Below are 102,868 nucleotides of genomic sequence, written 5' to 3'. Positions count from 1 at the left end.
AGGTTACCAAGAGATAATATTTTACATGATAAACATTATCACTAAGAGAGTTTACATAACTTTATAGTTACAAATTGAGGCAATCTCAACTTCTCTCATCCTTATCTTTATCTCTATCATGCCCCGGCAAGATGGAGCTCCAAGAGAAGAGTCCAATCTTGGCCTTTAAGAAGAAAAAACATGTTCGGGGAATCAGTTTGGTGAGAACATTTGTTAAATGATCAGCAGAGGAAACATGAGTCACCCGAAGAGCACCACTCTAAACTTGTTCTCGAATGAAGTGGTAATCCAAAGCCACATCATTCATGCGTGAGTAAAATACTGATTGGAGCACAGGTATATAACACCGATATTGTCACAATAAAGTACCGGTTGTCGTGAAAGAAAAACACCAAGTTCAGTGAGAAGAGAGCATATCCAACGGATCTCAGCTGTAGTGGTTGCAACAAATCTATATTCCACCTTGGTAAAGGATCGAGCCCCAGTCCGTTGCTTCTTAGAATTCCAAGAGATAGGATTGCAACCTAGGTAAACAATATAGGCATCAATTGAAGTGAAATTATCCTGCTTACCTGCCCAGTCAGCATATGAGAACGCATGAAGAGACAAAAAAGGTTGTCGATGTAGTACTATACTATAATCCATACTCCCACAAAGATAGCGTAACAAGTGATTGACAACATCCTAGTGATAAATTGGGCAATGCATAAATTGGGATAACTTATTTACCACATAAGCAATGTCAGAGCAAGTAAAAGACAAATATTACAGACTCCCGACAACAGTTCAATATTCAGATACTTCAGAGAATGTCGTGCTAGACTGAACTGTGAGTGTAAATTATGTGGCAAGCGGTGTAGCTACAGGCTTTGTATTTGTCATGCATGTGCGAGCAAGGAGATCAGAGATATATCGGTGTTGAGATAGATGTAGGCATTGAGAATGAGGAACAACTTTAATACCGAGAAAATAAGTCAAGGAGACAAGACACTGGAGTGAGAATCTCTGAGTAAGAAGGTGGACAAATGTTACCATAACTTGATCATTGTTTCCTATAATAATGATGTCATCTACATAGACCAGAATATCCAGCACAACTAAAACCGTGTGAGAGATAAATAAAAAAGAGTCTGCATGAGAGTTGGTGAACCCAAGGTAATGAGAAACTGGCACAACTCATGATTCCAAGCACAAGGTGCTTGCTTGAGACTGTAAAGGGCCTTGCGAAGTATGCAGATATAATTGGGATTATCACGATCAATGAAGCCCAATAGTTGTGTCATAAAGACATCCTCAGATAGAGTACCTTGGAGAAAAATATTATTAACATCAAGTTATCGAAGACCAATCACAACTTACTACAAGGCTAAGAAATGCGAATAGTGGTAGGCTTGACAATAGGACTAAAGGTTTCATGACAATCAAACCCAGGGCATTGGTGAATAGAGCATCATAGTCATTAGACATAATTTGACACCATTTGGCAACAAAACAAGCTTGTACAAGTCAATAGAGCCATCAAAAAGATATTTAGTACGAAGAATTCATTTTCAACCAACCAGATTTTGTGAGGTATCTGAGGGAACAAGTTCCCATGTCCCATTCCGAACAAGACCATCATACTCATCAGACATAGCTTGACACCATTTGGGATTGGTAAGAGTTTGAGTTACGATTGTGGGTTCACAATTGGCAAATGTAAGAACCTAGGTTGTGAACTTTAGTTTTTGGATGGGCTTGTAAATGTTATTCTTAGATCTGGTGACAATAACACGGGGAGGGGAAGAATCAAGCAGGGATGATAGGTGTGGGTTAGCCGATGTGGGAGTGTGATTTGGAATGGGGTGTGGTGGTGGAGGGGGTGAGGTGTGAGGTCATGAACGGGACTTGCAGAGGGCGCATGGATCGAAGTTTTAGATGGTGTGTCGGTAACCGGGAGGAAGGACACAGATGAACACCAATGGGAGAGTGTGTCAATTGATGAGATTGAAGTGCAGTGACTTAAAGGCGATAGGTATTGGGGTCAAGACATAAATAGGCACTTTAAGTGGTAGAGTACCCTAGAAAAAACCCAAGGAGAAGAACATGGAGTGAGCTTGTGGGAGGAGTATGGTCGGAGCCACAAATAACAAAGACAACCAAAATTGTAGAGTTTAGAGTAGTTAGGAGAGTTACCAAAAAGTTTGGCATATGGTGAAAGAAGACTAAACGTAGGTGCAGGTAGACGGTTGATGAGATAGACAATAGTGGAGAAGGCATATAACCAGTAAGAGAAAGGTATGGAGGCATGAAGAATAGATAAACCTGTTTCGATAATATGATGATGTCGTCGTTCAGAATACCCATTGTGTTTAGGTGTATGGGGAGAAAAAGTAAGATGAGAGATGCCATTGGTGGCAAAAAAAGAGGACATCGCAATGTCCAACGCCCCCGCTCCCCCCCTACCCCTCATTATCTGAATAGAGTGTCTTAATCTGTTTACCAAAGATCAATGATAAATTTAAATCAAATAAATGGAGAGGTCCAGACATATGAGAATATAATATCAAGAGGGGACGAAGAGACAAGAGTGGAGTGGAAAAATGGTAATTTATGACTTTTATTATGCTGACAAGAATTGCAAGTAAAATTAAAATTCAAAGGGTGTGATAAATGTAACTGAAAAGTGGACACGATGTGGCAGAGAATTGAAGACAATGGATGACCAAAACGATGATGTCATGCAAACAAAGTGGTCTAGACACTGGAGAAAATAATTATTTATGGAAATTGAACTTGGGACGATGGCCTTTCGTATATATCATCCTTAGTTCGACCGTGCAAAAGTGTTGCCCCTGTATGAAGATCCTTCACACGAAAAGAAATAGGTAAGAATTCAATGGAAGTATGATTTGATTGACAAAATTGAGAAATATAAATAAGATTCTTTTGCATGGTAGGAACACAAAAAACATTGTTTAATGAAAATTTGCACGAAAGTATAGAGAGAAATTTGTAACTAGTATGAGTAATAGGAAGACCCGTGCCATCACCAATCACAATGTCATCAGTGTCGTTATAAGGAGTATGAATAGAGAGATTACTCAAGTTGGTGGTAACATGGTGTGATGCTCCACTATCCAAATGCCAAGGAGATTAGTAGGAGAAGAGGTGGTTGCAAGATGTGCTAGTGGTTGTCATGATGTTGAAGAGCAAGGTTGCTAGTGAGAGGGGTTGCGATGAACCTTGAAAGGTGGCAAAGACTGTTGCATCTGGCAAAAGACATGACACTACGGAATGGAGTGTCCTTTTCTCGGCACAACTACCGACGGCCAAGGTAGGGTCGATGTTGAGATCAACCATCCAGAGTGGTGATGTTGTGAAGATCTAAGACAGTACCTAGCTGTGGGCATTATGAGGGCGCCCCTTGTTGTTAGTGATTATGATTACCTGACCTGCCAAAATTGGAGTGAGAACTGGCAAGATTTGCAGAGGCTGGAAGTGGAGAGGAGAGAGCTTGTAAGACACGTAGCGAGACTTCTTTATTAATGAGTTTTGCATGCAACTCATTAAAAGAAATTGGTTTGTCAGGACCATTGATAATATCAACAAGTGGTTTGTACTCATTGTTGAACCCATCCAAAAAATTTTCAGTAAGATCCTATGGATCTATAGGTTTTCCTAGGGCCGCAAGTTCATCAGCACACGTTTTAATAAACTGCATATACTCGGGAATTGTTTGAGACCCCTTAGTGTCATATTTGAGTTGTTCATTGATATGTTTGATGTGACCACGGGGCTGAGCATAAGTACTAGCCAAAATATTTTAGGCTTCATGAGATGTTCTTGATTGAGTGATAAGTGGGATAAGAGATGGCATGAGATAACCGACAAGAGCACCAAAAATCAGCTTATCCTAACGAAACCATATAGTATATTTGGGATTGGGAATGACAATATTATTGACTATCTTTGTGACTGAAGGCACTGGATAAAAACCATTAACGAACTTGTAGATATCATAACCAAAAATAATAACCTCCATCTAAAACTTCCAGCAAAAATAATTGGTGGAGGTGAGTTTGATAGAATTGTGGATGTGGAGTACCATAAGCGATGTGTTTGGGTCATGGGCATTGGGAATAGTTATTTGAGTATCTTCATGTGCCATGAGTATAAAATCAGCTTCGGGAGCTTTCTATTTTTTTTTTGTGTCGCACACGTGCGCACTCTTCGTCTTCCTGAATTCAATTGAATTCAAACCTCAGATTAAACCAAAGGTCGAAAAAAAAACATGGGAAGAAGAAGAGGGAAGGGGAATACCTATAGTGGCGACGAAGGTCGAGAGGGCGCTCGGTGGTGCGGCAATGCTGATGGTGGCGACGACGAGATGGCCCGCGGTGGTAGTTGGGCGACAACGAGTTGTTGGCGTTGGTTGCAAAGGCTCAATAGTGAGAGATAAGACGAATACCTATAGCAGCGGGAGGGTACGATGTAGCTCTGATACCATATAAAATAAGAAAAATGAATAATTTCCCGACGCTTCATTTTCATCAATACAGGTATTTATAGGTTACAAAGAGATAAAATTTTACATGACAAATATTAACTAAGAGAGTTTACATGGTTTTAGAGTTACAAGTTGAGACAATCTCAACTTCTCTCATCCATATTTTTATCTCTATCAGCGGATAGGGGTTTATGTTTGGTGGAGAATCTGCTAGGAAAGAGCTCGAGGTTGTCATAGAAGATATCTGTCATGGTAATGTCAAATCGGATGTGCAGAGAGAAGCTTCAATTGGGCCTTTTTTTCCCCCACACCTCAGGTTAGGGTTTTGAGTGCCTCATTTGGATTTCTTTAACTACTTCTTCTCCCCTAGTTTTGGTCGGATCTTTTTTGTTGTTCATAGCATCACTGAATTTATCATTTTGTTGTTATCGTAGTACTTTACCACCGGTATTAGCCGATATAACTCATGTAGAAATATTCTTGGACTATGTTAGTACTATTGTGGGCATTACTGCCCTCTTGAGTTGGATAGCTTGAGGAAGCACCATGTCATTTTGTTTTATGTGATTAACCAGTGATCATACACTATATGACTATCGAGGATGCATTCGGGTTTAGGGAATCGACTTCAAACATCTCATTGATTCAAACTAATATCAAGCAAAAACAATAATTTAATTTGAAAGAATACAATAGAAAACTTCCATACTCAAAACTCTACAAGTGTTTCTTGGAGTGCGGCAAGACCTGGGATAGATCTACTTCTTGATGTTGTAATGGGTCTCTTGACCATAGCTTACTCTGGGAAGCATATACTCTTCTAAGTGTGGCATAGCTCACCTAACTCAAAACTCCTCATTGAGGCCTTGAAATTCCCACAAAATCACTGCCCATGGAGAAATTTTTACTCTCTAGCTTTAGTAGTGAAATTGCAAAGAAAGTTTGACTTTCTTTAAGCCAAGTGTAATACTTAATTATATTTGTCCCATAATTTTTCCAAAAGATTCTCATATAACCTCTTTCAAAAAAGTGAAAATACAAAAGTAAAAATAAAAACTCACAACTTTCTTTAGAGAGATAGCCAATTCCTAATTAAGGCTTCCAAATCATTAAACATGAGCAATCAAAAGATTGGAGTTTGTTGCAACTAGGATTGCTAAGAAGAAATGCTGAGATTTTGGAAAATATAAAAATTTTGACCTTTTTTTCTAATGAATGGGTAAAAGTGGAACTTTATGATACAAAAATCCTTCATGTCATTTTTTAGTATCATTACTTATTATGATAAATAATTTATAGATCATGTTACATCATGCTTCCTCGTCTGCACAAGCTACTACTTCCATGTCTTGCACCATTCGAGGATGGCTCGACAAGTTCAGAGATGCATGATGATCAACCACTTGAGGAGGACTATCAAGTCCCACAGACCTGGGGTCTTAAAGACGACTCAAAATTTATTTCCTATTTTTCACAAATTACTATATGTTTGTAGTTTTTTTATTTGCTTTGCGTATAACTTTCGAGCTTATATAGATGCCTCTACATTTTCTCCATCCACGTCACATTGTTCCATGTTATATCCATCCACATCCTCGATTGGGTGAGGACGCAGTTGTCAAAGGGATCCAGAGTAGACTGTCATGAGATAGGTACGTAGGGAGATCCTTGTGGAGTTTAGGGATTAATAGAAAAGAGTTTCGAAGACTTATAGTCCCCTCTTCACTCATTGGGTAAATCATGTCCTTCACAACCACATAGATATGAGGATAGAGAAAGTTCAACGCTTACATTGGTGATTCATTATCAATTGGGTACCCAAATATTACGGTAAATATTAAAAATTAATCTATAAGATTTTATCATGGGCCTATATTGATAAAAAATTGTTTGGTGATATTCTTTTGCTCAAGGATAATTTTGACAATGATATGCAGAGTAACATAGGGACATGGGCCGTTGTGCATTCCATATGAGGTACCATATTTTGGCATCAAAATACGAGTATGCATGCCCGGTACAAGCACAAAGGCGGTCACCTTGTTGCACTTTCAACCCCTTATATAGGAGTTTCCCTAGAGGACAGACAATGGTGGTGTCAAAATGTATTTGAAGGGCCTGGATTTCAGGTAATTGAATTTGTAAAGTTTTTGTTTACAAGTTTCAATTATTTTTTAGTTTTTTTGCCATTTAATTCTATATTGCAAAAACATTCCCTTCTGAATACTGAAAATGTTAGAAAACAAAATATCCGACATATCACATCCGAGAGGAGATGGGTATGTATTTGAATTGAATTATTTTTTAAATTTTATTTGCACTTATATTTCAAATATTTAGTGTGAAAATTCTATCAACGAATTTAGAAATTCTTTTGAAAAAGAAATAAACTTTTCTGGTAAAGACATCAAATCTCCGCGAAGGAATTGGGGGATTTGTTGGTAGAGTTTGATTGAATCCTATGCCAACAAAATTCTCAATTTACTGGCAAAGTTCAAATTATATGCCAGCAAAATTAAAATTTTAGTGGCAAAGTTCGAACTCTATTCGAGTGAAATTGGAAATTCGTGGGTATTGTTTCTGATTCTCTACCAAAGAATTAAGAAATTCGTTTACATAGTTCAAGTTTTCTACTAACAAATTTGAAAATGTGTTGTCTTAGACCTCAAACTATGCCAATGAATTTCTAATTACGTTATGAAAAAGTCTACCAACAAAAACAGGAAAAAAAAACTATCCCAGTGATTTTTTTGCTTATAAAAATTCTTTTTGCGAATTATTTATTTTGGCGGCCAAAATATCCACTAGCAAAAGTGTTTTTCCTTGTAGTGCTTGTTGTTTTACCTTGTCTCATGAGGCACCAAGAATTGCACAAATTCTTGCATTTGTCCTATCACACAACCCTCAAACTAGGAAGAACCTAAGAACTTAGTGCAGAAAATATTATGTGATGGTACCATACCGTATAATGTAATAACAAAGAGAATAAGATCAATAAGGGGATATTTTTAAAACTCAATTGTTATTTTAAAATTTAGGGTTTGCTTGGAACCAACATAAAATAAAAGAAAAAGGAGAAAAAAACTATTTTCTATTATTTGGCAGCAAAGAATCACTGAGAGAAAAGAAAATAAGAGGGAAAGTCACTTTCTCTCTTAGTTAACAATTTCTCTCCCAAAAATGATGAAATTTGGAGAGAAAATTTTAATCATTAAAATTTTAAAATATTACTATTTCTCATTTCTTTTCCATTTTCAACGTGTGTCCAAACAAAAGAAAAGAAACTACTTTCCCTTTCATCTTTTCTCTCTCTCTTCTTTTTCTTTTCTCTCATGGCTACTTACTTCTTAAGCTTAGCAGATTCTATTGGTCATGACGATCTTATTAAATATTATCCTAAATATGAATTTTAAGTATATTCTTAAAATGATATAATTTATGATGCTAATTATAGGTGTTCAAGCTGCTTAATGTGCATGTTTAATCTCATATTTAACTTAATCTAGAAGTTTAGAAGTTTTATAACTTGTGCAAGAGGTAGTAGTAGCTCAAGAAATAATTCAATAAAACTAGGGTTTTACATACATGTCCACTTAGTGTACACCTTTTCATTGATCACACTCTTGACTTGGAAGGTAGAATGGGTTCAATTAACAAATTCCTTCTGGATTTTACAACACCGGTATACATCTTTATACAATTATTTCGTTCTCTCATGCTACATTTGTAACTGTTGTAGGAAGAAAAAAAGAATACAAAGAAAGACAAAGAACAATGGAGAAGATAGTAATTTTATAGTGGTTGAGCTATGCCTACGTCCATCGGAGCGACGACCTGTAATCTTCACTAATTATAATCAAGGTTACATAATCCATATTTATACTAAACCCTAGAGGTATTTGTGTAGGAACACAAATACCCCTGTACAATAATACCCCCAACCTCATGTATGAGCCATATACTCAAAAATCTCCACCTTGGTGAATATTCACCCCTTAAGAAAAAGAAAACATAACTTAAGATTCCACCTGGAACAATAGGTTGGGGTCGTCTCTCATCTAGCAACTGGAGACATTAAGTCCAATCAATTCTTGAACTTATCTGTAGTAACAGGCTTTGTCAACATGTTTCCTGCATTCTCAGAAGTGTGTTCTTTTTCAAGCAGTAGTTCACCTGATGAAACCAATTCCCTGATCCTGTGAAACCTCACATCTATGTGTTTGGTCTTCACATGATACACCTGGTTCTTTGCCAAATAAATGGCACTCTGACTGTCACAATGCAACTGAACTCCACCTTGCTGGACACTTAACTCCTTAACCAACCCTGTAATCCACAAAGCCTCCTTGGCAGCCTCAGCTATTGCCATATACTCTGACTCAGTAGTAGATAGTGCAATTATAGACTGTACCATAGATTTCCAACAAATAGGTCCTCCCACAAAAGTAAATACATAACCTGTGGTAGACCTCCTGTCATCCAAGTCCCCTGCATAATCTGCATTCACATATCCCACAACTGAAGGAACACTCTGTTGTCTGCTGAACATGATGTCATAATTTGTATTACCCCTCAAGTATCTGAAAATTCACTTAACTGCATCCTAATGCTATCGACCCGAATTTGAAAGAAACTTGCTAACCACGCTGACAGCTTGTGCCAAATCCGGTCTCGTACAAACCGTAGCATACATCAAACACCCAACTGCACTAGCATATGGGACCTTTGACTGTCATTAACTTCATCATCTGTTTTTGGGCACTGAGCAATAGACAATCGAAAATGATTCGCTAAAGGTGTACTTATTGGTTTTGCATTACCCACGCTGAACCTATCCAACACCTTCTCAACATAGCTATATTGATATAGCCATAATCTCCTGGAAGCTCAGTCCCTACGAATCTCCATCCCAAGAATCTTCTTGGTTGTACCCAATTCCTTCATGTCAAATTCTCTATTCAACAAAGTCTTCAACTTATTGAACTCACTCATACTCTTTGCAGCAATCAACATATCATCCACATAAAGTAGCAGAAAAATAAAAGAATCATTATCAAGACTTTTCACATAAACACAACAATCATACTCACATCTTTTATAACCAATTCGGATCATGTAAGAATCAAATCATTTGTACCACTGCCTCGGAGATTGCTTCAACCCATAAAGTTATTTCTTCAAATTAAAGACCAAATGTTCCTGTCCAAGGTGACTAAACCCTTCTGGCTTTACCATGTAAATATGTTCCTGCAAGTCACCATGAAGGAAAGTTGTCTTTGCATCCATCTGCTCCAACTGCATATCTGAATGTGCTACTAATGCCAACACTGCCCTGATGGAGGTGTGTCTGACCACAGGGGAGAAGACCTCATCATAGTCAACCCCTTTCCTCTGTAAGTAACCCTTTGCTACTAGATGAGCCTTGAATTTTTTCCCTTCTTTTTCTGATACTACTTATTTCTTCTTATACACTTTCTCCCTATCACTCTCTTCCCCTTGGGAAGCTCCACCAACTCCCATGTCTGGCTTTTATGCAGAGACTCCATCTCCTCCACCATAGCACCCATCCATCCCCGCTACTAGTAATAAGCTCATAAAAAATCAAATATTCAAAACCATATTGAGTAGGTGGCTTGATAGTACTTTTAGGTTTGTCTGTGGCTATACGATGATGTTACTGATCACCTGAGCTAGAACTTTCTGCATGTTGAGCATCCTTTTCTCTACCATAGTTCTCTAGCTCCACTAACACCACATGCTCATTGGTGCTGCAATTTTTTGGTACTTGTTTCTCTTCTTCCTGAGTTCGCTGCAACATGGTTTTTTCATAAAAAAACCACATCTCTACTGATCACCGTCTTGTTTGCCTTCGGATCCCAGAGCTTGAAGCCTTTCACCCCTTTCTGATAGCCTAGAAAGATACATTGTCTAGACTTCACATCAAGCTTTAACCTCTCCTCGCTAGAAACATGTGCATAGGCTGGACAACCAAACACTCTCAAACCAGAGTAGTCTACCTCACTGCCTATCCACACCTCCTCTGATACTTTCCCATCTAGTATTGCTCTAGGTGATCTGTTAAATTAAGAAACAAGCCATATTCACTGCTTCTGCCCATAAATTCTTTGCAAGCTCTACATTCAACCTGAGACATCGAGCCTTTTCAGCTATAGTTTTGTTCATCCTTTCCGCCACACCGTTCTGTTGTGGTGTCTTGCTGTGAAGTGTCTCTTAATTCTATGTTTCTCACATAACTCGTTGAACTTTGAGTCTGTGTACTCAGTACTATTGTCTGATTGGAGGTATTTAATCTTCCTCCCTGTTTGGTTTTCTACTTCAGTTTTCCACAACTTAAACTTGGCAAACGTTTCTGACTTGTGTTGCATGAAGTACACCCAAACTTTTCATGAGTAGTCATCAATAAAGGTCATGAAATACATGTGTCCTCCTCGGGATGCTACTCTTACTGGCCCCCAAACATCCGAGTGAACATAGTCAAGAATCCCCTCTGTCTTGTGTGTGGCAGCCTTGAACTGCACCTTATTTTGTATCCCAATGACACAAAACTTGCATAAATCAAGTTTGCATGTTTTGACGCCCTTCAATAGATTTCTCTTAATAAGCTCCATCATCCCACACACTTCCATATAACCTAACCGCATATGCCACAAGACTGTACAGTCTAACTTAGACTCTACAATTGCAACTCCACCTACAATTGTGGTACCTTGTAGTGTATAGATTTTGCTAGATATTTTCTGCCCTTTCATCACTGTTAAGACACCTTTACTAACTTTCATTATTTCACTTGCAGACTTGTACCTATATCCATTACAATCTAAAATGCCCAATGAAATCAGATTCTTTCTTAAATCAAGTATACGTCTAACATCACACAACATTCTAACCACACCATCAAATATTTAATTTGTATACTCCATATTCCAATAACTCTGCATGAAGCATCATTACCCATCAGAACAAAACCAGAGTTTACTAACTTGTAGATGTGAAACCAATCTTTATTTCGCGTCATGTGATAAGAGCATGCTGAATCCAGAATCCAAAAATCTTTGAGATGATCTGAACTGAATGAGACAGAAAGCATATCCCCATCACCATTGTCTAAGTCTTCTTCTTCCACTACATTCGTAAACTTTAATGGACCCTCTCTATTCTCTGCATTCTCTTTCTTTTTCTCTAGACAATCCCGTTTTATGTGCCCCTTTTTTCCACACTTAAAGCACGTGATGTCCTTCCTCTTCCTGGATTTAGAACGAGGTTTATTGTTGCTCGATCCACTCCGAGACTTGTTTCTTCCACATTCTTGGTTACCCTTCACCACAAGTCCTTCACCTTGTGAAGTCTCATCATTGACTTTCTTCCTCTGATGGAAGCCTAATAGAGTACTTATGATTTTCTCCAATTCGAGAGTTTCTTTTCTCCACATTAGAGTCGTAACCAAATTTTCGTACGTAGGAGAATTCGGTAGGGAATTCAGCAATATTAACGTCTTGTCTTCATCTTCAAACTTCACATCAACCCGCTTCAAATCACTAATGAGCTAATTGAGCACGTTGATATGCTAGCTCAAATTCGAGCCCTATGACATCTTAAGACCATTTAGTTTATGCTTAAGATAAAGTTTGTTCGTGAACGACTTGGATATGTACCGACTTTCAAGTTTTAAACAAACTTCCGCCGGTGATTCTTCATCCATGACGTGATACATCACATCATCAGCCAGACAAAGCCTAATAGTCGCCACAGTCTTCACTTCCATTTCTTTTCAATCCATGTCATCCATTCCTGTCGATTATTTTTCGTATATCACCTTCAACATGCCCTGCTACACTACCAGGCCCTTCACCCTCCTTTGTCATCATCCGAAATTCCCAATTCCATCGAATTTCTTCATGTCAAACTTTGCAGAAGAAACTCCAGTCATCGTAGCCTAATTTGGGTTTTCCGTGCAAAGGCTCAGATTTCTAGAGCGGCATGTGCACAGAGAAGCCTCCGCGTCTTATCAAATAGAATCACTCAACGATTCGTCTTGACGAGACGAATCCAACGCCTCTAAAATCACTTACGTTAAACGTTGTCGGGTCACAGAACCAGACCCGCATTAAGTGACACGACCCAGACCGGATTGAACGTAACCGGGCCGGGTTGACGACAACGGCAGCGGGGGGCGGCACGCAGTGAGGCGGAACCGGCGATGGCAACAGGAGGGAGTGGTTCAGCTACAGCGATGGCTGCGGCAGAGAGGAGATCGTCTTCTCTCTGGTTTTTAGAAAACTGTTGCCGCCGGCGGGAATGCTCGGCGTGGGTTATCGTCGAACGGTGATGCGAATGGTCTCGAACGACGCTACAATATCTCTGTTTCCAGAAATAGAGAGGCTTCCCGACACCTCCGATTCTCCCTCGATCGTCCGGTACCTTTCCGGCAGATCGGAGAAGAACGTGTGCGGGCTCGCTAGCGTCGCCGCCTCCACCACCTCCTCTCGAGATGATTTTTTCACTACGATGGGTTCCGTCGACGATGCGTCGTCAGCAAAGAAAAAAAATTCCCCTCTGATACCAGTACGAAGAACGAAAAAATACGAAGAAATACAAAGAACAACGGAGAAGACAATAATTTTACGGTGGTTCGGCTATGCCTACGTCCACCAAAGCTACAAGTTGTAATCTTTACTAATTATAATCAGGTTACATATACGAATCCTAGAGAGGTATCTGTATAGGAAAGACACAAATATCCCTATACAATAATATCCCCCACCTTATACTCGAGACTAACTTTTATAAATTTTTCTCTAAATCCAATTGTATTTTTACACAAGAGCGGATTGTTTCCTCCGCGAGAGAAGCCCAACATAAAGATCTGATTGCCCGAAATCATCCTTCGAAAGCTCTATTCCCTGACCACCCTCTGACATGTTCTTCACAAACGCCACCAGGTTCCTCCAATTCTCCCCGTCGAACAACTTCTTGTTCATTCTCAAATACGTGAACGCGCTTAGTCCGTCGCCGGAATCCACCCCACTCGTCGTCACAACTTGAGAGAACGCCGCATTATCGTATCTCTCCAATGCATTCTCCCCCGCGAGCTCAGTTTTGACAGCCTTAGCCGCTGCTTGGACTTGCCGAACGAGGCCTTCCGGTGAACAGTTAGCGTGACCCGGTTGCTCCTCGTCCCTCATTTCCATGCACGTGAAGTTCATCACTGCGCCTCTTCGAGCTAGCATTCGCGCGATGGGGACGTAGCCGTCCCGGTGTCGGGTGTTGTAGTACCCCGCCGTCAACTCCGCCGGGTGGGAGCGTGTCTTGTAGTGCCAGTGGATACCGGCGACTTTTCCAGAGAGTTTAGCGCCGGTGCTTCGGAATATTCCCTCGGCTGACGCCAATATTCGATCACCGTGCTCCAGGAGTTGCCTTGAGTACCACTCTATGAAGAAGATTCCGTACTCAGATTTCCATGTGCCTTCTCTCTTGAAGAAACCCGTCTCCTCCGGCAACTGGTTATAATGGCCAGCATCATGGGGGCCGCTCTGCCCCCATTCTTTCTTCCCGACTGCGATTGCCGCTGCTTGTAGAGAGGCTCTCGTATACTGTTCATGTAAATATTCGAAGTTAATCATCACATTTTGATACATAATTTAACCACGCGATGGTGGGCGATTCAGGACTGTAAATCTAAAATCATCCTTTACCTTGTCGTAGCACTGGAACTCTCCAATGCCCGGGAACCTCCATGTGCCGTTGCTTTCGGGATAGGAAGGATATCTAAGCTCTCCACAAGGACCCATACCCACTTGAATTTCCTGCAAGCATGTTCCGGATTAAAACTAAAGGTCTTTAATGGCGACAAGGAAGGGAGGCGTTCCATGGGTTCCCCACTGTTAGATATTCCTAGACTCAAAAATTTTTCTGAACCTAAACAGAGACTTGAGATTTGTTCTCATGAATCAGTTGTCCTCACGTCTGAAATCTCCTATTGTCTCTGTGACATATTTGATCGTTTTCTTTGAGACAGCAAAGTTCAATTAAATATTAGAATAAAGAACAGACTATCTGGGCTGCTCTAGTTCCAAAGTTGCAGGCAAAATTGAAGGTTCTGTTTACTGATTACTGAAGAGATTAGGCGGGCTTACCACAATGACATCTCCCAGAAAATCTTTGAAGTTTTCGCGGAAACTGGTCATGTAATCGGAGTAAACTTGAACGGGTGTTCTGCCTCGGAGAACAGGAAGTGAATCACAACCCAAGGAAATGTATTCAGGGTTCCTCCTCCCTGATCTGTCTGTGTACACAAGATCTGGGTTTTTGCTGATTTCTTCGAGCACCCATGGAGGTAAAGGTATACTGAAAACAGTGAAAAAGACAATCCAAGTATTAGAAATTTAGAAGAAAAACAAGAGAACAGGTTAATTTGGATTCCCCCATTCCTTCTTGCCGACTGCGATTACTTAAATATTTTATTATTTTTACTTAGAAATTAATGGAATTATTCATTTATAAATTCTTAAAATTCTTCAAGATGGCTTATACACTTGAGGACGGCGCTCAAGGATAAGATTATTTTGAAATGGACGTTCCAAATCTAAGAAATCCTCTCGTTGAAAACATGCGCAAGCTTTCTGAAAACCAGAAAAATCTCCTCGTTACAATTCCAAGATAAGTTTTTGGTCAAATCTAGGACTACGAAAACAGTCATTATTTCAACAAATCAAAGGAAACATTAAAGATAATTTTTTTAATAAAATCTGAAACTCTCTGAATAGAGGATACAGTTTCACACAACATTCAAAGTTGAAACAAAGAAAAAAGATTAATGACACTGAACAGGGAATTGAAAGGGAAAGAAAGCAAGCTCATACCTGCAGGAGTCTCCAACGTTGCCTCCGCACTGGTGAAACGACATCACTACTTGCAGCTTCAGTCCATGCCTCTGCACCATCTGCACAAGCTCCCGGTACCCATCCCAGTTATATTTCAAGGGTCCGTCTTTCTCCACCAGCCCCCACCAAGCATCCACCATTACCCCTTCCACGCCAGCGCTCTTCAGAGCCATCAAGCTCGCGTTCAGCGACCGCGGCTTGTTTAAGCCGCCCCCGGTAGAGACAGTATCCAGAGGCAGCATCACAAACACCGGAACTCCTCTACCCATTTTCCGGTGACCCGAACCCGGGTGAAACCTTTCCGCTTTCTCATTTCTCCGGTCATCAAAGGCGGAATACCCTTTATGATCAACCGGGACCTGCATTTCATGGATTGAAATCTTGGCCCTGAAGCGGGAGGGGGGCTTGGGTGGCGCGTAAGAGGTTACGCCCATTGCTTCTTCTGATGATTTGGGGGTCTTGGTATCTTTGAGGCCGACGAAAGAGGAAGAATAACGCAGCGTTAGAGCCATTTTCCTGTTCGCTTTCGTTGCAAAGAGGAACGTGAATGAAGATATGCCTGCAAGGGTTACTTATAGAAGACAAAAAGCTGCTTTTATCTGAGGGCTCACACGGAGAGGGAAAAAGTCAAAAAAGAAAGCCACCAGGTTTGCTCACCTTTTTTGGATTGAATTGGACAGCTTGGTCCTCAGTTCTGGTCTTTGTTTTGCGGTTATATCAATATCTACAAACCCTTTTTTTATGGGAATGTTATTATGACCTCAAATTTGCCGGCCGCATCATCATCATTTGGCATGTCTGAACCAAATAACAAAAACCATCTTAATCTGATTACCCTAATTTTTTCTTTTATATATGGGGGCGCTTTTGTTAGAGTTTTATCACCCGAAGTAAGATCATGGAGTAGAATCATCAATTGCGGTTGAGAGAGGTCAGGGAAACAATTTATCTTGTAAACTATTTTATCATTATAGTGGAACTGTAGCGGTGGAAGATAGGACGTAGTTTCACCTTGAGGCAAACCTGTATAAATCTTGTATCTTTCTTCGTGCTTGTTTTTTCTTCTTTTGTGTTTATTATTATTGTTCTCGCTAGTTTGAAATTAAGGCTTCTAATTCCTAACAAGGAGCTCGTCAAGTTCTGCTCAACCCTATTCAGCTTTTCAAAGACAGTTGTTTACAATTTTGTCTGCCAATGGGATTTTGATGCCAGAAAAGGGTAGCACTTTTGGAGTTTTTTTTTTTTTCTCAACAATATCCATCCCCAACAAAATGGGTGGGCAAAGAAAGAAGATGGCATCGAATACTTCTTTTTGGCATTTGGTCGAACAGATGATAATAAAGCTACATTAGAGGAGAGTGACTGGGAAAACTTGTGGATGTGCATCAATTCCTTGTTTTTTTATCTCCAAGTTGGTTTCCTTCTAAATTTCCACATCTTTGTAGCTACCAATTTCCTAACTAGTGTGAGAGAGACCCAATTTTACAGAACCTCATCTTCTATTTGTTCACCTAGTTTATGTGAGTCATGGTCACTCATTTTTTACCAATATTTGAGGCCAGTCCCAGTTGAACTAGACCTAGAATTTTTAAAATTTTGTATATATTTTAAAATATTATTCTCTAAAGGCCTATTGACCCACCCTCAGCTGTTGGCAGTGGAAAATTCTGGGAGCCAACGACATTATGTGGATGCTTTCTGCCCTTATCCCTTCTGCTGTCCTCTCCCTCTCTTTCTCTGTCTCAAGCCTTGAATTTCAAATATGAAGGGAATCTCAGTTTCAGGTCAGGACAGAAACCAAGTGACCAACCAATATGTTCTCTACTGGTGAAGATCTGCATGGGTTTTGATCTCTATAAACGTTCATCATTTCCACCGACAGTGGTTGGTGTGACACTCCTTTTGTCTTGCAGAAGAGAGGTCCCCAGCTGTGCTTTCTTGTTGTCTTCCTTCCACACTCACCCTATTCAATAACACCTTGCATCATGCGACCATAAGCTTCTCCCTTGCTTGAATGTGAGAGTAATGCATTCCATTCTTTGGGAGATTAAGCTAGGATTAATTGTCTATTTAGCTGAATCGGATATCCAAAAATCTGAAATATATTTATCGAAAGCAGTGTTAAAATTGTTTCAAAGAAGCAGAAACTGTTTTGTTTGGTTATATAGCTATTGAAAGTGTTACTCTCATGTAAGATAGTGATAATGCACTTTGAAAAAGGTCTGCTTGCCTGAAAAGAAATATATATCTGAAGAAGAGAAAAACAAGGCCTTCTCCGTTGCTTCCAATATCAAAATATCCAAACTGGAAGAAGATACACCATCAAAGAAATGGTTGCTGCATTGCCTAAAGTGTCCATAGGTTGGGCTCCTCTAGAGGCCAAACCAATTGTCGACAAGATGTTGATGGGAATATGGCATCCCATTAAACATTTAGAGCCTCATATATGGCTGGATGGATGTTGGCCACTGAGGATAAAACTATCTTTCAACTGATTTAGGTAGGATTCATATAAAAGTAATCTTTCCTTGGTGTAGGTGAGGAGAAAGGGACTTCTGGTATATATATCAATATTTCAAATTCAAATGTCCGGAAGTTTGCTCACATGCAAGAAGAGATGTTGTAGCTCACAATTGACAACTTGAACAACAACCCAATCCACCACTCCACCAACGAAATGTCTCAAGCTGAGTTTTTAAAGTTCATTTTATTAGCTGTTACTATTTTCGAGATTCTAAATAGCATTGAAGCCAATTTTGTTGAAAAATAATGAAAATAAAAAACACATGGTAAACTTGAGATTAGTGGGAGAATAAGTAATCTAAAGTATTTCATCTGACTCTACCCTTTAAGCTACTGACCAAGCATTCAACCTTCCAATCATACACAACTTAACCTAAACACCCAAGAGTGAGGTAATATATTCAAGAGTAAGTATGTACAATTGAAATATAGCCTTTAAGCTACTGACCAAGAATTCAACCTTCCAATCATAATAATCATAACCATAAACACCCAAGAGTGAGATTATTCAAGAGTAAATATGTACAATTGAAATATACCCTTTAAGCTACTGACCTAGCATTCAACCTTCCAGTTATACCAATCTTAACCATAAACACCCAAGAGTGAAGTTATTCAAGAGTAAATATGTACAGCTGAAATAAAGTATTTAGACCTAAACAAAGATACCTTAATATGAACCCAAATCTCCAGATGAACCAAATAAAAAGGAGACAAACTCCTAAATAAAGGATGAAAAAAATAGACTTGATATGCTAGACTCACTTCGAAGCCCCACGCTTGAATAAAGGCATTGACTCACTAAAGAAAACAAAGAGAGAAATATTTTAAAACCTTTAATCTTCTTTAATTTTATGTTCTCAATAATAGCCATTTAAAAAAAATGTGAAAGAAAGAGGAGAGTATGCAATATATCAGAATTACTTGATGTTGAGGCTAGGCCAAAAAAATTTAAATAATTGTCATGGATAATATAATTATGGATAAACTATTATTTATTTGATCAAATTGTATTCATAAACCTACACATCAAACGCATCATACATAACGTGGAATGTAATAAATGAAATGTGAAATTTGAATAGCCACCTAGAAAGTAAGTGATTTAGCAGTTGCTAAAGAAAATATACAACTATTAGAAGCTTCAGCCATGTTAAATATACAACTATTCATTTCCGCACCTTACACGTATCTTGTAAGGGATCTCATGCTTTCTTGGCAGCAATTTTCATCAGAGTTTTAAAATGGAGACACATGAAGATTTCAAGATTGTGCTACTGGAAACACAGAACCAATGTTGTCCCCTCTGCAACGGTAGCACTTTATGTTGACAGGATATGGACCCAGCTGAACGTAGTTATCTTCCTCACCCGCAAAATAGCAAATTGTGTATAGAGCGATTTCAAATTCAGGGCTGACTCCAACCAGAGAGCTAGACACAGTTTTGAGGACACCATTCCACTCAAATTGAATTGTAAGCAACTGGGTTTCTGAATCTGGCTGCAAGTTCCAGAAAGATAAGTTGAAAGAAAATCTAACGGGTAAAGATCGAAACATGAAGTGTGGACAAACCAGACAAATTTCAAAACAGCAAAATGTTAAAGAACCTGAGAGACAAAAGATTAAGTTTATGGAAAATCTAACAGGCAAAGATTAATGTATACAAATTTTGACAAACCAGAGAGAAAACATGCAGGATAGAAGAGTAGTTTCGTGATGAACCAAAATTAATGCAAAAAAAATGAACATTTCAACAAAGAGAGACAAAAAGATAGATCAGAAGGTTGGAATTTTATCTTAGTCAGACCTGATTGGTAAAAAAGAGCAGAAAGATCCAGGTTTAGCACAATCTAGAAAGTATGAAATCTGAGAGGTGCCTAACATCCCACATTGAAATTTAGATGTGAAGCATTATTCCCTAACAGGTCCACTAGATCAGCGTGGTTAGCAAGGAAATGCACAGTCAAATCAGATCAGGGGTTTGATTACTTACAATTTGCACATGCCTTCTTGGGAAAATGAAACCCTGATAGTCAACCTTCCCCTTTGCCTCTTCAACATAAAACTACAAAAGAGGTAAGCCAATGAGTAGAAATACGATAAACGCAGGTGAAAAGGATTAAAAGATATGTATTACTAATCTGGAGAATTCAAATCCAAAGATCTAGTAAACAGAACACTCCGACTAATTCACACAGTACAAAACATGAACAGGTTATATGAAAGTTTCTGTATGCCTGGACACGCTCAAAAAAAGTTTCAAGGGCTCAAAAATACTTTAAAAAGAAAAACAATCAAAAGCCATCTCCACCATGTGCGATGGTACTCTAAAAAAACTGTTAACCACCCTTCAAACTACTCCATGCAAACTGCAGGAACAGACATTAACCCACAGACAACTTTGTCCTCATATTCAGGTTTGCTAATTTTTCCCTAGCCAGCACACCTCCTTCCATTCAAAAAATACTTGGAATGATTTTCACCCATCTGATGCTCCACTCATAACATAAATTTGATGAACCCCAAGTCAATTAGAGAGATTTTGTCTCTGCATATTGCATTCCTAATTCAGTTTTCAAGTAATCCAGTTTGCATGTTATAATGTCAAAAGCTAAAAAAAACAGGAAGATGTAGTCTGTTATCCCACAATATTTACCAGTGCTCATGCTTTAAGGATCTATGAGTCAACTGATATGGCTTATTTTAATCATACTCACAAACTATGTGAGTGAATATTTCCTCCATTCTGTTTTATTATTGATGATATCATTCTTCGGAAGCCCTTTGGCAAACTCCAATGCTGCCATAAGTAAACTGCTGGTTCCAAGCCAGGTAGGGAAAGGCTGTGCCAGGTCAACAGCTGGCAGTCTTCCTTCATCGAAGCTCTCACCCAAATGTTAAAGCCAGAGAAGAAACACAACAAAGAATGTGATTTCAAAGTAGATGTTTTGTTTACACTAGAAATGCAAGGAAAGATGAGATGATGCATTTTAGACGTAGTAAAACCTTGAGATAAGGCAGTGAGAGGGAGACCAGCAAAAAATCAGGTTGACCACAAAAGCTGACCCTTCTTCTCTACAAAAGGCTCTTTAAGGTTGTTGAATGTCATGATTTCTTTTATGTCATTAATATAGTAGGCCTTGGGTACTAGTATTAATTATAACTCAAGAAAGGACAAGGGAAGCAGAAGTTACATTTCATTAGCAACAGTAACAGAAAAACAGATGCCAATTCTAAGAAATATAAGTGGTAACTGTTGCAAACAATAGCATCATTACGTGAAGAATTCACAAATACGATTGTAGTTGGTCTGCAAGAGTGAGACAATGCCAGTCCGCAGGCTAATTTATCCCTTGACCCCCCTTTGACAGTTGGACCTTAAGGAGAATAAGTAAATTAAGAATTCAAATTCAATGAGATCAGATTTTGCAAATTAAGGAGATTGTATTTTACCCATCTCCTAATTAAATTAGACAGCAAGCCGACAATATTATTTTGCCACTTCTAAAATATCTTATTTCTAATTAAACAGGTGGGGATTCAACTGGGAGATAGTGAAGAGAAGGTTCTACAATATGAAATCAATGTCTCTTTTGTGAATAAAAGAAATGTCTTACAAGCTTTAGACGATACATCCATGTTGTTTTTGTCATATTTCTTTGCAGAACATAGCTATTGTTATTTATACCCGAAAAAACCACCCAAAATTATCATAAATGGAGTATATTTGTCGGGTGTGAAGCAAAATTATAGAACTAAAAATGTCAGTCACCTGAATCCAATTATGAAAGCCAGAGACCTCCTGTTCTCCACGCTGTTTTATCTCACCAACAAAAACATGTTCAAATGCAGAAGAGCTACCTGATGTTCCACCTCTATCATATAGATCAAACCATAGTCTTCTCATCATCTCCTTAAACTCGTCATAACCGTCTGAAATGATCCTTTTAGAAACAAGATATTTGTAAAGATATTTAATAGGTGCAGTCCTAGAAATCTCCTCTACAAACGCAGCCTGCTCTTGCCTCTCTTGTTGAGTGACCACTTCTTTGCATCCTTCATTCGGATTGTAATTATCTAATAAAGAACAAAACCGAGAGTAAGTAGGCCGTCTGAAAATATCTTCACTTAACCATGAAAAGAGGCATCCTTGTGCCATGTCTTGTTTTTGGTAACTTTTTTTGCCTTCCCCACAGTCAATTTCATAGTCCTTTCCAGGGATCAAACGATTAGAATCAAGCTTCCAAAGCTTATCACAAGCTTTTGCAAGATCTTCAAGTTCTTCTTTTGAAGGTTCTACCATCGAAGAATGATAAACCTCCTCGGAGTACTCCTGTTCACTCGGTGGGATCGTGTAGCTGGTCCGGTGACCCCCGTAGTATACCTATGACGTTGTATAAGTAACACAGTAGTTCAGTCGATGGATCCTAATCAATAATGAAGGCAAGAAATAGGTTTGTTACATTTGATATGATTAAAGAATTATGCCTTACTCTATCCGGCTTTCGTCGGTGGGACTGTCCCCCAATAGTCTCACAAATGTCATTAGATCCCGTGTCCTCCGCCTGCATATATCATGAAAGAAAAAAGAAAAGAAGAAACCTAATTAAGACCATTTTACTGTGAGATACTTACCATTCTCTAGAAGATCAGCTTCTAATTTCGAATAACGGACAGTATAATCATAAAATGTAGGTTCAAAATTGACAAATCACCGTGTGCGAAGTTTGACGCTGTGGCCTCCGACCAAAAATCTCCGAACCGTCATTGCTTCCTTGACCTTCTTCCTGCAACCACACAATCCGAAACCTGAGATACACTACAATTGAAACGTTCTCACCAGTTCTGGGCAACAATGCTAATAGAAGTTGGGACCTTTCGATTCCATGTTGGGTGCTCAAAAGTTGGCCGAGATTGTTCTTCATGATCCTCTCCAGATACGACCTGCAGCAGGAAAGGAAGAGACAGTTAGAGGTTCAAGCTGACATGAGCAGGTAAGACAGAGAAGAAGAATTAGAAGCGGAGTAGCATTAGACCTGAGCCCAGGTAGATCGAGGCAATCGTTGTTCAGATTGGGGGCTACTATTGTTGTCGTCCTGATTACCAAGAACCACGTCCATGAGACCCTTGAGAAGACCTTCCATTTTGTCTGTAGCAGTAAGAGAAGAAGAAGCAGAGGAGAAGAAATTGTCAGTCTCTTTGTATCCAAGTCTGGAAAGAATGAAGCAATCGCTACAGAGTCGTATTGTGATGAAAGTCAATGGAGATAATCCTAAAAGATAATGGCGTATGGGAGAAGTTTCTGATGTTCACAAAAAATAGAGAATTAAAACAAAAAGAAAAAAAGAAGAAAGAGGGATTCTGTTCTGCCGACAGATCTGTCGGCAGCTTGCCCGATTCCCTGGAGTATCAAAAAGGCGCGTTCGTCGGATAGAAAAACCGAAGAAAGAGGGATAAACTATTCTAAAATAAACAGTCACCTTCCTTTTGTATCCTCCTCATTTTGCAAAGAAGAGGAGGACCAAAAGGATAGAAAGGGAGGCCCCCTTTCTATTTCCTACCCACACAATAATTGAGCTTCTTTTTTACCCACAATTTAATATTTTAAAAAGTAATATATCAACATGATTTGATCAAATAACACTTCAAGAGTAATATATCAACATTATTAGATCAAATAATACTTCAAAAATAGTTTAATTTTATTTCAATAAACATACCTTGATTTACATTAATCTGATAACTATTTTTTAGTTTTTGGTTATCTATGGTGATAACAATTATTTCATAGTAAATGGTTAAATTATTTTTTTTAATTGTTTATGATTCAGATACCCCCAATTTTTTCTTCAAAAATACAAATTTACTAACTCAGACTTGAAAGTAATCTCAAGATTTGTAGTCACATTAACTTACCATATGATTTGTAAAGAAATAAGGTTACTCAAATTCAAATATATTATTAAAATAATAATAATAAATAAATAAATAAATAAAATGCATGTGGGGTAGCCCTTGAAGTCCTAGGAGCCTTAGTTGTTTGTAGTGGGAAGTCCTTCAAGGAGACAATGGCATTATGTGCATGTTATTTGCCCTTATCCCTTTTGTTGTCCTTGATAAATAGAAAATTATCTTTTTTTTTCTGAATGAAAGTTTGTTTGGTTTACAACATATTTATAGTAAAAGAAGAGAGAATTTGTAAGATGACAAATTGTTCTTCCTGATTTCAGGAAACATATTGCAATTGATCCGATATAGCTTCCCTTTGACAAATCATGCTACCATAACTAAATTTTTTCCTTCTTTTATTTAATAGTTCATGATAACACTCTCCCTCAAGTTGGTGCATAGATATCTGTCATGCCCAACTTGTCAACTGAGTCACGGAAGGTCTTACTACAAACAACTTTTCTAAGTATATTGCTAGTTGATCTTCCAACTTAACAAATGGAAATCGAATTATCTTGGCTTCAAGATTCTGTTTGAAAAAAATTTTATCCACCTCAACATGTTTGGTTTGATCATGTTAGACTAGGTTATGAAAAATATCAATGGTTGTTTTATTATCTTAAAACAAGTTCATTTCTCCACTAGGAGCAAATCCAATCTCGGTTATCAGTCTTGTAAGCCACAATAGTTCACAAAGACCCTTGCCCATTCCTCGAAACTCGGCTTTGGCATTGGATAACGACACTACCTTTTCCTTCTTGCTTCTCCATATAACCAGATTCCTCCTACGAAGGTAAAATAACCTGAAGTGGACTTTTTGTCAACAATATTTCCAGCCCAATCTTCATATGTGTAACTCTCAATGTTTAGATGCTTCTTGGAGAACATAAGCCCTTTTCTTGGAGAGGGCTTTAGATAACGAAGAATCCGAATAAAAGTTTCCATATGATCTTCATTGGGATAGTGCATAAATTGACTTACTATGCTTACAACATAAGCAATATTTGGTTAAGTATGGGACATATAGATTAGCTTATCAACCAATTTGTTTATCTTTCTTTATTAGCTAGTACCTTATCTGCATACTCTCCAAGTTTATGATTTTGGATAATTGGAGCGTCGCAGGCCTACAATCTAGTCATCCTACTCTTGATAGCATATCTAACACAATCTTATTTGAGATAGAAATATGCATTTTTTTATCTTGCTATAACAAAAATATTTCTTCCCAGATTTTTCATTTCAAATTCAAATGTCAATTGTTCTTGTATTTTAGAGATTTCTTCCATGTCATCCATATAATAATCATGTCATCTACAAAGATTATTAGAGATATTAACTTTCCAAGGACATATTTCAAGAATAGAGTATGTTTTGAGTTACTTTCTTTGAAGCCATATTTTCTCATAGTCAAGCTAAACTGACCAAACTATGCACAAGGTGATTGTTTTAGCCCATATAATGTGTGTTGCAACTTACACACTACCTTAGTTTCTTAGGATGTAGTATACCCTGGTCGGATATTCATGTAGACCTCAAGATTACCATAAAGAAATGCATTATTTACGTTAAACTGATACAACAGCCAATCTAGGTTTGTTTCAAGGGATAACAATACTCACACTACCTTAGTTTTTTAGGATGTAGTATACCCTGGTGGGATATTCATGTAGACCTCAAGATTACCATGAAGAAATGCATTATTTACGTTAAACTGATACAACGGCCAATCTAGGTTTGTTTCAAGGGATAACAATACTCAAAGGGTATTTTGTTTTGCCACTAATGAGAAAGTCTCTTGCTAATCGATGTCATACGTCTGTGTATACCCTTTTTTCACAAGTCTCGCCTTATATATTTTGATGGACCCATTTGCCTTGTGCTTAATGGAGAAGATCCATCTGCACTCGATTGTTTTCTTCCTTTCGGTGATGAGACTAGAGTCCAAGTTTTTTTTTTTTTTAGCCTCCATTTCTTTTTTTATGGCTTGAACCCACTTTAGATCAGTTAAGACTTCTTATATTCCACTAGGAACATTGCATGAGGATAATGTATGCAAAAGGCTTTAAGAGGTTCTGACAACATTCAAGCAAACATGTAATTCACAACTGAGTATCGCGAACTCCTTTTTTCAAGATCTGGGGAGTATCAATTTGGTAGTTTGCCATGATTGTGTCTAAAAGGTAACTTATAACGAGTAGAAGTATATAAGTTATCAACAAACGAAGTTTCAATAGGAGAGCGTACCTCAGGAATATTCTCACAAGATTGATCAAAGTCTTCAGGTACAGATGAAGGGGGTTCATTCTCAAATTCAGATCCTTGAAAATTATTAGCACTGATAGTTCTTTTTTTTTCATTCATAAAATTTTCCTCAAACCCTGGCCACTTTCGCCAAATATTCTCGCTTTGGATGTCCCCATGAAGAGGAGACATGAGTATCAAGGAAGGATAAAATGTCCTAGATTCCAAGAAGGTAACATCCATAGTGACCTAGGAGTGCTTAGTGTCCTAGGAGCGCTTAGTGACAAGGTTATAACATCGATATCAATTTTTATGTGTGTCGTACCCTAGAAAAATACAACGCATTGTGCATGGATCAAGCTTAGTGTGTTGAGTTAAATGAAGATGAACAAAGGCCACACATCGAAAGGTTCGTGGAGGAACTACCAAAATAGTAGGTAAAGAAACACGGTTGGAAATAACTTGTAATAGGGTCTTAAAATCCAACACTATTGATAGCATTCAATTTAACAAGTGAATAGTTGTGGTCACAACATCTTCCTAATATATGTTGGGCATATGTGCTCCAATTAAAAGGGCTCGGGCTGTTTATAAGATATGCCTATTTTTCCGCTCAAGAACTCTATTTTATTGAGTATAAACACAATAAGTTTCATGTAAAAGACCATAAGTTTGAAAATAAGCTTGGAATTCATGATTGACATATTCTCCTCCATTGTCAGATAAGAGAATCTGAATTTAAGATGAAAATTGTCTTTGAACCATTGTATGAAAGGATCGGAGGTCACCAAAAATATCATCTTTTTGTTTTAACAAGTACAACCAAGTCATTAGAGTGCAGTCATCTATAAATGAAACAAACCATTGGACTTCAAAAGGGGTGGTAGTAGAAGAAGGACCCCAAATATCAAATTGAATTAAAGAAAAAGGAATTTCACTTTTATGCAAGCTTACTCGATAAGGTACACGATGACTTTTGGCCAAAATGTAGGTTTGACATTTAAAATCCGATTCATGTAATTTTGAAAATAAATTTGGAAACAAGTGTTTCATGTACTCGAATGATGGATGCCCCAGACAACGGTGCCATAGTCGAAATTGTCGCTCCTTGACATTAGTTGCATGTTCCATATAATGACCTTTGCGACTTAAAATCATCCATGTAGTACTGTTTGTCTCATATCTTCAATTTTTACATAAACATATGTTTGTTCTATTGTAAGAAATGGTTGCAGTTGTAGCACATCACTTTGAATCTTATCTAACCGATCATTCAACCTGTCAAGAAAAGTCTAGAATCTATCTTTTTGTAACATAGAATTATATTTTGATATATTGACCTCGCACTCCATCGGATTTGGTCTACGAAAATCAATCTCTCTATAAGCCTTGAAGATCATTGTAATAATAATAGACCTCCCTGTTTGCCTCATTCTAGTCACCTGTCTTTTTAAATCATATATTTGGGAAGTGTTAGTGACATCATAAAAGATTATGGCAATAGAATCCCATACCATTTTTGCAGTTGGATATCGAATAAAAATGCAAATCAAGGGTGAGTCCATCGAGTAGATTAACCATCAACTTACAATTGCATTTTTGGTTCTCTATTTTCGAAAATTGGGATAAGTTAGTTTAGGTTCTAGAAAATCTCCATTAATATGTCCCAATTTATCTTTTCCAAAGATACATTTCAATAATTTAGGACCATAAGACATAATTAGTTTCATCCAACTTGACATCAATTTATGGAGCGAAAGAGTCAAAGCTTGGTGTAAGAATCTGTGTTTGAGTCAAGACTTACATGATTCTTGTCGTCAAGTCTTCTAAGATAGAGTCTACTATTTTTTAGTCGAATAAATTATTCATGTGAGTTCTATTCCCTTGCCCAACAAAATTGAGGAAATAAAAAGGAAGTGCCACTTATTTATAAGGAGAACCATGACTTAAGAGGAAAATAATGCTAACGAACACAACGAAAAAATAATGCAAATGGAACATTTCCCATCAGTAATCACGATTTCGATCCAAGAGTCATGATTTCAATCCTAGCGACAAACGGCTCGATCAATTCGAGCAGTGATTAGCAGCTGCAATCCAAGTGTAGGAGTGACCATGCTCACCGCACCACCTCTCCTTCACCACTTCCAAGACTTGTCACGTGTCGGCTATCCGCTTTTGCAACACCATAGGAATTGTTTTGGCCGGTACTCCACTCATTTTCTTTGGGATTTTTGCTTTCTATTAGATAGTGCAAAAATCGAAGAACAATGACGAAGAGTTGGAAATTGAATATGAAGCCTGACTACGCTAAGCTCTATGTTGAGAAGGAAAGGGCACATAGATAGGCATATTGTCAGAAGGTGTCAAGGAGAACGTGTAAGATTTTATTAAAAATCACTTTATTCACCACGAATTATAACAGAGTTTACATTGGCATTTATACATAAAATTTATAACTGTTATCAAGTCTTTCTCCTCTCAGCTAACCAGTCTGTTGCCTCTGATTTTGGTAATGGAAGTCTAGTCTTTAGGTTTTTGTCCCCCCTCCATATTGAAACAGACGTGAAGTCATGAAGTTTGGAGCGAAAAAATCAAAGAGAGAGTGGAATACTTTTGGTGAAAATGTTAGCAACCTCTAGGTGAGATGGCACATATATCGTGTGAAGTTTGTCAGTAACAACAAGTTCTCGAAGGAAATGATAATCTAATTTAACATGTTTGGCTCACTTGTGAGAAATTGGATTAGAGCTCAGGATTGCATTTTTGTTATCACATAAGAAAAGAGGTCGATGTGGAATAGAAACATGTAGATCACAAAGGAGATGCGCAAGCCAAAGAAGTTCAACTACAGTGAGTGCAAGAGCATGATACTTAGATTCATAGCTGGAACATGATACTGTAGGTTACATTTTAGCACTCCAATAAATCAAATTGTTTCCAAGATAAATGGAGTAACCAGAGGTGGAGCGACGAGTGTTAGGATAGTCTGCCCAACATCAAAGTAAGCAACGAGAATGGAGTAACCAGAGGTGGAACGACGAGTGTTAGGATAGTCTACCCAGCATCAGAGTAAGCAACTAGAGTACCAGGAGTAGCATATGGGCGAAAGGTAAGGTCAAAGTGAACAATGTCTTTGACATAACGAAGAATACGCTTAACAGCAAGAAAATAATCTTTAGTGGGAGCATGCAAAAATTGGCTAACAAAGTTGACTGCATGGGCTATGTCAAGACGAATGATGGTTAAGTATTGAAGGGTACTAACAAGAGACCTGTAAAGAGTGGGATCCAAAACTGATCATAGGTGTAGGAACAAATTTGTTATCAAGTAGTTGAGCTCAAGTAAGGATATCTCATGTATATTTGATCTGGCTGATGGATAATCCATTAGTAGTTGGTGAAGCCTTGAAGCCAAGAAAATAACTGGGTGGACCCCAAATCCTTAGTGGCAAACTCATAATTGAGTTTAGGAGTGAAGCTGGTTATAAGAGTTGGGTTGTTGCTAGTAATAATGATATCATTAACATAAATAACATATAGATAATGTCTAAGGCTTATGAAAAACAAATAGAGAATTGTCAACACAACTACAAGATAAATCAAGTTGAGTGATAAAGGAGCTGAAGCATTGGAACCAAGCACAATGAGCTTGTTTGAGACCATTGAAAGCTTTCTGCAATTGACAAACGTGATGAGGACAATGAGGGTCAATGTCCCAAGAGGTTGTTTCATATAAACATTTTCAATGAGAGTACCATTGAGGAACACATTATTGACATCAAATTGGTGAAGATGTCATTTGTTTATCACGATAATAGAGAGAACAATTTGGACAGTGGTAGCCATTACAACAGGGCTAAAGGTGTAGATCTTAGCAACGAGGAATATTTTGAGATGATTAATGGATCTATTAGGTAGATATTTGGTCCAAAACACCCATTTGGAGCCCACAATGTTGGTGTTGGCAGGTCAAGGGACTAAAATCCATGTCATATTATTTTGCAAAGCTTGAACTTCTTCATCTATGGTAGCAAACCAAACAGGATTCTTAGTGGCAGATTTGAATCTAGAGACAAGGAAAGCGCAGAGAAGTCTAGAGGATCCAACGACACCGTGGTTGGTCGGATGGCGAGGTTTTAAAATACCATCTTTAGCTCATGTAAGTATAGGGTGAGAACCCAACGATAGTGCAGAAACAGGAGCAGGAGGAGTGATTCATGTCTCAGTAGGTTCTGGATTGGAAGCCTGGTGCAATAAAGAGGGACCGACAAAAGAATTAGTGGTTTGCGCATACCAGACCAGATTTAGCTTATGTACTAAGTGTGGTTAGTCAATTTATACACTCTCCAAGTGAAGAACATATGGATGTCATCAACCGTATCATGTACTACTTGAAATCATCTTCAGGGAAAAGAATTTTATTTAAAAAGGGAGGTGACTTGAAAATTAAATATTATACCGATGCCGATTGAGTTGGGTCAATAGAGGATCGACAATCTACATCTGGATACTTTACATTTGTGGGTAGAAATTTAGTCACTTGGAGAAGTAAAAAACAAGAGGTGGGGGTTAGGTCGTCAGCTGAAGTCAAATACAGGGGAATGACTAAGGATTTATGTGAATTATTATGGATCAATAATCTGATACAAGAACTACACATTGAGCAGACAAATCCTATGAAATTATATTGTGATAATAAGACAGTATGTGATATTGACCATAACCCAGTCCAACATGATAGAACTAAACACGTTGAGGCTGATAGGCACTTTATCAAGGAAAAGCTAGAAGCAAGAATCATTGAAGTCCCTCATGTTCGGTCTCAAGATCATTTTGCCGATGTGCTGACTAACGCAGTGTCTTACCGAGTTTTTAACAATTGTCTCAACAAGTTGTGCATGAGTGAAATCTATGCACCAACTTGAGGGGGAGTGTTGAGATTTCTTCCCATATACAGATTGATACTCTTTCCTTATTCTTAAAATCCTGTAAATCACTGTAATCTCTCTCAATCCTTCCTTGTATATATTATTACAATTTATAAAACGGCTATTTAAGCCGGATGATGTGAATAGCAAAATAGCGAAAATTGAAGTCTTATTTTTTAACTCTTTACACCCACTGCTTAGAAGGACGATCGTACAAGATCGCAAAGTTATTCTCCACTTTGTTACCCACTCTGATGTCATGATAAACGGGAACTCTTTATTTTATTTTCTGAATGAAATTTTGTTTGGTTTACGATGTATGTATAATACAAGAAGAGAGAATTTGGAAGATGACAAATTGTTCTTCCTGATTTCAGGAACAGATTGTAATACAATTGATCCACTGCAAGTGGGGTGAAGGGTCAACCACGCACCCTCCTGAATCTAAATTGTGCCCAGGCCCTTGAGCTTGAGTTAGCATTCATTGCCAAAAAGGGTACCTTTAGGTGGGTGAGCTTGTGGGTTGGGTTGTTGTTGGGGGGCCCTTTCACCACCCCCCTCTAAACCCCAATTGATTTGGTCCAACCAGATCAAATGGGTGCATATATTAGCTACTAGAGAACTTGGGAGTCCTCAAGTTAATTTACTATATTTTTTTAAATTAAAAATATTAAACTAAAAACAATTTTCCAATTTACCACGTAGGAGAGATTTAGGGCACTTTTGTGTAACAGACAAATACCTCCTTTCGCTTACTCTTAATAGACCCAATTCGCTCCAGGTTTGCACTTGCTATGTTCGAAGAAATGACCAAACCAGACTACAATTCCTTTCGAGATTCCTCGTCCCAACATCATGTGAAAAGGAATCAGCATCCCTGCCCTATTCACACAGACTTGACTCTAATGGCGATGACGAGGAGCCATGACCTCGCCACTCGCCGGTGAAGATGAGGCTAAACAGGAAGTGACAATCAATGAGCTGTAAAGCGTTGGTGCCTTCTTTTGATTTTTTTCACAAACGCCATGAACTTGACGTCGACACCAGATCACATCACTGCCCGCTTTTAAATTGTAAGAGCATTTATGAGGAGATTCATTGCCCACCGCCGTAGGAACCACGGCGTTCCCACGGCCCCGGCGCCCTCCGCCCCCACAAACACCCCGTAACAATTTACAGAACAAGGAACAGTTCAACTTCTCGGATCAATTTTCACAAGTGGGAAGACAACTTTGATTCCGTAGTTTATATAAAATTCCTCTTTGCCAAAAAAAAAAACAAAAAAAACAGGAGATGATTTCCTCAAATACAGTAAATTTACTAAACACATCACTCGTTTATGCACGAGGGTTGTGGGATGTGGGATGTGGGATGTGGGATGTGGGATGTGCAGTATACTCCCAGGCAAACAAGCTGAAACGCTCTCTGAATTTATCGGTTTCTTTTCCTCTTTGTCTGTGTTTTTTTTTTTTTTTTTTTTCTTTTCTCTCAAAAGCTAGGATTCTTCGGACGGCAATCGCTTCTGGTATATATTGTTCCTTCGAATTTTTCCTTTTCCGGTGACTTTACCCTGCTGCAACGGTACCGGCTCTGGCGTGGAAATTCTGGTTTTTGGTGGTGGATTTCTGACTTTCTTTTCGTGATGAGACTTTCTTGGCTAGATTCCAGTTTTTCTCTTTCGCCTCGTCTTTTTCAATCTGTTCTTGTCTGCACTCTTCGCTACAGAAAGGCGTGTCTCCTCTGCATGACGAAATAGCAGAAGATCAGAAAAAAATAAAATAAATAAATAAAGGCATGAAAGAGAATGAACACCAAAAACAGACGACCGGAGAATCACTCAAACGGACTGAAGAAAAATAAACTAGAGACACTAATCAGATCCTTTCCTCTCAGAACATCTAATAACATCTTTTCCATTTTTCCCGTTCAAACAGAGATTAAGACCCTTTTTTTTTATTTTGCATTTGGTAATCTACTTCAAATTTTCAACAACAAAAATAATGTAATATTAATTTTTTGGTTTGTGCGGATCCAGCGATAAAAATGTTCAAACAAGACCGACTACAGATCATATCTGAAAATTTCCCTAATTGTTTCCAAAAAAAGAAACAAAAAAAACCCCAACAAGGGTAACGTAGTCTCGAATTCCTCACTAAAATTCCACAAGGGCAGCACGACCTTGCCCATAAAAAAAAAAAAAAAAAATCCATCAAAACCACCAACAAAATGTAGATCAAACGATTCGAATTTCTAACCTGTACATGAAAATATCTCTGTTCTCCCCAAGCGACTTCTTGCACATAAAGCACGCTTCAAGAAAATGATGGGGCTCATCGCCACGAGCACCGTAGAAGAGTGCAGACCTGGGCGGTTGAGAAAGCACACAAGCGGACAAGGCTCTGTAAGTCTGTCTTCGATCGGAAGACGCACAGAGAAGAGGGTGTTTTCCGGAGAAACCAGCTTCCACATCAGCAAGAGAGGCGAGACCCTCGCCTTCGGCCAGCCCCGGCCGTCTGACCGATCCACTTAAGCCGAAATCCATCGAAGAAAGCTGGGCGTATTTGAGACGACAAAAGAGGAGGAGAAAGAGAGAAAGAGGAGGGGGTTTAACCGGCGAGGTGGATGGACAGCGAAGGGAAGGCCGAAGGAGCGACGTTTATAAAGGGGGGCGGTGGTGAAGACGGAAACGGGAATTTTCAAACCACGGCTAGAATAGTATCTGGAATCCAGCCGAATCCATTGGCTACACAAAAACTGAGTTCCGTAACTGCCCCAAATGTTGGAGATTATTACAGAACTATCACTAGTGTACGCCAATTCTCCATGTATTTTTTCTCATGATTTTCTCTTCCATTTTTAATATATAAAAATAAAATTTATTTTTTTTATCAAATGGGAGTCATCTCCGTATATTTTTGACTCATTATAATACAACCGACCAAAGTAAATGTAGCAATTACTACATTCATTAAAAATATAAGTATTTATTTTTTTAAGGTGAGACATTGAACGTGACATTGACCAATTTATTTGAACAAAAACGAAGAAAGCTTCTTCTTATAAGAAATATATTAGTCAGTCTTATCAAATTAATGTCATAATTAATTGCATCAAGTCGATGTACCCATAAAAACGGACATGTGGGGACACCGTTTTTTACCCTCCACGGTCAGTGGCAAACCGGTAATTAATACGAAACACGTACTCATTTTACTCTCGCGCCCCTCTGCTTGGCTGCACAAAGCGAAACCGCCCGGATTTCCGATATTTCTCTTATTAACCTACTCCGCTGCGGCACATGTTTCCGACGTCAGCGTCCACCTGCAGTTCCCGGTGTCTTCCGTCGCCGTCAGACCTTTTTACCGGGAACACCCCGTCGCCAGACCGGTTACGTCACCTACTACTCCACTTTCTGTCCTGCCTCTTTTGTCGTTTTCCGGAGCGGGACCTGCCTCCAGAATGGGTCCCACGGTGAGCGTTATTTGTGAGCTCTACTTCCAAGGTTTTTGTTTCCTCACCCGCTCTCTCTGCCCGGGCATCGAGACACTTCCTCACACGTGGGGCCACCGTTCCGCTCCACATCGCAGCCTTTTATTAAGTCGGAGCTACGTGGAGGAGAACGCAACGCCGCGCACTTTAGCGTCGTTAGCTTCTCGGAGCCCATGCCTTGGGCCGTTTCCACTCTCAGACACAGCCGAGCGATATCTGACTACGCACCGGTGTGTTGCCACGAAACAGTACGACGGGGGTGGAATGATTGACGGTAATGATGAGTAACATTAAGCGGCCCCCATCGCTGCTCCATACACCGCAGAGATCGTCCTAGTTCCATGGTGGCACGTCCTACAAAAACGGAAAATAGGGACAGGTGCATTAAAGAGAGCGTAAAGCTTCCCGTGTCCTCCGCCTAGACCGCTGACACAATCGTCATGGAAGGGCACGAATAATAAAAAATTAACTCGGGACTCGTAAAAATCTGACTCGGGATCGGAGAACACGTGTGAGTAAAGCTAGTGGCAAGCTTCTCACTTCTCTTTCCCAAAACTCACTCCAACTCCTGCCGCACTAACGCTTCATTACGCTTTCACTTTGGCGAGGAGAATTTTGACTTTTGGTCTAGGGGCTTCCAGAGGGACGCTTGAGACGTGCGGTGGCTAAAAGGCTAGTGAGTGGAGGGGATGATCAAAAGGGTCTGATGAACAAAATGCATGTGCACTTGTAGACACATCAAGCGTGTTCCCCCGGTAGCGAACATGTTGGGAAAAAAGCAGCCCTAAAGTCTAATTGTTCTCTTCTAAGCGATAATCAATATTTTTTAATTAACTAGCTTGGAATCTTATATTTTTCTTTAATTAGAGTGATAAGTGTGGACAAATGGCAAATCAAAACTTTAATGATGGCCCTAAGTAATCTAAGCTAGATTCGTGGAGGTTGGGTTAAAAAGCAAACCACTCCAAAAATGAACTATGAAGGTTTAAGTTTTTATTATTATTGACTACAACTTAAAATTGTGCTCAAGTGGCTAGGAAATGTATCATTTCACTCACCGACTACTCATTATCACGGTCACAAGGAAAAATTCAATCCCAATGAAAAATAATTATTATGACTGATATTATGATTGATATTGACAAAACACTTAAAAGAGACTTTATTATGGTTGGAAAAAACATAAGGACAATTTATAGAGAGACACTATATGTTAGGCCCCGCGTAATATAAGTGTAGGGAGAAAGTAAAATACATATGAATTTCACTTTTTCCTGTTTTAGGTATAATGGGAGGGAAAGTGAATTTAGAGGGGTTGAACTCCAAATTCACTTTTCCTCTCTCAATTACATTGGGTTCAGGCTGTCGGGAAGGAAGGCTCAGTTGAATGAGTGTTTCGGAGAAAAAAAAAAATTCTCTCTTGCTTGCGACCGACCTTCGGCGATTTCAATCGCCCTCTATGTGACCTGTTTCCGACGCTCGACTCCCTTCCTCTCGCTGTCCCTAGTACGGACGACCTTCGGCGACTTCTCCCCCCTCTCTACAACCTCTCAGGCTCCTCCCTCGTTCGTGACCTTCGGCGATTTCAATCGCCCCCTCTGCGACCTCTCCCCGACACTCGACTCTTTTTCTCTCACCGTCCCCTGCACTGACAACTTCTCTCCCCTCTCTGTAACCTCCGTTATTCATTCTACTCGTTGCAACCTCTGTTATTCGTTCCACTAGTTGAGCGAGGAAGACAAGCTATAGTAAATCGCTTTAAATTATTATTATTATTAATTTTTCCTCTTAAATAACCATTGTTATTATTTATGTTATGTTTTATTTTTTTTATAATCTCGTTTTTCTTTTTTTTTATTTTATATTCATATTTTGGACTTTTTCATTATGCAATACTTAGTATTTAATTACTTCCCAATTTTATTTTTTAATTATAAAGTATAATTAAAACTAATAATTTATTTTTTTATTTTCTTTCATTCCTTTTACAATATTTTTAACTTTGTTTAATGTTTGGGTCAATTGGAGTTTCTAAACAATCAACCTAACCTCGAGCCATACTTTTAAGAACTCAACTTTACCCCGAACCATTATAAAGTTGATACATGTTAAGAGACAAACACAATGTGTGTAGGAGTGGCCTGATTAGTAAATAAGGAGAACTTTATTAGATATGGTATAAAATTGTAATTACGCAAGCTGATATTTGTCCTCTTATGTGTTTTTTTTTTTTTAAGCCTGTAGCCCTAAGGACATTGTAAACACTTTCACATAATTATATAGCCTCAAGGCATGGGGGTAGAGCATTCAAGTTTGTTCCTCTTGGCTCAAATTCGTCTATACACCTCTTTTTATTTTTCTCTTCTTTTTTTTTCCTTTCTTTCTTCTCTCCTCTCTCCCAAGAGCTATAATTCATCTCATCTCTCCTTCCCTTGAGAATTCTTGTGTTTATGTCTTGTCCCTATAAATCAATAATAAAATATTTTACCTGTGAATAATGTGTTGAGAATTGGACCAATTGATTGGTCAAATTAGGTAAGAGAGGAATGAGGCCTTCACATTCTTTAGTCACAAACTTGCTTAAAATTGGTTTATTTATTATAAATCATAAATCAAAATTATTTTTATTTAAAATTTTAGTTTAAGTATACATGATACCAAACAAGGCCAATAAATTAAATTATAATTAGGGTTTGTAATTTTTATTAAACTAAATTTTGAATAAAATATAATAAAAAAACAAATAGGATTTAAACAACTAATTTTCTTGAATAAAAACCCTGACTTCGGAACCCAAACTCAAAAAACTAAAAAAAAAAACTCTAAATGTCAAATCCGACTCCGACCCGATAATCTTTCCCATAACACCATCCTCGTCAAACCAATTTAAACCCACCCCACCCCACTCCCACCCAATCCTAGTAAAGCCAACCCATCCCCGACTAATCCCTACCTCGTTTTATTTCCTAGTCTCATCCCTATGGGTCAGATTTGGAAAAACCATCCTTGACGTAAAACCCAACAAGTTTTTTTCTCAATCCATGGTTTTCAAGTAGGTTCCGGCCGGGTTCTCTAGTAAAACCTAACTTGATGCCCACACCTATGGCCTCCTTAAGGCATCTTGGGATTGAAATATGGTAGGGAAAGCAATTCCCATTTTTTTGTGTTACCTCTTCGTATGAGAACTCGGATAGGGGGAGGGACTCCCCCAACTAGGGGTCACATCGAGGTAAGCCGAGCCCGAACCTGCCTATGTTCGAGTCAAACTTGATTTAAATATTTCAAACTCGAGCTCGAGCCTAAATTTGTTATTGAGCTTAAGCTCAATAATTTTAACCGAGCTCGTGCTTCAACATTCGTTTAAAACTTTTCAAAAAATACATGTATCGAGTTCAAGCTCAAACATACATTTAAAACTTTTCAAAAAATACATGTCAAATAAATTATATATAAAATTAAATATACATTTTACATAAAATTATACATGACCTCTACATAAAATTGAGCATGACCTCTACTTAAAATTGAGCATGACCTCTACTTAAAATTGGCATAAGGGTGACATCGAATCCAACTGAGTTCGAACCTTCCTATGTTTGAGCTGAACTTTATTTAAATATTTTGAACTCGAGCTCGAGCCGACCCTAACCTCAAGCCTAAAATTGTAATCGAGCCCATGCCTAATAATTTTAACTGAGTTCGAGGTTAACCTACATTTAATAATCTAGATAAAATATATGTCAAATAAATTATATATATAATTATGCATACATTTTAAAAAAAATAACGGGGGAGGTTCAGAATTGAATCTCAATAATGGATTAAAACGTACCAATATTAATCTTTTTTACCCCAAATGTTGTCTAGCTTATTTCATAATTTTTGAATCTGGCCATAAATTTACTATGACCTCCTTAGTGCCTTACAAGAAAATTACAAGAAATATTTTAAATTTTCTTAGAAAAGTTAAATGGACCTCTTATTGCCTCTTCTAGGAAAATAAATAAAAATTAATAATTAATCTAATATATTACTATAGTTATTGATAAAATTCTAACCAAATAAAATGTCAAACACAAAATTGCTATGAAAATTGCCTCATGCTAAAAGTATTATATCATCAACTATCAAATACTTATTCAAAATTTTTTTATAAGGTTTTCTCTCCCATCTTGGTAGGAAAATCTTACTTATAAATATATATAATTTTTTAATCAGAATTTTCAATTAGAAAAATACTTCCAAAACATATGAGGTACTAATAGTCTCTAGAAAGGTATTTCTACTAAAAATGTCTTTTCAATATTTTTTGAAAAGAAATCACTAATAGTTCCTAGAAATGTATTTCTATTAAAATGTCTTTTCAATTTCTTCAAGAGCTATGAGGAAGGACTGTCGGAGTTTAAGAAAGAGTTTTTTTTCTTTCCACTTGCTTATGATAGAGCACGTGCGAAATCATCTTCATGCGGGGGGGGGGGGGGGGGGGGAGTTTGTCTTTCTGGTTTTTGGTTTTCCCCACTGAGACGACATCGAGGGACGCCGGCGAGGACCTATCGTCAGGGGTGATGGCAACGGCGGAAACAGAGGCGAAGGCAGACGAGGGGAGGAAGAAGCTGAAGGCTCGCCGCCAATGGCGACAACAACGGATGGAGGGGCTTGGCGGTAAACGAGGGGAGGAATAATCCCTGCCCCCTTGCTCTTGCTCCCGCTCCTGAGTCCCCGATTCTCAAGCCCGTTAACGAGCCGGCTCACGAGCTTTCAAACTAAACCATGGTTCGATCAAGCTCGGCTCGTTAACACATATGAGCTTTATTTGGGTTCGAGATCCAGATAAATCGAATCAAACCAAGCCGAACTCGAGCGGCTCATGAACCGGCTCGATTCAATGCCACCCCTATCCCCAAGCGCCTTAACCGCTTTCTATGGAGGTGCTGGGCTTCTCATCTTTGCAAGAGTTGTTGTCTCTTTCAGTAGATTTGTAAATTTTTTATCTAAAGAATATAAAAAAATCACTATTTAAGAGCTATGCTGCTATAATAGTAACTATAATCTTTATTAATTTAAACTAAAATATATATATATATATATATATATATATATATATATATATATATATCCATAAAGTACAGATTGTAATGAGAAAATACGATCTTCAGTCCCGGAAGTACTTTAATTCCAATCTTGGACAGTCAATAATAAGACAAACACAGGGCCTGAGCAGTGAGATGTAATCTGCAAATATCTCACTTTCTCTGCAACAACTCGCACTGTCTCTTGTACCTCTGGCGATCCTTCCCAGCCACTTCTTCATACTCCTGGAGATTTTTTTATTTGAAAAAAAAAAAATAGTGAGTTTTCTATAGAGTCGTCGAAATCTGAATCAACTCAATTTCTCGATAGGCCATAAGTCTTCAGAGCCCAAGAATCACTTGACTCAGATCCAAGTCAGGGTGATTCCGTTCTGTGCTTTATGTGAGACTCGAACCTGAGTCCACTCGACGGTACCAGAGGAGAGAAACCGCTTACCTTCTTGTCGCAGTCACCAAGTTCCCGCCACATATCTCTCAGTCTCCGACTTGTTTCCTGAAAAGAATTCGATCTGATCTGCCCCCATTTCGTCGTGACGAAGAAACAGTAGGCATTGCATGGCCTTTTAGGTAGGCTGTGTTGTCTCAGAACCCTCTCCACTGCGTCCCCTGTTCTTCGCCCCCTTCTTGTTGATTTCGATTTCAAGGGAACGCTCGAACACCCACCTAAAAGTACTTCATCTGCTACGCGTTTAATTGCGAGCGGAAAGTAGTTCATCCGCCGAAGCGTCCCACTCCTCAACCTTGTTTTAACTTCAACGGAACTTATCTCCTGGCTTGCCTTAATCCTAGGAGTTTGATCACACTCTGGCGTACCATCGAATTCTGGCTTCCCCTCATTGCAGAATTCAGTGGGGTGATCGTCTGTGCCATTGGCTACCCCTGGCGGTTGGTTCTGTACTGCAGAGTAGGACGGGTTCGTCGGTTCTGTAGGAGCCATTTTGTCCTGTGTCTGCATAGATCCCTGATTTTGATCGAAGTCTGACGTATTGTCGACTTCCGGCTTATCGAGAGCAGGGAATTCGATGGGGGAAACGTTCGAATGAATGGCAACTTCATGCGGTTGACTCGGTGTAGTGCACGAAAGTAGTGTCGCCGCAGAAAATCCAGGCATTTGGGAGGACTGATTCTCCGGGAACTCCGTACCGGCAGTGTTGCAGAGGCTCTGGTTATGGTTTATCTGAAATTGGCCTGAGAAATGTAAGTTTCCTGCTTCTCCATGAACGTGGATAGTGGTACCGGCAAGGAATCCAACCATTTGAAGAGGAAGTGAGTGAGGACTTGACTGCGCCATTCCAGTAAGTTCCGTCTTGGTTCAAAAGAGTCTCTCTTCATCTGTTTGGCCCTTGGAACTGCCTCAGATTATAACTGGTTGGAGTTGGAGTAGGCCTGTTCATGGCAAACGTTGCGTCTCTCCGCTTCTTCCCGAGGCTCCTTGATGATGGAGGAGTGCTTCAGCCTTCGTTTCTCTCTGGTGGGTTGGGCCACTTTCAGGCCCATTTGAGGCCCACAAACTTTCTCCTTCATAGCTCCAGTCCCGACCTCTGGCCAACGAAATAATGAGGTTCGGCTTCTGCTTCGTCGTCTGCGCTCGTTAGCGGTTGCGTAATGTTGTCACGAGTAGCGCGCAGTTTTGCTGCCCTTGGGCGGCGGGATTATTCTGCGGCGGCGGCGGGGGGAGAGTCATTGATGAAAGCACCGCGTAAGAATGGGGAGTGGGGGAGGGATACGCTCGGCCGGAGGCTTCTGAAGCTCATCTTCCCCAAACGCAGTGCCCTTGTCACGCTCAACAAATGGGCAGAAGAAGGCAAGACCCTTCAGAAATACCAGCTCAACCGCATCGTGCGCGAGTTGCGAACTCACAAGCGACACAAGCATGCAATCGAGGTTTCTTTCTATTTTCTTCTCTGTTTCGCAGTATGTACAGGATATGTCTGAGATAAATTTCACATGACGAGATTTTGTTCGTTTTATGTTTTAGATTATATTTATGTGAAAGAAAGTTTGCTTGAGTCTGGTACACGAAAAGCCGTATAATTTAGTGGTGGGATAGAATAATATTGAGCATCACATGTTTGAAGGATTGTGGCCCCGAAACTGGTTCACTTTTGGTATTTTTTGAAAATTTTGTTTCAAGCGCGAACAATGGGCTGCCTTCTTGCTCTTCTTTCTTTCTTCATCCAACGTAAACATCCTGCCTTTGGGATGTTTGCACTGGACGCTTCGTTGCCGTCCTAGAAGAACGTAGGCCGTGAAAATTGATCAGTCCACAAACATGACCAATCCGTTTACCGACACTGGGAACAATGTCACTAGTCCAGTGCAAATGGTTGGCTCAAACCATCTCGATGGAAGCAACCTGAGAGACATTAGAGAGGGTGACGAGAGTAAAAGGGGTGTGTACTAGAGACATGCTTTGCCAAGCGAAAACAATCTCGTATGAAAGAACGGTTGGCCCACAGAAGCCGGGACAGTCATTTATAACTGTCAATGGCTTTAGAATTTAGATTGAATGGATGATCTTGGGAAGTTTCGAGGAGTTTGTCAGCAATGACTGCATTTTCTTTTCTTAAGGAGTAAAACGAAACTTTCCTTTTTAATGCTGTTTGCATGTGTGAGCCAAGACCTCCATCTGTGTGACCAACCCCAGAGACTGGAAATTGAACTACAGGCTTAATTTGCTATACAATTTAGCAAATACAAATCGTAGTGAAGCTTCTCTCAGAGGCTGGCCTCAACCTTTTTTGTGTTTGTTGACATATTGTCACTATGTAGCTCCCAGATCCGTTTGATTAGAACACTTCAACCTTTTATGTGAAGCGGCAAAGCTCAGGGCATAAAACAAAACCAAAGCAAAATAGCCTCCTCAAATTCTTGTAACTAGAGCTATTATATTGCATCAGACTTGGAAATGAAAAAGTGGATGTAAGGCTGTCAGGAATGGAATGGAATCATAGAGTTATACTGGTTCATGCCTTCTGGAATTGAAAAGCTATGTGCCAATAGCCACATATTCCTTGCTTATTTATTAAGAAATTCCTCATTCTTTCATTCTAAAACAGACAAACTCCTCATTCAAAGTTTCTGTTATTGATTTTTATGCAGATTTGTGAATGGATGACTACTCAACCAGATATGAAGCTTTTACCAGGAGATTATGCAGTGCATTTGGACTTGGTTGGCAAAGTTCGTGGATTGACTAGCGCAGAGAAGTTCTTTGAAGATCTTCCTGCTGAAATGATTGACAAAACCACCTGCACTTCTCTTCTCCATTGCTATGTCCAACACAATTTGACCACCAAAGCTGAAGCTCTCATGAAAAGAATGTCAGAATGCGGGTATCTAAGCCATGCTCTTCCTTACAACCACATGCTCACTTTGTACATTTCTAATGATCAGTTTGAGAAAGTTTCCCCACTAGTTGAAGAGCTAAAGAGGTCTACATTCCCAGATATTGTCACCTATAACCTTTTGTTAAGCATCTGTAGAAGTCGAGATGATGTGGATGGTGCTGAAAAGATTATGCTTGAGCTGAAAAAGAAAAATATAAAGGCAGATTGGATCACATATAGTACAATAACCAGTATATATACTAACACTGGCCATGTAGAAAAGGCAAAAGAAGCTTTAAAGGATGTGGAGATAAGGGTTTCCCGAAAGCATCGTGTGGCCTATGCATCACTTATTACCCTGCATGCTAACTTGAATGATAAAAAGGGTGTTCTAAAGATATGGGAGAGAATGGGCTCAATCTTTAGGAAGATGAATGATGCGGAATACATGTCCATGATGTCTTCCCTTGTGAAACTTGGAGATATTAGAAAAGCTGAGAATATTTATTCTGAATGGGAATCTGTAACAGGCACAAAGGATCCAAAACTTCCAAACATACTGCTTCAAGCATACATGAAAGAAGATTCGATGGACAAGGCAGAGAAATTCCATAAAGAAACGGTGGAGAAGGGATTTGTGTCCACTTATATTACCTGGGAAACTCTAGCTTTGGGCTATCTAAGTAAAAAGAGAACAGATAAAGTTCTTGAATGTTTGAAGAAGGCTCTCTCATGTCTGAAGAAGTGGAACCCTAATTTGAAACTTGTTCGAGATGCATTCAATGAGCTCGAAAAGATTGGAGACACCAAAGGTGCTGAGGAATTTTTGGTCATGTTGCGAGATGCAGGCTATGTAACTACTGAGATTTACAATTCCTTGTTGCGCACTTACAAAACTGCAGGGAAGATGCCTCTTATAGTGGTTGAACGAATGAAAAAGGATGAAGTTGAATTGGATGCAGAGACTCACGAGCTTTTAAACGCTACAAGCAAACTGTGTGTTGACGATGTTCCAAGTGGGCTGTGTTGAAGGAGTGTTTTGTTTGTTAGAAATTTAACCTAATACTGTTGAATCATGCCTTATGTTTATCGTCCTTTTGAAGGGACAGCTCGGGAGGTTCATCATCTGAAGAAAGAGATTTGTTTGACAGATGTGATCCATGATCTTTCTCAAATAGAACAGAGTTTGGAGGTTTCCCAGTTTTATTTGTTGGAGCCGCATTTCTTGGATTTACATTTGTTTTTTGCTCATGGAGGCTGTGGATTACTATTATCAGCTTCAGTTGCATATTTTATGGGACCAACATTTTCAGTTTAATTAAGGAAAAAGCAGGTGCATATTTGCTCATGGAAGCTGTGGATTACTATTTTCAGTTGCATAATTTGCAGAATTTTTCTGCACTAGTTCGTGTCTATGCTGCCGGTCCTTCTCTCCATAAATATCCTTTCTATGGCAAAACCTCTCTCTACCAGCCATGTATTTTTTCGAAAGCAATTTTTGTCCTTTTGCAAATTGATGGGGAAAGGGCACTTAATAACCAATAAAAATGAACTCCATCCATGATCCACTAGCAGTTCGAGAAGAGTAGCTCTGGGAACATCAGCCATGGCTGCGCTTTCGTCGACGGTTGCCGCTTCCTTCTTCTCTTATTATTCCATTCAAAATCCCATATCCCGCGCCTCAACCTTATCTCTCACTTCCTCGCTTTCGGTCGGGTTTAGACCGCCTTCCCTTACTATAATTCCGTGTCAAAAGCAGAACAGTCATCAATGTTTTGCTCTTGGCACCGATTTGTTGGGGGATTTTGGAGCAAGGGACCCTTTTCCTCAAGAAATAGAAAGCAATTTTGGGGACAAAGTGTTGGGGAATGGCGACACTGGGCATCGAATTCTAATCCCTAATATCTCTGCGCTCTCTCTTGCACAGCAGGACTGTGCTCCAATCTCTCCATCGCAACCTCCCATTTCGGAGGAGGATGCTCAGAAGCTCTTAAAGAAGGTAATCCCATTAAAGAATTTAGTATTTGGAGATCTCAGCAAGCTCATCTTAGTCCCTCCTCTTTGTATTGCTTTCTCCTCAGAGATGTCGAAGCGGTAAAAACTATGTTAATCCTTTTCGACTACTCAAGGGAGAAGAGAAAATCTGCTTCAGTTGTAGTGGCTTTTTGCAAAATAGCACATCTGCAGAACATCAATCGCCCATTGCTCTTGTCTTTGGTTATTTAATTGAGTTTTATTTTTAATTTATTCGTTCATAAGCAATTGAAGACGGCAGAACTTCTTGCCAATCTCCATTTACCCATGCTTTGTCAACCTTGTAATCTAGGTCATTGGTTGGAGACTGGTAAATGGTGAGGGGGGATTGAAGCTTCAATGTCTGTGGAAGCTGAGAGATTTTACTTGCGCGGTTGAACTCATCAATAGAATTGCTAAGGTGGCTGAAGCGACAGGGCATTACCCAAATTTTTACCTGGAAAATCCCAATCATGTGAGGGCAGAGTTGTGGACTGCTTCCATCGGTAGGTTCAGATAAATTTTCAGAAACAAATGAGGTTTGATTTCTTTTTAACACAATCCTTTGAAACAAATGATGACAGGTAATATATCAGGGGAAAATAGTTAGGATTGAGCTCTCTTTCTCTCTGCTAGTTGAACCTTTTTTCTTAATTGCATCAATATGGCTAGTCTATCAGAAAGGATCAGCAGAGACCATGAGGGAGATCTTCATTCTTGCCTGTATCATCTTCATTCTCTTCTATTTCTAGTCTTGTCAAGTCCATCCTGGTGAAAAATAAACGGATCAACTATAAAAGGTTTTATTACAATGACAAATTTTCAATGGTAGAACACAGGAACTATACTTCAACTGGGATTTAGCAATCTATAGTAATTGTTGTGAAACATAATTCTCTCATCACCTGAGTCCTTTCTATGAACATCACTGCTCCAGAAATAAACCACTTTCCTGCAGATGAATCTTCTGCTGCTTTAAGCTCTGCCAACTCCAGGTTGTGGGTTGTGATCAGTTCTTTCTAAAGCAATTTCTGATATGTTCTGTTGGCAGGTGGGTTGAGTATGAATGACTTCGTCGCAGCGGCAAAGATAGATGACATCAAGACAACAGATCTTGTACCCAAAAAACGAGTATGGGCATAATCTTTGCAGCACTTCACTCTCTTCTGAAGGTCATAATATCCAATCTTTTCTTCTGTTCTCAAGTTTCTCATAGAAATTCTTTTGTAATTTCATTGAGTTATTGACAAGCCACAACAGTTTGTTTTCCTTCTTCAACCCCATAAAGCCACAACACTCTCTTATTTCAGAACTAGTAATTCTGCTATCTACTTTCACAACTATTGGATCGGGAATAAGTTAATTTAATCTAATTTAAGAATTTCCCTATATTTATTTAGAGAAGAGACAAAAGAAAGAAGAGTGTTAACTAGGGTGTGAGAGAGAAAACAAGTAGAGAAGAAGATGAGTAGAGGGCACGTTAAAGAGCTTCCCCTTGGGTCTTCTTATGAAACTTAAGGAATACATCATATTTCTTAAAGTTCTCCCTCAAGTTGGTAGTGTAAATACATCAAACACACCAAGCTTGGAGAACGATTATCGAAGAAGACTAGAACTGTTTTGGTGAATGCAGGCAGGAGTTTTTCTCTTAAAAATGGCAATCAATTTTAATGTGCTTTGTTCTATCATGGAAAATTAGATTTGTAGCTATGTAAATGATTGTTTGGTTGTGACAATGAAGTTGTATTAGGAGTTTTAGCAAAGAGCCCAAGTTTTTGAGTAAAAAACTCACTTAACCATCTCACTAAGTGCATATGCCATGGCTTTATATTCAACTTTTGCATTTGATTTAGCCATAATATTTTATTTCTTGCTACGTTAACTCACTAAATTACTTCCAACACTGGTACATTAATAGGTCTACAACCCAATATTCGTCTGGTTAAGTAAATTTATGGCATACTTTTTTGTGTGAGAAAACCAGTTGAGATTGTAAAACTTTAATGCCTAGAAAATATTTGTGTAAGCTAAGATCATTAGTTTGAAAAACTTTATTGAGCTCTTCTTTAATTTGGTAAATACTTCTTTGTTACTCCAAGTGAGAATGATACTATAAATATATATAGCCATAAGAATAACACCATTAGTAATACGTTTAACATAAATAGAATGGTCCATTTCACATCTCTTAAAACCAAATACAAAATTTTTTTTGCTAAAATTTATCAAACCATACTTGAGAAGATTACTTAAGGTCATAAATCACCTTATTAAGGTTTCATAATAAACTTCTTCGAGGAGGTTACCATTAAGAAAGACATTTTTCACATTAAGTTGATGAATAAGCTAATTCGAATTTGCGGGAATAAAGATAGTAAGTTTTATTGAGTTGAGTTTGGCAAATGGGGAAAAAGTCTTCCCATAATCAACTCTATAGGTTTGAGTAAAGTCCTTAACAACCAATCGGGTTTTTAATCGAGTAACTGAGCCATCAGGATTGTGTTTGATTTTTAAAATTTATTTACATCCCACAGGTTTTTTTCAACGTGTGATTGTGAGATATGATCCTCGAAAATAGACATAGAAGACACAACAAGGAAAAAGGTTCAGAAGAGAATTGGTGAGTAGAAATAAAATTAGACATTGGATGAGAAGTTGAGGCATGGGAACGAACACATGAACAAGTTTGAGTATCAAAGGGAGGACAAAAAAATAGGGAAAAAGGGAGAGATATGGTCCCTAGACTCAACAAACTGAGCAAGTGAATGGTCGGTTAGTGGTGTGGAGGGAAGATGTGGTGGTTGCTTTGATGCTAGAAAATATGCCACTCCGATGACTCAACAGGTCGAGGAGCCTTAGAATAAAATAATTCTTCTTCAAAAAAAATTCACATTAGCAGAGTCAAAAGTCTTATGCAATGAGAGACTATAATCGCATTTGCTGATTCCTATTTCCTCTCGCCTTAGGTAACGTAATTGGATTCGATTTCAATCCCACAATCAGAATCCAGTTTTGCTTTTTTTGCTTTCTTTCCGCCCACAATCATCTGTCGAGCTGTGAATTCTAATCTCATTCGAGTTGTGAAGCTTGCGATTTCTGATTGCAGAAGCCTATCTTAATTCTTTTTTTCTCCGATTCTGTATCAAGACCCCGACTAATGATCCTCTTTCCTCCCTTCTTTCGAACAATTGCCCAATCTAAATGAGTCTGTACCTAAGCGTTTAGTAACTGATCCAATTGACTCGATTTCTCGAGTTGCTCTTCTCTTCTCTTCTCTCACTCGCGTCAAAACAGCAACAAAGTACGATTAACAGAATATGGACTTGTTTCTCTCTCAGTATTTCAGAAGCTGATACCTGGTTGCAGGACAATTTCAAATCGAAACACCAACAAATACCATTAACAGAATGAAAGAATTTATATTATATTGATTAAATCTGAAAAATTCTCCGAACAAACCCAGAAAGTAAAAATACTTTCCCATTACGGCATCATGTACATTAACCAACCAAAGAAGAAGAAGAAGAAAGCAGCCAGAAAAGAAAAAAAAAAAAACGAGCTCAATGCTCCCAGTATTGTCCGATTCAGTCGACATTAGAGAAGAAGGAAAATAAAAGAAACGGAATATAGTGCGGGCTAGTACTAGCATTGTATTGTACCCTTTTTTGTTCATCTTTATCGGTTTAATGGATGTTTTTTCTCTTTTTTCGGTTTGAAAAAAAAGTTTCATGAAAGGAATACTTCGATGCTGGCGCTTCTGGCCGAGTGACACAGTGGGCAAGCATCAATGGCGGCGTCGCATTCCGTGCACACGCAAAGATGCCGGCACGGCAGCAAGACAACCGACACGGACCGCCTCCGACACTCTCGACAGAAGGGACCAATCGGGACCACACGGTCTGGGTCGACGTACGCCGACTCGGCGTCGTCCGCCGGCAACTCTCCGCCGGCGCAACCCCTTTCATCCCGCTTGTCATGGGCCTGCACTGCTCCACCGCCGTTCATCATCGCCTGCTGAAGCTGCGTCTGGAGGGAGGCCGCCGTGGCTTCTTGGGCTCTTGCCTTGGCCTGCCACACATGCGCCTCCGCCTTCAGCTGCGCCACTTTTGCTTCCAGCTCTGCGTGGCGCCGAACTGCCTTTTCCACTTCCGCTTCTTTTTCTCTAAGCCTCCGCTGGGCAGATTCCTCTACTGCCCCCAGTAACGAACGGTAGTGACGTTGCCGTCTCTCTGCTAACGTACGACGAAGCTGTTCTCCCTGTGTTGCGGATTGATTAAAGGAAAATAAGGAACCGTTTTCTTGTTTTCTTTTCATTTCTAGCTATTACTTATATTTCTTGTAAATCCTTCAAGAATCAGATTGGAGACGATTTGAATAGGGAGAAAAATACCCGTTTGGGAAGAAGAAGCATTTTGGTACCTGAGCTTGGAGGAATTGGTCGATTTCGTCTTTCTGCTGTTTTAATTGGGCGGCAAGGTCTTCCGATAGAAAAGAGGGGAAAGCAGAGTAGGAATTATGTATGCCACTCGATTGCTGGTGCTGTTGATGTTGTTGGTCTTCGAAAGATAAACGCAGGCCTGTAGATACCATGCCCTGCTGTTGATTATGTAGTTGAGAAAGACTTATGAGGGTTGGAGGCGGAGGCTGAGATTGTACAGTGAAGAGATTAATTGGCGCTGTTGAAGACGGTGCGATGGTTTCTCTTCCTCTCTTTCTTGGGTCGTAGGGAGCTGCAATAACAATAGCAGATGTTAGTAGCAACTCATCCGTTTTGCATTATCGAAGACGACCCATCTCCCCAAATCGGTATAGGACGTGAAGGGACTGAAAGAAGGTGCATCCGAGCTCACCTCCATTGCCGAAGAACATGTTAGTCTGATCAAGAAAACCACCGTTTGTTTGCCCTGTCAGAGAGTAGTCCCCTCCGAGCATGTCTTTCCGCTCCTGCCCACTTCTGCACGCAATTAAAACACACCCGATTAGAGATGATCGAAACAAGAAAGAAGGCCGCACAGAAAGAAAGAAATATGGCAAGAGAAAGAGAGAGAGAGAGAGAGAGAAAGAGAACCGGAACCTGTTCAGAAGCAGAACATTAGACGGGTATTGCGCTTGAACGGCCATTATAAACGAGGAAGGAGAGAAAAGGGAGACAGATGAGAGAAGAGATAACAACAATAGATGATGGAGAGGCCAAGTTTTTAATGGTATATGCAACAGCAAGAAAGAGAGTCCGAATTCAGGAACAGAGGCGGAATCCGCAAGGCTGAGCGGCACAAAGAGAGAGAGAGAGAGAGGCTAGTTTCCCAAACAAATAGCAACACACAAATCTCTTTCGAACGGGGCAGCTCTTTTGTTTTCACCACATCGCCAGAAAAAAACAGAAAAACACGTAATTCCGCCCTCCCTTACCCCCCTATCTTTATTACCACCGGTCACCACACAATTTGACGTGGAGAAGGAGAGGGAGATGCGATTGCAAGGGAATGAGTCCAAGACGGACTTGTTCTCTTGTGGGTTTTTGAGGGCAGAGAAGGCGTTTGTTAGCAACTTAATCGTCGCTTTAATTAATCATAGAGGAATCGTTGCGTTGGATGGACGAGTGGGAATGCGTTAGCGACGTTGTTGTTGGCTGTGGCAGGTCTGCCGCTCGGTTTGTTTCTATATGGCCACCTCTCCCTTCCCTCTCTTCTCTTTTCTCCCTCCCTTTCCGCCCCTCCTAGACCCCACTTTTTTCTAATTTCTCTGAAATTTTAATTTTTCTCCCTTTTCCTATTTTCTTTCTTTTCAACATTCACACCTTCAATTCACACCTTTCCTTTCTTTTTGTTTCCTTATCTTAGACTATAGAGAAAGAAAGATGGGTTGGAGTCAGACTAATCAATCCTCTCTCTCCCCTGATCTAATTGCTTGGTTGGAAGTTCATGTTCTCTAACCAATTTCATTTCTTTAACTACCCATAACACCCCTTTTAATGGGGTCGTCCCCCTCCTTTGGAAGGAGGGAGGGAGGGATCCTATTCAATTTTAAACAAACACCCATCAGGCCCTTAATTCGGTGGGAATCACCAGAAGCCTCCACTTGCAGGTGGATGACGCAGAATTATAGGAGGTTGGGCACATAAATTGTTTAACTTCTCATATGCCCACTCTCCAACTTGGTCAATTAGGGACCACTTCAAGAAAAAATTTCCCTTTTTTTTTCAATTTCCGCAATGTTCCACCATTAAAGAGCAAAACCAGTTTCATGCCCACTATCTAATGACAGCGTCTGTCCATTCTGTGGCCAAAACCAAAAACAAGGCAGAGCGATACTTTTAGCATCATTCAAAAAGGCTTCTGATTTTTAAAGAAAATTTCCCACCCAATAAACCGAGAAGGAATTGGGTTTTATATAATGAGAGCAGTGACAGGGAAAGGATAGAGAAGCGCGAAGATGCTGCCAGTAACACTGGGATGGATTGGATGTGGATCTTGGAAAGGCATCGCGCATTTTCTTTGCTTCGGACCCACGAGGCGGCGTCTTCAACCCGTCTCTCCTAACAGGCCACGGCACATACCTCCGCCTTCATTTTCACATTCATTTTCCTTTTTCTCTTACATCGAATCCGTCATCTTCCGACTTTCATCGAACATCACAAGTGCACCTTTAAAATCTCCCTAAAACCAACAATGACAACTTGTAAATCTTGATTAATTTATCACACATCAACCCCATCTTCCTCATCTAAAATCTTCCGAAAATGCGACGATGGTAAGTAGTGAATGCTGTAATTTATTTATCCATTCTGGTTAGAAAAACCGTAAAGAAGAAAGAGAGAGAGAAAGAGAGAGAGAGAGAGAGATCATCATTTCCAAGAAGTCTCCGGAAATAAGGCGCAATTCATTGCTTTTGTAGAGACACCCACTTTATTCTGAGGGTTTTTTCTTTAATGCTAATCCACCCATATGCTTGTGCAGTTGATTGACCCATCTATTCTGCTTAACATGTTCTTCTTCTCCATTCTCTTCTTTCTTTTTCCAACTCTTTTTTTTGTTTTTTCCTTCTTCTTCATTCTCTTTGGTGATAGCACCACTCTTCTGCACAGTCTACCCACTACCTACGGCTCACACACCATAACCAGCTTCAACCAGTCATCATCATGATCGTCCCAGCGAGATCACCCAAAAATCCTTGTAAATTTTTTATTTTATTTTTTCAGAAAACAAAAGGGAAAAATGATAAACTTTGATAGAACAAAAACCATAAGAAGAAAAGGAATCATTTTGAAATGCTTTTCCATTAATTTCTTACAAGCCAAAATCCTCTTTGGAAAAGGGGGGAAGAAGAGGCAGTAAATATTCCTGCATGGACTCCTTGTCGCATGCAATAAAAGAGAAGATACATCTGGGCTTGCTTCACGGACCCAATCTTTAATACCCGAATATGAACGTTTGGGAGACCCAAATCTTAAAAAAAGGACTTATTTATTATTTGTCAGAAGATGGGGATCCTCTCTCCCCTCGGTAACGCTACCAATAATTATTATTTTATTTAATATTTTTAATTTAAAATTTCAGCAGTAGACGATAGAGAGATGTGAACTCACGGGCTCGAGCCATGACTGCACCAAAATCACTCTGGGTTCTGACCCGTGCCATTTCATAGTCTAAATTGAACATATATTAAGGTAAGGTTGGAAACATGTCACATGATGTATGAAAAATTGAGACATAAAAAAGGAGGTGTTGTGGGTTGTGGGGATGTTATAGGACGTCCGTCCTACAACGTTCCCTAAAAAGTTGAGACACATTAAAGAATCAAAAGGATAGTACGTGGTCCTATGTCCTACAAATTTCCTAAACACTACGTTACCTTTGTACCGTAACGTAACGTTTTTTTAAAGATTAAACATATCAAACGTTAAATGTTACATATCGGCATAGGATTTTTAAATGACAATTCACTGCTGGGCCCCATATGTTACGTGGGTCCCTTTTCTTCCACTTATATTCACGTGCACCTTGTGTCAGCCCACCGGATAAGGAAAGGAAAACTAATCAGGAACGTCATGATTATGGGACCCCCCCCCTCTTTGCAAAAAGAAAAATGCACGGCTCTGATACACTTGTCACGGAACAGGACATGGCCCCCTTAATGGATGGGTTGGGTGCCCCAATAGTAAATGGGAAGGCTGGTTGGGCCCACCTTAGCAGAGGGAGAGGGAGAGGGAGAAGGAGACATTGCCCGGGGCAGTAGTGGCACCGACTGAACAATTTACCCGTTTGGAGCTTTGGATGATGCGAAACCATATGTTTTCTTTGGTTGGTTTTTTGGGGCAAACGAGGCGCATTGATCTCCTTCACGTGACGCCCTTCCAGAGACACTTAATAATAATCACTCCCTGGAAGGGGAGACTGGTGAATATCCCATCAACGTTGCTTTTACTCACTCTTCACAGAGATGGACGGATGATGATATGGCTGGGGAAAGGTTGGGAAAGGAGATGAAGTATGTGACAAAAATCTCTAATTCTTTCTTTGTGAAATTGGATTGTTTCTATCTTCTTCGGGTTTCTTTCCGTTCTTTTACCATCGCCCAGATTTTGGTTTTTTTTGTATGTTTCCTCTAGTCTTTTTCGAAATGTTGGGTTTGTGTCATTTTCCTAATAAAGCATGTAATGGGGTTGTGTGGAGAGATTTAAGTATTTGTGGCCCAATCGTGCTTGAGATAACAAATGAATTTGTGGACTGAGGACGGGATGAAAAAACTGGAAAGGGGGAGTTGAGGGGATGGTTGAATCATTTCATCAAACAGTTTGTATGCTGGAGGGTGGTCATGGGCATCATAGCTTGAATATTCGAGTGTGTTACACAACCCTCTTGTGTAATCATGAAAAAAAAAAAAAAAACTGAGGGAAGGTGAAATGGTTACAATCAATCTCTTTTCCACCAGAAGGTTCAAATTTTATTTCAAAAAGGGTGTGTGTGCATCAGACAATTTGATGGTGAACAACCCTTTTTAATGATCTTTGAAGAAAGGCAACAGGCAGATTTCTATCTCTGGCCTTGGAGATTTTTCACAAGGTAGAAAAACCTTTCAAGGGTGATGGGAAATGATGACTTGGGCTGTCTTCTCTTGGATACAAGAAACTTCAGAATGAAAGAAGATTAAAAAAATAAAGAAATAACACCCAAGAGATTTGAATACAGAGGAGACACTTGAAAGGGAAACCTATGAATAATAGTCCAAGGAAGGGGATGAGAGCATATGTCTCTGTGACTTCTTCCTTTTTCTCTTTTTTCTTTTTTTAATTTTTAAATGATGTAGCTAGCAAGGTGTCATGGGTCAATTCCTTCCCTTCCCCCAATCCACCTCCCCAACTAACATTATTAAGAAGAGATCAAAAGTCTCTTAGTACTATAGCCTAGCAATTGTGTCGGGATTCCTTTCCTTTGCCTCCACGTTGCCCAGCTTCTTGGGCTCTTTCAATTTATTTTTTTTCTTTTCATTGTATAGAACCTCTTGGCTTCCGCCTCTTTCAAAGTTTTTCTCTGGATGCTATCATGCTCTCCTCATCTCACTGCATGTCCTGCACATATCCCAATCAAAATTAGCCATCCACCCACACCCACTCTGGTAAAAATCAAAGCACGGACAAAGAGAGACTGCAACCAAGAAAGAGATAATGGAAAAAGTAGAGGTGGGCTGTAGACTTGAGAACTGGGATATTAAATTGGCTTCTCTTAAGTTTTCAACTTTTTCCTGAGGTTTTGTAAAGTATTCCAACCTCCCCATCACATGCCTTTTCCCACCTTTTCCTTTGCCTTTGAATTTCGAACAAGCATCCTCATGTTTTTGCTTTGTGGCTCTCTTCTCCTTCGCCGCACATCTTTTGAAGCCTCGGTGAAGCAGTTCTTTTCCCCATCCAAATTCTATATTACAAGCACAAGCAATAGCTAATATACAAAAGAATGCTTCTGAGTGGCGTATAGGGAACTAAAGAGACAAGGTGCACACTAATAGTTGGTGTACGTTATGACTAATTGACAGTGACCAAATGTACCTTAGCGGATCACTCAAGATATCATCACTTTTCTATCTTTTTTTTTTAAGTATTCTTTTCATCCCTTTGCCAGAAATGAATCCATGGTTACATGTGCATTTTGTAGTGTGAGGGAGATTCTTCTTATGGATGGATTTATGCCAACCTCTGCTTGTCTCTCTTTCTGCATTTTTCTACCTTCTTTTTTCATAGTGGGTTAGTCCTGGCTTACTCATTAGTCATGTCACCAAGAGGCGAAATTTTAAAGAAGGTGTACTGGGTGTAAAGAAAGCCAGGGTGATGACCCTTTTCCTCTCCTGTTTTAATGGTGGATTGGGAGTAGAGAAAATGAAGAGGCAGAGCACTCAATAGTTGGGTTAGGTCAGGTCAGGTTGAGCTCTCATCTTATCTTTCCTCTTTGCAATCTCTTTTTCCCATTTTTCATTCAAAACTTAAATATTCATTCTTGTCCATCTGCAAGGGAACCTTTTTCTCATCAAGTTCATACTATGTTGTTCTCACACCTGTTTTTAGTTGTTTTCTGATACCCATCTCAATGCCTGCTTCTCCTTCTCTCTCTTCTCCTATTATTGAATGGAGAGTACTGCAGAGAGTCATCTTCTGCTTTGGTATTATTGCCTTTAGAAAATGCCGACAACCTTCACTAATTGCATGTTCTCAGCTCAGTCTTTAGTATTTTGCTCATTGATCTCTGCCCTGAAACAGCTTGTTACCTCTGTTTGGTTACCACCCAGAACAACAACAAGAGCAAAAACAAAAAAAAAACAAAAAGACTTATGGGTTGTGTTTGGAAAACACTAAGAAAAGGTAAGCTCAACCACAATCCACCTACTTTACTCGCATTAACCATTTAAAAAAAAAGAAGCTATGTGAAGGGTGCCCATATCGAAAAAATCCTAGCAACTTTGAGAATGATGTCTCCTTCTGTGACCGAGTTTTAGGTTCTTCCAGTCTCAATCATACAAGAACTGGTCCAGCCCCGGGGCTCAGCCCCTGAGTTTGGAATCTCTTATTTGTTCTGTGTCTCTGAACTTGTTTAATATTGTTGAAGAATAGCATATCCACGACTAGTTGGATTGTTTTGATCAAACTCTTGCACTTGGATAAAAACTATCACGGCACACTTGGTGCCCACAATTGTTTTATCATTTAAGAAATGATGGCATGAGATAGCATGAGGCTTACTATAGTTGGGATTGGAAAACTGGAAGAACAGACAAAATGTGAACTAGTTTATGTTTCATTCTGAGAGGGTTTTTTTGGACTGTCTTGATGTGGATTATGGGTGACATCTGAGCCAAACTGTGAAAATCATTAAACCCTGTTGGACCCTCTACCGAGCAAGCCATGTGACTCCCTCACGGTGCAGAACAGTGTTCATGTCATGCCAGTACTTGATAAAGTCAGTATTCCATCCCTGGTGCAAAAATGAGGGGCATCATCTGAACCATGTGTAGGGGAGACCTGTCACAAGAGGGGACCCAATCTTGCCTCCATATATGTCACCAGACATGAATTTTTTTTTCTTGCTTAAATTGTCATTTAGGTCATGGTCTAGAAGCAAAATAAAGAAATCAAACTTCAAACCGACACGATTGGATTTGTGTAGAATTTCAAATCAGATTTTGAGCCATAAATTTGAAGACACGAAGCTTCTTTTCTCAATTAGCTTCTGTACGTCAAAGCCATAGATTTGTGGGAAAGGTTATAGTTGAATTGAAAGTGTTTAACTTCCTTTTTTTACAGGAAAAGATGAGAGAATCAAGATACCCATGAATAAGGTTAAAAGAAGCATGTGTGGCAGCAGAGGAAGAGATTGAGAGAATAAAGCAAGGAACCACCGCTCATTAACACACACCCACTACCAGGCCAAATGGATCTGATGGAGCTTTACCATTTTCTCAGAAAGAAAAGAAATTCTCTCTTCATAATCACGAACTCCTTTAATGGAGTATTGGATTCTTTCTCTATGTAGGCAACACGAACCCTTTCAAAACCAGCTTGACACCGACTCAAATTTAAACTTTATCGGCAGGACTGATCCATTACAAGTCTCCCCTTGATTAATCTAAAAGAGATTCAAAGGCTCCACTTTGAACCGAGCGACTCCTCCGTGCCTGATTCTTGAATCACGGGGTGAAGTGATGGCCACACTGAAAGCCCCTTCATACTTGTTTTTGACTCTTTGCAATTAAAGGACAGGGTACGCTGTGCCTACTGCCAATGAATTATATGCAAGCGGAAGCTTTTCTTGTCATCCCTGTTTGAGCTTTGACTCCCTAGAGGTTGTCGTTCTGGCCTGCTGGCCTGCAACAGTGGAAATCAAAGGTGGAAAATTGGTCCTTGTTGCTCAAATTTGACCAGACGATGATTGAGATATTTCCAATCGAAGGGACCCAGGGAAACATGTCAATTTGGGCGTGCATGAAGAAACCGAAGAGTTTTACTTTTAATCGTTTTCAGTTCGAAGATACGGAGAGAGGAAGAAATCTAGTTTTTAAGTGGGTGGGTGATGAGGAAGCTTCCCATCTACCCCTCTTCAATAGCCGAGAGAGGACCGAAATCAAACGTCACGACTGGTGCAAGTTTAAGTTAGTGGGATTCCATTATGTGAAGGCTTTTTCACTTTCCAAAAGGAATTCTCACTTCTGAATAATGGGATTCTGATTTCTGATATCAAAACCAAAAGTGCTGCTGCAATCGTCTGTTTTCATCCAAGAACAGTTAAATCATGGCGCAAGTGTTTGTATTTTAACTTTTGGACTTCCTGGAGACAGCTTTTTTCCTGGTTTTCTACTGTTTACAAGACTCAAAAAAAAAAAAAAAAATTCTAAGCTAAAAACGGAAACAATCAATTGAAATGTATTTGTGGATGGATGGGCATAGCAACATTAGTCCCCGTTTTTTAAGTGAAAAAGAGTATGGGGTATGGACCTATTTTATTTAAGTTACTTGTTACTAAATTTAATTTAATAATCAAATTTCAAATTAAATGACTAAAAACTTTTTTTTATCCCTTAGCATTAACAATTGATGTTCATTTTAGATTATTATTTTTTCTCACTTTATATTTTTTATTAATAAAAAAGAGATAATGGGTATTTAAATAATTCAATTTATTTAAAGAAGAAAAAGATGGTTGGATTTGAATGTAGCAACCTTCTACCTTCCATAATGCCCTTTGATTATGGGTCAGCAAAAAGACAATGACAATAAGAAAGTAACTCGTTTTCCAACATACCCTCTCAAACTGCTACATATTTGATAGCGGCTAGCTAATACACCCAACATACCGATTTGTTAGGTACGGAAAACTATTGCCTACAAGAGTGGACGGAACTACTTTGACACCCACCCTGCCCATTCTTGACCGCTTTTCACGGGATTTGAACGCAAGACGTGGTGTGCCCAGCTCTGATACCATGACAGCGGCTAGCCAATACAACCCAATAGACCGATCTGTTAGGTGCGGAAAGCTACTGCCTACAAGAGTGGACGGAACCACTCTGCCACATATAAATTATAAATGTCCAACTTATAACAAGAAAAACTAAGAAGACCAACCACCACAAGCTTTGTGAAGATATTTGCTACTTGATGCTTGGGTGAAATATATCCAACCTAAATTCCTAATACTTCTAGTCTGTTATTTCTTCCAAAAAAAAAAAAAAAATGACAATCAATCTCAATAAGTTTTATAAGTTGAATTTGAGGTAATATGTATGACAATTTTATTGTCACAGTTAAGTTGTATGGGCCTAGTCAGAGGAAGCCTAAGCTCAAATAATAAAGATCTCACCTATGATAGCTCACTCACACTATCAATCATTTCATGATATTCAACTTTTGCACTAAATCAAGTGACAACACTTTACTTATTGTTTCTCCAATTGACAAGGTTCTTGCCAACAATAGTACCATGGCCTAAGGTGACTTCCTATTATATAGTAAACCTACCCAATCTACGTTAGAAAAATCTTCAATATTTACATGAATATACATTTGTTGTCCTTTTTTTTTCTCAAAATGAGTATATTTGAAATTTCAAATGTAAAAGCCTTTATATCTGTTTTGGATTGCTAATAAATGCCCAGTCACAACTCCCTAACGAGTTTGAAAGCCTATTTATAAGACTCCCAACTAAAATAGTTATTTTTTGACTATTTTCAAAAAGCCATAAAAAGTGTTGATCAATCAATATGGAGTGTGATGATTGAGAACACTAGAAGACGTACAATTAATAAAATAACATATCTAAGAACTGCATTAGGGCAATAAAATTGTAAAACATTCACGGACAATAATAATATACAATTAACTTCTAACAAATGTTGGTTTTTCCTTTTGTTATGCCTTTCTATTGAGTTGTATAGGCACAAGATGTTTAATGAATAATACTTTTTTTTTATTACATAACGTTTGAATTTTTTTATGAAAGAGAGTATGTCGCATTATCAAATCTTAGCAATTTTACTCTTATCTGAAATTGATTATCAACCATTACACAAAAATATTCAAATATGAAAAAAAAATTAAAACCCATCTTTCATTAAATATGGTTAGATTAGAAGAGTACAATCACTCTAAATATAATAAAGTATTTAGATTGGACAACACTAGGCACATGCACTAGCCTTCACACATCAGAGGGAACTAAAGACAATCAACTCTTATCTGAAATTGATTATCAACCATTGCACAAAAAGATTCAAATATGGAAAAAAAATTAAAACCTATCTTTCTTTAAATATGGTTAGATTAGACAAGTACAATCACTCCAAACATAATAAAGTATTTAGATTGGACAACACTAGGCACATGCACTAGCCCTCACTTATCAGAGAGAACTAAAGACAATCAACTCTTGCTAATCTCCCCTAAATTGGAATAAAGAATAATTTTATGATGTTTAGTCAATTGATAGACACTACAAAATGTATAAACTAAAAACATATTTTAAAGAAGGGATTAAAGACTCCAAAGAAGGATGACCTAATGTATTATGCCATTGTAAAGCTCGAGGATCCAAAGAAACAAATATGAAATAATTTAACTATCTAAGAAAGAAAGACCCCTTCAGTTGGTTCTACCAATCACCAAATTGGTATGTAGATCTTGAAAAATACAATGACAAGAGAAAACGTTTATATAACAACCAAGTCTTTTTGTTAGTTGACTTACTAACATAAAGACTTAAGGAAATTGAGGAGCAAAAAGGACATAAAAAGTGATAAAGATGGTAAAGGGAGAAAAACGTCAATGCCTTCCACTCGAGTTTAGCATCCATCGACAATTGAAACAAACTGATTTGTAGAACAAGGGAGGATAAGTGAGTAATTTTCCCAATTAAATGTTCAGAAACTCTTGAATCAATAGTCCAAGGGAAAGAAATAGAACGTGAAAGAAAAGAATGTGTGCCTATAGTAGCAAGTGTGGAAAAAGGAGTATAAATCAACATACCCTTGCGTTTTTGTAATAATTCATACTCCTCATATGCAAGTGTCATTTTACCTTTACTAGGGTCAAAAAGACCCTCATCTTTTGGTTTGATGTTGGTTGCAGCTTGATTGGGAGCTACCCAATCTAGTCACCATTGTAATTTCTAACAAATCTCAATAACATGGTTTGATACACCACAATAGGTACATTCTCTCAATTTATATTCTCTTGTTCATGTAGGGCACTACCAATACTTCTGCCCTTACCTCGATCTCTTCCACCTTAGCCACATCCACCACTTTCTCTTCCTTGAGAGTACCTGGTAGATGTCTCTAGGAGCATAACAAGAGACTCATTTGGTACATAGATCATCAAATAAGAACATAGTAGAAGAGCTTAGAGTCTAAGATTCAACAACATTAAGGTAAAACTTCTGACTTGCAAAACAAATTGTAATAGTTAATGTTTTTCTTTGTTACTCTTGAACAACTATATCATTGAAGTAAGACTGAGTGAGTTTCCATTCTTGTAACAAGCTTCTGAATCGAGTAAAATATTTAAAGATTTTGTCCCTTTATTTTGTGGCATATATTTCCTTAAACACATTATAAAATCTTTACAAACTATTAGAATTATAATATAACTTATTACATGTGTCTCACATTGTTTTTGTAGTATTATATCTAAGTGAACTATCTTATTTGCAACAATCTCCTCCATGTTGTTGATTAAGCATCCTATGACCAACATGTCCTCCTCCAACCACTTCTTGTAAGTAGCATAGTCTATATCAGTTGTTGATAGTAGTTGGTTTAGTAGTCAGCAAGATCTCTAGTGATCAAAATGTGTTTAAAAAAATTGAGAGCAAGTGAGGTAGTTTGACAAACCTCAAAGTGGGATAGACTATGCAGTCAACAAGTAAAAAAAAAAGACAAAAATACATGCAAGAGGAAATTTTGAACCAACAACTAAGAAGTCAAATTTACCTTTTTATAGTATTTTGGTGTAAGAACGAGAACAATCACGTGCATGCATGTAGATGAGAGACAATAACAAGAGGACTCAAACAACAGGGATTTCTCTCCAAGTGTAATAGATTTCTAAAAAAAATATGGAAGCATGAGAGGACTCAGACAACAGGGATTTCTCTATTGTTGTTTGAACTCCCAACTGCGATATGTTTCTAAACAAAAGCATGAAAGTAGTAGAAAATAAACGTCCCGTTTCTAAAAAACAAGAAAATAGATTTTTTGTTTTTAAAAACTCTTAAATAGTGATGGAGTTTTCAAAAGCTGACATGGAATTGTTTGAAACTGGAGAATCATACTAACATGCACAAAACTCAGCTATCTCAATGGCAAACATCCAACAACGATAGAAGAAACAAATTGTTTATTACGAACAAAACAAACAACTGATTGTTATGATTGTATAGCTGAGGTTTATGAGCTAAAACAAACTCAAATTTTGAGTTTAGACACTAATAGAATAAATTTTGTCTTTTCAAAAAAAAAAAAAAGATCACTTAACTGGGTAAAGATAAAAGATCATGCAACAACCAAGTAAATCATCAAATTAGCATAAAAAACACATTTAGTAACAAACAAAACCTTGGAATCCTTGGTCTAATATTATATCAAATTCTAAGGTCCTGTTACCTAAACTTCTTAAGAAAATCTTTTTTTGCTATAATTGTAGAGAGAACTAATGTGCTTGTAAAATAACATTAGATACTTTGTCTTTGAGAAATCATAATTTATTCTTCCTTAACTTGATTTTAAAAAAAAATTCTATGGATATTAGATTCTTCAATCAAAATACCATTGTGAGGAAGACACAAATTGAAATAGAACAAGAAAATATTATTATTCAAGGATATTGGATTAATTTATCTCACCTAAGATTCCTCGTGAGATCTCAGATTTCACTACCAGATCAAGATTGGGTATTTCTCATATGCATGACAAGGTACGATGTGAATTATAGGCACATTTTCGCGAAAAAAATGAACCCTGATGGAGGGAATCAGCCATGAACAGATTTGCAAGCAATGAAATACACAATACTTGTTCTATCAATTTTGTCTTTTCTACCTATGAAAAATGTTTATAAGCTGGTATTATAACACTCGAAACCTTCATCCCTCGGCCTCTCTGTTCTGTTTTTGCCTGTGGCTTCTTGCTCAGTGGCCGGATTGCCACAACCCAGAAGTGACTCATGGTTTAATATCATATCACCTTTCTTATTCATGGCTTCAAAGCTGGGCTAGCTGTCTGAGTGATGACGAGTGTAGCTCAATGTCAGACACAGTTTCCTGATTTACACCAACTGTTCTAAACAACCTCGGCACAACATAAGAAGACGATTCTTGCCCGGGTGTTGAAATTTTATGAGAGTGTTGCTCGTTAGCCGTGTGGGCATTCTCAACGTCAGATTTTTCCATCAGTGAATCGGCTTCTGCATTCCACTTAAATAACTGTGATTTCAGCTCCAGGCAAGACTTGAGGTCATCTTCTGTCCGAGCTTTGTTTAATTTATCGGTAAGTTCATTTACGGCTGAAGCTCTGGCAGCCCATTTTTCTGCCTTCCTCCGCTTTTTGAGTTCCTTCTGACCAGTGCCACATACTTCATCATCCATCTCCCATTTCCGCAATTTAGCTAAACCATGATCAACAAGGAGTTGTATTCTCTGCCTGAAGTTTTCCGCTCTCTGGGAACTTGATTTTACCTTCACTTTGATCTCTGAGATAACTATATCAGTCCCCTTTCCCAGTGGGAATGACTCTGCCTCTGACTTAACAGGGAATGCTTCCTCCAGCAAACTGACATTCTGCATATACCGATCAAATGCTTCACTTTCAGCTTCAATATTTCTTCCATTGTACTCCTTCAACTTGGAAAACCTCCAAGAATTTATAGTTGCAGCATCCTGCAATTATATCCGGTTCACAGGTCATTTACATCCAGGTGAGACAGAGGTAAAAACGTGAGAGATGGAATGGGCTTGACAATGACCTTTCGGGACAAGGGCCTTCTTGCTCGTACAGGACCCTGAGCTCCAATGAATTTGGCATAATTGTTTGGTATTTGCCGCAGGGAAGAAATCCTAAGAGAAGTCCTGAAAAAAATAATGAAAAAGTTATCACTAATAATATTGGACGGTGTTCAAGGTTTGTCTGTACGACTTTTTTAAGTTTTAGGTCATATACCCTGAAGGAGATGTGTCAATTGAAGTGTGGTCTAACGAGGAAATCAATGATGGTGACTTATCTGGCAAAATGGAGTATGACTTTAAAACTGCATCAATTGATTGCAAAAGATACAAGACAGAAAATCAGTAACTGTCAAACTTTTAAGAAAATATAAAAGGAAATATCAATAATCAATTAGTTAAGAAAATGTTCGATGTTCTTATAAACAAATAAGGCCCAGGAATGATGGGAGAATGAATTCTTAAAGAGAAGTTACAAAAACACATTAGTGCACATGGAAAGTTGACATTGAATCTGCATTACTTGAAGAAAGTGAGTCACTTTGGTTATGCACAAAAATATAGTGAAGTTCTGTTGAACTTTACTTTCTATAGAGAAAGTTATAAGAAGATGAGGTGGCATCAAACCATCATACATCTCAATCTTAGATTTGAAATAAAAGGTTAAATTCCCCAACCTTTCCACTGCAACATACTAACACAAAAGGCAATCCTTGAGAGAAAGTAGATCACCTTAAAATAAACTCAACTTCGTAGCCCTACGTAAATTTAATTCATCTCCCCCCCACCCCAAAGAAAATTATGTTCATTGACCTTTGATCCAATGGACACAACAGAGGATTTCTTAGTGTAAGGTCTTGATTTCATCACGCTGGGACTAAAGGCTATCATGTGACCACAACTTCTAATAAATAAATAAATAAATAAAGTCAAAAGTGTAACTCTAATATATGAACTTAAATTTTCAAAAGGAGTATTTTAAATTACACAAAATTAAGCTACAGGAATACACATACCATGAATATGACATGGATTTTGGGCCTTTGCACAGCAACTCTTGCACGACTGGTATGGGCATCTGCACAGCAAGCCCTTGGTTTCACTCTAAAATGAAAAAATCTTTGCTGTATAAACGACATAAAACAGCCCAAAAATCAACCCAAAATGTTTTGCTTGTTTTTATTCTGTCTCCGACTTACTCCTTAGAAAAGTTTGAATATTGCTTTCAAGAATAAAGAGTTCCAACATAAGTGAAAATCCCTCAAATTACTGTACAAATTTCACATGATAAAGTTCTGGTGTTACTGTGGTTAATTCAAATTGCTAAAGAACTAGTTTTCAGAAGACAAAAAAAGAAAAATTAAATCTTTCGTTGAGTTATAAGAATAGTATGTTACAAAGGTAGAGATTTTTATTATTTTATGAGAGAAGTATGGTTTTCTGACCCACCAAGCTGCCCGCAACTTGGTCACATCGACTCCGAGTTGGGAAGGAGCAAAGCAAGTCGGTTCAGGGGTTCTGACTCGCCCTTTCAATTCTAACTTGCCTCAAGTCCTGCTACTGGACTCGCTAGTCCCAATCCAACTTGGGTAACCAGACCGAATTTTCAGGTGCCCAAGCTGGTTCCCAAGTCCAGGTTGAAACCACGGTGAGAAGTACGAAAATATAGGTCAAATACATTTACATTTTTACATAAAAAGTACATAACAAGGTCGTAAGGTCAGTTTCATCGTTTATGTGACAGGTACGGAATATAAGTTAAAAGGTAAGATAAAAATAGGTCACAAAGGTTTACGTTACTAGTGGGTTTATGAAGAAAACAAATAAAAATAGCAACCTTTACAAAAACTCAATGCAATGCTGAGAGCTTCAAGAAGGGCGGCATTTTTCAGCAGGTCGAATTACTTGAAAAATGCAATAAGGATCATCAACATTACTCAGCTGGTTGAAAGCTCTGATGGCTTAATGTAGTCGGCTTCTATCCCAACATTTTTTGAGAAGGCTGACTCGACAGGTCAAATTACTTTGCAAAAAATGCAGTAAGATCCTCACATTTTTCAGGACAATGCTAACTATTTTGAGCTGAAGTACTAGGCCTGTTTGGATTTAATGCAACTGTAGCACTTGCCCTTATCATGGGCTTTAGACATTTACTTTCATTTGTTTCTCTCATATTATGGAGCAGTATTCCTCTATTATATATGCCATAAATTGGCCCCCTCATCCTCACACTGCATAGGTCAGTACCAGAAAGGACTCTGATTGTTTAAGGGTTATTTCTCTTAGAGACAACTGGAGGCTGATTGTGCAGATGTCCATTACCTACCATGTCTAAATGGGTCCAACTACCATGTTTAAATGGGTCCAACCACCACACAGCACCATCAAATTGAATTTTGATGGTTGCACATTGGGAAATCCAAGAGGGGCAGGGTTCAAAGGAGTGTTCAGAGACAATGAGGGAACTACTCTCATCTCTTACTCAGGACCATTTGGTATTCTTTATTCTACCGCATCGGAGCTCCAGGCTCCTCAGCATGGATTAGCCATCTTTATAGACCACTTAAGTGGAAGGTTGTCGATTGAAAGTGACTCTAAAGCAGTGACTGGTTTTTGGTTTCAGATCCCACTTAAAGGTATTGAGTCCTTTTATGATATTGTGGATATTTTCTATCCCCTAGATTGCTATTGGATTCATGTATCTAGATCAATTAATTATTTGGCTGACTGTTTGACAAAACAAGGTTCTCCCTCCAATCCCTCATTGTAATAGGAGCCCCTTGCCTAACCCCTTCAAGTTTTATTCTTCGGCTTCTTACCTTGAATAAAATACACCTTTCTAAAAAAATATATATAAAAAAAATCAATTTGCCATAACTTATTAATTTGGTCCAAGAGGACCAAAGATCGTCAATGCAAAACTACAGTCAATTAAAGAAGCAACAGATCGTTGCTAAGTACAGCTAAAATTATTTAAGGAACCTTTTTCCTCTTTACAATTGTGAGCTTTCTATAAAGAAGGAAGAAATACAACAGCAACTTGTATTCCTAATCTTATCAGCCAAGAAAAACACAAAACATCTAAGAGAATTGATTACTTTACAGGAAACTTGGTATCAACTGAAGTTAACAAGTGAAAAGAAAAAAAAATGCATAAAACACAGTATCACATCCCTGAGTCCTCACTACAATTGTTTGACAACTTAAGAAGTTGTGAACAAAGGTAGCAAGAGAAAGCCAGGAGAGCCATGTTACTAAAAGTTTGATTTCTGAAGAATTTTTTAGTTTGATTCTATATCTCCAATAACTGAAGAATTTTGTAGTTTGATTCCATGTTTCCAATATTTAGCTCAGGATTTACCATTTATGTCTGTAAAATCTTTACTTTTAATCTATTTTAAAAAAATCTATTAATGCAACTCATTCCTAAACTTCAAAAATACGAAAACTCCAGCAATAGAGAACTAGCTACTGATATTGTTTATTGTCCAACATCTTTAGAAGAAGCAAAGATGATTGCTGCCTCAGAATTCCGACAACAGAAGCAAAGTTATTAGTCATACAGGTACTAACCTGGAACGTGCAACATTACCACACTTGGAACATTTGGGCTTGTTGAGGCCACGAAGGTTTTGCCTTGGAGTGTCAGATGGAGTTGAACGTCGAGGAGGTGTCCCACCATTAGCTATGGGAGTTGTGGTGGCTGCCCCAGTATCACTGCTATTGTTGCTTGGGGGAGGTGACACAGCTGCCATCGGTTTTCTATTGCCTTGTTTGTTTAATCTCAAACTTACCAACACATTCCCACCAAGTGTTTATACTCTTCAAGTTGATAGTGCTCCAGCAGATTGAACTAGTGCAAAACATACCCTGATAAAAAAAATTATAAACAAGAGTGATTTGCTACTAACGTGTACGCTGTCTAACTATTCCTTAACTATGTTCGTCGACGAGTCCCAGAACAATATCATCTTATAACCACCATTTTCGGGCTAAGTGTTGCTTAAATCATTCAAAGAGGTAATAAACCTTCCCCCCAATCCACAATCACTATTGTAAGTGATTATGCAGAAGTTGCTCAAATGACCTCAAAGTATTCCAGTTCCTGACAAACACAGATAAGTAATGAATGTCAATAAATAGGCCACTCTCACAAGCTAGAATGATAATGCTAAATGTTTGTCTATAATAGGTCAAGATGCATGTAAACATGAATTTAGATTCTTTTCTTTTCTAAATTTGAATGTAGAATTTGTTGACAAATTTACTTCTCAAAAAAAAATTGTTGACAAATAACTCGTTAGGATCAGAACTAGAGCAATTTTTAAAAAAAAAAATGGTGCGCTGCTTTTATTAATGATAGCTAGAGAGCAATACTAGTACAGCATAGGATACAGTGTAGGATACAACATAGGACACAAGTATTATAAATCCTCCTCTAGAGGTCAAGAGAAATTCTGGAACAAAGGTTAGCTTTAGTGACTCCAGATTTGGCAAGCTTATCTGCAATTGAGTAGGCAGATCTGGGATTTTGCTCCAGCAATGTGCCACTCAGCAGATAGGTCTGATATCTCATCAAAGATCATCCTAAGAGCACAGGGAGCTCAGGTCTTTTTACTTCCCCAGCTGATGACAAGCGCAAAGTCATCCTCAAGGATTAAAGGGCCACGGAATTGTTGCTTAAAAAGTTTGATGCCTTTCAAAAGAGCGAAGGATTTTAATTCATTGGATGTGTAGCAACCGGATGCAACTGAGAAGGCCAGTATAATTTGACTTTGGCTGTTTCTGAGAACTCCCCCCACTCATGCAGGCCCCGGATTTCCCTTTGAGGATCCATCAAAGTTTGATTTAAACCAGGAAGTTGGAGGGGGCTTCCATTCAACCATCACCTGAGATTTAGGGTCTCCAAAATGGATAACTTTTCCCCAAAATTTCAGAATGATGGAGCTTGGGAAAAGGGGACAAGTCATTTAGGCTGCGTGCCCATAATAGTTTGTTGTGAATTACCCTTTCTATGACCCCACCAACTGAACTGCTCTTGGGTTCAAATGCACAAGTTCTAATTTAAAGGTCTCCGGTCCAGGAACTCGATTTTTTTAAGTAAAAAAAAAAAAATCTTGTCAAACATTGGAGTCACGGTTGTTAATAATAGTCAAATAGTTGTCAGGGACACCTGACCTTTATGAGGCCTTTGTACAATCTCTTCCTCTGCTTTATTGTGTTTTCATATTCTTTTTATATCTTTATACTTTCCTTTAACAAAAAATTGCCCACCTTCTTCTCCCTCCCTATCCCAAAAAAAAAAGGAATCCAGTAATGGTGGTTTAATAGTGGCTGTCATCATTGTCATCATAATACTTGCAACAATGAACAGATTCAGAAGAAAATGATGAAGAAGAAGCAAATAAATAAAAACAACAACAAAAGAAATAAATAACTGTAGTGATAATAACAATAATAAAGATCAAACTACTAACTAGACACAACTAACTCTCTCATGAATAAAGTGCTGCCAGCTAATTTAAATATTTTTTATAATCTAATGAACAATTTGGAGTCCTGGATTTCAAAGGAAGTTGATCTAAAATGAATACGAGATAGGTGCAGATTGAGGGACAAAGTACACCAAACCAATTTCCTTTTGGATTGTTACATATGAGACTTGAGTCTGGAGTAATTTTTTGAAGAACAAAAAAGGACAAAGCTAACTTCGACGAGATAATTTTTTTGAAAAGTAAGTTATTTGAACAGCAATTCTTTTGGCCAGGAATGTTCAGGAGGAAGCAACATTTATGAAAGAGCATCATGCAAATACAAAACAAGGAAATAAAAAATTAAAAAATGATACTACTAAAGAAATTCCAAAAAGTGTGGACCAGTTCAACGTAAACATAGTAGTGCACTGCGAAGCAGGATTCTATCAATGTGGTTTACGGAACCAATAAGAAGTACAAGAAGGCTGAAAATGCAATGGATAGTAATTGGGACATGTCCTAGCAAGGATCTAGCAGCTAATAGATTAGAACAAGGAGCAGGATTCACACGATTACCCTTAATGTTTGCTGAGCTTATCCAATAAAGAGGAAGTTATCATTATCAAAACAAATAATAGGTCTGAATAGCGCTAAGAATTAGTCAGTGATGGGATAATGACAATGATGATGAATATTTATGGTCAGTTTCCCTTTTAAATTTAACAAGCTGCTGACAACACAAACTACATTCAATTCCACAGAAATACATTATACAGTTCATTTTCTGCTTTTCAGTAATGGTAAAGAGATTTTTCTGTTATGTTTATGCAGTATATGAAAAAGAGAGGATATGAAAAATTTGTAACTAAATAACACGGGTCACAGTAAGTGCTCACCTATACAGTGCTATGGAAAGCAATGTTCATTATGATTACCAACAGCCACTATATACTCCTATTTATTTGTATGCTCCAACTCATCATCCTTCTGGGATGACACTATGAGATTTTAAAAAAATAAAATAAAATACACTCACTGCTATATAGAGGAGCCAAGAAAATCAAGAGATGCATTGCATACAAAGAAGAGGTCTACTTCCAATAAGTGTACGAATCTAGCAATTGATATCAACACACTAATTAAAAGGGAAAAAACAAAGAGACGACAATATTCAGTTGGTAGAGTTAGCAATCTATTTATTTAGCACAGCAAAGAAAGTATATTACCACCTCATGGACCAAAAAGTAATATAGCATAATACAGGGGGAGTTAGTGCACTAGGGAAAGAAAAAGTGCAAGAGAAATCCTGGATAATCTACTTTTCTAAATAATGTAATTGTTTTGTGCTAGTATGTACCTACAGAAAGTACAACATGACGGAATTCATTACTGAGATGGACTTGTGACTTTGCAACCTGAACAATTATAATTTGAAGAAATTTTCACCTAAGTTATTTTTTAAATATGATTATAAGGGACAACAAATCACAATAAAAACAAAGGACTAGCCCGCCTTATGCAAACTTGCCTAAATAAACCTACCATTAAATGCTAGGATTAATGATAATGTAAAAATGCTATCCTAAATTTTTTGCTGAATATGACATGTAAAAGTCAAGAAATCCTATTATTGCAAAAGAAACACCATTCTTATGTAAATTACCAACATACGTGTTCCTTAACAATAAGAATCTGGAAGTATTTTCACCTTAGTTATTTGTTAAATATGGTATAAAAAAAGTCAAGAAAGACATTATTGCAAAGGATACACCGTTCTTATTAAAATTACCCAAAAAAAACCGCAGTGTGGCATGACATAAGAAACGTTACCACCATACAAATTTTGGTGCAGTTAAGTCTGAAGCTTATGTAAATCACCAACATACGCGTACATTAACAATAAGAATTTGGAAGTATTTTCACCTTAGTTATTTGTTAAATATGGTATAAAAAAAGTCAAGAAAGACATTATTGCAAAGGATACACCGTTCTTATTAAAATTACCAAAAAAAAAAAACAACCTTGCGGCATGACATAAGAAACATTACCGCCATACAAATTTTGGTGCAGTTAAATCTGAAGCTTAACAGTTAGGCCAATAGATATATAAAAATTCGTAATTTCTACTGAAATTCCGATATCAGGTATCTAGAGGGGACTATGGTAGACGAGTAATTCTATAAAACATCACAGAAGGTCATGTTTCCGAGTCACGAGAGTTCTTTACTTAATTGATCCCCTTCTCCATTTCTACAGCTGAGCTTGTCCACCCAAGCAGTTGCATACTATTTAACCAATACAGTAAATTCATGCCTCGTAGAAAGCCTTGTCATCCACAAAATAATTAGAAACAAACTGACATCGAATGGTTCACCCATCATAGAAAGGGTTTGACATAAATTTGACACGGAACTCATCTATGTGAATAGGGATGGCAACGGATCCCGCTCCGCACTGCCCCAAACTCAGTCTTACAAAATTTTAATTGAAATAACATAAAAATGCTTAATTCTCTTCGTGATTGATGCTGCTTGGATCTATTAGAAGCAGCAGAAGGAAACCAAAGCACGCAAAAAATTGGAAACTCTACTTTGGTTCGAGCAATACCTGAAAAATTGATGTTGTAGTATGGGTACATAAGATAGGATTTAGATTCCGCATAATATCAAAATAAGATAAACAAAGCTTTCTGAGAAAGGTAACAGCACAGAAGCAGAGAGAGCAAAGGTAACAGAGGACATGTGGATTGAGAAATGGGAATAGATACTGTTCAAGGGTGAGTAACTGACTGATTCAGTTTTTCAGATAACGAAATGAAAGCGCTCAACACTACATGGCATTCATCTCACTCTCCTCGGTTCCAAGTCACGACCTGATCGCTTATGCGCAGAAACAAACGAGGACAGCGAACGGAGAGAGCACAGAAAAAAAAAACAGAGGAACAAAAGAGGAGAGAAAAAAGAGGGAAAAAAATACAAAGAGCATACCTAGACGAAACCTTTGATTCCGTCAACGACAAACGTTGAACGGCAAGGGGCGACAAAGCACTCTCCCCTAATTTTCACTTTCATTTCCATCTCTATGTTTGGGAATTTGGGAGAACGAGAGATTAGGGAAAAGGGAAAACGCTCGAATTTTCTCATTCCATTAATGCCCTCTGATTCAAAAAATAACTTTTTAACAGCAGGAATTGGAACCACGACTTCTCCTAAGCTTGTAAGCTAAAGAAGAACAAAAAATCAGATAATGAAGCATTGTGGTGTTCAAGGGAGAGCCAAACCAGAATACTGGAATCCTTTACAGAGACACTAAGAGGAGAAAGTGGAAAAGGGGCAGCAAGGAAAAACATGGTCAGTGTCAGTGGAACTCTCGTCATAGAGAGGGAGAGAGAGGGAGAAATACCTGCGATAGCGGCAAAATCCGGGCACGGGCCGGCTTGTTCCGGCAACAGTAACGGCCACGGCAACTGAGTAGGGTCCGGTGAAAGTAAGAGGTGTCGATTGAACAATTTCCCCAAAAGGAAAAATCCCGAAACCCGTAGCGGATTCGATTCTTTCGTTGCCGAGACAGAGTCCACCAGATCGCCCCTAGTAGCGGTTTGAGCCGGTGAGTCTGAGTGTTGAGCCCCGTAAATTAAACTATCATGTTTGTGTTGTTAATTAAAATAGTTATTATTATGAATGAAGTAATTGGTATTTGGACAAAATTAGTGATATAATTATTTAAATAACATAATAATTTTACTATATTTTTACCAGAAAAATGTATAGGTAAGATTTGGTTTAACAAGTTTAATAAATAACATAAGTAAGTTTATGCCTAGGCGTTGCATCAGTCCAGCTCGGCTTGATTTAAGTACTTCTAACTCGATCTTGAGTCGAGCCCAGCCTCCGGCCTAAAATTGGAATCAACCTGGTGCCCACTAATTTTAACCGAGTTTGAGTTCGGGTTCAACATACATTTAAAAATTTGCATAAAATACATGTCAAATAAATTGTATATAAAATTATGCATAATTTTTACTTAAAATTGGCACAATGTCTACATAAAATTGGATACACTTTTAAAGAGATTTTCCCAAAACAAAAGTCTTTCTTTGGTTGCCTCAAAAAATTTGGAATAATTTATAAGTTAATAGATAATAAATTAATATCTTATTTAATAAATTTTTAATTTATTATATGATATTAAATTATTAGGTACTAGCTTAATTACTAATAATTTTCTCTCACCACATTCCATTGTCTCAACTCCACTCACTTTCTTGTTGACTCTGGCGACTTGGAACCAAACAACATAGTGCAGTCACCCCCTACTATTCTATTAGAGAACGCTTCTTTCCTTTTATGTTGGTCTTTTTCATCTTGTCTTGTACTCGCAAGTGAATTGTGAACCCCGTGAGGAAAAGCAAAGCTTAATGTTTCTAGTTTTATCTAACACGAAAAGGAAAGAAGCTCCCCTTCTTCGTTACCAAGTCCCGAAAGGCTAAGGGGTATCCGAGCATACTCGCGAGTTTGTAAACCAAACCTTATATCACTTGAGTTCAACTCAATTTTTTTAAACTAGCATGAACCGCTGCTCGAACTTGATTCAAAATGTTTTCAAATCGAGCCAAACTGAGCTGGGTTCTAGTTGGGTTTAAGTTATTCGCAAACCGGATCGATTCAATGCCACCCCTACTTATGCCGAATCGAACCCACTTTCAACCATAAATAGTTTGACCAGCTATCACATCGAACCGATGTTGGGCAACAAGGGCTTTTACTTGAACAATAACATGTCACATATTTCTTTTTCAAGATGTTATAAAATTGTAAATAAAGGCAGCCAACGAAGGATCACAAAGCCTTTTTTCCTGTAATGCAGACTTGAAGCATCCGCTTTTGGTGGATAATTCCAATAAATCCACGTTCCAGAATTTAATGTGGGCCCCGCTTCAACGAATTCAGAATCCGTGGCGCGACCGCCCGCCGCCTCCGACTACAATGATGTCTCTCTCGAACTGACGGAGACGGTGTACGAATGAGAGATTTAACCCCTTATCCGACGATCGACGGCATATATTGCACGAGAAGGAGCCATCAATTCATTATGGAGAATAAAAGCCACGAGCGACGACAGTTTTTATTTTATCATTTGTTATATTTTATTCTTCTAGTTTTTGGGGTCGATTGTCGAACCTCATTGACGCAGTTGAGTGTATAATTGCGGCTTTTCTTCCTCTCTCTGGCTTCGTGAATCCCTGAAGAAACAAAATAAAATTTCTCTGTTTACTTCAAATTATTTTGATCTTCGTTCTGCTTGCTCTGATCTTGCTTGCATGGCGGAACCGGTGGAATTACCGACCCGGTTGGCGATTCTTCCCTTCAGGAACAACGTTTTGTTACCTGGCGCCGTTATTCGAATTCGGTGTACTTCTCCAAGCAGGTGATTATTTGTTTCCCTTTTTTGTTTTTTTAGTTGTTTAGTAGTGTTTTTGTTTCAACGTTTGTTTGGTGAAGCTCGTATTAGCGAAGTCTGTTTTTCTTTGAGCTCTGAAAAGCTCGAAAATTTGTTGATGTTATTTTTTACAATACGGTTTGTAGTTTTAAAAGGTCTTCCGATCGCCTTTTCTTTAGTATGCTGTTCTGGTAGTTTCCTTACGATTTTGTAAGTTAGATGCGGTTTACAATTTTTATTCTCCGTTTACTTTTTCTAGACTGAAATGTCTTGAGGAGATTGTGGAGGCTTCAGTTGTGGATTTACTGAAAACAACACTTTTTTGGATTATTTTCTTATGTCTCTTTGGATATCAGTTGATCTTATTGAATTACTTTTGTGTTATTTCGTCGAGTTTAGCACATTTTATATGGAACTTCTCGGTTGTCTACTTGTTGTAAACTAATGCTGCTGAAGATTTTATCCATGGACGTAAATACGTGTAGTGTCAAATTGGTGGAGCAAGAACTGTGGCAGCGGGAAGAGAAGGGGTTAATTGGTGTCCTCCCGGTTAGGGACGTCGAGACTGCGTTATCAGGTGATTGAAATGTTTTCTAGGAGATTATAGCTAGAGTCTGACAGCTTTTGTTTTAGGTTTGTTATAAAAAAAGAGTTTTTCATTTTTTTTTTAATTTGGTTTACGTGCTCACTTGTGGGAAATGATTCAGGGGATCAGAGTTCAAAAACTTCTCCTGCCACTTCAGAATCTCACAAACAGGACAACAAGAGTCAACATAATCCAATTCATTGGCATAACAGGTAATCCTTTTTAAACATTGAATTTACTTCATGTTGATACCCGCAGGGGTTGGATCCTCTCCTGAAAGCATACTGGTCTACAAGTTTGGTAATAACCATGTGCCATGAAGATTTTTCCTTCGTTAAATGAAGGACTAAAAATTTCCTTCTTTCCATCCTTTCTATTTTCGCTACTTTTCTAGAAAATTAGTTGACAGGATCATGCTCAGAGATTTGGGTGCCTATTTGTGCCCATTCCGTTCATATATTTTTTTTTGAAAAGGGAATAGACAAAAAATTTGGTATGATCCACCGTGAGGTGGGTAGCCTTAACTGAGTGTGGTAACAGGTAAGCCCGAAGGCTGTTCCCGTCCCTGTCTGGGGAGATGCCAACCGTCTCTCCTAGTAATTTACAATATATTTGACAAAAGAGGATATATTGTAAATTACTCATAGAGATAATGTAAATAACTTGAGATTCAAGTTTGCACAAAACAAGTTTGAAAAGATGTGGTTGGTGGAAACCTAATTTTTTATTTGTGTTAGAGTAAAAACCAGAACGTGAGGTATAATTTATCTCTTGTGATGAAGTTACTTTTGGTGCTTGAGTTATCAGTCAATGAAGTCCAACAGGTGATTGATGTTCTTTTTTTCCCAAAAAAAGCATTTTAATTTTTTTTCTTCTTTTTGAATTTTTTAATCCTCTCTTTATACAATAAAGGAGTTTCAGCTAGAGCCTTATAATTTATTTCTTGTGATGTAGTTACTTTTGGTGCTTGAGTTATTAGTCATTGTAGTCCAACTGGTGTTTGATGTTATTCTCTGTTATCTCAATAATTTCTCTTTATATAATAGAGGAGTTGCCGCTAGAGCCTTACATCTCTCCAGAGGGGTGGAAAAACCAAGTGGAAGGGTTACATACATAGTTGTCCTTGAGGGATTGTGCAGATTCAGTGTTCAGGAGCTCAGTGCAAAGGGAACATATTATATTGCACGTATCTTACGCCTTGACATGAACAAGCCTGGTAGGCTATTCTTTGCAGCCCATTGCAATTGATAAATATTTTTTAGTAAAAATATCTACTTGAATATTCCGGTTTTCATTTGGACATAACTAGGTTGAGCATAAGAGCATGTAAGCTTCTGAAACAGTACTGAAAGCAAGTTGAGGAGGAAGGTTACTCAGGTAGGAATTGTGCATGGAGAAAGTAGATCACTTGAAAAGAGAAAGTAAAAAAAGATTCCTGGAGATTCTACTTTTTCTTGAGAATGTGTTTTTCTGCATTGATGTAAAGATCTGAAATTTGTACAAAAAGTATGGGGTCACTTAATGTTTTTTAGCTCTATTTAAGATGGAGATGGGATGACATATGTCACCTTTTCTAGTGGAAGTGATGTCACGCCATTTAACTGAGTTATTCCCCTTCTCTCTACACATTAAAAGGGAGAAATAGATTTCTTCAGGTGAAATGAATTTCCCCTCCCATTTTCCCTGTGGATTCATCTTTTTATATACAAACTCTCTAGAGGGTGATTCTTTTGCAACTTTACCTATGAAGTGACTGGAAATTATTTACCTTTTTCTTTTAGCAAGAGAGGACTATGTCTTATAAAATAGTAAGACTTAATTAAATTCCCAAAAGAAAGGGTGTCGTGATAACCGGCATTCTCTCACCCAAAAGTTTTTTTTTCTTCGAGCTATGGTTGCTACTGCTTCGATGCAGATCCTGCCTACTCTGTCCCTTCCTGCCCCTTCATGTCCCTTCAGAGTCTAAAGTCTGCTCGTATGGAAAATGTTTTCAGTTATTGGGGGATATTGCCTTTCATTCCGGAAATGCTGAGCTACTTCCTCATTTTTGCTTTACTTAGAGCTGGAGCAAGCAGAACAAGACCCAGATTTTATAGCACTTTCTCGTCAATTTAAAGCTACTTCCATGGAGCTAGTCTCTTTACTAGAGCAGGTAAAGACATTTGTTTTGACATATCCATATCACTCATTTGTTTTCCTGAAGAGCAGACGAATGAGAAAGAAGGAAAGGTCTATTTCCTTGGCGAGAAGTATGACAAGTGTATAACATTTATTTTCAGAAAAAAAGTGCATATAATTCAGCTGCATGTCATTTTTGTATTTTATTGGTCATTCTGGGCTTCTTAGTTTTTCGGAGTTGTTTGTCAAGGTTGATTGTTTTATTGGTGTTGTATAATTTTCTGTAGCTCCTGTCATAATCTGGGGTCCAATTTTAAATTAAAGTTTCATTTCTTATAACAGAAACAGAAGACTGTTGATCGAACGAAAGTTCTTCTTGAGACTGTTCCTGTACACCGATTGGCTGATATATTTGTTGCCAGCTTTGAGATAAGCTATGAAGAGCAACTGGCCATGTTGGATGCGGTTGATCTTAAAGAAAGGCTCTCAAAAGCAACTGAACTAGTTGACCGGCATTTGGAGGTATTGGTCATTTCACATTATGGTTATAACCCCAAATGCTCTGAGAATTTGTGGCTGGTAAATTAAATCATTACAGCAGCTATGCTTCTAAAATATATGTGCTGTAACAGTCAATTCGTGTAGCAGAAAAGATTACTCAGAAAGTTGAGGGACAGTTGTCAAAATCACAGAAAGAGATTTTTCTTCGCCAGCAGGTATGTTTATTCAATACTGATTTATTAGGTTGTAGTAGTGAGGTTTGAAGCTTGGAGGCTAGTGTTTAGCCAGTGGATTGAACAGTGCTGGTTATAGGTGGGATGAGAAGAGTTGAAGATGACTGGATACTTCTCAGGACCAGGATAGTTGTTTCCTCATACAGAATGGAAAAAAAAGAAGCCAGTTTACTGGTGGAGGCATCGAAGACATCATTTCCATTTGCTTTTTTTAGTTTCATTTATTTACTGAAAGAAAATGATGTTTTGGTTCCTTTAGGGAAGAATGAGAGAATAAAAACTAGTGTCTTTCTTATCTACATTTTTCATTTGTTTATTTTCATCATGTTTTTGTGGAAATATTAACTACCTGAACTCACTCACAGATATTTTATATGCAATTTCCATATTTCTGGAATTTCGTTTATGAATTTTATTGATAACATAATTTTCAGATGAGAGCTATAAAAGAAGAGCTTGGTGACAATGATGATGATGAAGATGATGTGACAACCCTTGAAAGAAAGATGCAAAGTGCTGGCATGCCCCCAAACATCTGGAAACATGCTCAACGAGAGTTACGGTAGGCACCCAGCATGTAGTAGTTGTGTTAGTGGTGTATGTTTAACTGTGTTACATCAAGGTTGATCTCTTCAGAATCTTCATTTGCTGTGTTTTGAAACTCAAAAAAGATAAGTATTGGTAAAGGATTTGTGGTCATTGACCGTTTCTTGTCGGACTTTTATTATCTTAGGCGACTGAGAAAAATGCAACCCCAGCAACCTGGTTATAGTAGCTCACATGTATATTTGGAGCTTCTTGCTGATCTCCCTTGGCAAAAGGCTAGTGAAGAATGTGAACTAGATCCTAGAGCTGCTAAGGAGCGTCTTGATAATGATCATTATGGCTTGGTCAAAGTTAAGCAGCGTATTGTTGAATATCTTGCTGTTCGCAAGGTTGATCTCTCCTTCCTATTTCTGTCTTGATCTTTCATCCAGCAGTGGTGCATATGCTCATCTCCTTGTGTTCAACATGCAGCTTAAACCAAATGCAAGAGGTCCTCTTATATGTTTTGTCGGTCCACCTGGTGTTGGAAAGACCTCTTTGGCATCATCAATAGCTGGTGCTTTAGGTAGAAAGTTTGTACGAATATCACTTGGTGGTGTCAAGGATGAGGCTGACATAAGAGGACATCGAAGAACATATATAGGAAGCATGCCTGGGCGCCTTATCGAGGGGTTGAAGGTTAATTATAAAATATTTTGTTTCCTTATCATTTCAATTTTTTAATCCATCAATGATAATTGCTTGATATCTGTTCCAGGGTATATCAAAATCATTTCTTGCTATTTTTTGACTTTTAATTGACACCAATGGCTATGCTTTTCATAAATATATCATGTTAACCTCTCATTAAAATTTACTGAGAAGAGCAATATCCAATGTATTGCAGAGGGTGGCTGTTAACAATCCTGTTATTCTACTGGATGAGATTGATAAGACAGGCTCAGATGTCAGGGGGGATCCAGCTTCAGCATTACTGGAGGTTCTTGATCCTGAACAGAATAAAACGTTTAACGATCAGTATCCTGCTCTCTTGCTGCTGAATTCATTTAGCATGCGAGTTAGATTACATGAATTCCATGAAATAGAGCACAACTCGGATATCACTTGAACTTATTTTTTGCTGGTTAGGTAGTTACTCTTTTTAAATTTTGCCACCCCTTCTACTTTTTGGGGAGCTCCTGTTTTGTGGACTTTGGAGCTTACTAATTTTAAATTGGATTTTCCCTTGAGGGGAAAAGAAAACTTTCTGATCCTTTCTCTACTCTTACTGTATGTTGCCATTTGATAAAAACTAATTTTCTCAATTGCAATTATTCAAAAAAAATTCACTTTAAAAAATAAAAACCTCAACTCCAATATTACATGAGGAACCATAAAGTGTTTCTGATGTGGTGTGTGTTGAAAGTTGTATTCAATCCATGTCCTTGTTAAGACACTGAAATGTTCTTAAAATCTGCCTACTAAATGTGGAAATCTCATTATTGAATCTTATAATGAATTAGGGTATTCCTTAACTATAGTTTACTAGCTATCTAAATGTGCCATTTGACCTTTCAAACGTGATATTTATTGCAACTGCAAACAGGATCCAGCCTATTCCCCCACCACTTAGGGATCGGATGGAAGTTATTGAATTGCCAGGTTATACACCTGAAGAAAAGCTCAGAATAGCGATGCAATATCTAATACCGCAAGTGTTAGACCAAAATGGACTAAGTTCTGAGTTCCTTCAAATTCCTGAAGTATTGGACTCAACCTGCAGTGTTTCTTTATATTTTTTTATAATATAAATTTTCTCAATGCATGATTCTTGCTGTAATTTAACTATCATGGATTTTATTGTGATAGGCTATGGTGAAACTTGTGATCAGTAGATACACCAGGGAAGCTGGGGTAAGAAATCTAGAGAGAAACTTGTCTGCTTTAGCTCGTGCAGCTGCTGTGAGGGTTGCTGAGCAAGATTGTGCAGTCCCACTTAGCAAAGATGTGCACTCTGTGGCAGAAACACTTCTGGATACCAGACTTGCTGAGGGAGCTGACGTTGAAATGGAGGTTATTTCAATGGGTGGTGTCAACAATCATGAAATATCAACTGCTTTCAGGAGCATCTCAACCTTGATTGTAGATGAGACCATGCTGGAAAAAGTATTGGGGGTAATTCATCTTTGCCTCGTTGATCAGAATACTTCTGTTAGGTCTATTTGAAGTTATCTGCTCTCCAAAAAGAAAAAGAAAAATTGAAATCATGTGGTCTATAATATCATTTCAAAATATTACTCAGCTAATGAGAAGAGGAGCACTTTTCATTCAGCAAATGGAGATCTTATGGTCGGTGGTGTCTGTGGTATGCAGCCTCCAAGATTTGATGATCTAGAAACTTCAGAGCGTGTGGCCACTCCTGGGGTGTCGGTTGGACTTGTGTGGACATCCTTTGGTGGAGAAGTTCAATTTGTTGAGGCCACGGAGATGGTGGGAAAAGGTGACTTGCATCTAACTGGACAACTTGGTGATGTTATCAAAGAATCAGCACAGATAGCGCTAACATGGGTAATTTCTTGCTTCATTGAAATTGAGATTATCTAAAACTAGAGATCTGAGATCCTTTATAAATTTGGTTACTTAAGCTTTATCATATTTATCTGTTTCCCATTTTCTTCAACTTGTTAGGTAAGAGCAAGAGCAACGGACCTTAAGTTAGTTTCTCCTGGGGAAATCAATTTGCTGGAGGGCCGGGATATTCATATACATTTTCCAGCTGGTGCCACACCAAAGGATGGACCATCAGCAGGAGTGACTTTGGTAACATCATTAGTATCGCTGTTTACTCAAAAAAAGGTTCGATTTGATACAGCAATGACTGGGGAAATGACTCTGAGGGGTCTTGTGTTGCCTGTTGGTGGTATTAAAGACAAGGTCTGTTTCCCATCTATCTTCTTTTCCAAGCGTTTTCCAATGAAGATGTTTGGTTGTACAAATTTGAGCCTGGAAAAGGATTGCACAAGTAGAAACTTTGTACTGGTTGACCTGGATATCACCATGGTTACCAAATATTATAAGGTCAGAGTTTAACATTCTTTATTTGAATTTGCAGATACTAGCAGCTCATCGTTATGGCATTAAGAGAGTTATTCTGCCTGAGAGGAACTTGAAGGACTTGGTTGAAGTGCCATCCAATGTTCTTAAAAGCATGGAGGTAATAAAGAGTACTGGCTTGGGGATGCATAATAAACCATGTGCTTGTTTGTCATAATGTTCTTCATAAACTGTGAACCTAAATCTGTAACATCCAAACTTTCTCACAGTTGCAATTTACTTGAAACAGATACTCCTTGCAAAGAGAATGGAAGATGTGTTGGAACATGCATTTGAAGGTGGTTGTCTATGGAGACAACATTCAAAGTTATAGTGAGAAGCATTGCTCCTTATTCAAGGGAATCCAGAGTTCAACTACACATGTCCGGATCAACAATAAAAAAAGTCTCTGCTGATGCATATGTAGAATCGCAATTCAGTCTCCTGGGTCTTTATGAGATCTGACTAATTGGCCTCTAATTGTATGATATGAACATGAAGCAGTAGATTATCGGAGTTCTTTCTTTCTATTAAGGGGTATATTGTAATTACATATTCTTCTTGAAGTAATCACGATTAATTCAGCTTTTCCATAACTCTATCATATTTGTTCCTAGATGTTTATATTGCAATAGGGAAAGAAGGTTGACCCAGAAATGGCATCCATGTGACATTTTCATTGAAATGGAAGCTCCCTTGATGCTTACATGTAAAATATTTCTTTTACATACTCTCAATGGTCCGATGAGCAAGACAATTCACCCACAAGACCTAAAAAAACTAGTCGAGATATGCATCCAAAATTGAATTGGGCTGTAGCCAGATCACCACAGTTTATTCAACCTCCTGATGCATCACTTTCACTATCCAAGTACATCTCCACTGCTTCCCTGTTTTCGATGTCCTCATCTTCTTCCTGATGTCTTCTCCGCTCTTCTCTTGCTCTTTCAGCTGCAGTGGATTTTGCCCTTTCTAGCCTGGAGGAAACTGCTTCCCAGGAAACAAGCTTCTCAATAAAGACAGAAATAAAATCGGTTCGTCGATTCTGCAATAAGTAAACTAAGATAATGAGATATTAATGAAAGGTTAAGTGGAAAACAAGCAAATCGGATGTGTTACAAGTGAAACTTACCTGATAGTCAAGGTAGTAAGCATGCTGGGTAAACAAAATTGGAATGGACATTAGAATCACTTCAAAACAATTAACATAAAGAAACTACAAAGTCTACTAAGAGCTGAAAGAATGATCACTATTAAGACAAGATCAAGTACCTCCCATACGTCGATGGTGAGAAGTGGCTGCAATATATCAATATTTCATATGTGAGAAAAATAGTATCCAGAATTTGTCATGAGCACAACTAGATCTATTACTCATCTAACTACATCAGTTACCCATTTCAAAAATAAGAGAATGAAGGACTATTTACAGGTGGTTTCTCTCTCTCAGTAAATCCACTCTGAAATCTCCAAACACTACCTCCAACAATTGTTTCCTTAAACATTCCTTCAATGGATGATTTGGATAGATCCTTCATCACTTGATAACAAAAAAATTTCAGTAGGATAAATATCCAAGACCAAACGTGGATTTCTCAATACAAAAAAAGAAACCCGAGTCAAATGAGGGAAATTCCAACTCAATTCGTTGAACTACTGCATGGTTATGTAAAGATATAACACCATAAACTCACCAAGTAATCCAAAACAAGGGGATTGATTGCATTAGGAGTCTTCAACACCATAAGCTTGTTATCCTCTTCAGATGGATTAGGGTTCACAGCATTTCCAACATCAAGTCTATTTGCCTTGTCTGGAGATGGCCAATAAATATTGTTTCTATTTTAAGACTAAATCTCAGAGAATGCAGGGTAGGAAACATATAAACACCAAATCAGAATGAATGCTACTAACACACAAGCCAAGCCCAGCCTGAACCAAACTGTGTTGCTGCGGCCATCTTGAACTCACTCAAGAATGCTTCATACGAACCAAAATCTCTTTTAATCAATTTTAAAAGATCCCCAGAAGGTTCTCCACCTCCATTGGGTTTCATGGACCGCCAAAAGAAATCATGATTCCAAGCCTGCACATGGCCAATTCAAAATGTTAACTGAAAATGTTGATCTGACAAGTAGAGGCCCAAAGTTCTTCTACCAGTGCAAGGGAAATGTTTGCTCTACAGAAGAAAAAAATTGGACCTCTTTTTCTCCAATGTTTGTTATTTTTTCATGAGACCATCTCAAATCAATTCATGCTTACTGTTCCAATAGCACAATAAGGGAGCACTTAAAATGTAAAATCGAGTATTTCTCTGCTATGTAGTCCAGACTTCCTCATCTATCAATGAGCAATTTTCCAGTAAGACTATAATACCTGTGCAGCATTGTTAAAAGATGGAAGAGTATCTCCCTTATTGTAGGTAGCGATTACAATATCTTCCAAGGGCAATCCATCAAGTTCAGTCCCAACTATCTGTTTATTTAGATTCTCCACATAGCCTCTATGGTGTTTCCCCCAGTGAAATTCCAGAGTTTGGCGGCTCATATGTGGTTCCAACGCATCCTACGACAGCAGAACACCGAGACTCACTGATTAATAAAAAGGAAAGCTCCCTTCATGTCTAAGGAGGCAACAGAAGAAATAAGAGAGTTTCAAATTACAGATTCAACAAAATCGTACCAGTGGAAACGGCGGAGGCTCAAAACCCAACCGCGCCATTATGCCATTCGAACGCGAGCATTTGCTCTGAAACAATATATTTATTCGAAAGAATCTTTTGTCAATTCAGTACAACAAGCGGGTTCCAGATTGTTCAGAAGAGGAAGACCAGAAAGGTGATTCATTCCGAGGAGAATAATAAAAAAAGGTGAAAGACCACTAACCCGGGAGTTTTTTAGATAAAGGGAGCTTCGATTCTGAATTCTAGGAAAGCCTGCAAGAAGGCGAAGTGAAAATTCAGGTTTATTATCCCCCAAACTTTTGATAAAAAAAGTAAGAAGTAAAACGAAATAAAATCCAGAGAAAATCAGAGGAAAGCACAAAGAGAAGGCGAGGATGAACCCTGTTGTTTTCCACGGAGGGGAGCATAGGCTAGTGGAAGACTGAAAGCTACTCCATGCATTTCTAGAGTTGTCTTCGAACTCCCTGCTTCGCTGGTTGGCAAGAGATTTGCTTGGATTTTATAGGGGACTGATTAGTACAAGTACCAGCATTTTCAATGTACTACATGTACTAAACAATGGCGGAGAGGATGAACGAAGCCATTTAGATGGAGAGATAAGGGTCACTTTCCCCCTCTCCAGTCCATTGTTATTTGTGAGTATTTGTAGTGATATTTGCATTTTTTCAAAGATTTGAGATTGCAGGTGGCTAAGTTAGAAAAATCAAATTGCTTATTTACTATTATCTTGAAATCAATTGAAAACAATGGGTCAATTACATCTAAACTAGAGTTATTACTTTGAAATCGAATTGTTGAGTGCATATTAATATTTTTCAGCCCAAATTCTGAAACTATTTGTTTCATTGAGCTACTTAGAGTTAATCCCCTTATTTGAAAAACCAATCTGATTTTATTTGAGCTTTTGAGTTTTTATATTCAATCAATTAAGGACATTTTGAGCTGTTATTAGCCTTTGCATTGTTTGGTCAAGCTTTGTGTAGGAAAGATTGTCTTTTTCTCAATTTTATTGAGAGAAGCTTGAGTGTATATGAGAAAATAGGTTGCTAACCTCGACTGTTGTTACTGTGAGCCGTAAGTTCTTGTGTAGTCAGTTGCACTGAAAATTCCTTGTTGGATTTAGACCTAATGTGCTTACTGAGTTGTTGCTACAAAATCCCTTTGTGAGTTTTTGCATAGTTGCTTAGTAAACAGCTTGATTTTTTTCAATCTAGGTTAAATAACTTAATTGTTATTGTAAAATCTATGTGATAGTGTGTATTATAATTAGCTGTTGCACCGAGTTGAGTGGCATAAATCATTTACCTGAATTATTTCGAAACATCTTGTTGGCCTCATGTTCTTGGTTTTTTTCCCCCATGAATATCGTTTTCTTTTAAACAGTGCCTTCAGCTAGGATCCAGTCTTATTTCAGATCGATTTCCTTGTCTATAAAGATTTATAGCCCGACTCCCTTAACCACTCTGGCCTCCTGTTCTGTAGCATTTCTTTGTTTCGACTGATGCAAGAATAACAATGGATATGGATTAAGTGTTCTATAGAGTCAGCGGCTTGTCTTTCAAAGCACCAAGTTGAAAAGACAACTCAGTATTCGATGTACCTTTTTTTTCTCTGTCTGATGCATTGTTTGAATCAAGCCGACTTAATGAAATCTGAGGCGCTTCCAGTGGAACTCTCAGATAACTAATAGTGACTTTCATCTCTGTTTCATGGGTGGGTCTTGCAGTCCAGTTTCCTTCTTCTTTGCAGTATTGGACACCAAAGCATAGAAAATGATGAGGGGATTCAGACATAATTAAGTTTATTTGTGTATCTTTTATTCATGAAAACTAACAGCAGATGGGTCCTGGTCAAGAAAAGCTAGAATAAAAATGAGAAAAAAGAAAAAAGAGTGAAAACTTTCCCAGTGAACACAAAAAGGAAAACCCAGAGTGTGCTTCTACCTAACAAAAGATTTACCCAGCAATTGCAAAGTTGAGAGCACTGTAAACTTCAACTCCTATTTGAGCCTCTGCCTTCTCCAAGTCGGTTGAGGCTGTACTGAGCTTCTGTGTAAAATCAGCAAGCCCCTTTTGAACCGAGCTTTGATCAAAACGATCTAGCGGCAAAGCTTCAACTGCTACTACATCAGTGACAGAGTTTGCATGAATGAAGGCAAAACCACTGCTGATAAAATATTTTGTGATTTCATTGCCTTCAAGCACAGATAGAACCCCAGGCTTGAGTTCTGCAATTGTAGGGACATGCCCAGGCAAAACTCCCATCTGCCCTGTCAATGCTGGGATGATTACTTGATCCACCTGAAAATATTACGAGCAGTTAATTTTGAGCCACATTAATCTTTTACAACCAAACTTTTCAACTGCTTCAAAGGAAGTTGTGTGGTTCAATGTGAAGAAGTTTTTTGGCTTTGGAAACAAAAAAAAATTTAAGTATGAGTTTTCAGGACTATTAAGTCTCCCTTCTCAATATAATTCATGACTCAATTTACTTTATAAGCAATGAATAGAGCAGAGAGACAACATATGTAAAAAGAACTTGAGCACATCTCTTTGTAAAAACAAACTTTGGTAAGTAAATATTAAACAGTGCACATACCTGATTTCATCCAAAACTTATCTAAGACAAATGATCACAACTTGTTGTTTAGCAGGTAAGAATTAATTCAAGTGACAAAAAGGCCACCTAAAAACTGGTGTGAATGACTATGAACTGGGTAACTGAAATAGTCAGTGCTACTTTTTTAGTACAACAGCTGGTAAAAATTATGAGCACTTGCCACCTGTTCTTAGATCTGTTAGACCTTATAGATTGTAACTCAGAACTGACCACATAAGCAATTTTTAAGCTACCATCTCTTTACACCAGTCTCTTAGGTTGGGTATTAAATATAGGGTTTGAATCATAATGCAACAAGCAGAAAATCAACAAGATTGAATAATCCTTAAATGATTAAAGCGTTTACAATCATTGTTCTTGGTGAAAATTCAACAAAAGTTAAGATGTGTAGTAAACTAATGCCACAAATTTTAGAAATAAAGTTGACAGACAAGGCTGAAATATGGCTTTACCCTGCCACTACTGTCTTAACAGTAGCAAATTTCTAGTTTTCAAGTTCCAAGAAAAGAATTTGACTTTGCGAGTACTGTTTTGTTACAAACAGTAGATAGCACAAGAAAAAAAAAATACTAAGAAATTATTCTCAATAAAAACAAAGAGAAACAATGGTACACCAGCAACCAAAAAGAAAACTTATATTAATTCTTCAAAAACTGATTCAAAATTACAGTAGATTTCCCTACTGTAAACAACCATGAACTTGCTAAAATATGTACATAACCATACTAGAAGTTTTCGACTTAACTAAACTTTCTAATTACAATTGAAAGGATTTCTGAAACTAACTTAGATGGAAACTATTTAGTAAAATTAACTATCTTTAAGACTTTCTGAAATTGACTACTAATAAAAAGAGACTTACTAACCAAAGATTTTTCAAAAAGAAAATTTTCCTGATTAAGACTGTTAACAAACTAGGAAACTACTAAAAGTAGAAATTTGCTGTCGTATGCTAAAAAAAGTACTAAAAGTGAATACTTTTCTAAAAAAGTAACTTTCCGATAACATGAGCTGCTGTCTTTCAGTTTTCTTCTTTTCTTTTCTTTTCTTCTTCTTTCTTCTGTATAACTTCAAATTTTTAGAATAATTTTCATATCTTCATATTCTTTAACCTTTTATTCCACATTTCAGTCATGTACTACATCATAGACCAACAAACTTAATTACGAAACCTGTCCCAGATTTCCTTATTCAGGTAAATTTGAGAATATTTGAGGTGACACAAGACAAATCACCCCAATTCAGAGAACTGCCCCAACTTTCATTATTAAACCTGTAAACACATTGTGGAAATTCAAGAATATATTTTTTTGAATAGCAAATTCATGAATATTTGAGGTGGCATAAACCAATAACCGTAATTCAGAGAGCTGCCGCTACTTTCCTCTCACAAGTATGCATACCTTTTGTGTACAAGTGATACGAGGGTGGACACGACATGGGCAGCACAGCCGTAGATGGACGCAACAAGGCTGACACAGCCGATTTCGGCGAATTCGTATGTTGCACTGCCAAAATGGGGAGCACTGGCGCCGCCGCCAAAATGGTGCTCTCAAGGAGGTATGGCAGCCCCAAGTCACCAAAAAACCCACCCGGTGGCAGTAGCAACTTCAGACGAAACAACCAAGGTACAGCAGCAGGGGGTGCGGGCACCCGGGCTGCCAACAGTTGCTGGGTGTGCGAGCCCAGGAGCAGCAGCAGGCACTAACATGCATGGGCATGTGGCCAGGTGTGCACGTGCAGAAGGGGCCACGTGTGCAGGAGGCGTGTGGAGTGATAGGAGCACAACAGGCTTGCGCAGGTGGCCTAGGCAGGGGTGCACATGCTGGGGCAACAGCCAGCAGCTGGCTGTTTGGTTCGAATTTCAAAATTTGAGTTTGGGGTCAATCCAAACGGATTTGGATGGGGTTTTCGAGGGATTTTAGGCATGCATGATAATGTCTTGTTTGAATTTGAATACTCTTGGGATTTTGCCTTGCTTAGGTGGCAATTTCTCATTGGCTAGGGTCTGAATAAGGAATAAGGGGGCTTATCTCTCTTTCGCCCATAAATAGGGCTTTGTAAATCACTTGTAAACAATCTCATTTTCATGCAAGGGATTCCCATTACATTGAGACTTGAGTTTATCTTCCTTTTGACTTAATTTCTTCATAAATAGGGGGCTGACTAGCCTAATCCAGAGTAAGCTAGGCCGCATGCTAATGGACTAGGAGCTATTTCTTGCTCAATCTAGTGGCATGACAACGAGAGTCATATAAAAAGAATGGCAGCTGAGAGGAAACTAAGTATACAATACCTTCTCTATTTTTTATTTAAAAAAAATACATACACAAATGCATACATTTTTAAACAATTATTGTTTTTGAATGGCATTTTCACATCATCAGCCTAACCTTTCCATATCTATGTATACAAATATCCACATCTCACAACAAAACATACTTCTTTCCACTTGAGATAAGCACATTCAATTTCAATTATCAATAGAGAGGAAACGCTCCAACCAACCACATGTACATGTTACCAATTACTATGGATAAGATACTTGGTTCTGACAAACCATTTCCGTGTTATTCTTAAAACATGCACTACAAATTTCTAGAACTAGTATAATAGAAGCAGTTTGCATGTGTTACGTTCCCAGTTTCATGAGAAGGTGAGAGGGCTTAATTTTGGGATCTAGGCGACCTAATGGGTGGACTATTTGAAGAGTGGTGATAGGTTTTTGGGGAGTTTGGGTGATGGAAGGTTAAGGCTGCGATAGATGTCGGTTGAAGGTTATGGGTTGTTTAGGCTCGAGGGATGAGCTAGGGAGGTAGAGAATGGGGTTAGAGGGTATGGTCGAGTAATTCAGGATGTTGGGGAGATGGTAAGATAGGTTTGAGGATTTAGGTGTGGAATAGATGTTAGAGAGTTTTGGGATTGGAGGTAGGATAAAGGACCTAGAAGAGAAAATGGGTTAGCGAGAAAAATATGGAAAATCTAGGAAGTGAGGGATGAATATTTATGGGCAAGGGAGGGTTGGTAATATATTTAAAATGCTCTAGGGTTGTGGAGTTTGGTTTAGAGGGTTTGGTGGTGAAAATAGGAAGATAATGGGAAGATGATGAGGGTGTAGTCCGACAATTGAGTGGACTATAAGGGAGTAAGGTGGCTCAGCTAGGGGGATGGTTTGGGGTTCTTGAAGGTGAGATGGTTGAGGTACACTCAGATAGGAAAGAGTATCTAGAGAGGTAACCAATCTCTCCTGCTAGAATAGTCCTTCAAACAATAAGTTAGACGTGGGGGTGAATGGTTGATGGAAGTAATCGAGGGCTATAGATACCTACTATACTTCAGGCTATAGTGATGGGAAGGGTTCTAGGCTAATGAAATGGAATGGATGGAAATTAGTACCAAGGACTCTTACCATTGCCAAGAATCCTCCTCCTCGGGGCGTGGATGAGCTAGTAAGACTCCGTACACTGATATACATCGTATTGATCGATGGCTATCCTTAGCCACCTTGTTGATCGAGGGCTAGCCACCTAAGTGACCTTTATATTGTCGGTCACGATGCTTCTAAGGTTGATGAAGCTATTAAGTTAGCCAATGCTAGAAAAGGATTTATATAAATAAAAGATGATTGCAAGGCTTACGGAGCTCCCTATTTATAGACTAATGAGTAGAGCTACTTCTACAGTTTTTCCTATATGGTACTAAGAGCTAGATATCACTTTGCTTGTTCTCCAAGCCCTACATTGACCCTGGATGCTTCTAGTGTCTTCCTCTAAGTTGGAGCCCTTTTTGGGGAGTTTTACTGGGCAACTTTGTCCTTAGATGAGTTGGCATCCCTCTTCTAGAGTCTTCTTTGACTTTTTGCCCCTAGAATTCAAGAGCCATTTTTTTGGGCCTTTTCGAACGATTCTGCCCTTCCTCTCAGCTGCCACTTGTCTCCTCCTCCATGTTAGCCTTCTGTCCTTGGACTCTTATATTGAACAAAAACAACTTCCTAAGGACTTCTAAATTACAACTTGATACTAGTAGGCTCATGCAGGAGCTTAATTTTCTTATTCTCTCATCGACCTCACATGGTCAACATGACCTCTCTCTAGATACATTATTGGCAGTCCGTAACAGCATGTATTAGTTTCAAAATGAATCAGATTATGACATTATGAAGTGTGCATTGTATGTGGGTGAGACTTCAAGTAAGCAATATGAAGATACAACTACCAATTTGTCATTTTTTGCTCATGAATCATGATTGGTTCCATAACACATACATGTTCGATAGTGCAACTTAAGTTGATCAGTGACATTCAAAGTTCACAAATTTTAAATGGATAAACATTCAATGACTTACACTTTTCTAGCTAAACCGAAGGAGACCAAGATAGGTTACTCGGTATATTGAGTCAAGTGGTTGTGATCCAACAATACGGTAAATATTCACTACATCAAGAAAACATATTTGTTTGTTGGATAGAACTGAAGAAAAAACCATTTTTTGGGAAAACTGAGGCCTTGGTTGTTGACAACAAGGAGCCCCACAAGTTTTTGTCCTTTCTTATGGCATGCATGAATAGTATTATTAGTTTCTAAACTACAGAAATCAGGGGTTGCCACCATGAATATTCAGACTAGCAATGGCTCCATGCTTCCCTTCTTAAAAAACCCTTGCATGCCCCTACTTCATTGCTGTTTAACTTTTTGGCCAAAAAAAATAACTGGACAAACATGACTTTTGGCCACCAAAATTGTGCCACCTCCTTAAATATACAAGGGTACCATAAACATTTTGCCCTAGTTTATTAAGGGTATCAAAATAAATTAAAGTTGCCAGTGTGTCTTAAAGTGGTATTAATGTAACACAGTTCTTTTATGAAGGACTACAGCCATACAGCGACAAATTATTTGATGTGAATTTACAATTGGAGTCTTGATTCAAATTCTCTATTGCTTCAGGAAAAAAAATAGTAGAAGTTAGGAAAACCATTTGCTTTGAGCAAAAAAACTGAGACCTGACAAAAAAAGGACTAATAAATAAATCATGAAATAGTGCTCCAGATTCTTGAGCTAGTTCTTATATCAATAGTCTAAATCCTTCCTCTTCAACTATTCTGAATGGCTTTGGAAAGCAAAAGTACTTTTTCAATTTTTTTCCAGTAAATTACCTTTAAACCTTTATTTTGTTGGGGTTGATGATAGGGTACACAAAGAAATAAGTCAAATATATAAAAGGAACAACAAAGGACAACAAGAAGCTAAAAAATATCTGAGTCACATTATTTAATCTGGTTATGATTTTCAGCATAGCATCTAGCAAGTTCTCATCAGTTATAGTTCTGGTAGCAGATCAGTGTTAAAAAAAAATCGCATCTTGGGAAAATAGAAAGCTTAGTATGCTTTTAAAGATAGTAATCATGATATCTATTGGCACCATCATATGTATGTAAATATAAAATAACTTTTTCTTAATAGAGATATAAAATAAGCTGAGTCATGCCCAATTGCTGCAAGAAACATAAAAGTGGTCCCAGCTATAGAAAACCTAAGCTGACAACTAGGCTTAATGTAAACATGAAGATACATGCCAAGTAAGAACAACAATTAGCTAGATAAACAAAAATCTGGTCTTCACACAGGAAGAAAAGTAAAGAAACATTTGAAGATGAGCACTAAGATACATGAATGCATGAATTGTGCTCATGTTGATAATACTTGTTGAGTAGTGAATGACACATATTGAATTTTGAGATTGGCCACATGATAATATGTAACAGGTTTTATTATTTTTCTATTATCCGTTTTGCCCCAAAAGGTGCCTGATACTGCACGGACATGTAAAACAAAATGTTAAGGGTTCGCATATGTCATCCAATACCTATACAGACACACAAAAACCAAAAACTTGGTTTTTTAACCTGCCATCTGGTTCAGTGCCAGACAAGGGTGTCCATCAACACTAACACAATTGAGTTGCATACACTGTGAACTGAAGACATAAAAAAGGCTTCCTTGGAGATAAAAAGTCAGTCATCTGTCCAGTCAACAGATGCATTCAGAGGCATTGTCAGCAATAGACAGATGTCAATCAAAGTGGATACTACAATTTCATTATTTTCTGACATTTAGAGAAAAAAAAAACAAATTCGAACGGCTTCGAAAGGAGAAGATCAAACAGCCCAAAATCAACCAACTATGAGTACAGCAGGCTAAATATCACCCTCCACCTCAAGAGTTCGCCATTTTCTATTAACAAAGCAAACATCATACGATAAATATCACCTGACCAATAGGCCATTCCAAAATAAACCCCATAAAATTCCTCCAACCAAAAGGCGAACAACAAGAAGTCCCAATTTAGGGGATCAACAAACCTACATCCTCATCATCTAAAAAAAATAAGAATAAAATCATATAAATGACAACCAACACACAATCTCCACAACTGTCGCTAGGACAAACAGAGGGAATAAAAAAAAGCGATGTCAGAAAAATACCTCCTTCGACGAAAGCTCGGATTGATAAGGAAGGACGAAATTGACAGTGAGCTTGGATGGGAAAGAGGAAGGCGTAGGAGGGCGAGGCTTCATGAAGGCAAGTGGGGTCTTAGGGGGGTCTATGTTGGGGACTGCCTGCTTCCATGCCTCAACGAAGGTCGTGTCGGCGGTGGAAGGGGCAGGGAGGTCCGTTGAAAGGGATCGTCGCAGGCCGCCGAGAGCACGACCCAGAGAGCGGGGAATTTGCCTGAACATAATCGACATTCTCTCCTCTGCTGCTGGTGGCAAATCTGGAACTGAAGTCTCACTCCTCTCGTCCCACGTCGCTGAAGCGTTCCCTGAAATGGGCGAGACGGCAAAGGCGGGCCAATAACAATCACAAAAACGGGTTGGCAGTCAACTGGATTCCAGCAAAATCGGCAGATCCGGTTCAAGAAATAAATTAATGGGCTTGGATTTCTATCAGATTTCGGATTACGGGCCTCATGACAGCCTAGCCCATTAAGTTTTAAGCGAGCTAGTTAGCGGATCTCGGCGCTCTGGCAATCGAGTGCCACCGGAAGCAGATGACGAAGAAGAAGAAAAACAAGGACGATGCCGCCGCCGCCCCTGCTGCTTCTTCTTCCTCAGCCATGGCGGAACTCGCATGGTTTGCGGGTGTCGCTACCTGCATTAAGCTTCTTCTTATCCCATCTTACCGTAGTACTGACTTTGAGGTACACCGGAATTGGCTAGCCCTCACCTCCTCTCTCCCTCTCTCCATCTGGTACCTTGATGAGACCAGTCCTTGGACTCTCGACTATCCACCTCTCTTTGCGTATTTCGAGCGCTTTCTCGCCTTCTTCGCGCGTCTCGTTGACCCCGTGATGGTTGATCTTCATCGCGGACTCGGTTACTCGTCAAATTCCGTCGTCGTCTTCCAGCGTGTCACCGTTATGATTTCTGATATCGTTCTTTTCTACGGGGTCTACCGGCTGAGCAGGAATCTAGATGTTAGTAGAAGGAGAATTTTGTTTGCGTTGGTTGTATGGTCGCCGGCGCTGATCATCGTGGATCACATACATTTTCAGTACAACGGGTTTCTGATTGGGGTGCTGTTGATTTCTCTTTCATTTTTGGAGGAAGGAAGGGACTTGTTGGGCGGGTTTGCATTTGCTGTTCTTTTGTGCCTGAAACACTTATTCGCGGTCGCGGGGCCGCTGTATTTTGTGTATTTGTTGAGGCATTACTGCAAGGGTGGGTTTTGGAGGGGATTTTGTAGGTTTTTGGTGATGGGTGCAGCTGTAGGCTCCGTGTTTGCGGTATCATTTGGGCCCTTTTTGTACTACAGAGAGGTAACATTTTAAATTATAAGAATTAATTTTGCTCATCTTTTGATGATTTGGAAAAGCCGTCTGCTGATTTTGATGCCAACCTGAACTCTGAACTGTTGCTCCATACGGTTCTTTTCTGGTTTCTGTTCAAGCGGTGCTTTATTTTTTTTCTTTGTCTCGGAAGATCTCATCACGTTCACTAGCGTAAGTGGATGGGGGGTTAAGTTTCTTACATTGAATCTGGTTAAAGCTTGATGACCAAAACGTGATCTTGTGGTTCATATAGAACTACCCATTTGATCTCAAGAACTGTTTGAACAAATAATTTATTTTATCCTGTAAAGAAGGATCTCTGATAAAGAAAATTCTCTTTTGGATTTACTGAAGCTTACCGACAAATGTTCTTTTTACAAGGTTCTATTTTTTTTTTATCATACGAGCAATTTATATATGCTCCTGCTTGCTGAGTGTTGCACTTGAGCTGCAGGGCCATATTTCTTATGTTTAAACATATTAGCTGCTTCCTCCTGCAGTTTCCTGATTCAGATTTACCATATCCTCAATATTATAGATGATTTGATTGTTTTGGTGTTAGGTAATGTGCTTTACAACTGTCCTGCTAAAAGATTGTGGACTTTAAGTTGCAGATACATCGTGTCCTTCAGCGGATGTTTCCATTTGGGAGGGGGCTTTGTCATGCATACTGGGCACCGAATTTTTGGGTGTTCTACATAATGTTGGATAAAGCACTTGCCTTCATGCTTGGAAAGCTTGGTTTTCATATTCAAGCACCTGCAGCTTCATTCACCAGTGGACTTGTGGGAGATTCTTCGCCTCTTTCTGTACTTCCTCAGGTAATATGCACAGTTTCTCTGTTAATGCTTCTTCAAGCAGTATTTGTATCTCCATAAATTGAACAGGAACAACATCTTCCTGCTAATATAACAGTTTTTGTTCTGTCAATTAACAGGTTACCCCTGCCATAACTTTCTTCCTTGTACTGGTTGCCATTTCACCAAGTCTCATTAAGGCATGGAGAAACCCTCAGCCAAGACAATTTGTTAGATTGGTGGCATATGCTTATACCTGTGGATTCCTCTTTGGATGGCATGTGCATGAAAAAGCATCGCTGCATTTTGTGATTCCCCTGGCTATAATTGCAACTCGTAGTTTGGAGGATGCAAAACACTACTTTCTGATCTCAATAGGTTTGTTTAGTCTTCGTAATCATTTTTTTCATTTTCTGGCCTTAACGATATGCAAGATGCTCAATAAAAAACAAAAAAAATGCAAGGTAATAGTTTAATCTTTTTACTTGTGATTGTATCCTGAACCTATTAAAATCTAAACCCTTGCTAGCCTATTAGAATGAAAAACAAAAACCACTGATAAAATTCCTTATATTATGTTCGAACCATTACATGCATGAAACTAATAATTTCACGAGGAACTAATATTTTTCTGAGAAAGCATGTGCATAATATTATGTACTGCTGTTTTGCATGAAGTTAAAGAATCCTACAAGCAAGCAGAAAAAGTCATTGAATTCAAAGTTTGAACAAATTTATGTTAACTTGAAAAGTCTTTTTGCTTATCCAAAATATGTCAAGAAGCATAATCTGCTTAAAGATGTTGTCAGCCGTCATGAACAGACCCTGGATTCCCATATGGAAACAGTTCAGGGATGGAAGCATTGCACTTGGGCAAAATTGTACTTGTGCTATCATGGACAGTGTTTTCCTGTTAACATAAACTTCTTCCAAACCGGTCCCAACAGGAAAGAGTTCCTTCACAATCCCAAACAAGAAGGCAACAATTGACAGAAATTCTAGAACATAGGATATTCTTGTGGGAAAGGATTGTGAATCATATACTTTTGACAGGTCGTCCTTAGTCAAAGTATAACTTATGAAAAACACTTAGTATTTGAAAAGTAAACATGCAAATGAGGAAAATTTAATCCTTCCTTTATTTTTTGTATAAAAGACCATTTTGTTGTACCTTTTGGTGATAAAGGTTAGCAGGAGTCCTTGAAGTAAATGGTAATTTTGTCTCACTTTCAATCTTCTCCAATGCAGTGTCCTGCTACTCCATGTTCCCGCTGCTATTTGAAGCCAAGGAATATTCAATAAAATTGCTGCTACTTGTTATACATTCGCTTCTCATCTGGTCTGGCTTTTCCTCATTGTTTAGCAAGAGCGAAAGTGACAAAGAGATGGAAAAGGTAAAATCAAGGGACTCGGCGGAGAGAACCGGGAATGGATTTATTGGGTGCGTTGAGATTATTTATCTTATGGGTTTATTATGCATTGAGATATGGTGTCAGTTTTTACACCTATACATTTTTGGTGACAAGCTTCCATTTCTGCCTCTTATGTTGGTCTCTATATATTGTGCATTGGGTATGTTATACTCTTGGATTTGGCAGCTTCATTGGCTAATTAAAGCCCCTTAATGAGAATCTGCAGGGGTCCTTAAATGACACAAGTTAGCTTCTTTTCTTTATATTTATTGTTTGATCCCAATTTTATGAGCTGTTGGTTGAAGGGTGGAATGAATTCCCAAGCATTTTGAAGTTAAAACACTACAGAATGGTTAGTCATATGCCTAAAAAATTACCAACAGTCAAGTTCTGTAATTAGAAATTAGTTTTCTTTAATTAAAGTGAATCCAATCAAGAAGTGAAGTGAGCTTTCTTATCTCAGATGCAGACAATGAGACTCATAATTAGGCAAGTGGTGGCTTCCCAAGTTCCAGCTAGCATGTGTAGGGGGAGGGGCTCCCTAGTTCCTTTGCCTGCCGGAGTTTGTGCATGTGAAGGAGGGAGGCCTCCCAACCTAGCGGAAAGGAGCCACCCTCTCCTGATAGGTCGAGCCCACTTCCTATAAGGTTAGTAATGCAAAACTCCTAGATTTATTCTAGAACTGAGAAAAAAAATAAGAGTATCAAAATGTGAAGATTATTTATCAGAATTTTTTATTTGAAAACTTTACAATAGACTGGCATTAGGTTATAAATATTGCAATTATTCGATTTTTATGAATGTAATTGTGAAACATTGATGTTGGGACCAAAATACCCTTCTGTTCAATCTGACTTTATCATGAACCTGTCCAAATTTGATACCCACCATATCCAGATGGTAATGTGGAACCAGTGAATTTAGGAAGAGAGAGGCTGTTATCTAGAAAAATAAAAAAAAACAGTCCCTTATTTTTTCTCTTTGCTTTTCAAACGTGTAATTCTTTACTCAAATCTACAGAGCATTACTCCATTTTGTCCCTGGGAGGGTTATGATTAGGTTGAATCATGTCACAGGAGCTTCAAGAAAATTCGTCTTGTTACTCTGGGATACCAAAAACATGATAAACCATCTTGTTGTTAGAAAATTTTATTGCAAGTTTGGGCAAAATCTTGCTTTGGCCAATCAACTTCTTTCCTTGGAACCATAAAAAAACAAGCTTCAAAAGCCTTCAACTGATCAATTTCACTTGAGATATAAAACATCAAGCTTCGAAAAATCCTCCTTGCAACCTTAGAATGCCAAAAACTTTGGCTTGATAACGCCACACTGAAGCTTCTATCGAATGATTCCATTATTACTTGTGGACATCAAACTCAAGTTAAAATAACTGCAAAGCAATCCGATTATAGCTTTTGGCTTCCAAAGGTTCCTTTTCTTTAAGAATCCTAGCAAAAAAAGTTGAAAAAGTAATAGTTGGATAGTCTTCATCTCTGACTGACCATTACTAGGCAAGTTTTCCAAAGTTTTCCAAGAAGAACATTGGGAATCTAAATCCAGAAACTCATCATTCAGTTCAAATTCAGAGAAGAAACATAAAAAACCCAAGAAACTTCACAAACAGTTTCTACAACTTCTACACTTAAAAAACTCGATTTTCTTATCATAAGTTTATGTATCCCAGATGCACAAAACTATTTTCTTTAACCTCGTCATGGCCTCTCACCAAATCACGACTCTCCCCAACCAGTAGCAACACAACCAGAAACAAACACAGAAAACTGGCAAGTCCCACAGCTCCAGAAAAAAAAAACATTCTCTATTCCGCATTCTTGGTTTGATCGGCAGATAAACCGCTCTATAAGGAAACCCATTCCCATAGATCGAGGTTTAATGGATTAATGATTCTCTTAAAAAGCTCCTCCACAGCCTCCATGCCTGGAGTACTCACAAAGCAAAGGCATTATTCCTCTGCTCTCACAACTCCCGTTCCCATTTCTAAACTGATAAGGCTCCACAGAAGTAGAATTGATTTTGGAAAGATTAAGCTAATAAAGTGGTTCGGTTTTGACTTTGGAAGTTCATGTTGTAATCTCTCTCTCTAGTTTATGCCGCAACGACCAGAACTCGGAATTCTCTTTAATTCGCTCAAGAAAAGCTGAGCTTTTTCTTTTTGTCCTTCTTGTACAAAAAGGAAAAGCACGGAACACGAGGTGGTTGATGAATTGGGTTGGTTCAACCATAGTTGGTCCAAGAAGCTTTACTTTACCGAAACCCAAGTTGGTTTAGTTCCGGTGGGACCGGCTCGTATCTAAGGTCAAAACCGGTCAACAATGTTCCTCCACGTGGCCTTTATCCGGCCGTTCAAAGCAACACGATGGGGAATGTCAAAATGGAGAAAGTAAATTTAATATACGATTAAATGTGTTCACTTACTTTTTAGTACTCGCCACATTGCCCGCGAGTACCCGACGATAAGGCTGCCAGCTTTACCTCGTGATCAGAAATCCAAACCGTTCGTACTCTGAGCCCACATGAAAGTTAGTAAATCTTGGCCTGAAAGAAGAAACAGAAATGGTCCCACAATTATTATAAAATGATCAATGAAAATGCGAGTACGTGGAGGAGGAGCTTCGCGTTCACGTGGCGGACACGTCACCAGGGATGTATGCGAGGAGTAAAGAGGTCAATTAATAAGACGGACGTCGCTCGCATGAAATCGTAGGCAAGGGAAAGTGGAGGAGAGAACTCCCAGAGTTGAGAATTGAGGTATCAAGGACAGGGACGAGAGGTGGACGGCCGGCGGCGAATTTGCGAGGGAGGACGGTCGGCGGCGAATTTACAAAGGAGGACGGCTGGCCATACGGAAAAAAGTGATTCAGTCTGGTGCTATCATCATTCACTCAACCGCTGCTCTGCTGCTGCATTTACTCTTCTTCTCCTTAGGATCGTAGAGTATAAAAAACCTCAACAACCGGAAGAGAGACGCTAGGGAGAAGAAGAGTATTCGTTACTCCTCGCTAAATCTCGATGGCCTCTCCGCCTCTTTTTCCGGTTAGTGCGAACCCGCCTCAGAGTTTAAATCCGAGTATCTTGATCATAGCGCTGATTGTCACTATCGTTTTCATGCTTTCCCTCGCCATCCACTTGCTGCTCCGTTACCTAGACCGCCATCTCAGGCCGTCAGTCACCGGTCACAGCGTCTCTCCGCCGCAGCATTCTAATCCTCTTTTTAACCGTTGCGTGTCGTCGGAGCAGCAGACCTTCATCGACTCCCTTCCGGCTTTTCCCTTCAACTCAGTCTCCGTCTCCGCCTCCGCGGACGCCGGCTCTCACAAGGACTGCGCGGTGTGCCTCGCTCACTTCGAGCCACACGACCGACTCCGCCTTCTTCCGGCCTGCTGCCACGCCTTCCACGCGACCTGCATTGACACCTGGCTCGCCTCGAACAGGACGTGTCCTCTCTGTCGCTCCACCATCGACGTCGCGCTGCCGTCGGAGAAGTCGGAGTCGCTCGGGAGCTTTCGTCTCGAGATCGGGAGCATTAGTCGCCGAGAGTCGTTTGCCGGCTCCCGCCGGCGGTCTTACTCGGTCGGTTCGTTCGATTACGTGGTGGATGACGAGGTGGAGGTGGTGGCTGTGACGCCTCCGTCGGGCTCCATCGGACGCGGGAGTGCGAAGGATTCAGCCGAAGAACCCGCAGCGCCGCTGCCTCCGGGAGAAGAAGTGGCGGAGGCAGCCGGCGGAAGGGGGTGGTTGAAGGAGTACGTCGACCGTCTGGCGTCGTCGGCGTCATCCTCGTTCTCTTCTCGGACGCTTTCGTTCCGTTTATCTGGGAGATTATCCGGCATCAGAAGCATCAGCAGTCGCCGGACGGAGAGCTGGGATTTGGAGGGAAATCCAGTCGGAGAAGAGCACGGTTTTTCGAATTTCCTCCGCTGGCTCTCCGGGGTTTAATCAGTAATTTCTTGACACGCATCTTCTATCGTGTAAGGATGAAGATACCCCGTCACCGGGTGCCGAACACGCGAAATCATCAAGGGCACATTGGTAAATATATACAAAGTTCCTGAAATACCCAATTATTGTTGCATATTCCCGCGTGGTACACAGTTGCATTCGGAAAGAGTGAGAGACGGAAGGGTATTTACGTCATTGAATAACAGAAATTCGAAAATGAATAATAATCAGGATTCAAGATAATTTTTAATGTAAAAACTCAAGGAAAAATCTCCAAGTATGAAGGGACGAAAATGCCCTTGGGTTTTCTCTTCTATTTCTATTGCAGCCTGCGTATTCAACAACCTTCAGGCGGGGAGATTAAATGAAAGGGATGGGGAGCCCTACGGTGGAAGGTAAAAGACTCGTGTCCGTGTGTGGGGGTAGATAGATTTTGGATGTTCCCACAGTAGTTTTATTTAATGCATCAGGATTCTTTTAAAGTCTTGTGAATTGTGACAGCGCGGATTAATTGGTGGCATTTATTGGGGAATAACTACCTTAGCGGAAGGCTGAGTGCATGGCTGGTTGAATCTCATCCCTTCGAATTCCGCTTCGCGGCTCTGTTGGGGAATGGGAAGTGAAGAAAGGCGATCCATTTGGGGTTTGATTTCCGACTTTTCATGAGCCAACGGACCCAACTTTTTGAAGCTATTTATGTATACTTCTTGGTTAAGTTTTACTTGCCATGAAATATCACTTGTTTCTCTTTACAAAATTGAATGATGTTTGCAGAGAGTTTTGTGACAACTTCAATCGTCATTGCTGCTTTCGTTCTCATTTGCAGTGAGTACAAGATGTTTTTTTAGGGCAGTTCCATTCTCATCTTTTGCTGACCCAGCAAGTGAGAGGGCACTAAGAGGATCTCATAGATCAAGTGATTCTGATGAGTATAGTGATAATGGAGCCTCTGCATAAGAACTTATGGTGGTGTCATCCTCCTCCAGTAATAATTGAAAATTACTGCCTCTAAAGAAAAAAATTGAGCACATATGTCTTAATTATGAAAGAAAGCAGCTTCTACTGTAAAGAGTTTTCAAGTAAGATCAAGAAATGAATCCTAGCACAATCTTCAAGCATATTTACAAATCAAGAAATCAATCTTTGTACTATTTGATATAAAAGAGAAAGTAAGCTCATGAAATGCAATGCATATAAGCAAAGATATGTGGAGTAAGATAAATACAGAAATTACTCTCTTCCCATAGAACCATTCTGCCTTTCACTACCTGAAATTTGCTATCCGGTTGACCTCGTAACTCGATCAACTTCTTCTCCTCTTCAGACTTCCACTTGTTTCTCTTTACAGATTTGGATGATGTCTGCAGAGAAATGGAAAAGTTGACAATTTGATGATAAAAAAAAAGTCACCCTACCTTGCTGTGAGTTCCTAGTGGAGCTTAAGGTCCTGTAATATTTGCTGCATACCATTCAAATTTCTGGACTTACTGTAGTATGATTATGTAATTTTGTTATGATAAGCTTAAAGCAAGAGACAAAAACTTTAGGTTGTTTGGGAGGATAGCTGAGAAGGAATTGATTTAGTTTCTTTGTTATTAAAAGAACACATTCTCTTCTATGATGAAGTGAGTCTCTTGGATTGCAATTATATGCTTAAAAGCAGTTCCTCAGTTCTTTGAATTGTTGTGGTTTTGGTAGCTAGGCTACTTGAAATTGGATGAGCAGATGGTTCTCTATGAAGATGAATTAGCTGATAATGGAGTGTCACTCTTAATAGTAAAAGTGGTGATGGTGAGTTCCTTTTCCAAAATCTTGTTAGTTCGTGCAGTTTTCTCTATACAACTGATGGGTTATGCTCCTTGGTTTCCTTTGAGGAGAGTAATGCCAAATTATCAGTTTCTTTTACGGCATTTATGGGTAAATTATCCTTCTTTGACTACAACAGGTCTACTCAGGAGTAGCTCTATAATAAATAGAATTGATCATGTGGTGTCAAAATCAGTACAATATCTATGAAATGGTAGAGAGAAGCGAAATTGGAACAGTGAATTCCCTTGTATTGGGTCAGATGAGCACCTGAAAAAGTTGCAAGGTAAACGCAGTCGATGTTTCTCTAGTCACTGAACAATATTTTACAACAACATAGGAAGGGTTGTGAATGTTTTGA

The 102,868-nt window shown here is 38.7% G+C and overlaps 11 protein-coding genes and 1 non-coding gene across 18 annotated transcripts; 5 read left to right on the top strand and 7 right to left on the bottom strand.

The window, feature by feature from the left end:
• Positions 1-13,323: 13,323 nt before the first annotated feature.
• Positions 13,324-15,908, bottom strand: LOC137948920 (beta-amylase 3, chloroplastic-like). The gene is made up of 4 exons (XM_068795137.1): positions 15,370-15,908; positions 14,644-14,854; positions 14,203-14,313; positions 13,324-14,100 (listed from the first exon to the last, which is right to left on the bottom strand). The coding sequence occupies exons 1-4, from the start codon at positions 15,900-15,902 to the stop codon at positions 13,324-13,326; spliced, it is 1,632 nt and encodes a 543-aa protein (XP_068651238.1). The 5' UTR covers positions 15,903-15,908.
• Positions 15,909-18,902: 2,994 nt separating this feature from the next.
• Positions 18,903-23,348, bottom strand: LOC137948833 (uncharacterized). The gene is made up of 7 exons (XM_068795012.1): positions 22,950-23,348; positions 22,789-22,857; positions 22,629-22,700; positions 22,407-22,478; positions 21,686-22,297; positions 19,907-19,978; positions 18,903-19,413 (listed from the first exon to the last, which is right to left on the bottom strand). Exons 1-7 carry the CDS (start codon positions 23,055-23,057, stop codon positions 19,177-19,179), a joined length of 1,242 nt encoding a protein of 413 aa, XP_068651113.1. The 5' UTR covers positions 23,058-23,348; the 3' UTR covers positions 18,903-19,176.
• A 17,883-nt stretch (positions 23,349-41,231) lies between these two features.
• Positions 41,232-44,292, top strand: LOC137948458 (pentatricopeptide repeat-containing protein At4g02820, mitochondrial). The gene is made up of 2 exons (XM_068794543.1): positions 41,232-41,499; positions 42,718-44,292. The coding sequence occupies exons 1-2, from the start codon at positions 41,302-41,304 to the stop codon at positions 43,972-43,974; spliced, it is 1,455 nt and encodes a 484-aa protein (XP_068650644.1). The 5' UTR covers positions 41,232-41,301; the 3' UTR covers positions 43,975-44,292.
• Positions 44,293-44,519: 227 nt separating this feature from the next.
• On the top strand, positions 44,520-46,269 carry LOC137948903 (probable pterin-4-alpha-carbinolamine dehydratase, chloroplastic). Its single transcript, XM_068795115.1, has 3 exons — positions 44,520-44,943; positions 45,271-45,463; positions 46,009-46,269. The coding sequence occupies exons 1-3, from the start codon at positions 44,551-44,553 to the stop codon at positions 46,098-46,100; spliced, it is 678 nt and encodes a 225-aa protein (XP_068651216.1). The 5' UTR covers positions 44,520-44,550; the 3' UTR covers positions 46,101-46,269.
• Positions 46,270-48,422: 2,153 nt separating this feature from the next.
• On the bottom strand, positions 48,423-50,394 carry LOC137948308 (BOI-related E3 ubiquitin-protein ligase 1-like). Its single transcript, XM_068794350.1, has 4 exons — positions 50,032-50,394; positions 49,808-49,911; positions 49,377-49,687; positions 48,423-49,214 (listed from the first exon to the last, which is right to left on the bottom strand). Exons 1-4 carry the CDS (start codon positions 50,076-50,078, stop codon positions 48,684-48,686), a joined length of 993 nt encoding a protein of 330 aa, XP_068650451.1. The 5' UTR covers positions 50,079-50,394; the 3' UTR covers positions 48,423-48,683.
• A 12,035-nt stretch (positions 50,395-62,429) lies between these two features.
• Positions 62,430-72,485, bottom strand: LOC137948968 (uncharacterized). Of its 7 annotated transcripts, XM_068795210.1 has the most exons (8): positions 72,307-72,485; positions 69,801-69,902; positions 67,460-67,535; positions 67,004-67,300; positions 64,447-64,508; positions 63,648-63,735; positions 63,454-63,556; positions 62,430-63,367 (listed from the first exon to the last, which is right to left on the bottom strand). In XM_068795210.1, the coding sequence occupies exons 4-8, from the start codon at positions 67,183-67,185 to the stop codon at positions 62,693-62,695; spliced, it is 1,110 nt and encodes a 369-aa protein (XP_068651311.1). In that variant the 5' UTR covers positions 67,186-67,300; positions 67,460-67,535; positions 69,801-69,902; positions 72,307-72,485; the 3' UTR covers positions 62,430-62,692. The 7 variants fall into 7 exon arrangements, with proteins under 7 accessions (XP_068651311.1, XP_068651309.1, XP_068651310.1 ...); XM_068795208.1 differs by lacking the exon at positions 69,801-69,902 and having other exon boundaries at positions 67,369-67,535; XM_068795209.1 differs by lacking the exon at positions 69,801-69,902.
• Positions 72,486-74,143: 1,658 nt separating this feature from the next.
• Positions 74,144-81,960, top strand: LOC137948207 (lon protease homolog 2, peroxisomal-like). Its single transcript, XM_068794207.1, has 17 exons — positions 74,144-74,331; positions 74,829-74,920; positions 75,051-75,141; positions 75,976-76,145; positions 76,990-77,081; positions 77,390-77,569; positions 77,680-77,763; positions 78,216-78,343; positions 78,515-78,716; positions 78,799-79,005; positions 79,214-79,344; positions 79,856-80,069; positions 80,176-80,481; positions 80,680-80,874; positions 80,995-81,240; positions 81,419-81,520; positions 81,650-81,960. The coding sequence occupies exons 1-17, from the start codon at positions 74,225-74,227 to the stop codon at positions 81,731-81,733; spliced, it is 2,631 nt and encodes an 876-aa protein (XP_068650308.1). The 5' UTR covers positions 74,144-74,224; the 3' UTR covers positions 81,734-81,960.
• Positions 75,412-75,536, bottom strand: LOC137949123 (U6atac minor spliceosomal RNA). Its single transcript, XR_011111696.1, has one exon. It is a non-coding gene; the product is annotated as a U6atac minor spliceosomal RNA (small nuclear RNA).
• An 84-nt stretch (positions 81,961-82,044) lies between the features above and the next one.
• Positions 82,045-84,675, bottom strand: LOC137948231 (superoxide dismutase [Fe], chloroplastic). The gene is made up of 9 exons (XM_068794237.1): positions 84,463-84,675; positions 84,285-84,334; positions 84,082-84,147; positions 83,776-83,964; positions 83,314-83,485; positions 83,094-83,212; positions 82,672-82,698; positions 82,532-82,555; positions 82,045-82,444 (listed from the first exon to the last, which is right to left on the bottom strand). Exons 1-9 carry the CDS (start codon positions 84,521-84,523, stop codon positions 82,238-82,240), a joined length of 915 nt encoding a protein of 304 aa, XP_068650338.1. The 5' UTR covers positions 84,524-84,675; the 3' UTR covers positions 82,045-82,237.
• Positions 84,676-85,877: 1,202 nt separating this feature from the next.
• Positions 85,878-93,550, bottom strand: LOC137948355 (ATP synthase subunit delta', mitochondrial-like). The gene is made up of 2 exons (XM_068794423.1): positions 93,187-93,550; positions 85,878-86,382 (listed from the first exon to the last, which is right to left on the bottom strand). The coding sequence occupies exons 1-2, from the start codon at positions 93,448-93,450 to the stop codon at positions 86,038-86,040; spliced, it is 609 nt and encodes a 202-aa protein (XP_068650524.1). The 5' UTR covers positions 93,451-93,550; the 3' UTR covers positions 85,878-86,037.
• A 187-nt stretch (positions 93,551-93,737) lies between these two features.
• LOC137948702 (dolichyl pyrophosphate Glc1Man9GlcNAc2 alpha-1,3-glucosyltransferase) lies at positions 93,738-96,977 on the top strand. The gene is made up of 4 exons (XM_068794850.1): positions 93,738-94,520; positions 95,147-95,353; positions 95,470-95,707; positions 96,578-96,977. Exons 1-4 carry the CDS (start codon positions 93,753-93,755, stop codon positions 96,952-96,954), a joined length of 1,590 nt encoding a protein of 529 aa, XP_068650951.1. The 5' UTR covers positions 93,738-93,752; the 3' UTR covers positions 96,955-96,977.
• Positions 96,978-99,488: 2,511 nt separating this feature from the next.
• On the top strand, positions 99,489-101,469 carry LOC137948880 (E3 ubiquitin-protein ligase ATL4-like). The gene is made up of 2 exons (XM_068795082.1): positions 99,489-101,096; positions 101,203-101,469. The coding sequence occupies exon 1, from the start codon at positions 99,772-99,774 to the stop codon at positions 100,696-100,698; it is 927 nt and encodes a 308-aa protein (XP_068651183.1). The 5' UTR covers positions 99,489-99,771; the 3' UTR covers positions 100,699-101,096; positions 101,203-101,469.
• The last annotated feature ends 1,399 nt before the right edge of the window (positions 101,470-102,868 follow it).

Source organism: Aristolochia californica, unplaced genomic scaffold, assembly GCF_029961685.1.
Source record: "Aristolochia californica isolate CCGP_79_NKW_82.1479 unplaced genomic scaffold, dmAriCali1.0.hap1 SCAF_13, whole genome shotgun sequence".
NCBI lineage: Eukaryota > Viridiplantae > Streptophyta > Magnoliopsida > Piperales > Aristolochiaceae > Aristolochia > Aristolochia californica.
This window is presented reverse-complemented; position numbering and strand designations above follow the sequence as displayed.

Bases quoted from the DNA above. Each gene is read 5' to 3' on its own strand.
- LOC137948355 (XM_068794423.1), bottom strand. From the start codon at position 93,450: ATGTCGATTATGTTCAGGCAAATTCCCCGCTCTCTGGGTCGTGCTCTC. The intron at 86,383-93,186 runs GTATTTTTCTGA...TAATATTTTCAG, and splicing joins CCGAGCTTTCGTCGAAGGAG to GTGGATCAAGTAATCATCCC.
- LOC137948207 (XM_068794207.1), top strand. From the start codon at position 74,225: ATGGCGGAACCGGTGGAATTACCGACCCGGTTGGCGATTCTTCCCTTC. The intron at 80,070-80,175 runs GTATTGGACTCA...TTATTGTGATAG, and splicing joins AGTTCCTTCAAATTCCTGAA to GCTATGGTGAAACTTGTGAT. The intron at 81,241-81,418 runs GTCTGTTTCCCA...TTGAATTTGCAG, and splicing joins TTGGTGGTATTAAAGACAAG to ATACTAGCAGCTCATCGTTA.
- LOC137948458 (XM_068794543.1), top strand. From the start codon at position 41,302: ATGAAAGCACCGCGTAAGAATGGGGAGTGGGGGAGGGATACGCTCGGC. The intron at 41,500-42,717 runs GTTTCTTTCTAT...ATTTTTATGCAG, and splicing joins GACACAAGCATGCAATCGAG to ATTTGTGAATGGATGACTAC.
- LOC137948903 (XM_068795115.1), top strand. From the start codon at position 44,551: ATGGCTGCGCTTTCGTCGACGGTTGCCGCTTCCTTCTTCTCTTATTAT. The intron at 44,944-45,270 runs GTAATCCCATTA...CTTGTAATCTAG, and splicing joins CTCAGAAGCTCTTAAAGAAG to GTCATTGGTTGGAGACTGGT. The intron at 45,464-46,008 runs GTAGGTTCAGAT...TTCTGTTGGCAG, and splicing joins GTTGTGGACTGCTTCCATCG to GTGGGTTGAGTATGAATGAC.
- LOC137948231 (XM_068794237.1), bottom strand. From the start codon at position 84,523: ATGCATGGAGTAGCTTTCAGTCTTCCACTAGCCTATGCTCCCCTCCGT. The intron at 83,965-84,081 runs GTACGATTTTGT...CTGCTGTCGTAG, and splicing joins AGCCTCCGCCGTTTCCACTG to GATGCGTTGGAACCACATAT. The intron at 83,213-83,313 runs GTTAGTAGCATT...GGCCATCTCCAG, and splicing joins AGGCTGGGCTTGGCTTGTGT to ACAAGGCAAATAGACTTGAT.
- LOC137948880 (XM_068795082.1), top strand. From the start codon at position 99,772: ATGGCCTCTCCGCCTCTTTTTCCGGTTAGTGCGAACCCGCCTCAGAGT.
- LOC137948968 (XM_068795210.1), bottom strand. From the start codon at position 67,185: ATGGCAGCTGTGTCACCTCCCCCAAGCAACAATAGCAGTGATACTGGG. The intron at 64,509-67,003 runs GTTAGTACCTGT...CTTGCTGTGCAG, and splicing joins GGTAATGTTGCACGTTCCAG to ATGCCCATACCAGTCGTGCA. The intron at 63,557-63,647 runs GTATATGACCTA...TATTTTTTTCAG, and splicing joins ATTGACACATCTCCTTCAGG to GACTTCTCTTAGGATTTCTT.
- LOC137948308 (XM_068794350.1), bottom strand. From the start codon at position 50,078: ATGGCCGTTCAAGCGCAATACCCGTCTAATGTTCTGCTTCTGAACAG. The intron at 49,688-49,807 runs GTGAGCTCGGAT...TTGTTATTGCAG, and splicing joins CATGTTCTTCGGCAATGGAG to CTCCCTACGACCCAAGAAAG. The intron at 49,215-49,376 runs GTACCAAAATGC...TCCGCAACACAG, and splicing joins ACCAATTCCTCCAAGCTCAG to GGAGAACAGCTTCGTCGTAC.
- LOC137948702 (XM_068794850.1), top strand. From the start codon at position 93,753: ATGACGAAGAAGAAGAAAAACAAGGACGATGCCGCCGCCGCCCCTGCT. The intron at 95,354-95,469 runs GTAATATGCACA...GTCAATTAACAG, and splicing joins CTCTTTCTGTACTTCCTCAG to GTTACCCCTGCCATAACTTT. The intron at 95,708-96,577 runs GTTTGTTTAGTC...TCTCCAATGCAG, and splicing joins CTACTTTCTGATCTCAATAG to TGTCCTGCTACTCCATGTTC.
- LOC137948920 (XM_068795137.1), bottom strand. From the start codon at position 15,902: ATGGCTCTAACGCTGCGTTATTCTTCCTCTTTCGTCGGCCTCAAAGAT. The intron at 14,314-14,643 runs GTAAGCCCGCCT...ACATGCTTGCAG, and splicing joins TTCTGGGAGATGTCATTGTG to GAAATTCAAGTGGGTATGGG. The intron at 14,101-14,202 runs GTAAAGGATGAT...TTACATGAACAG, and splicing joins AGTTCCAGTGCTACGACAAG to TATACGAGAGCCTCTCTACA.
- LOC137948833 (XM_068795012.1), bottom strand. From the start codon at position 23,057: ATGGAAGGTCTTCTCAAGGGTCTCATGGACGTGGTTCTTGGTAATCAG. The intron at 22,298-22,406 runs GTAAGGCATAAT...ACAACGTCATAG, and splicing joins ACCGACGAAAGCCGGATAGA to GTATACTACGGGGGTCACCG. The intron at 19,979-21,685 runs GTGACTGACATT...CCTCTTTTGTAG, and splicing joins GCTTTCATAATTGGATTCAG to TTTTATGTTGAAGAGGCAAA.